Here is a 134,119-nt window from a genome sequence, read left to right on the forward strand (position 1 = left end):
ATAGCCACCTGGTTTTCTAAAAAGCTTTCTCTAAAAGTCTATAAAATAACTAATTCATCTTTTTATACCTTCCTGGAACAACTAGACACACTGACAGAAACTGACACTGGTGTTTGTCATGTTATTGATCTCCAGATATGGCCGCTAGGAGGATCCAAAATTCCTAAACAGAGTCTGTATTGTATTATAGTCTTGTCAAGTTTTGCTTTATATACTCAGGTCTAGTATGCTCTTTCCTTTTATCTCTATTCTAGTTTAGTGTAGCAAAATCTCAATTTCGGTCAGAGATACTTGTGTCAAAATATTGACCATTTATAGCAAATGATTATACAGTTCGATTTGCCTGAACCAACGCTATGCTTCATTTATGGGCTGCACTTATATTATATAGCGCTTCTTTACCTTAACGGATGAAGCGCTTTACATTCAATACTTTCATTCACAAACACACACCGATGGCAACTGAGCCACCATGCAAGGTGCTGACCTGACCATCAGGAGCAGCTTGGGGGGGGGGGGGGTTCTCGGGGTGTCTTGCTCAAGGGCATTTCAACACATGTACAGGAAGAGTCGCAGGATCAAACCGCCAACCCTACGGTTTGTGGACAACCTACTCTGCCTCCTGAGCCACAGTCGCAAACCATTTGTGGAGTCATGTTGGACCAAAAAGAACGTGGCTTAGCTTTGATGAAAGAATGAATGATGCGTGTTTGTCATTGTGAACATGTTTGCATGCTGACATTAGCATTTAGCCACAGTGAAGCTTCACAGAACTCTAGGCCACAAACATCACCTGCAGGAAGACAACAAAAGACATTGGCAAAGTGTCAAATTAACAGAATAAAACCAAGTAAGAATCTATATTGGAAGAATAAAGTGTATGATTCAGATAAAGGAGGTATTGAGCTTTCCCCTTTGCTGAGTGAGATATTGATAAGGGATTTGAAAGTATAACAAGAATAAACCCTCTGATGGTTGTTTCCTCCTCTACCTCTAATCTGGTCATCTCTATGTACAGGTTTTTTTTCTTTCCACATGCAATAAATCACACTTTTTGATATTTCTATTTTAATTTCATTGGGGTTTTTATTTCATTCTCTCACCTCCTCCGTCCTCTTCTTCCGCAATTTCTTTTACCATTGCTCCTCTTTCCCCGTCTCTCTCCCACTCAGTCCACCTTTCCCCCCCAAGAAAATCCATCTGCAGTCTTCAAGACCACTACAAGTCACGTCCACTTCTTATATGTGTGTGACCCTCCGAGAGCGTTCTGGCTTTCATCTGTTTCTCATTGTGGCATTCTTGTTTTCTTTCATCTGTTCAAATCTATTTTAATTAGCTACTACTACGAAGAAAAAATTACTTTAAAGGAAACATGAACTTTGAAGAATAAAATATCATGTTCATGAGCATTAAAAATGAAGAATATAAAATGCAGAATTTACGTAAAAAAAAGAATGAAGAGTATAATTATGGACAGATTAAAACAACCTGTAATTAAAAAAAACAAATAAATAAAAGATTTTTGCTGATGATAGTTTATTACATTAAATTGATACATTTCATAATAGTTTTTTTTTTTTACTCTATTTATGTGCAGTGGTGGTAATTATTCATCAAATCATTAAACAAAGGGTTCAGCAGCTGCTTAAAAGAGATGTGATGAGTGCATGATTGATAAATGTAAATCTACCTTTTTATTAATCAAATTGTTGCTGTATGTCATTTCACCACATAGACTACTGGTGAGTTGAGGTGTCAGCAGGTGCAAAAGGAGAAAACTGTGCAGAGCAGTGTGCATTGAGTTCCTCCACTGCAGAGTTGGCTACTAAATAACTAAAAGTGTTATTTGGCTTTAATGTCTAACTGTCATTTATATCTAGATGAATATGCCCCCTGTGGACAGCAGGGTACTTTTCTCATCTATAAAGAAGATAAATCTCCATTACAAGCACAAACACACATTGAAGTTGCTTGCTTTTGCAGTGTAGACTTACCTGTGGGCTGAAATAAATTTACTGTACATAAGGAATGAGTGTACAATTTGTCAATGTCAATATTGGCAATATTTAAAATTTATTTTATTTATTTCTGCTTTGTTGTCAAAATTATGCAGACAAGCTCAGAGGGGTAATTAGCCAAAGTATATGTAAATGACTGTCAATGAGGCAAATGTAACCAACTATCTTCAGAGAACAGTTTGGACACATTTTAATGATTAACTTGCTTGACAATGCAACACCAACAGTATCTGCTTTATTCTCTTGGAAAGAGCCCTTTAACTCCTTGAACTGATTTCCCTTTAAGTAGCTTCAAAGTCAGTGAGAGGGGGACAAAACCTTTCTACACTGTATGAAAATGCCACATATTCTGTTGTATAAAAAGGTCATATTATGTGTCTTGCAGCACTTCAATGAAGCATACACATGGAAAGGGAAAGGAAAAATCTAACTACTGATGCTCCTACAATATTTGTGATGTTCGCTGAACATGTGAATGTTTATAAAAGATTCAAACCCATGATGCAGTTGTTTTAAAGCTGCAGCATTACATCAATTAGAAAATCAGATTTCTTGTTGCATCATTTTATACACTGTAATCCATATATTCAGGACATATTTGGGAACTTCTGCATTGATGGTAGAATTGAAGAGGTTACTCAGAAAGTGCTCCTTGCTTTTATAAACTCACACCTTCAAGTACCAAGAACATCATATCCAATGTTCTTATAGTATAAATTACACATCTTTTGGCTCTCTCCAGCGAAACTTCGCAGCCTTTCTTCCTCAGCTCACTTAGGCTCTCATAGTACTCCAACGTATCGTAGCTTTTGGAGAGGATCTTCCAGCCGCAGGTGTCCAGAGCATGGCCGAGGTACACCTGCATGTGGTAGCACAGGGCATCTGTCTCCTGCTGCGACACCCCACAGGCACCGAACAGCACCGACCACAGGCCGGACTGCTCCTCTGGGAACGATGGTAAATACGGCTTCAGGTCCAAGTTGACAGCACAGAGCTTTAGGTGAGCTGCCTTCAGGTACTGGAAGGAGAACAGCCCGGTCCAACTGAAGTCCTCCTGACCACTGCACTCACTTTCCCCCCAAATCTACATCTTCATAAACACACCCACGGCATCCAGGACGTCTGTCGATATCGATCACCCCAGGTGCCACTACATCCTAGGGGCCCTTGGATATCTTTGACTTCTTCTCCCCAACGATCTGCCATTTTGCCAACAACATCTTGTTTTGACATCTGGCGTGGTTCTGTGTGATTTGGACAACTACAAGTCACGCCCATCTCTTGCAGTCCACAGACAAACACCTCTATATCCACCCCCTACTGTCTTCTTCTTTTCCCCTTTAATTACAGTTTTTACAGTTTTATCACTCTATTTTCTTACCATATTTCTACTTGAGCTCCTTATCTGTTTTCCTTCCCCACCAATTTACTTCCTCTTCCTCATATTTTGGATTTCTTCTCTTCTCCTTTTCCACATTATCCTCCTTCTCATCAGATTCATCCTCCTCTTACTTCTGTGCAGGTAAAACAATCTGACATTATGTGGGCCATTCGAGTAGGGATTTGATTATCTTCATTGTAAAACAGAGCTACGTTAGCAGGGAACGGAAACCTCCCAGACGGTCATTTCAATTTAGCAAGGCGAAGGAAGAAGAGAGAAGAAAGATTAGATGGATATCATTTAATTCCAGATATCTCTGGATTTTGTCTCATGTTACTGGAAGTTTAATTTCATAGGAGATATGACTGCTAGAGGGACGATTCTGAGAAATGCAAAAGAAATAAGCTCATGTGGATGTTTCGTCACACTTATGTCCATGTACTTCAGTGTGTACATCAGTCTTAGGCTGAGTTTTATGGTTTGTCAGTAGACTACCAATTAAAGAAAAGAATACAGTCATATTTCAGACAAGGATGTGTTTCCAACTTTGACATTTTGTGGAAAGCCTGTGTCTGTAGATGATAGCAGAAGATGAATACCCATGGTTTTTTAATGAGATGTTCAACAATCACATATGGTGTATTATGGTTTAGATGTGGACATACTAGTCAATGTAGTGTATATTACAATGATAAACAGATGTCCCTTTTCCCCCATATATTTTCTTAAATTCTCCTTTCAGATGTCACTGAATTAATACACGTTTTTTAACATTATATATTTTTGTCTTCACTCCAATTATTGTCCTCTTTCTTTTGTAATGTTCTGTCTCTTTTTTTATTTTACAACTGTAATACAATTAGGTATTTTCTTGAATGTTCTTTAAAAAATGTACCATAAACCCACAACAGTTCATGTAAGACAACTTATAAAAACTGACAGTGTGACAAATGGTATTGGTCTATATGGGTGGGTAACTGTAAATGATGCAAAGATATTCCAGTAGAGCCCCAGAATATAAATATAAACCTGGAAATGTGCATGATATGTCCCTTAAAATGTTTAATTATAATTTTTCATTAGGCAGATATTCCTTCCAAAAAACTGAATGGAAAAAAAAAATTAATTTCTCCTGAAAGCATATTCACAGAGATGTCAAGTGTGAAACTTAAAACCAAACCTCCTTTGAAGTCTTAAATCAAACCTGTGTTGTTTTCCCCCACTGAGCTTGTGACTTTGACTTACAGGACAACTTTTCAACCATAAATTCCTTCGTAGCAGCAGATTTTTCTCTCATTACAAGCAGCTCACAGCAACCCACATTACAAAGGTTTGACATTGCAGCTTCATTTCACGGTAAAAGGCTGACATGCGTGTGAATGTATCTCTATAAATATCGGTTTAAATGGGAAATTAAATTCCGGATTACGGATTAAGTCCTTTATTCTCTTTTTCTGATCCCTCGTCTTCATCCTGTAATCTTCTCCTTCTAAAAACCAGACTGCTAAAATCATCCTCTTCCTTTCCAGAAACGGTTTCCAACAGATTTAGCTCTTTATCAAAACCGTCTGTCCCTCTTGTCTATTCCTTCACATCCCTCTCTTCAGTTTTCCTCTTTAGCTTGCTGCATTTACACCCAATAGAGGAGGCCTCCCATTGTTGAGTCCCTGTGGGGACATTTGTAAGGATTTAAAGAGCACACGGAGACAGTACTAGATAATCCCTCCATTATTCCTTAAAATATCCACTCTAACATTAGTAGTTTAGCACTGATTCCACTTCTTGTACCCTAAAATTAAGGAATTACTTCCTCTGGTGAAAATTAGTTAAGTAGAGGGGGACACAGGATAAAACATCATCCAAATGGCTCCACATGAATAGCAGAGCAGCAGCAGTGGTTTTGGGGAAGTGTTTTTGTTGTTTTACAGTTGAAACAAATAAAAAAGGAAGAAAAAAGGGGAGGAATCTCAGTAATTAAATGAAAATTATTTGTTTAGAAAGGGTTACACACACCGTTGTACATATCACACAACTGCCCAACCTGTTTTTATAACGAGAAAATATGTGTATGTGAGTGGTTTATAACTGGTAACCACTGAATCACATTATAAGAATGGTTAACTAAATGTCTATTAACATGTAATAATATGATTAATTAATAACACCTACCAACAAGACTAACACTCACACATTATATTTTGTTTCTTTAGCATGAACGGAAATGTAGAAACTACAATTCATGGTTTTAGTGGGATATCGATCTTCTCTAACTCTCAAAAGTTCTCAGAAAAGTGTTTCCCAAAGTGCTGAACTATTCTTTTGTAGTGTTTGTTGTTGTTTCTTCTTTGAAAAAAGAAAAAAGAAAATTCTTTCCACCCTGATCTCCATCATTTCTGTGTCTGTCATTTCCCACACCATCAAAGCTAAAGCGGCTGTAATCAATATTTTTATATCAATAATACATCACATGACTACTTTTATGTGAAAGAAGTTGCTGGTAGTGACGAAATCACAGAAAATTCTCACATGATTCTGCTTTGCGGGGGAATTATAGCAACTTTCAGCTCCTTGTTAGCAGACAGACAACATTAGCAACTAGCTAAATGAATGAATATTTAGTGGAGTTATATTGGACTCACCTGCTGGCTTCTCACCACCTTTGTTGACTCTAGAGGACGGCTGCAGTTTATCAAGATGCTACACATCCCAGATAGCATATGGAAGTGGGCCACATCAAACAAAATGGATGTGAGCCTGAAATAGCCCACATGTAAAATAGCAAAAATATCCCAAATATCCCAAATCGAATGTGGGCCTTTTTTTTTTTAATTCTGGATGTGGGCCAGTTCTGGTTTATCTGGTTTGTTCTTGGTCGACAAACGGCTTGCTTGTGGCCCAGATTTGGGAAAAAGGAGCGGGCCGCCCAAGTGCCATTATTCCACGCCGTGTGTGGGCCGGATGAAACTGTCGGGTGTGGGCCGCAACAATTTTGCTATCTGAGATTAAGATTAACCAAGAAAGAATTTACTGTGTTGCCGTCTCAAATCTCTCCATGTTCCTCTGGTGTTTTGTGTACACGGTACATGATGCATAGCTACTGTATTTGTTACAAATCCTGTTTATTAATTTCACACTCCGCTGTGTGCTTTTTTTCGGGTGTCAGCATGACAGTGTCAGCAAAACTCCGGGGCTCTTGTCAGTTCTGCGGTTGGTTTCCTCGCAGCTCTTTACACATGTAATCACACTGAGTTTCTTGTGTTTGTCTGTGGCTCATTAGACAAAGCCGAGCAGTCAAGGATTGTTCCCATGTCTCTTTCCTCCGTGAGCATCTGTTGAGTGTGTGTTTTCTGCTAATTTACGCACATTGTTTACCATAAGCATCACTTCTTGCATCATTTGTCTCGCTGATTGTCAGTCTTTCTGACTCTTGAAGGAACACAAACACGACTGCTTCGGTTGAATGACAGCAGCTCGAAAAATAACACCAGCTGAGTGTATGTGTGTGTTTGTATTGTATGTAGCAATCATTGTTATACACCAAGAGACATTAATATATTATTAACTCTCATTAAAAATATCAAGTTTATCTTCAAATTTATTTTCTTTTCGACATTGTCATTCGTATACGGATACATATTAAAAGTAAAACCATGGATAAAAGTTTGAAACAGACAAACTATGACTTATTTATAACTGTTTGGTGTTGATACGGCTCCATAGTTTTGATATCAGCTCAGCAGGAGAACGCAGAGGGGGGATGAAATAAGACATGACCGGAGGAAAACAAACAAAAGAACTGAGAATCAAATTTTTAAAGGATTATGGCAAAAAAAAAAGGAATGAAAGGAGTTTATATAAAGGTGAAAACATTCTACCGTCATGTTGTTCTTTTAGTTTTTGTGTTACACCCACACAAAACAATCATTTGCATCACCTCTCTGCATCATTGCTTCATTACAACCCGTCACTGACTATGCAAACAAAATGAGGAACAAAATTGACGGGAAAATTGTTATCATGCTGTGTCATGTTTAGAGTAGATGACTACTTATTAAAAATGTTTTTAAATGAGATAGATCCCTGTCGTGAATCAGCTTATAAATAATATTGAGAAATGTTCAATTTTCTAGGTGCTTCTTGTTATTTGAAAGACTGAAATACACAGACTACAGTGTCTAAACCAAACGACAACTCAACAGACTTCAGTCAAGCGGTTCCCACAGAGGTCCGATGCTTTGGCGACATACAGTGTCACCAGTCTAGAGGCTTGATAACAAATTGTTTGATGCCTGAGATTTTATGTCCAAATCCAGGCCGATCTGATAGTTGGATGTGATGAAAATCTACCGAGGAAGGCAGATCGAAAAAATGAGAGTAAAAGGCAAACAGAGACAGGAAGGAAAGATTTAGGGAGAAAGCTGGGATGGTAGGAGGCAACGGAATGAAGAATAAACAGATAAGCAACTAAGTAAATAAGATAAGCAGAACGCCAATTTACTGTGATAATAAACATAAAACATAATTATAACCAATATTTACTTCCCTTTACTGATAGTGTAGTCTGTCTAAATGTGGTGTGTCCTAATGGCACCACACAGCCCCCTCTAGTGGTGGTTCTGGTGCTATTACGGCTGTCAGCCCTCTGTTTAATAAATTCCTTTAAAGGAGGTGGTGAAAGCCCAAAGTCTTACATATAAAACAAACATATTTAAAGTTTTTAAAGTTCTGAAAACTTAATAAATGATATTTTTCCAGGTTGTTACAATGATCAAGAATTTTTATAGCTTTCTTGAAGAGTAATTCTGTGTTATTACAGTGTTATTACACCTGCAAGTGACCAGTTAGTAAAACGCTATTCTATGTGACTTTTGATATGAGAGATATATATGAGGGAGTACCCACAAATTCCCGAAATTGTTAAAAAAAAAAACCCTTTCAGTAGCACCTTCCTTATCCCCTTCAAAGTACTCGCCTCGAGATGCGATATACTCGTCTGAGCGTTTCTCCCATTCCTGGAAACATTTCCTGTAGTCACCATTTTCTGACCGTGTCCAGAGCCTCCTGTGATTCTTATTCGATTTCTTCCACAGTGGCAAATCTTCTTCCCTCTAGTCCTAATTTTTGTTTTGCGAACAAAAAGAGGTCACAGGGAGCGAGATCTGCCGAGTACTAGGGGTTCAAAGCAACAACCTTCAGCAGCGGTTTTACAGAGCAAAAACAAAATTTCACACAAACTCTGCTGTTTAAAATCTGCCGTTCCCTATCAGCAGTTACGTTCCCTATCATAGAAAAACAGCCAGAACTACACACTTGATCCACTCAGCATGACGCCAATCAGCAGACCAACTCACCCTGCTGTGGGCACACGCTACCTAGCAGCAAATCGGACAACTACACCCTACTCCTGTGCTGTCAAGGGTTCCCCCTCGCTATATATGTAGTGAAAGGTCAGTTTTACTTTTCTCTACCAACAACTAATGTAATACAGGTGTGATTTAGCCAACACACTGATCCTAAAACCCCTTCTAAATACTCAGGGTGGTTGAGTAGTAGCACTTTCCCTCTGTCACACAGGGTCTGCTGCATTTTACATTTGGAGAACAGCAGCAACAACCATTGAAAGTGCAATTCAAAAAAAACACCACAGCAATCAAATACTAAAGGTATTGTTTAAGGAATAAGGACTTGTTTGAGTCGGTGTTCCAGCTCATCCCAATGGTGTTGGATGGGGTTGAGGTCAGGGCTCTGTGCAGGCCAGTCAAGTTCTTCCACACCGAACTGGGAAAACCATTTCTTTATGGACCTCACTTTGTGCACAAAGGCATTGTCATGTTGAAACAGGAGAGGGTCTTCTCAAAACTGCCATATTGATATTTAAATTATAGAAAAGAACATACAGTACAAAGTTAAACTTTGATTTCTTCCATTTCAATGAAGGTTATTCAGGTCAGAATCCTAGTGGCAGCAGGACAAGGTGTCCCCTTTCAGTCCTGTTCCATCTGGGCATCCTAACCACTCCTAGGAACGCTAGGAGTTTTAGTCCCTGCAGCATTTCTTGGATTTTTGCCCCGAGGTCCCCTTCCAGTCATCATTACCAGTCAGCCTTAACCACCTCCAGTGGCTTCTCTCGATGTGAAGCGGTTTGACTCAGAGGTCGCCTTGAATCAGTAAGCTCTTCAACCTGGCCAGAAGAACGAGTCCAGTCACCCACAGAAACCTAATTTCAGCTCATTCCAGTATGTGCAATCTAAGTCTTTCAGTCTCTGACCATCGGCAAGAGTCAGAATGAAGACTGACTGGTAAACTGAGAGATCTGCTTTCATGGCTCAGCTCTCTCTCTCTCGAAGGACATTTAAAGATATAAAAGTTATTCTGTTCATGGTTTTGCTGCCTAATATTGCATGGAAATAAAGCCTTTTACAAACTGGCTCTTTTGCCTCAAAGCCTTTCTAACAAACACACACATAAACCACTCATTTGTACAAAAAGTAGGGCAGCCACAAGTTGATTCTCTCAGATGATGATCCAGAATTTGGGATTCTTGTTTTGTGCAGCAGCATGTTCAAGGGCATCCCACTTGAAAGGAAACATCTGTCTCTGTAACTCAGTCTTTTCACTCTGAAAACTCACAAACACACAGGAATCCCACGTGCCTGTAGGTTTTTATCACCTGGAGTGTTTGTTCACGTTCACCCATATTGTCATGAGCTCATAGGAATAACACAGACTCTGCGTGAAAAACAAAACAAAATACCCAAAACTGATAAGAGTCCACTCCTGTGTGTTGTCTTTATGAGCCAATTTTGTTGTCTAATGGTGCCGTTTTCTTATCACTAACAAGCCAACTGTAGATATCAGAGGTAATAGTCGGCTTCACTATCAACCCCTGGGCTTCAGTCAGTGACAGGGTTGAAATTAATCACAGAAGAGGCAGAGATGCCAGTTTCCTCCCTCCCACACCCACAGCAGCAGAAGAAAATAGACCAGAATGCAATTTAGCCACAAGACAAGGACACAGCTGCAATCACACAAACGGCGAATGATCATGAACTGAGAGGCGACCAGCAACAGTATATTACTCTGCCATGTGAGCACTCTTGAATGAAAACAATAAGTGCATATGATTTAATTTTGGGTTGCAGAAAGGCATCCTGGGAAATGTAGGAAATGATGTATAGAGTTTAGGATTTACACATGAAAGAAATCTGAAAATGCTGTTTATTTTGACACTTAACAATAATGTGAAATTGTATTTTTAAGAATTATGATACAAAAAAATCCAAGTGAAAATCAACTTTGACAGTTACAAATGTATTTTACAATTCAATTCATAGAGCAAAGACTGTTTTTATTTTTTTTACACAATCTCGTGCATGAACAGCAGCTCATTTGCAATTTCTTTCCATTTTTCTTCTCACTCTCTATTATCAAACACATTTTCAGAGCTGTTTTCGGTGGTTGCAGACTTCAATGACTGACCTCTGGGCGTCGCATTGTTCCGCAAAGATGTGCCTGCTGAGTTTCACTGTGTGTGTGTTCGTGTGTGAATGTGTTTGGCAAGTATATCTGTGTGCTGGCTTTCTCCAGTTTCCTTCCCAGAGGCTGTTCTCTCTCTCTCTCTCTATCTTTTATTCTGACGCCCACACGCACTTCTGGCTGGTTTATAATGAAGATGTTTTTCGTCTTGAAACAAAGTAAAAATGCCCATTTTCACACATGGGAGTTCATTTTTGTCAGACATTTCTATACACTATTCACATCTTCCAAAAGCGAGCAAGTGTTTCTTACTGTTATCCCTGGATCTGTCCTGCAGTTTGGGTCATCAGACATTTAGCCGCAGTCACTCCGGTTCAGTGGTTGAACATCCAAAACACAAACACACCATTAACCTGGATGAACGCCAGAACAACCTGAGCAGGATTTAGTATAGTGACACAGAAACATCTGATTTTCACTCAACTGACCTGGAATCAGTTTGGCAGAACGTTTAACAAATACTTTAACAGTTTAAAAGATCCAAGGACATACATCATATAAAAGAGTCTGTGCCAAAACACCAAAACACTGGAAGTAGCGAGGTGTGACCTCACCCATTGGTTTGCAGTGAAGCCAGTTTGAAGCCCAGAGATGCTGTTTATGATCGGCACCATTTTTTCCATTGGTAGCCAGCACCTTCCAAATAAAGAGTGCAGGGTATTGCCTTTCACACTCTTGAAACACGCCCCGCTACCTCGGACCGAAGAGATCGCTAGCTTACTGGAAACCCCGAGTGGTGCACACTTTGGTTACTTTAGCTAAGTTGTGCTAACAGGGAAGGTATCACAATCAAGTAAGTACTCTTCAAATCTTGTTAACGGAGCAATAATTTCTAAAAATGACCACCAGCATACTCATTAGAGGACCCAAATTTTGTGATTGAGACCATAATGATTCAACGTAGCATTTCTAGAGAGAAGTTGCCACTTTTTGGGAGTCAATTGGAGCCATCATCTAGCAAGTAAGAAATGTTTATTGATATAGCACCTTTCACAGACATCAGTCACAAAGTGCTTCACAGTCAAAGAAAGTAAAATCAAATACAATCAAAATAAATAAAAACACCAGATAAAATACACAAGGAGAGCAAACAAAAGCAGTTGATGGTGGCACTTTAAGGTACTTCTTCATTGGCCTCAACCTCAAGCTTTGGTAGTTACTGCTTCACTTGTACCTAATTACTTAATTAAGCCTGTGTATAGAAACCAGTCACTTTCCCTTTTCCCTTGACCAGATCATCAGTGTTGCTGTACAGCCATTATGGTCTGGCCATGTTTTTTTTGCCTGGTTTTGGATGTTTCAATACTTTTTTCTCCTGTGACAATGTGTTTGATTTAGTTTAAAGTGGATAAAGTGAAGGAAGTGGTACTACTATTTGATTCTAATGAGGTGACAGCACATCCTCGTTACCTCTGATGATTTAAGTTGAATTTTCTCCAATATAGAGTGACGTGACATCATCTAAGTTCGGTCATTATCCATCAAGGAGTAAGAAATGGGTGCAAACATGCAAAATGCATTATTCTTTGCCATAGAAAAGTGACTTAAGGTGGATTATTTTACCAGATCTTTCTCATATGACCAGGACTTCAATACCACAGAAACATTTACTTGGCACCGTCTTCACTCAAACGTCACTTTTTTAAGTGGATACATACTATTTTGAGCCACCTCCTCTTTGTAAGATGTGATGTAGTTTAATGGAGAGTGATAGTAAAACAAGCAGATTAAATTGAGGAGGAAATAAGTGCTAATCACAGGATGATGTCCTGCTCTCTACACTATTTGTGATCCTCGCTCTGCTGGCTAAAATGAGTTTGATGTCCTTTTCTTATTTTCTGTCCTGCCCAACATCTTGTCCTATTTCAGTGGACTCTGAGTTGTAATTTGGCACGGAAAGAAAGGCGGATATGTTCAGTGGACAGCACTCATTGATCCAGAATAAGATGAGGGAGGGAGGAGGGAGGAAAAAATACACACCTGTATGTGCACATGCTCCAACACACACACACCTGCTCTTGTCAGCCAGGAAAATATCAGCCACGTGATGTATTGTTGGTCCTGAGAGATGATAAAGGCTACAGTCTCTTGTTGTAATGGAAGAGAGGAACTCTGAAATGCTGTCCTTTTGTTGAATCTGAAACTTGTAATTTAACCCTCTCTGCACCACTGTCATCAATCAAGTGATGACCAAAGCCGGGGAAAAAACTCTACATCAACACAAGCATGTGGACAGTTTTCCTACATGCTTGTAGCTCTCCTATATCCTGATCTAGAATAATATTACTGTGCAAACTACTACTACTACCATACTTAAACTGATGAATATCCTACCTCTAGAATAATAGGGGTGTCTCTTATATGCAAAAAAAAACAAAAAAGACAATGTAATGTATGAATTTATTTAGTATAAATGTATTTAATATATGTAAATGAGACTAAGATGTCCACAAACATGTAAAGCTTTGTCAAGCAGAGTTTGTGTTATCTTTCGGTGTTAAATGTTATAACTGGTAGGAAGAGATAATAACATTTATTGAAGTGAGATAGCAGCTGTTTTTTTTGCATTTTGCAATTAAAATAAGCAGCAATCATTAACTGATTGGGTCAAAGGATGAGGAAAGGTTTTGCATAACATATGGTGGTGTGTTAAATTCATGAATGAGAAGAGCTTTGACGGGGTGAGAAAGCAGAGATAGTGGAGAAGCTGGAAATGTATTAATGAAGATTAAAGAAGGATAGTTTGGTATCTTTGCCTGTCATGATTGTGTGTAGTCTGTCATCTTTCCCGTCTTTATAGTGCAGAGAAGGCTTTGTTTTCAAGGTCCTTAATAACATTAAGACATGAATTCTCTCCATATTGTAATTTTACTATTGTTATCTCTGTCTACTCTGCTTATACAACTTCTATTGCACATCTGTCCATCCCAGAAGAGGGATCCCTCCTTTGTTGCTCTTTTGAAGTTTTCCCCTTTTTTCCTCCCATTGAAGGGTTTCAGAGTTTTTCCTTATCTGAACTGAGAATCTAAGGATAGAGTGTGACATTTGTTATACATTTTGTAAGGCCCTTTGTGGAAAATACATGATTTTCAGTCTCTATAATAATAAAGTTTATTTCAATTCATGCATAAAATGCAACACAAAAGGCTTAACATAAAAGGATATCATAACATTTATAATAAAACAGTAAAAGAAGATAAAATTATATTAATAAGACACGATAAATGCCCATTAAGTAAAAACATTTCAGTAAAAAGCAAGGCTAAAAAGATGTGTCTTAAGATTTTGTGTAAGAGTAAATATAACATTGACTTGAAGAAATTACTTGAAAATACTTAATGAACCCAATGATTGTGGCAGTAAAATTTGACCCAGGCTTTAATTAACCTTATTTTTTCTTTAAACTGGCAGCAATGGATGGGACATTCATAAAGTAGCGGTAGTAGTAATGTTGTACATTTTGGGGAGTTTGACCAGATATTTGAATAGAGATGGACTGATTATTGAAGGATTAATTGATTAACGGTAAGTGGACTACTTTGTAAAAATAACAGAGTTCCTATCCTTAATCTAGAAATTACCAAATTTACAAAATAATTACGGCATCAAATGTTCATACAGGCGTATAGTAGATAAACATTACATCATTCAAAACCAAAAGCACTATCCATTTAAATCATTACGTCATACAAAAATATTTTAAAAAATGGATAAGGATGTCATAAATCCTGGCAGGATTACTGATTGAGAAGTATTCAGACAACTAACAGGCAGGAGGTTTAACAGTTGTGGATACAAGGAGAGCACCGGGCAGTGAGGTGGGTAGTATTTGAAAAGGCAGTCTGGGAAACATTTTAGGAGCTAATTGATTAAAGTATTAATTGATATAGATTGTGAGGTCAACTTGCAAATTACCCAATGGGATCAGAATCTGTTCCTAATTGTAGAGGAAATAGTAGGACGGCAGTTTCTGAGCAGATGAAAGAACATAGTGAGACAGACTGAACTGGGTGGATGACTTCCAAATTACTGAATCTCATCCTTTTCAAAAAAGCACAGATTGATGTAAGAAGAACAAAAAAGGGTAAATTCTGCACCAAGAGTTTTAAGAACAAACTTTGTGTGATCACAGCGAATGACACTATCCTGTATTGAAGACTGAACATGAGACAGCAGTATCTAACAAAGAAAACTGAGGAATGACAGCAACGGGATTTGTTGGGGTGCAGAGCTGAAATAACTTTTCAGAGACTTGATTAATGTCCAGATTACTTCTGAGGAATGAAAAGAGCTGGAGAATAGCCTCTCTCCTGGGAAGAACCTGATATGTTTTGTCATGTTCGAACATCTCAGAGACAAAGTGGGTAATGTAGTAAAAAGGCCAGAGAGATCCAGAATCTAATAAAATAAAACTAATAGAAATAAGAAAGCAAAGAAAAATTGCTTGTTGTATTGTTTTAATCGACCAATCACAAAGTTGATGATATGACTCTGTGACCTTGCATTATAATCAGTCAACGGGACTGGGTCCTTTGGTAGCTGTTAATATATTCTCCAGCATATTCAGTGTCGTTCCAGCTGGAAGGACCATTTTTCAAAATGTTTTTACCCAAAAGCGTACATGGTCTGGTAATTTCAGGGGAACAAATTGTCCTCTTGAGATCAACGGAAACCGATAAAGAGCTAAAAGCCCCCAAACACCAATCCACGCTTGCCAAAAACTCTTTGCTGCCATAGCAAGCGGCCTTCTGTCCCTTATTTATACAACCTATCGTTATGTACTTTTTGGCACTCAACACAGTCACAGTCTTTATTAATAATTACATTTTATGTAGGAAAAGTGCTGTTTTATTTTAGTAATACTGTATACACTGCCATCTTGAAACTAGAAATGTCTACAGTAAAGGTTTATGTGCTCACTTCTGCATAGCAAAAAATCCTACTGAGACATTTAAAACAGCATAAAAGTTTAAAATGATGATTGCCTCTGTGCACCGTCTGTTGCATCTACGTCCTATCTGACTCAAACTTAGCTTTATAGCATTTACTCGTGTTGTTTTCTCCTGACTAGATCCCTGCTTATGTTGTGTCAGCTCTCAGATGTCCGTCGCTTTGGATACAGGCATTCTGCTAAATTAAATTGTAAGATTTTAGGGAGCTTTTCAAACTTATTTGAAAGGCAGCAATGCTGTAGTTCAAGCTGAAATACCTCAACTGAATTGAAGTTGAAGCGCAGAATCAAGGTGAAGTGGTGGTTAAAGTGAGAGTAAAAGGAGATGAAAAGTCGCATTGAAAGCAAGCATTGACGTGCCTCGTTCATAGACTTTATAAAAATAATGGACATAGCTACCATGACGTCACCAGTTGGTTTGTGGACTCCTGTTTTGAAGCCTCAAGTTTGGCATTTTGACTGTCGCCATCTTGGTTTTTTGGAGCCAGAAGTGATGAGAAGTGACCATATTTGGACGAGAGTGTGGCCCTGAGGAGGAGCTCCTCAGGGTCCAACTCTGCCATGATAGTGACTTGTCAATCTCAAGGTAGCCACACTCTAAAGCATGCCCTGCTTTATTGTCCATTTTACTCTAAATGGGGCCATAATTTACAAAATGAACATCATGCTGACTTGCAAGACTTGAAACTAGCGATTGATACCATAAACTCCTTAGGAACGTGTTAACTGAGGTAATAAATCAAGTGAGAAGTAGGGTCATTTTCTCATAGACGTCTATACAAAACAGTACTCTTCACCCCCTGCTGGCCATTAGAGAGAATGCAGGTTTAAGGCACTTCTACATTGGCATCAGTTTTCAGACCCGGAGCTACCCACTTGGCCTCATTTGACGTGCCTCATTTGATGCTCCTATGGCGCACTGCAGGCACCAGATTTAACATGCCAACACCATAGAACCAACACAGATTTGTCCTGTTGTTCTCTGTATTTACTGCTACATTAGTAGATGGATGTAATGAATGAACGAAAAGGAGAAATGCAGAGGAGGAAAATGAAACTAAGAACGTCTGTTTCTGCAGTAAATCATCTGTTGAGTGTTTGATGGTTATTTATTTGTGCTTTAGAGCATAACCGCCATGAAACAATCAAGAAAAGAATGTATTATTTCTCTCATTCACCAGCTTTCCACTCCATCTCCCTGCTCGACCACCGCCATGCTCTCTCTCACTCATTGGTATTCTCAGCTATCTTGCTCTATCTCTCTCTTTTTCGGCTGCTGAGAAAAACAGCTTTAGTCACTGGGTCCTCGTTTGACGCTCCAAAATCAAAACAAGGTTGGAGTAAGGGCGTAAAGGCAGTTTCACGCGCCTTATAACGCTTTTGGTGCACGTTCAGCCATTTAATATAATAGGTGTACTTCAGGTGCTTTCACTATGTTTAGGCCTTATGTGCTAAAAGCAGTTTGAAAGATATAGTAAGTTGAAGTGTAAGCACTGTATAAAGTTGAGATGCCTGTTAAGTTGGATGGTAATTGCACTGAAAGCAGCAGAAGTGACAACTGGCATTAAAGCACTGACAGGAGATGAAGGCTCAGCTGAAGTGTAAACACTGAAAGGAGTTGAAGTGGCAGTTCAACTGTAAGCAGTGAGAAGAGTGGACGTAGTAGCAGCCTGTTTTACAGTTTCTCCAATTCTTCCTTTTCCAATCAGCCTCTTTTAGATTTAAATTTGTTTTTAGTTCTTTAAATATCAATGCACATATTAAAAACCAATCAAAAGGTTCTGCAATAAATCAGTAAAAGTAAGTTTAGACTGGAACAATGTGCTCAAAACAGAAAAAGTACCCGATGTTTTAGGGTTGGCATCACTCCTCATCACTCCTTAATGTATCTGATATGCCCAAAACATCACAGCAATAGTGAGTATACCTTCAGATTCAAATTAAATGATTTGTGTATTGAATGTAATGAAGATAATGAGAATTTTAGTTGCCATTTTGTCAGCAACATTACGATTAAAAGTGCAGTTTATCAAACCAGACAATTTATAATACACAGGGCCATAAAATACATCTGAGAATAAAGAAAACAAAGCAGTGGAACATCTAAGCTTTAAGGCTCACAACTTCCATAAAAACAAAAAACTTCATCACAGGCTAAAGATCTGGGTTAGAGGAAGAAAATGAGACATTTTTGTACTCTTATTATACCAGTTGTTATCCCCTGTGGGCTCTCTGCAGTCTTACCCACTAAGCAGTATTAAAATGACCTTTTAAGATATTGTTAAATTTTTAAACACACTCACAGAGCGGTCTTTCTGATGATGTATTCATCGGCTTTGTGGCTTCGTCCCCTGCATCCATATTCATGCTGCTTGTTTCGATTCTCAGATGTTTGGCACACACACATACACTCGCACACAATCACTGGGAGCAACAAACAGCTAAATCCAAGAAGCTCTATTGTTTTGGCTCATCTATTTTCTCGCCTCCCGCTCTGTCTTTCCTCTCTCTCAATCCTTCTTTTCTCAGACAGGGTGAGGTTGCCCTTTACTCTTCGTCCAGCTGGGGAATGCTAATGGCTACACGGCGGGGCCAAGACAATTAGCCAGACACACACAACGCAAGCAGACAAGTGCAAGCAGACCCAAACACACTGTGTATCAGTGGGCAACAGTAAACACACCGTGACACACACACAAACATAGTAAAACACACATGCACAAGGAGGAACAATTGCTGGTGTTGAGCTTTTTGTTTTGCAAACCTGCAGTTCGGTTCAAGAAAAAGAGTGAAAGCAAAATAGAAGGAGAGGTAGAAGCAGAGTGAGAGATGGGGGCAGAGAGAGAAAGAGAGAGGGGGGGGGGGGGGGGGGGATTTTGATGATGCTGGGGTGGACCGCGTCACTCCAACAGACCAAATCCAGATATTGAGTATTTAACAAAAATAATGGTTTAAGAAATAATGATTTACAAAACAGCGTCAGCTCAAGATGAAACATATATCATGTAGCACCATCTGCTGTATGTACACGTCAACGTAACTAACCCTATCTATAAGTTCAGCAATTTAAGCAAAACTTTTATGCAAACCCTTCCTAATTTTCTCATCAATTTCAGCTGTAAATAATTCACAACTGGTTGCAGCCAATTCTTTTGATGCCGGCAATCTGGGACAAAGCCCAACCTAGCAGCTCCATCTTGATTACCTCATACCCAAAAATTACTGTTACTGTAATACTTCTAATTAGCCGAGCTCGGCCAGTTCAGGATTTATAACAAATGTGTCTCAAGGGTCTTTAGAGATAAAGAGACGTCTTAGATCTAACTAATCAATCACTGAACAGAGTGAACCTGGCGTTTGGCGAGCCAAATCAGAGTGGCTCCTCTACTGAAATAGGTGAGCATGCACATAAAACAAAAAGAAACATGGGATGGTGCAAATGCTTAGGGTCACCTTACAACATGGACCATTCTGTACTAAGATCTACTTGCCCTGAAAGTAATGTGAGCAAAGTCGACTTTTGACTAAAGGGAAATTAAAGGATACAATAAAATGACATTATGTTGACCTGTGGAGAAAATATTAAATACAGATACACAGTTAACAGTGAAAAACTTACTACTGGTTAATAGCAGCACTGTCAATGCATCAGACTGGTTTGCTATTTCATTACACTTCATTCATTAATACTGACATTGCATTTATGTTATGCAATTTCTGTTTCGGGAAGGGGGGCGTTTTGTTTTGTCTTAACCAATCGGTGGCGAGTGATGACTCTGTCAGTGAGGCATCATTTTTAGTCGACATGAGAGCAGCAGTACTGGTTGCTGAATTTGACCTTAGTGGCCACTGTAGGTATTGCAGGTCATGTGACACACACTGGCCCCAAAAGCCTTTTCCCTATACACAATCATTACAAAAAGAGACAGTTGTAAAATGATGAGTAAATTACTCTGAGCCTCACAAACACCACAATTGGAAAAGTCTCAAAGAGCCACATCAATTAACACAGATGTCAGTTTCATGACATTAAGTCGCCTGAGTCTCTAATGTGCATGCTTTATATGCAGCCTTCACCTCATATGGGAGTTGGTCGAGTGATGTTTAAAATACTGTGCATCAAGAATATAACATTATATCCATTAAATTTGTGTTTACTCACCATGAACGACATCATAATCACGACTTAGAAGTTGGCATGGACGCTATTTACAAATCAGAATCTTATAATTACGATAACTCCGATATGACGTGAACGTGGGAATAGGTCTAAAAATCCCAAAGTCTGAAGAGGCCAGTGAGTAACTTAGATCGGAAATTTAAAAGTTTTATTACTGTAAGTCACTCACAATAACAGCTATGTCAGTCTCATCCACACTCGTGACCATTTTTGTTGCCATTTATATCTATCTGTATTTTTCATAGATGGTTATATAGGCAGATGGCATACTGCCAATTCTTAATCCCCCCTACTACATGTCTGATTGGTTGATTCTCCAACAGGCGGAAATAGCTCTCCATGAGGCACAACACCAAACTTATTTGAATCTCTGAACAAATTGGACAAATGGGGTTTGGAACCAGGCTGCGGGTTGCGCTTCAAGCTGAAGGGGAATTTATCCAAAGCCAAACCCTGACTCTGCATGCAGTTTCAAGTTTGAATGATATTGGTTGCTTATCTTAGCTCAATTCACAGATGTTTATAGGCTCAAGTAGCCGCCTTAAGCCTCAAACTGCAATGCTGAGACTTAAGAAGGACTTTCACGACTTTATGTGACTGTGGATAAGAAAAATTCCCCCCTAAAAAACAAACTATCCTTTTATTCTCCAGCTCATTCAAACACCGACAGAAGTCTTAAACAGCAGCTGCATCTCAGATGTGAGAACAAAAACTCTACAGCTGCCAGCTCTCAAACAGCTCCGTCTGATTGTGTAAAGCTAACAGCCCGTTTCCCAGCCCTCCGCTGATCAATAGCTCATATGCAGTTTGGCAGCGCCAGTTCAGATGTTTATCTGCCCGACCGAATGGGCACGATCTCCACCAGCATACTTTAATCAGACTGAGTTATTGGGATCTGTGGCTCCGAGTGAACTGGGGGATGTGTGCGCACGCAGACACACACACGGGGCCAGCCAATCAATCATTTTAATTGATCGAGGGAATAACAGAGGAAGAATGGGTTCAGACGTCCCCAGGCGCAGATGCAGCAGAAGTGAAGTGTCTGTGTGTTTGTGTGAAATGATGGCCACCGAATTGAATTGGCAGCGTTCCATGTACTGTATATACGTGTGTGTGTGTGAGCATTTAATGTGCTAACAACAGTAAGCTTATCAGTAACTTTTAAAATACAGCAGTAAGCTAATGGTTAGACATGTGGTCTTTGGTCCAGATGGTAACTGGTTTAATGAAAATCTGTGTAGGTAAATACTAAGTAGATTAAATCATCTTTCCTCTGCCACTGCCATCAAGATGTTCTTGAAGAGGTACTTCAAGAAAAAAAAACAACTTAAAATCCCTCAATAAAAACAGGCAGCTGGGCCCATATGTTGTTTTGTTCTCTATTTAAATTTCTACCTTGAATAAGTGCCATTTCCAGCAGACTTACACTTATATCATTCAGGATTTAAGAGCAAAAAGGTACTTTTCAAAACTCCAAAACTATACCTGCAATTTAACTGTTATAAAGTTAGAAATCCACCATTCAGAGGCAGATCTATCCATTTCCGAACTGGCAGGAGCCTCGAGGGACCGTGATGCAATGAAACGTCTCAACGTTGTCAAGACTCGCTGTTTGTCAACTTGAAAAGCTCGCTCCGCTGTGGCCACTTAGACGTAAAATCCATAGTTTAAGGCAACACCACATTTTGCAGGACTAGTCTCTGTGTACATGCTTAAGAGAAAGTTTTCTAAAGTATAGTCCGTCATAGTCAAAAGTGAAACTTTGTGTGCGAACCGAGTCTGTCCGAGTTTCATCTGAGGACAAAAAAATCAATTTCCAAAATGGGGAATTTCGGATTCAGAGCCGTCATCCGGTCAACGTATTGATCTGCACAAATCTCTAGAGATCAGAAAGTGAGTACGGCTCTGAATACAGTACATTCAATAGTTCAACTTATTACATAATCGACATTTCTTCGATAAATCAAATTTCATGATTTGACCCTGTTTGAGTTGCTCATCCACAAGTACTATACTATATGCTTTGGTATTACTGAAATAGTTGCTGGGTCCATTGTTTGTGGGAGTGTGTGATGCTTTTAGGGCAGAATTTACAACTTCTATAAAAAAGAAAATGTATACTTGACCAAAATGTTGAATAAAATTTTATTGGGAGGCCATCCATTCCTGTTCTGAGTTTGTCACACCACAGGAAAACGTGTATGTAACCAACCAGCCGAGACAGTTTCCCCAAATGATACAAGGCTTTGTTTTATTATGCCATTCACATTCCCGGTTGCAACTTGTAAAGTAATCAGAAGTTTGTACAGGCCCATATCTATCTTTTAAGTACATGCTTTGTTAGAGTTATAACCCCTACTCTTTCTTTGGCGTGCAAAGCAATGGTCTAGCTACATGCTCACACACACATTCAAACCTACAGGTGCACACATATATATACATACAAGCCCTCCTGTCTCTCTATGTAAATATAAACAACACCCCCTCGCTCATACAGACTTGTCAACTACACGTGTTTGCACATCTTCCATATGATATTTTGAGCCCCATTTAGCACAGAGCTAACAGCAAATTTACCATGACTAATTAAAGACACTACTGATTTTATACTGCTTGTGTTATAGGGACAATTGAGACAATAAATAAAGAGAGAGAGAGAGAAAAAAGTCCCACTAAGGGGTTACATCTTTTCATCTTAAGACAATAAAATATGTTTTTTAGTGGGGTTACATTGTCTATCTAATACTGTGTGTGTATCCAAAGCCTGGTATATCTTATTCCTCTGTACCACAGACTTCTGTTCTTGTCCAAAAACTATTAAAAACACATCAATGAGCCACAGTGTTGCACTGGGTGACCTGTTCCTTCACCATGAAGAGTTTTGGGCATATTAGATTGTTTAGAAAAGGCTTCAAAGACTAATAATTTTACTTCCTTAGTACATTGGATGGCATTAAAAAGGGATCTCTTCACAGGCAGTATGGACAGGAGGAACAATTCCAGCGACCAAACACACTTTCAATCTACATATGGGCATGTGAGTAATGTTTTACCTGTCCTTTAAAGATTTACTACAGCAATGACAATATCCAGTCTTAAGGGACCAGTGTATAAGATTTAGTGGCATCTAGTGGTGAGGTTGCAGATTGCAACAACCTGAATACCCCTCCTCCTCCTCCCCTTCCAAACATGTAGGAGAACCTACAGTGGTGTGAAAGGTCCTCTCTAGAGTCAGTGTTTGGTTTGTCCTTTCTGGGCTACTGTAGAAACATGGCGGTGCAAAATGGTGGGTTCCATGGAAGGGGACCTGCTCCCTATGTAGATATAAAGGGTTCGTTCTAAGGTAACAAAAACACAATGATTCTTATTTTCAGATGATTATACACTAATGAAAACACACTTATTAATATTATATTCCATTTCTGCCAAGTCTCTTCCACTAGATACCACTAAATTTTACACACTGCACCTTTGAAGGATTCCAGTAATGCATTCCAGTTTAACAAGAGTTAAATATAAAGCTTCAGGAGACGACTTGGACAAACCAATTAATATCTTCCAAAGTTACTCTTTTTAGTACCAATTTCCCATTTTGTGTGTTACTATTCCTCTGAATTTCGTACTAAAGAAGTCCAACCTTGAAAGTTACCCACTTGATCTTTCAAACTGAGTCTGCTGAAACCTCATATCAGCTTTTGCTAAACTTTAGGACTCTGGTAGGATTGTTTACAACGACCGATACCTCTTAATGTACCTGTAAAATGTAAAACTTTCCTTTAAACTGCAGCCCGACTGTGTGACCACCTCTACAAGCCGGATTTACATTAGGCTTCAACGGTTTAAATCTTTTGACAACACTCCTAACTCAAGGTCTGCTTACTAGATGATATTATACTATAAATCTTTTCAAGTAGCTCTTGAATTATGGATTTTATATTTCAAAAAGGTTTAATGAACCTGCAAGTTCAACTACTTCAACAGGTGTCTGTCAGATTAGAATCAAACAGGATTTGCTGGAACTCCGCTGTTGAATAAACGACACTTCAATGATTCTCTTGTCCATTAAAAAAGAAAGTGTCAAGAGATAAACTGTCATAAATATTGAAATTTGACATCTGAGAAGCACTAATCAGACATGTTTCTGAGCCTTGAGGGACATTTGAAACCTCAGAATGACTCACAAGTGAGAAACACGGCGCACGACTGACCTCTAGTGGAGATCACATGTCCTGCACACAATAGATCTCAATGATGGCATCAGGCTTGCAATTATTCCTGTGACCATAAAATAATGAACAAAGTGAGCCTTTTTTATATGAAAACCACAAAAAAAACCATCTTTATTTTAAGAGTATGCGCATGACAGCCATTTAAAAATAGCACAGCATCATCCGGTCGTCTTTTATACAAATAATTAGCATAGTGATATTAACATGATAAACACTGTACAACGTATGGAAAAATAAACACATGCATACCTGTTAACTTCTACAATACGACAACCTAGAAGAACATGTGGGCCAGTGCATAATTCAACTCCTCCGTCCTATTATTGTTTTTTTAAAAAAAAGGTACACGCCCAGTTCTGCACTACATATACATACACAGAGAGGGCTTACAAATTACTAATCAATTAAGACTTTTCTTCCATTTACCTCTTTATAAAAAAATTATAAAATGAATGCCAGAAACATTTCAAACGTTTTAACACGATGGAAAAAATCATTACCAACCTGGTAAAAAAAATACAACTGTCAGTAACAAACATCTTATTAACAAATGCCCACTTTAAAACTCTTTTCCATTACAAACTGGAATTAAAATTTTCCAATATTATATAAAAAAAAAAGGCAGACTAGACAACGTGTATAAATATTCAACATATTAACAAATTATTTACATTTGTTGGAGGGAAACTTTTAAATATTTTCACTCAATTTAGACTGACGAGGCTTTATTTTTTTGGGAGTTGGTGGCGGTGGTGGTGACCTCTCATTAAGATATAGCTTTCTCCAAAACATCCATATCGACCAATGGCAGAGATGCAACTTCGAAAAACACCCTGAAATAAAAATATTAAAGAATCGATTAATGCCGTGACTGTTTAAAATGTCAAAATGCTCGTATTGAACGTATTAAAAAAAACAGGCTGGATGGTTAAAGAATCGTCTACTTACTTGTGGGAGTATTTGTTCCTGACGGCTCTCAGTTTATCGTCGGGAGGCGCCGACAGCATCGCGTGGAGCCTTCTGACGACGGGCGCCAAATCGGACGTCTGGTATCCGGAGTGGAACTGCAGGATGGGAGCCTGAAGCGCGAGAGAAACAAAAACGTAGCCATGTTGAACCCTTAAAATTGGTAAAATATGTAACAAATTCACTGCTCGGTGTTCACTACTCAGTCTCTGCCGTTTCAATATGTCACGTAAACATTATATCGTTTATAAATGGCAAAAAAAAGTAAAGAAATAATGGAGCCAATTCTGAGTCAGCCCAGACAGGAAATAACCACTGCTGCAAATACTCACATTTACACTGAAAAACTATTTACATTTAAATTAAAAGGAGGAGGAGGAGAAGTGTTCACTACAGAGAGCTGCGGGCTGGTTCGTGACTGCCGGACTGAAAAATAAAACAGCTGAGAGTTTGGCATCGATGTCCAAACACAACATAAAGTGGGACAAAGTCCACGTCAAACTGTAGACACTAACAAGTGCCAGGATCTGAAGTGAAACCACTTTGGTTGTATTTCCAACAACCTTTTTCTGTACAAACAGTCCCAAACTACATGTAAGGAGCTAATTTGAGGATAAAAAGCTCCTTTAAACGGTATGTAGTTAAAAAAAAAAAAAAAAAAACTCCTTCCAAAAAACCTGAATTTTTTCTGTCAAGTTTTTGGCACGTTACAGCGACTCCCACTACAGCAATAATACAAACTGTACAGGAACTTGACTGGCGATCAGAACAGCTGTGGCGCATTGAGGGAGAAAAATAAAACGGACGGACTCAAGACGAGGAGCAGAAGTGAACCTACCCATCCTCCCAGGTCTTTGGTGACCAGCGCCATCAGCAGGCAGGCCGACGCCAGCAGCGAGCCCCTCTCCGGCACCAAGTCCATCTCCATGAGGCTCATCTCGCAGAAGTAACGGGCGAGAGTCAGCGTGTCCATGCCTGCGTTCACACACTGCAGAAAGACGGCGGAGAGAACACACGCACACGTTCAGGTGAGGGGGTTATGGACACAAACACGCTTCACGCTCATGCGAGGAAATCACTCAACACACACACACACAAACCTTGGCGTAGCGTCTGAGGAACCGATAGGGGATGGGGATGTTGATGTCAAAGGACAGCGCCTGCAGGATGTTGGCCTCCATGGAGATAAGCTCCTCCCTCTTGTACGCGTCGTCGCAAATGTAAAGGAAGTCGTCGACGCACGGCGGGCTGCGCTCCTGCAGGTCAAACAATCATTTGAGTACGAGTGTAATCGTCCCTCAGACGCTGGATTTAGGTTGTTTCATTTTTGTAATAAGCATGCTCAAGGTCTACTTCCTCAATCTTTTTTTTGTTTTTTTATCCCATTTTGTGTTTGTTAGATGAGCTTATGATCCTCTTAACTGCTTTTATTTTCACAAGTGCTCTTCAGAACCACCAGCTGTGCTAATGGAACTTAAACTAAACCGTTCTGGCGTAACTAAAACCCCCCAAGAACACAGCCTGCAACTCTGTGCCAAAAGAAGAACTCATCTTTTTTATTAATGTCTGTGTAAAGGAAAATATCAGAGATTTCTTTTTAAATACATGATACATGTTGGAAAATAATTGCTGAAAAAAACAAGTGAAAAGACTGAAGTGTGTAGTAGTGAAGCATTAAACAGGACCATATAATAGATGACTATATAAACACTAGAGTACTCATAGTTTTACAAACTTTCAATTGGAAACAACTGGGATCCACTTCAGATAACCAGCTGTTACTGGTGAATGGGGCCGTTTTCAGTCAACACTTTAGTGCCGAAGGAGTTATTTTAAACCCAGATGAAGCAAGCGGAGCCACCCGGGGCTTCGACTTCGGCACCAGCTGTGCGGATGAGGGGCCACAACGAAGCTTCTTTTCAGCAGAGAAGTGAGTAACATTAAATGCGCTGAACTCCATTAAGAAAAAGGACAATTTGACATAATGATGATTGGTGACGGTTCGCTTGTTAACTCGTCATTTAAGTTACATTTTTTATTGAAACGAGTCAACATTTACCTACAAAATATGTGGCGAATTAAACAGTAGCTCCTAATATTACTCTGTTTTTAAAATGTCATCCATGCTGCTTGCCTTACATCTACAAACAAGGCCGATTTTAAATTGTGTATTTTTATACAGGAGTTTGGTGTGAAGCCCCTCAGTGTTTTAGAGCAGAGAATACTGCTTCTTTTTCCACAATTTCGAAACCTAATTTTACATATTTGGCAACTTTTTTTAATCATTCAAATTTGGCTGGATGGTTAATTGCACATTTTTTCTGTGGTGTGACTGTTAGAACACTTATTATTGACTTTAATGACTAGAGCTGCAATGATTAGTCACCAACTATTTTGATAAATTGAACGTTGTGAGTCAACTTCTAGGAAAAAAGCCTCTCAAATGTGAATATTTTCTGGGTTTTTTTGTCTTCTGTGACAGTAAACTGAATGTCTTTGGGTTGTGGACACATCTTTCACCATTTTCTGACATTTTCATTTCAAACCACTAATTGATCAGTTGAGAAAAATAATAAACGGATGAACTGATAATGAAAATAATAGTTTTAAGCTAATATTTGTAATATAATATGAAGTGTAGACTGTGTGTCCTCACCTCAAACTTGGAGGCTATGAGCATGGTGGTGGAGCCGACAAGCTGCAGCATCTCCCTGTGGACTGGAGTCTTGGACAGGTAGTGGTCTGCCATCTTCACAGCCAGGTACAGGGTCTCGTGGTACAGCTCGAAGTTCTCCTATAAACGCCGAGAAACAGAAACCGGTCAACGGGCTGCACAAACCCCTCCATTTAGTTTCTCTTTACTCCGAATGAATCGCCTCGCCCGACAGCTTTGAGATCTCGTAACACGGACCGAGAAGAGCGCAGGCGGAAGGACTCACCTGTACTTCGACCAGCCAGTCGATCAGTATGGCCCTCATCTCTGAGTTGAGGCTGGGCTGCGTGGGCATGTAGTTGCAGAGGACAAACTTCTCCTGCGAGGCAGAAGAGACGAAACAGAAAGATGACTTTTTGCATTCATAATTTGTTCCTAAAACAAAACGTCCTTTTGAAATGATTTACTTTGGCTCACCTCTCTCTGTTTGAGGTAGTCAAAGATTTCCTTTGCGTACTCGGGACACATAAAACAATCCTCGGTGTTGTCAGAGTCAATGTCGAACTCCTCTGGGATCTACGGGGATGAAGGAAATACGAGGAGAGAGAATTTTAGCCAACGTTTCCAGAACACTTTGTTCGAGTCAGACGTGTCTTTCCTTTGGGGATGTAACGTTTTTCTTTTACCGGTTGTCTCTGGAGGTGTGCTGGCACCTCGCGGACAGCAGGGGGCGCGGCAGCTGTCAGCTGTTCTACTGGAGCTGCCTCCTCTTGCTTCTCGCTGGGTTTCTCCTCCTCTGCGTCGGTCTTCTCTTTTTCCGCCGTCGTTCCCTCTGAGCTCACTGAGGAAGACCTGCGGAGGGAGTGAGAGAGAGAGAGAGGTTGAAAATTAAAGACATCTGCTACTAATGGGACAGCTCCTGCAGACAGAGTGAGGAATGGATGTGAAAAAAATTTTAAGAAGACGGATGGTTACTTTTTCAGGTTGGCTTGATTCTTCGCAGGCACAGCTGTGGAGCTCGTTTTCTTCACCTGCTTCTTCGCAGGTTCCTTCTTCCTCCCTGGAAGGCTGATGTGAACATTATGGGCCTGAAAACAAAAGACAAGTCAGGTCAAAATATCCCACAAACACAACTCTGTGCAATTACAAATGCACCAAAACTCTGATGTAAGGCTGCACAAGCAAGATGATAATTAGAATCTATATCCGTAGGTCCAAAAAATAAAACTGAAAATCCATTTAAAATCCATTAAATTGCTGGTCAAACATTCAATAAAAATGTTTCAGTTGTAGTCCGTTGAATTCTCAGTTTTTCCTTCAGTACACTGTTAAGATACAATAAAAGTCTGAGATTCATTCTAAAAATATATATTAATGTCAGCTAAACTTAATGATTTGTGATAACAGTAATCATTTAGGATCTGTGGCAAGAACCTTTCAAAGATTTACTAACTGATCTCATCACGGTTCTGGTATCCCGAATCTAATCTGACACCTTTTTGTTGCTTTCACAACAGGAGCAAAAAGCACGACGCTCGTTTCACACTCAGGTGAGGTGGCACACATTCACACCACAGTGAAGTACTATTGTGAGAGCAGTTACACCTGTACACCGGAAACCCCGGGGACACCTTGTCAATCAGTCAGGAAAATAATGTTTCAACTGGCTACGATGGTTAAAAGACATCGTTTAGTTAAATCATCTTCCTGGCATCAGCGCAACTTCAGCAACAGGATGTGTTCATATGTGCTGCAACTGATGATTACTTTCATTATCAATTAACCTGTAAACATTCTGATTAATCCAAATCATTTTGACTATAACATTTGACAATCTGACAGACTAAAAGCCTGTCGCCAAGAGGGACGAGCCATTAAGATAAAACGACACATTTGGGAGATCAGACGTCATTCAGACAACTTGTTAAACGTAGCCCGAGGTTCTGACACTCAAAATCTTAATTAAAAAAAAAGGTGACTGTTGTGGGAGATGACATTCATAGAAGTGGCAGCCGTGACAGAAGATTCCACGGGATTTGAAGCGTTATTAGAGGAACGCTGATGGATCCGAGAATTACGGCGGTTCAAGTATCTTTAAGGATCATATTTCCAGGTTGCTTTGCTGTGTGAATGCAGTTCTACTTGTCATACTGTAGGTTTGCAGAAGAGGGAGAGACGTTGTTAGTGCAACACAAAAAGAAACCAGTGCAAAGCTCGTTATCCTCACTGCTACTAGAAGCATGATTAAGTGTTTTATAGGAGAAGACACTAACAGTCTGTGCAGGGTTTTTACCCAACACCAACTGCTGGAAATTTGATGTGGCGTCACATTACGATCGAAGCCAGAGACGTTTGTTTTGTTTGCATCACAGTAGGTCTCGAGGGAGCAGATCAACATCTTTGACGGTTGTACATGGCGTCCAATCAGAAGGGACTCCGAGTTTAGCTGTCGGTATGCTTCACCAGAAGTGCTTGTCGTCTGACAGCCACCTTTCTGACGCCGGCAGCAACGATTTCTGCATCTTTCCAAAACCACTTTACACAGTGACCGGTCAAGTGTGTGGAGGTGAGGGAGTTGGCAGGGTTTAAATGTCACTCTACCTCCTTTTTTCATAACTATTACTGTCACCTTTGACGTGTACAAGTGCGACACGATGAGCACTTTAAGGAGAGACATCGTTATCCTCATATCCGAGCGCTTATCGTGTGTCTCGCACGGTAAACAGAAACAGAAAAAAAACAAAGCAATCTATCTGGAACGTCGCTTGCAAGCATTTGATCGGTCACCGTGGTGCTTTGCCAGATGTTCCAAGTCCAGCAAAAGTTGAGCCAGGTTAAATGTTTTGGCCAATAAACCTGCGTTATTTGCCAGAGACCTCTGCACCGCCAAGCTGGCATCATCCAAATGAAAAGGGAGGGCAGAGTTATTTTTTAACGCTGGGTTAAAGTCGGTCTGAACGCGGCCTTGCCAATATAAACTGGTGTAAGGGGCTTCACATTCTTACCCGCATGAAAGCTGACACTATCATCTATCAAACATTCCCATTTGAGCAGAAAACTGAAAAATCATAAGGTGGAATATTACAATCACCTGATGGTGGCAAATCCTGGAACAAGTGAATGATAGAGATTTCATGTGTACTGTGGACTTTTCTAGTAGGTAGAATTAGCTTTTTGACCCTGAATTTCTCTCTCAAAACCACACACACACCCTTGTAAATCAGGACTTACATTGGTGATGTCGATAAAGGCTGTCCTCTTCTTAGGAGCTCCATGAGGAGGGGAGGTAGACCTTTTGACTTGTGGGCCTTCCTCCTGCAACACACACACACAAAAAGGAAACGCAATACATTACTCGCAAGTCACAGATTAATGTTGTGCACAAGCAGTGCATAAAAAAGAAGCATTGTTTCCTTGAGTCTCATGAACTTAATCCTTGTCGTGCAACAGCTGCTGCAATGTCTGCTTTTGTTTACAGCTTGTTGACTGCAAGCAGGCTGCCCATTTAAACGATGCACACAGAGGGGAAAAAACACATGAATGCACGTTGCTTTTACCTGGTTCTCAGTCGCTTTTGCATTCAGCTTGGGTAACCTGCTCCCAGCGGTGACTGTGGGTTTCTTTCCCCTCGGAAAAGGCATGGCTGTATCCCCCTCAAAACAATCTCTGCAGCGGCCGCTCAGATCTGCTTCGCAAAGAGGAAAAATACAAAAAAATGGCGGGTCGATTTTAAAAAACAAAACAGCGCGGTTCAAAGTTTTGCAGTTTAAGCTAGCTTAGTTAGCACATAGCAATAAGTAATACCGAGTATTTAACGTTCAACGTTCCACAAAAGCTGTTTGTTGGGTGGAGTTTCCACACGTGAGCCGGTTCTGTGTTCAAAATATTACTCTAAAATCCGTCAAATTAACCTTTTGTCTTACCTTTTCTTCTTTTCCCCTCTCGTCTGCTTTAGTCGCTTGGTTTTGTGGACGAGAAATACAACATGCAGCGTATTTAACAGTTGTAAACAGTCCTGGTTTGCCGTTTTTGCTTCCTTAACGAGAGCTCAAACAAAAGTGTTTCAGCTGCGGATCAAAATCTGCTGCGCCGTCCTCTCATTGGACAGAATTCGAGTCAGGCGGACCAATCAGCGAGTTGCTAGGGATGCCGTTGCTAAGGGGGCGTTAGTTTCATAGTAACGGCTCCTTCCGTTCCGCTGATAGTAAATCAGATTCTCACAGCAAACGCTTTAAAAACAACAGGTATGTATATAAAGTATATTGTTATATATTGATATTATGTTATTTAATAGAAGTGAAGACGTGTGTTGCTTTATTAAGCGTTGGTGAATTCAAAGTTGAGCGTACAAATCACCCGCCCACCTCATTTCGTTGGTCTCGAATCCAACGAACCCAGAGGGAGGGAGGAGCATGTGACATTTTCAAACGTCCTCGCTACCGACAACAGTTTAAACGTTGGGGATTTTATTGATGTTTTCCTCATGACCCAAGCACGCAAGTCTTACTGCAACTGATGGTGATTATTTCAGTGCAGACATGCAAACGTACATGTGACATAAATCTCACTTACTTGTGCACATGATCAAACACAAGGACCGATAAATTCATTAGTCACAAATTTTTTTTACCATTGTTATTTATATCCTGGTGCAGCTTTCTGTGCAGCTTTTTTCACAGTAATGTCACATATATGTTTATATATATTAACCTTTCTGCAGTTTTTTTGAGCTTTCATTCATGAGTTGCACCTTTATCATGTATACTTTGTACCTCTCTCTATTCTACATACATTTTCACTACTTTTATTATATTTTACCATATGTTTAATTAATGTATGTATAGTATATGATATGTATACATTTATTTAACCATGTATATTGTGCATCTTACAGAAAAATATAATTTGGGATAATTCTATCATGTATCTTATCTTAAATATACAAACACATAGAAGACGGAGAACAAGATAATGTCTCACTACTACTCAAAGGTGTGCATGCCGCCTACATGTTGGATATGTAGGCGGCATGCACACTATATCAAATTTATTTCATTAAGAAATTAAAAATAAGCCTTATAAGAGCTGCATGATATCTTAATTAATGCTTTGCAGGTGCTGTAAGGCCTTAAAATGTTGGGAAGGTAACTGAAATCCAGGCCTTTCATAGTCCTTTTTACATCATAAATTTAGTTCTACATGATGGAAAAAATGGCGTTTTGTATGCATTAACACTACTCATAAGTCAATATTTGTTTTCTTTATTTATCTTAATATTGTTTCAATGATTTCCATTTAACTGATAATAACGATTATTTAATTCTCAAATCTTAGCACCCTGACTTAACATGTGAGAGTGCAGAGAGGTGATTACATTACAACAGATAAAATTTTTGTTTTTAATTTATATTTTTGGTGCTTGGTGACATTTGTTGATTCGTTTCATTTGCAGGACTCACAAGAATAACTTTCATGAATTCATTCATGCACTATTTGTGATTCCAAGTGAGCTAGCACGTCCCATGTTTAGCACTAGCAGGGTTACATCAACAGCTTTCCCAGTTGGCAGCTCACAGCTAGGATAAATAAGATGATGTGCAATACAGTATATAACACAGAATTGCACAATACACCAAGTATTCTCACAGGCTCTGCATGTCAGAGGGTATATTTTTTTTCTTTTTATGTTTTAGTTTTACTGGTTTTCCAACATAATACAGATCTGGCATGTCATGATTTCTCTTTAGGCTGTCATACAAGACTGAAATGACCCTTAAAGTCTATTTAAATTATCGTGTTGAGCAATCAGCGCACAGATAAGAATTTCCTGAACTGGAGCTTAAAGAGCACAATGGGTCTACTTGGTCTCACAACACGGAATTTAACTGCATTAACAGTCTGGATAATAGAGGGTCATAAAATTGCAAATCACATTCATGCATCCAGAGGGCAAGTTCAGGATCCGTGGGATAAACACTGGGGGGAAGATGGCAGCTAATGTCCGTCCAGTTGCCAGAAGAGTTTGGGAGGAGTTGTCCTCTGGATTACAAGAGATGAGATCATTACTGTAATATTAATGCCATACAGAGCTATGTCATTTCTGAATACATCTTCAACACACCATAAACTCTCTCTGGACCCAATATCATTAAACTGCAAAAGTGAACAAACATCCCTTGGTATTTATTTCACTTCAATGTGTTGCACAAAACCAACAGTTTCAATACACAGACACACACACACACACACACACAAAATAAACAAGCCCCTGAGTCCAGTAACAATCACTCCATGTTCACTTTATTTGGACAGGATACTCTAACGCAGCTTCAAGGGTTACGGTTCAGGCAGTGCAATCTGGCGTCTAATGAAGTCTACAGAGAGATATCATCTCACAACGCTGCTTTTATTTCATCTCCCCTCCCAGTTCTCCTCATCCAAGACAAAAAGCCTTCACATGAGAGCAGCTTTGTCCAGATTGCTTGTGTCTCCATTAGAGCTGAGAGCAATAGTTTTTTACAGTTCTTAGGATTTGGTTAAAGCTGCTAAGAAATCTGCACCATTGAGGTTTGGACACTAAACTCAGGGTCATGGAAGTAAAAACCGTACAGTTTGAGGGGATTGTTTAAATTTTCCGGCTATTGCTGTGCACCAAACTGAAGTAAAACCATAAAAGTACTGTAAAAAATACTATCTGGCTGAGGAGCTTTCCCTTCTCTGCATCATTTCGTCCTCCCCAGCCATCCATCTCCTCTCCCTCTTGCTCTCATGCTCTCTTTTATTAGTTTGACCTCATGAACAAGAATAAATAATAAGAAATAGACGGAATAATTTCCCGTTAAACTAGCTTTATGATGTCAGGTGCAGTTGTCATTGGTGCATGTTACTTTTAACAGATCAACCCATGCAGAAATACACTTCCTCTTACTATCTCTGTCTGTCACACACACACACACACACACGCACGCACACACAGGACGCACGCAGGAAGTGAGTAAAACTTTATTTATAAAACCATTTCCGTGTAGAGTCATTCGCACTTGAGACACCACAGAGTAAACTGTTAGTAACTGGTAAGTAAAACTGCAGGCAGCACTGGCTGTCTGACTTTTTCATATTTTCTGGTACATTTATGTAACTTGTGGCTTTGATGTCATCCAGTTGGCCCTCAAGATGCTTTCTGTGTCTTGCCAGGTATCACAGTAAATCAGAAGTTGCCCTTTTGATCTGCCATACTTCATAATCCTTTAAATCTCTTTTTTAGTCAGGGAAACTTTGTATAATTTCTTGTCTTATCTGTTTTTGTAGTGTTAAATCTCTGGTCTTATCCACTTTTTATTGGGCTAACAAACCTTGACTAATTTCTTACAAACAGAAAACCAAAGATATGACTTGTGTAAATACTTTTTGGCAATTTATTAGGAAAAGTGGCTTCTAAAACTCTTTGGATTTGTCACAATACATTAAAAAATACTGACATGGGTGTGTATGAAATCTGGTTTTAATAAAAGGTCAATTGATGCATTGCATTTCCAACAATATTTTGCAACATATTGACTAACTGGCCTTTGTCCGACTTGCTGTAAGAGGCAATGTAGAAACCCTGTCTGGATCTTTAGAGAAGACTGAAAGTGAGGTGATCTGTTTTGGCTTCAACAAATGAGCATTTAGCATCAAACTGACTTTCTGTTTAGACAGGGTCGTGTAGCGCAGACACACCGAGGTAGCAAAGAAGCATCCTCATCCCATAAATGTTCCTCTGCCCATCAGGATGTCCAAGTCGGATTGCCAAGGGAAAACATTCTTTGTTTTAGCTGTAATTTGTTCCACATCTGCGATTCATTCTCTATCTCGTCCTCCTCTTTGAGCCCCGTCCATTTTGAACCCCGGCTGTGGTCCACTGAGTGAATAATGGCAGGATAACGCTGTGACACACTGTGTTTTTTTTTTTTTTGTTGTTTTTTTTCTAACACGCACACAAACATACTGGAGTCATTTGGTAAAGTCAATACCTCTAGCGTTGCAGACAAGGTCATTCGCTTTAGCAGCATAAAGAAGGAGCTGAGAGAGGAAAAAGAGTGCGTGTGAAAGAAATCATCACACGAGGAAGGTGTTACATCCTAGAAAATTTGAATTAAATTCATATCAAATCATCTTGGCAAAAGCTAAACTTGAAACCGTGATCACAAGATGGACGTGAAATGTTGATTCGGAAACCCGTGGCTGCATTAAAAGACATAGTGGTGCCACAGCAGTAGTTCTGGGTGTTAAGTTCATTTTGCGGTTACCTCCTCATTGTCTTTCTGATCCATTTTTCTCACAAAATGTGTGAATAAACATGTCATGAAGGTTTCCGAAAACAATTTCAAGCCAAAGTGGAGAATTATTTTTAAAGCTAGGAGGAAAAAACTAATATAAAAAAAAACCCAAGAGCAAAACAGTCAAACTGTTTGGTCTTTATTCATAAAACTAACCAATACAGTACTAAAAATACCTATCAACACAGCTTTGTGAATCTATGCCCTCGAGAGCAATAACAGCTATGAGTTTCCATGTTATTTCATATCAATAACTGCAGTTGGAGTCCTCGTGAAAACTGACACCCTTATTTGCTGAATCAAGCCTTGTAAAACAAAGAGGCACATGTTTCTTTTCAAAGCCTTTTTTTTTTATACCATCATGCTGATGTAGATGTCTCATTTCATGTATGAATCAGAGGTCAACAGCGTAATACTTTTCTGTGCAACATTTGCTTTGCTCCATTTCTGTTTGACCAACTTAAAGCTGCAATTACTAAACAAAGCTCTATCCCCATGAATTACAGATGCCTGCAAAAACCGAGTTTAGAAAAAGGGACAGGTTGCTGCTGCAGAGGCCAGCTGGTTTTTTTTTTTTTTCGTTTTTTGCGTAATCTAATAGCGAGCTGAACTTCCTGCTTGTCACATCCTGGCTTGCTGACAGCTCATATGGTGACAGGCTGTGGTTGGAGACCTCAATCTTACTTTCCATCTGAGGCTGTGTGAGGGGACTTTCTGTTCTTTCTGTCCGTCTGTTTTCTTCCTCTGTTTTTACATCAGTCCTGATTACACTTTCTCTTCTGTGCCGTGTCTTATACATACAACATTCTTTCAATATGTAGCTTATCTATCGCTTCTATCTATCACCCTAATCTGAAACAGGCAAGGAATGTGGAAATATTTGCAGGGTAGAGACATAGAAGGAAATGCAGCACCATTTAGGGGAAATATTTATGTGCTGCCTGGCTTTAACTGAAGATGCTGGCAAGCAATATTTAAAGAAAAAAAAATTCAAAACGATCTAATTATAAGAACTAGGCAGAGGTTCAAACCATCTTTGGATTCATTTCTATGCTTATTCCATGTATTGGCCTTCCCCATATTCTTGCAAGGAAAAATGACTCCAGGAAAAACAATATCTCTTTCATTTTTTTACCGACATTATTGCTTTTATCCTCACAGGATGCGATGCAGGCAGTAAGTCCAGATCCTATGGTGCCGGAGCTCACCCCAGAAGAAACTGGCATTTCTGCAGGCCTCAAGAGCAGCCCCGTAGACGTTGGGACTATTGAGAAATTTGCCAACAATATGGCTGACAACATAATACAGTCGCTTCTAGGCCAAACGGAAATGGTTGAACCTGAAGTGGACTGGAGGTTTTCCAGTTTAAATCAAGACCCGGAGACGTTAGCTGAAGAGTTAGCCTCAGTGGTGATTGAGGCTGCTCTGAGGGAAGCATGTAGAAGCCAAAACATAGAGGATCATGTAGAAGGTTTCCAGAGTTCAAGACCAACTGGGGTGAAGACGGATGGTGGACAGGCTTCTTCGGATGAATCTGGAAGAGAAAAGGACGTTTCGGACGTGGAACTCCAGGCGTCCAGAGACCCCCAGCCCTGTCATCCACCTCTGTCTCAGTCGGGACTCCCCATCGTTGGATCTCTCGACTACCCCGACGCCCCTCCTACCACTCCGCTTCTACCCGAGCTCGAGAGGAGCAGACACAGTTTCGCCCGTAAGCTGAAAGGAGGCCTTGCAAAGGAGTTCCTGCCGTCCCCTCCTCCGCCAACCCCGAAGGACCAAGAGGACGACTCAGGCGTTGCCAACGACGACCCCCAGGTGGAGTTAATGGAGCATCTGATGCACTCACTGTCTATAAACAATATCTCAAGAGAGTATTTTGAAGGAGGACCTCAACTTGGAGCCGTGATGGAGACTTTTGCGGAGTCTCTCTCCTATGACATCATAGACTGGGCCTTGCGTGCCAAAAGCAGAGAGCAAATAGCAGATGGTAGCGATCTTCATCTATTTGCCCACCAGCTTGCTGAAACCATCATCACATCTTCCATCGATGAAGCTAAAATGCTTGTCTAGTTCTTTAATGTTATTAATAGGATCATATTTGTGATGACTGGCATGTAGACAGTCAGATAAACACAGAAGAGAATAAAAATATTGATATCCACCCACACCTCCACGCTGTCACTGGCTGACATTTACATTGACATGTGGTTTACTGCAATAATATTGTTTCATAATCTGAAATGGAATATTTTTTGACTGAATTTATTTCTCGCTGAAATTCAGTGAAAGCCTATCTTGACAAAAAGTTTATTTTATTAGGAAAAACTGACCACAGTTCCAACAAAGAGATGCTTGACACGCAGTTAAAACAAACATTGGCACATTTTATGACATGTTTATCCTGGGAGCTGTATATTTAAGATACTGGACGATGAACCAGAGGTAATGGTTTTATTCCAAGACGAATGTAAGAGCGCATTGCCAAGCAGATTCGTGCAATTGTAAATGCAGTTTTGATTGAGATCCAACAGCAATAACCGCACATGTCCTTTAGATGGCAGCACAGGAGCAATGTTCCCCGAGTGTTTTCAGCATGAGGTCACCCATGTGATGAAATGACAACAATTGGTGCCAATTAAGTTTTCTATTTTGGGGAAAAAATGTTATTTATTCTATAAAAATAATGCTATATTGGTCCTGCTGATTATGTGTTTATTTTGCTTCAGGTCTTCTTAAGAATGTAATACAGCTAAATGTAACACTGTACCATATACATATGTATATAGTACAGTATATATGTACTAAATATAATGCTGGAAATAAAGACTTTATTTTTGAATATATTTGCTTTTTCATTTCCATCATAGACTGAAACATCCCTCACACATGTTTTGAGGATCACCATCAAGAGATAACTATAAATTAAAAATGTGATAAAAGATTAAATGTGTATTTGTTTCCCACTAAAAGTCAGTGGTGTACCATGTCTGTCTTTCATAAAATGCAATGTTGGATACTTATTCTGTTATTTCCTCTTATAATGAGCCAGAAAAAGAAAATCTTTATTTGTGATTCATTCATCTTCTGGATTGGTCTGAGTGTCAGCATTTGTGATGAATTTGTGTTCTGGCTTGAAGAAAACTTATTTTCATAATCACTTACTTACTGAGGTCAGATCCAGAGGAGGAGGGAGCAACAGCGCTTAACCAAACAGTGATGTGATCCTGCAGAAGAATAAAATACTTTGTTTTTCTTTTTTCTTTTTTTTTTATTGTTAACTACTTGAGTCAGAGAATGCCAAATTCAGCTTGAGTGACCCTTGAAGGAGCAATTTTTAATAAAGAGTTTTATTGTTCTTAGTCATCAATGCCTCGCTCGCATATTCAAAAAATAAAACAAATACACACTTAATAGGTCAAAAGGGAATAAGGGTCAGGAGGGGGGGAAAACACACACACAGATTTAGGTGTGCTGTTTTATGTTTGTATGCATGAACACACATGCAGATCTGCAAACAGTACAAAGCAGTTCTCTATCTCCAGCACAGATGGAGTGAGTGGGAGACGGGACAAAGATAGTTTGTGTACAGTAACAGTAGAGTTTGTATTGACAAATTAATCTAGGTGGGACAAAAATGGATCAACACACACCAATAACATAACTGTAATCCCTGGTTATAGTCCTTTTTACTGCAGATTGTGATATAATTTTGAGATTTAGTTGTCATATTTATGTAACATTTAGATTAAATATTGAATTATTCAGATTAAGACTGGTTTAGTTTAATCAATATACAAATTATTTAGCAAAAAAAACACAGATATGCAAAACAAAGAGCACAAATTCAATAGATTTTGATTTAATATGCAGATTTAACATTTTGAGTTAGTTCAGAGTTCACAAACTTCAATCTAAATCTTGCAAAAAGCAACCTATAAAATTCTGACAGCCTTTCTTTTGTTGTTGTTGTTGTTTCTGATGTGAATAAAATGTGACAAAAAGACGTACAACACACACACACACACACACACACACACTGACCTGGCTGCAGTGTGTCCCTTGGCTCCCATACATAATATGTCATGGAATGCTTAGTCTGAACTTTTAACTCCCACCACTGATCACTATTATGTTTTCTCACCACGGGACGCCAACTGACCGACACACTCACACACACACACACACACACACACGCACACACACACACAGTGACGCACATGCACATAGATAAGCTGCGGGGCTGGGCGGACAGCTGTGGTGTCAGAGGGGACACACACACACGCACAAACACATCTGGATAAATGCTTGTTGTGTTGTCAGGTGGAGGATCGCTGCCAGAAAAGGAGGGAGGACTGAGGGGAGGAGAAGGGGAAAAAGGGAAAAAGGGAAAAGGCATGATGACACAAGGAGGATGTATAGCAGGAGGGTTTCTACATGTAATGGGAAATAATGGCAGTGGTACTTAATCTCGGTCTGCTGCCCTATGGGAGGTTAAACGCACCTTGATTCAATTTATCCACCCTTTATATTAGTGAAAGAGGACTTATCCACCAGATGTATAAAAGTATAGCTAAATTAACTCCATACATCACCATAAGAAGTGTTTTTTTTTATGAAAGTGAGGAGGAAAATAAATTTTTTTAAGAGCTTTGACTCAACTATGATACATAAATATAATTTTGAGGTACACTTTATTTGAATTCTTTAAGGTTTTATTACTCAACTACATTCATGTAAAACTTGAAGTTATTTGTAAGAATTTATTTGTAAGACGCATAAAGGTTGAAACATTTGGGAACAATTTTGGAAACACTGCATGTGCATGTGTCCATTGATATTTGTAGAATAAGGTTTATAAAACAGGTGAAATTCCTAAAATATGAAATATTATGGAAGTTCAAGCCATCCAACAGAAACAATAATTGACTATATGCTAATATAAACTTTACTATTTAAGTGTCTTTAACAGTTTTAGGGGTACATACCTCTCATTTTGGAATTTAAAGCAGTATTAATTGAGATTTTTGTGGTGAGATTGGGGGGAACGAATCACAACAGTAAAGTTGCAGGTTGTAAAACCAAAACAATGAGCTGAAAGACCCTAAAAAGCTCCGTAGAGCTGAGGGTATCTGCAAAGTCGGATGAATCCTCTGTGTTCTTTGTCATAATGTAGACCTATCTCACATTACACATTTGATTTGATCCATTGTTAATAAAGAAATGTTGTTTAGAGCAGTTTTATGTACTTTTTTTATTGATAAATACTTACCTACACAGATTTTCAAGGCAAGACTTTGTAATATTCAGTGAGAGAACTGAAGTATTCATCACCTCACTCTAGTTTTGGCAATGTTTCTTTCCCTTCATCACTCCTGACGGCACTGTTGCTTACCACTATTTTTCACCAATACATCCATTTTATCTTTTCTGACTGCATCCAAGCGCCGTGCCAGGATCACACAGCTTGGACATGTGGATGTATTATTTCCCTATTATTATGGGACCAAGGTTAAAACATTGGAAATAACTTGTACCATTTGTTTCCACTTTCTTTTACAGATGAGTTTGGTTGACCGCATCGGACAGTTCAGATAGCATTGCGTCAGATTAGATTGATTTTCAAATATTGATGTTCTGACTCTTAAAACATTTTTGATGGAGTATTAAGTTGGTTTGATTTCGGGGCGGCGGTAGGCTAGAGGTTAAAAACATTGGCTGGTAATGATAGGACTGTTTTTCCAGTGCTTTGACCATCTGGGAAAATGTGGATGGGAAAGTATCACTCTATCATTCGCTCACATTGAAGTGTCCTTTAGCAATGCATGAAACCAGCAAATGTTCCTTTGCAGCCTCCAGCTCCATTGCCAGAGAAGAAGAATGTGGGATCCACTGAATTCTTCTTCTGGATGACAAAATCAGCAGAAAAATCTGGAAATACTATTGGACCCAGGTTTGATTCCTATCTATCTTCGGTTTCAGCGTAGGTGGTTATGAGAGCAGCATTTCAAGGCTGCTGAGCACACATCAGTCTATTTTACGAGGGTACCATTGGCTACCGGCTCCAAGTTCATAAATCTGAGTGAGTCGTGGACTGGAGAATGCAACCTCAACCTCCTTTTTAACACTGTGTGAGCAATGGGCCACCAGAGACTCTGCTGTGTTTTCCTTCCTTGGTAACAGATAGTAAAGAAGAATGATTAATTATTGATAAGCATTGTTTCCTTCTAAAGAATTTGTAGCCTTAAAAGACACGTCACTCGGATTTGGAAATGTGAAACAAAAGGTTTATTGTCTTTATTGTCGTTACCGTAAAGGTTAACTAGGTGCCCCATCCCTAGCTCTTTCCTGCAGCATTATTCACTTCCCTGCTGTTCATCCGTATGCTAATCAATTTGTCATTTCCTTTCAGAAACCGCGAAAATTGCAGCTGCGAAAATAAAAACCCATTTTCTGATGTGACTCCAGTGCGGTTAAGGTTCGGTTAGGTTTAGGCACAAAAACAACTTGGTTATTGTTGGTGGGAGATTGCGGTTGGGGTTAAAATAAAGTTTGATTAAGGTTAAAAGAATGATTATGGCCATGTTTCAAAGAAAACCAACACTGTCAGTGGGAGACAGGAAGCGAATAGTGGTCTCCTGTGTCATTCAGCCACCGTCTGCCTCCTCACTGGTGGACTCTGTGGCTCTACGAAAACCATAAAACAATTTCCTTCTTGGCTCGTGACGGGACGGAGTCATATTTCCCACAGCCAGCAGAGGTCTTTGTCACTTGAACATAGTCATTTTTAAGCATTTGCTGACTGATGCTGTCGTTTTTCTTGGACGGACAATCTCACACGACCCCGTCAAGTCGCCTGCATCAAGCTCATGGATGGATCTTAGAGGAGCGCACTTTGCGCAGTTTGAAACGTCTCTATAGATGCTTTGTTACTTTTATCCAGCATGAGATCTACAGTATCAACTGCTGTGAATCCAAACTCACCACAGCCTTTGTTTCACTCTCAAAAGATAGATTTTAGGTGGAGTATCACATTAGATCAACAAAACATCCCCTCTGGCCTTGGCATCTCTGTTGCGGAGGTCTTCCCGGAGGATGTTGTTAGTGGTGAACTTTCTCTCCCGGCAAGACAGCTTTCTGGCTGCTTTGTGATTTAATGAGAGGAGAAGGAGCTAATTTTACAGCAATTCAGCCACAGTGTTACCAAATAGGATTATTTGTTCCTCTGTAAATGTCACTGGGATAGTTGCAAGCGACATCAGTGCAGTTAAGTAACTGTTCTCTGTCGGGGGTCAAATTTATGACCTTACAGTAGCGCAATACCATCCAGACAAAGACACCCTCAACAGTTGTTTGCAGAATCAGCCCTCGAGGAGTCGACTTCTAACCCAAAACAATGTCATTTCTATTAAAACAAATGGTTTTTGTAGACATGGAAAGCATTTGATTACTTCCCTTCTCTCTATTTTAATGTTGTTGCTTTAACCATCTGTGTTTAGATATTTCCATCAGTGCAAATTTGATTCTGTCTCGTCTGCAGACCACAACATCCCCTTCCTGACCATGAAGATTTGTATTAAAAGAACGGGCATGTCAAGTCCCAGTCCATTGGAACGGATAGCTTTCACATCTGGCTCAGGCTACACAGGTGGATTTCACCGGGGTTCGCTTTAAAGAGAACTTTTGTGGACCGCACCTGCATTCGGCACCGTCTTTCACCCTCAGATTGCGATGCTGGCGAGTTTTACTCCAACAAATATCACTTATTCTTCACTAGAAAGAGAACAGAACCACGGGCGACTGGAATCAACTCTTTGGGGTCTCACTCTTGACTTGGTTTGAACCTCATTTGCTCCTGTCCCTGGAAATGATTACTTCTTCTAACCAAAGTCTGAAGAGGAGAAAAGTCCCATCCAGAGTTGCCTATCTGGCAGAGACTCAACCACATCTCCTCCGCCGGCTCGTCTGCTTCTCATCTTCGATAAGCAGCTATGACGGCACACACACACACACTGCTTCCCAGCTGTTTGCGGTGATGGAAAGGAAACAAAGGAAAGACCGTTGTTTAGAGCTGAGCTGTAAACATGCTTTTTGCCTGTCTCCTTCCTTTAAACCACTTATTGTCTTTCTTAGGGGGAAAATATGAGCTGCGTCATGACTATGTGCGTAAGCCAAGATGACAAAGCTGATACTCACTGCTCTATTTTACAGTGATTTAAGGCAGGATGGGGGCTTTGGAGACGATGCAATTACTTCTTTCTTTTTTTTTTGTCTGCAGACAGCAATAAAATCTAGATATTGTATTCATCACCCTGTGAGTTAACGTCTCATCCGCTAACAATGAAGTCAGCAGCTTTGACTGTAGCTCTGTGATGTTTTTGGAAACTGAAGTTCAAATATTTAATCGTGGCTGATAAACTGGAGGGTACTGGGCAAATATTTGCTCTCAAACAGTGTAAAGCTCTAAAATAGACCACAGATGCAAACCCTGGAGGTAGCCGCTCAGAAAACACAAAGATTAACAGAAAGAGAGAGGACAATTATTTGGACTTATTTCTATTATTAAAGATAAAGAAATCCCTTTGAACAAAAAAAAAAAAAAGCTTCAATGGTACTTCAACAAAGAATTCCATAATTAATTATCTTTTTTGGTTAATCTATGAAACATTTAGTTCATAAAATGTCAAAAAATAGTGAAAAATTGCTTGTTTTGTTGGACCATAAGTCCATAACCCAACTATACTCTGTAGGACATATTCCCATTTGAGAAGCTGGAAGCTTTGCTTAAAAATGACTAAAACAATCAGTCAGTTATCAAAATTGTTGCTGACTGTTATCTGAATAAACTCTCTGATCGGTCTAATTGTTTCTGCACTATTTCAGTCCAGTGACCTCATATCATTACTGCTGCAGAGTCTTGAATTGTTAGGAGTCAAATAGAGAGAGAGAGCGCCCTCTGCCAGCTCCTCCTGCACCTACCTACACCAATTAATCAATATGGCCAAACCAAATTCACACAGAATATATCAATTTTTGCCACTTTTTTTAAAGTGTAAATTTGCATATTTGGGTTAAGTGAGTTATGTGAAAATATGTATCTGTTTTAATTGCTTTTTTTGTTGTTATTATGCTCTGCTTGGGCAATATATGCCTAGAAAGCACCGTTGAAACTGAAAGAAAACTGTGTGAAAGAGAAAGAGAGAGAGAGAGGGAGAGAGAGGGAGAGAGAGAGAGAGCATTCTTCCACAGCTCCAGGGTGATGAAGAGGTTAAGCCAGCCCCTCTTTGCTAGTTTCTCTCGGTTGCAGCCCATCAGTGCAGCGCTGCGTCTTCCAGCAGCTCCAACCCCACTTTACGCAGCAGCTGAGTGCTGAGCAGACATGGCCAGATCCAAACTTTGACTTTTCAGCTCGTCTTTTTTCTTTGCTTTTTTTGTGCCTGCCTGTTCTGCGGCTCTCCTCTCTCCTTCTCCTCATCCTCCTCCCCTTCGTTGCTCCATGAAAAGCTCCATTGGCAGCGGACGCATGGAGATCTAATTTTGCTCCAATTTTCGGTCAGTCGGTCAAGTCTGGGAGGCTGATTGTTGGCCGTTGTTGTTTTTTGCTTGTTCCCTTGGTTTTATGGTTCTACTCATGCGTCGGGAATGCCATGGCCACTCCGAGCGCACAGCAGCAGCACCAGGATTATTTCAGATCGGTGAGCAGCGAGTCAACCGCATACATGATGGTCCCGGCCGGCGTGCCGAGCGGGACGGGGCGCCGGGAAGCACCGTCCAAGATGTGGGTGGCGATGGTGGTGATTGTGGTGGTGGTGCTGCAGATTGCCTCCACCACCGGCCTCTTTGTGTACCTGAACATGTCCATATCACAGGTAAAAGCTGGTTTCCTTTACGTTTAGAGTTCACATGCTGTACTTTGGGATGTTTTGAAGGCTTGTTTTACCTCTACAGGGAGTAAAAGTCTGCACAGATTCGCTATTGTTCACTTAACTGGCAAGAAACATCAGCACGAGTTTACTTTCCCAACTGAATGACACATAATCACTCTTATTATCATTATAGAGACACTATAAAAACACCAAAACATGTCCAAATTTGCACGACTGACTTTTTGTACGCAATGTCCAGGAGTGCACACGTTTATGTGTTGGTACATTATAGGAGACTTATAGAGAGATCATAAAACATAAGAACACGCAGAGACGATCAGCATAGAAATATTATAGGAATGTTATAGCAGACTGCAGGAGATGAAGTGAAACTTTCGATAAGGCAGTAAACCGTCTCTAGGGGAGGTTAGGAGGAAAAAAAACAGTCTTTTCGCCCCCGCTTTCTGTCTTGTCAGGCTCTTGGAAAACAGCTTCGCCTGACCGAACTTGTTAAACAATGCAATCCGGAATTTACAAGCAATCAGTGCAGAAGAGTGTAAGCAGTTTGTTTGTCCAGCAGCAGCAGAAGCAGCAGCAGCAGAAAGAGTTTATCGAGCTAAACGGGTTAAATTGCGTGCGTAAAAAAGAACATGTTGGAGCCGTTTCGGTAGACAGAAAGTAGTCAGGGGGCTGCAGCTGCTTGGTTACAGATGTGTGCAGAGGTGAAGTATGCGGGTCAGTGATGGAGGTGGGCTATCCCCCGCGGTTCCACTTAAGCCATGTTTTTTTCTTATCTCCTGATATAATCATATACATGTAATACTACTGTAAGTACTTGCAATGTGCCTGTGGTTCCCAGCTGTGAAAATAAAGCAACCTTACCCCCCTCTTACATACTTGAGTGATAGTGTAGTAATCCATCAGGTTTTTTGCAGCAATATTTGCACACAATTGAGCTTTTATTCTAGTAGAGTCACCATCGCTGCTGCAGATACTGGAAGTGAAAACTGACGAGGTTGATGTTTGTGACACTTGTTGCCATGTGTCCCGTGCAGAAACGCATCTGGTGTCAGAAACATGTTGTTTAATGTAGAGCTGCAACCGTAGAATATTAATCTAAAGCTATTATGATGATTGAATAATCATTTTAAGTCATTTTGTTAAGCGAATATGCCAAAAAATTAGCTGGTTTCAGCTTCTCAGATGTGAAGATTTGATGTTTTTCCGTCATTATATATGACAATAAACTGATGATCTGTTGGTTTTCATATAAATACATCAAATTTGACTCTTGGAATTTATAATGTGCATTTCTCACCATTTCCTGACAGCTTTATCGCTAATTAAAATAATTGTCCCAAGGTTTTTTATTGTTCACTGAGTCCCAGCAGGGGAAAGTGCATGAGGACGAGTCCAATCATAACTTTCAACACTTATCCTCATCTGTCTCATAAAAAGTGTTCATTGGGGAGGCGTAATAGACAATAGAGACAAGATTTAAACTCATATTCTTGCGAGTATCCACTACATCTCTGTCCTCCTTTCTCTGTTGTAAGATAAAGAGGCAGCAAAAAGCAGCCTACCTGCCTGATATATTGGCACACACACTGTCCGGTGTATGTTGAGGTGAGGTCTAAAGAGAGACATGATACATACGGTTCTAATACTCGACATGGGAAGTGCGTATATTGGACTTTTGGAAAAAATCTGCAGAGGAGAAGCAGGAAACTGATGTACGATCCTGACAATGTATGAATCACAGCGAGGGGCCCGTTAAGACTGTAGCGCCGCTCCATCCAAAGGAAACTGCCTTACCATGCATCACCACGGGAGAGCAAAACATCTGTGAGATGATTTGAAACGTGTCACACTTTCCCCCCCCCCTTCGGTGGTGAGAGCTCACCACTGCTCAAACCGGGGTGATAAATAACACAGGTAAAACCTCCATCAGGTGGATCTGTCCCACACCAGAATGATGAAGATAATTTAATGGTGAAACACAAAACCTTTGCTTCTCACTAGTACTACACTTTCTTGGGTTGTGTAGCAGCTGAAAAAGAAAGCAGAATTTCCTCAATATTTATTCTTGGGGATGCTTTTGCAGGAGGTTTTTACCGTAAATGAGTGAGTTATTAGGAGTTCCAAATGTCAAAAGGATCAAATTGTGACTTTTTTTTGGTGAGTCAGCGTCACCAAAAACATCAGTTGAAGTATCTTCTGGTATTTGCTGTATCATTTTTACAACCCGCATAACGTCTGGCACTTCAGCCTTAGCAGGCCTATAGTTTCTAGGAGAAATTCCAATGCAGCTTAAGTGGTTATTATTAAAGCTTTAAAAAGGTCTACACGTTGTTGCTTCGGTGTAGAATCTGTGGGTTAACAAATTACACTGTAATACCTCCAGGCAGGGGAGGAATCCTGGCTAAATATACGATATAATACGATGTTATACATAATATGATACGACGCCTTTAATAGCTAAATAGCAACGATAACACGTTCTTTTCTTTACTAATTAGCTGATTTGTATCTGTCTGTATGTGGCGCTGCCTTTTGAAGTTGAGCAATAGCGAGATAACGTCTGTCTTTGGGGCGTCAGACGCGTTTAAAGGCGTCTGTTAGAGATGTCAGAATATCATCAGGCCTTCGCCGTAATGATCGTAGGAGAGCCTGATTTGACACTTTACCAGACAACTCCCACATCAAGGGGAGAAATATTGTGTAATGGTCGATTACAAGGTTGTGATAATGATTTATGTGATGTTCTTGAGCTTTATGAGATTAATTTATGACTTGGATCGTTTGGGTCTCTTTTTTTTTTTTTTCCTGACACGTCGGAGGTGACAGGAAATCACATCAGAGATAGTTTAGAGATGATACTGGACAGAGACGAAATGGAAAACACGGAGCTATGTATCTGCATGCGGGGAATCCCCCGGTTCTCATGCGAAGGCCGGCTATTTTTAATCTGGAAACAGGCCCTTCTTTGAATTGCAGTAGAGTTACGCCCCGTGCCAGCCTGGTTAAGACAAAAGATACTTGGAACAATACCGTGCAAATAGGAATGCTCCAGTGTTGCCTCAGTGCTACGGCATTCACACACACACACAAACAAATACACACATGTAAACACAGAAGCTTCTCTAGCCCCCCGTGGGCTGCTGTCCTCTGCTGTTTTTGTGTCCGTCGCTGCTGCATGAAGCGCTTTGTGCAAACCGGTTTATTCTCTTTAGATGTGAATATACTGAATTGAATTCATGCTTTGTGTTTGTTATTTAATGTCAGACAGATTGGCGTTTGAAGTATAGAAGCATTTCCCAGAGGCGGATAGACTCTCATTTGTCGAGTCACATCCAATAAGGCTACTAAATTATGAACTTTAAAGCCAATGTAGGTTTGTTTTCTTACTTTGAGGGGATGAAAAGCTTTAAAAAAACAGCTTCTTAGGTTTGCCCAACCCGTGAAAAATGTTGTAAATCATGGCGAATTAATCTCACACACTGTCGATCAGTCGCACTCATAATATTGACCACTTTGCAAGGTCTAAAGAGTCAGGAGTGTCTGGTGGATACACACTTATTTTATGGTTTTTAAGATCCTTTAACAGAAAGCAGGACGTTTTTTTTGTAATTTGAAGCAATGTGGTGCCTCATGTTTAAAAGAATCCTTGTCTTTATCGTGGTAAAAATAGAGTTGTGTATGTTGTATTTATAGTTGGCTGGTTATCTAAAAGGTACAATTTATAAGCTTATCAGCATATCTGATGGTGGGCAGCCTTCATCTGTTTCTTATAATATCATCTTAAAGATTAAGATCTTTTTCACTGCTGTGGATGAGAAAGAAGACACTGATGGAGCTGTTTTTCTGTCTCATTTCCAGTAAGTTGGTTATGGGGAAATTTTTTTTTTTATGTCTCATTTTGTAACTGGATTAAAACCTGATTACTTTATGCGTGTTTTAATGTCGTGTCTTCCTTGATCTGGGTCACATGAGCGTCCAGTTCTGTAGCAGTTACAGTGTTTTATTTCGTATAAATCGGTAAATTGGTGTGAGCGTTTAAAGTTTGTTACACTTGTTGACTTCAGCGGTTGCTGTAGCAGCCGCACATGTGTGTTTGTGTATGTGTGTGTGTTAGTGTGTGTGTGTGTACAGGCACAGTTTTGCAGGTGCAGTTCTGGTATGCATATGTGAACTTGTGAGTGTTGGAGATCTAATTTGTTTGAATGGGCCTTTCTTTTGTTTCTTGAATTATCTGTGTTTGTGTGTGTGTGTGTGCGCGCTCATGCCTGCTTGTGTGTGTGTGTGTGTGTGTGTGTGTGTGTGTGTGTGTGTGTGATTGGCATTCCATTCCTTACACTTCACTGGTCCACTTTTATTATTGTTTGGCTTCACTGATAGGCTCTGACTCACCCCTACATGCAACAATACAGCTGTGTGTGTGTGTGTGTGGGCATGTGTGTGTGTGTGTGTGTGTCTGTGTGTGTGGTCCGTTTCACACAGAAGAAGAAGTTCCCACTTGATGTGAATGTAGATGTGTGTTTGGTACGCTTAGCCCCCCAAAAAATCTCCAATTTTTGTCTTTTTCTATCTGTGTTTGTGTGATTTAAGTGTGTGTTTGTATGTGTGTGTGTGTGTGTTTTCCTATGATTTTATCTGTGTGATAACCGGATGACCACCAAGCATACAAAGATGAGGTAAGTCCTTCAAAATATTGAAATTTTTATAGTCCACACAGAAGCTGTAGTGATAATTTTTAGGGTTCTAGTTTGGGATCAGAGTCAGATTTTGTGTTGGATGAAGTTTGAGGCTTCGCTGGTTAAAGCTGAACGTTGCAAGACTTAAAGTCTAAATTGGAGGATCTCAGTTCTTCAAACAAGCTTTTTATTATGTTTCTAAATATATGACAGAAGATGAAGTCAATAGGATGGAACTCACATGGATCGTTTCTGTGCAGAGTTTCACTGCTAAATTTGCAACCGATCTGCTTGTGTTTAGATCGTTTTGGCTCGTTCGCCATTGGTGGTTTCTGCTCAGTCGACATCTGTCGCCATAGATACAGGTGTACATGATTACCGTGAGACTAGTTGGCGTTATTTGCGTTTGAAAAGTCCACAAATTCTTTTGACCCTCCAGACTCCGCTTTGAATCCACCCAATCCATCAAGTTGAGATGACTGAGTCGACAGTTCTGTCTGATGTCAGGCGAGACTCAACTGGTGGTTCTTCATCTGGGTGGCATCACTGTGTCTTACTGGTCTAACAAACAAACCTCGTAATCACACGTCCATGGTTGGATTCTGGCTTTGTTGCACATCACTCCTCTTGCCCTCTCCCCGTTTTTCTTATCCAAACAAGGCATTTTTGCAGTTTTAAAACAATCTGTAAGTGTGTTCTGCTTATTGTTACTTTACTTTGATGTTTGAGCTTCACTGTGCAGAATGATGTATGTGCACAGTTTGACACTAGAAGGCCGTTTTCACGTTCGGCTACTGAAAGTCGAAGGTTTCTCTTTGCTCACCTTAAACATTTGAAATGAAAAACATCTGCATCTGAATTTTTAAATGAGTCTGAAGGAGTAGATGTCATTTAATAACCATTTCAAATCAGTTAATTGAATGTTTTTGTTGAAAAAACAAAATTATTATTCAAAGCAGAGTCTTTTCATATGTCTTAAAACATGTCTGGAGGAGATCTTCAACCACTGGGCCACATATTGCTTGAATTTTAGAGTTGGCATTACATAGTCTCAGCTGTTTCGGTTACTGCCTACGTGTTTCCTGCAGCTCACGCTGACAGAACTGTGAACTCTCGAGCGTCTGTGTCGCCCACTGGATCCACTTGACATAGCGTCTAATCACAGGAACGTGTGGCGCCTTAAAGCGACTGGAAGCCAGCCACTGGATCTGGCTGGTAACACGTCAGCACCTGCTAAAAGCGAACGCTTGTCTCGTAGTAAACACAGGGCCAAGAACCATGAAGGAAATATTGTTAGTGGCATGTTGATATCGGTTTCATCCATTCACACTCACGGCCATCTTTTTTTCCAGTCTCCAGCCTCTCTGTGTGGCCTCAGCTGTTGTTGCCAAGATATTTCTGATGCAACTGCAGACTCTCCTATAGCGCAGTATAGAAGTGTACAAGCCAGTTGTTCCAATAGTACATAAATCTGCTGTATATTTATCCCAGAGTTTCAGGTTTTATTGGCAGAGGTCACGGTTAAAGTTGCAATTAGAGAATCGATGGATGCCCTGACAAGAATGGCAATGTGTGTGTGTGCTTGTGCAAGAGACTTTTTAACCCTCATCCACACACACACACAGGTGCACACACACACACAGAGACACACATGTTCATCATCAGTAACCAATTTTGAGTCAAATCAAATCCCTCATTGCAAATATTTAGATTTAATTCAGAGCTACTAATATAAACCTCCCACACCAGACTCCACTGCCAAAACAACTTTCTCTCTCTGTCACACCTTCCTTTCAGTCTCTCTCTATCTCTATCTCTCTCTCTCTCTCCTTGTCTGTCTTTTCACCTCCGCCCCCTGCAGTCTCTGTGTGTTATGGTTCAAGTCCACGTCGGAGAATCAAGTTACGGTCAGTCTTAGGGCTTCGAGGGGGGGGCAGGGTGAATTTTTCAGGAATGACACAAGTAGGTTTTTTTTCTTCTTCTTGTCTAGGAGGTAGTAGTTTAAATGTTAAGTGATTCTCTGGCAAAGGATGTGTGTGTGTGTGCATCTAAACAAACCTTTGGCATGTCTCCAGAGTGGTGTTTATATGGGTGGAATACAAAAAAAGGGAAAAGTGAGAAAGCTAGAGGCTTAAATGTACATGTGCAAACACGCAAACGCACACATATGGCAGATGCAAGAAGGTAAAAGACAGATATATTTGGCTTTCCCTATCGCCTCATGTCTTCTTGCCTAAATGAAGATGACAAGCCAGAGATGGCGTAAACCAACTAATCTCTTGTGTAAATGTCTGCGAGTGTGCACACAAACACACAAAATCTGACTTTTTTTTTTTTTTTTTTGTGTGAAGAATTACTGGTTTTTGTTCTTGGTAAAACGCCATTTTTAAACCAATAAAAAGACATTTCCCAACCCGATTTACTGACAAGAAAGTCGCTCCTTAGAGAGCTCTCTTTAACTTGAAATATGCTTTGATGGCCAGTTTATGGTCACAGAAATACTCACGCACACAAATTGGATGAGGATGAAAAGGAATTACAGGAAAGAGAGAGAGGGGGGGAGTGGGCATGAGAGTTGAAAGAAGCAAAGGTAATGTGGAAAGACAGGAGGAGACAGTGATGATACACAGAGATAAAGAAAGTGAAGTCTGGAAAATACACTGGGTTTATGGGGGTTTGAACCAACTTTGCAGCGCTGGAAAGAGAGTTGATTATGTCAATCAGAGATAGAGGCAGAAAAATAGAAGAACTCTACATTTAAACTCTTGACAGACCCGTCGGCGAGTCCTCGTTCTGTACAGCCAAGCATCGCTCAAACCTACAAAACTATATTTCAAATGCTAGTTTCAGAAGACACTAAATATGTCAGTTTCAATTTTGGAGTCAGGCAGTGTGTTAAATCTAGAATATTTTCATATAAAAGTAACGGTATGACATATCGGGTTGGAATATTTCAAGTCAGCGTGAGCGTTAGAGAGTTTCAATGAGGTGTTGGAACAATATAGAGAATATATGTGGTGCTGATTTATTTATGTTATAAGTTAAAAAACATAAAAGGGAGTTTAAGGGAACATTTGATTGAAGAGGTTAGAGTTTAGCATAGCAGACAGTTTACAACAAGAGTCATGTGCAGTCCAAAAAGAAGAAAAAAACAGATATAGAGAAATATATAATACTATACTACATATTACTATTGATATTTAAGTTAGTGAACATTATCTTACTTCTTCTTGCTGATTCACCAATTCTTACATACAACATACTCAAATATTGTTGTGTTGTCACACCCTCAATTATACATTTAAAGTCCTCTTTTATCCTTAACCTTTTAACATCCACCGGGTCGCCAGTGACCCGCTTAAACCAGCTGTTAGTGGTAGCATCACGCAGTAATGAGTCAAAGCAATCGGCACAATTTGGCCAATTGGAGATGATTGGAGACGTTCAGGGACACCAGTGACACCACAAACTAAAAACTCCCATAAGGGTTAGGCCTAGAGGTCTGGGATTTTATACAGGTTGACAAGATATAGAAGGTATATGGTGATATGTCTGCATAGTTCTGGCATAAAGCACGTCCTAATTATTGTTATTCAAATATGACTCATGATAGACGAGGACCAAAAACAGTTTTTTGAGCATTATTTGAACTGATGTAGTTTTGTTTGTGTTTTAGCCACATGCTAAACAAACACATTTCCAGAAACTAGAAGATGTCAAATGAAGCTTAATACATGCATCATGGCCTTACAGTTCTTCTGTTATAAGATTTTCCATTTATGTATGCCAAATAGGTGGAAATTTAGAAAAAAAAGGGTGGATGTTAAGAGGTTAATATAACTGGACAAACAGTGAAAATTGCTGAATTCACAAAAAAGTTATGGTTTTCTCAGACATCTCCAAACCAGGACCCTTTGAAAATGCTGCAGTCTCTTTTCATTGTCTGAAAAAAATATATGTATCTGGAAGTGTGTTGAAATATATTCCAAAAACCAAAAATCTTGTTGTTATTGTGGCTTTGAGGTCCACGTGGGACCTTTAGTTCATCATCTTTTTTTTTCTTTCTGACTGCTGAAAGTAATATTTAAGCACTGAACTTAGCTGAAACTGCCCACACTACAAAAATTTAAAGGCCCCCCGAGACCTTGATTTCGTAGCTAGCAACAACAAATTGCAAATTGCTACAAGTTGTTCAGTTGTCAGACATGTTTATTCACCACCAAATGTGAAAAAATGTCTCTGAAGCCTCATAAATCTTTAAAAAAGACGGAAGGAAGAAGGTAGAAAGAGTTAAGAGATGCGGGGGGTGAAAGGATGCTGCAACACATGGATTATTACGATCAAACACAACAGGAGACGGGATTCCGCTGCTATACATTATGTCGGATACAGATGTACAGATTTACAGACCAACCACACACAGACACACACGACCTTGCTTTAACAGCTTGACACATGAAAACAGGATATTTGCGTTCCCACGTCGGAATGCTCATTAGGATGTGGCTACAGCTGTGAGTGTGTGTGTGTGTGTGTGTGTGTGTGTGTGTGTGTGTGTGTGTGCCAGCAGCTGGTGCTGTGGGTTATCAGTTTGTTTGTTCAGTCAACAAGGCTATAAAGTGCTGATAAATGCTGTTCATAGGATTTGAAGGCGATGAAGCTCCTAATAGTTTTCTGCTACATCTGGTAACTGATGTAAATGCAGGTAACGTTTCTGTACACCTGGTGGCGATGGTATGTTTTCAGTTTTTACTCTCCTCACAGCTCGTTGACTTAATCTACATATTTAGATCAGTTTTATTCATCACTATCGCTGGCTGATTCAACTCACTGTAAATTCAGTTCATGAGGGCGTTTCTGGTCTGAATCTCTGGTGTCTGCTAACTTTTTCTTTAGAGAGATTTTCTTATATTGTTGGGAGTTGTTCATTTTTAGATTTTTATCTTAAGAAATTGGCCTGCCAAAAGCAAATTTTTCCTCAAATAATTGTTTAGTTGATTAAAATGTGAGGGAATGTTCCCACAGCCTAAGATGTCTTCAAATATCTTGATTTGTCCAGAACTGAAATATATTAAATTTTCCATTATAGGAGACTAAACAAACACAGAGAAACTCAGAAACCAGTGAATTTTCGCTCAATTTTTGCTGAAAATAATACTAACATGATGAAATGATGATTGAAATTCTGGTGTTTTTGGAAAGAAAACAAAAGAACAAGCGATTAGTTAGCATGAGGAGTAATAGAAATTTCTTTGTGAGGCAGCTGGATTTGTTAGATCACGTGAGAATCCATCTTGTCAGGCTTCAAGTTATGCGCTTGTGTCCGAACCACCGGACCGATCAGCGTCACGAGTCCAACTGCCTCGCAAGGTAAGACAATGATAAACAGATGGTTCATCCAATCACCTGCCACATAGTTTCCATGGACGACTGTGTAACAAACCATCTGGCGCATCAGGTTATACTAGAAAGCTACCCAGAATTGATCAACCAAGGGAAAAGTTGCCAATTTTACCTCAAAAGCAACTTGGTAATTGCATTGCACACAAACAATTAAAAAAAATCTGAAGCATCAAAATTGAAAAATGTAAGAAATTACTCAACATTTGCACAAAATAACCAGCAGGAGCTGCATCCAAGTGAAAATTCAGCCTCAACTTCAGCCGAGTTTGGGGTTGGGATGAAACAAAAAAAAAAGAAAGTGACTCTCGGACCAATGCTCCGGTCTTTTATGTACCTGGACCTAAGTTCGCTTGCACCGGATTAGAGTCCAATTTCTTTTTAGTATGTGTTTGTTACATGATACAGACTTTCTGGGGTAGTGGAGCCCATGCTTGAGCTTTTATTCTCATGTCCAGTAATCAAAAAACGATGGCTATGCCTGTGTGAAATTGCATAGTTGAGAGCCCCAGAAACTATTTTATAATATACAGTGTTACGAGGAAACAGATGGATATAGTTGTAATGTACGGTATTTAAATTGGGGGTTGGGTGCAAGTTCACCTCAGCGTTGACCTCCTACAACGAAAGGCCTTTCCTCTCGCCTATCCATCTTCCCTCATTTCCGAGCTCGACTGTACGGTCTCCATATGGCTCCCATCATATGGTGACTGAATCGTTCCCACACTTCATACATGTATCATATCAAAGCAAAGGTGGAAAAGAAGCTGCTTTGCCCTGCTGGAAGATGTCCAATCACAGCACGACTGGACCTTGATCTTGGTGAGGGCGACAAAAGAAGCGGAAAAAGGGGCAAAGTGAAGGAATTTGGAGATGGAAAGTGAGAAAATGTGTTTCCAGCGATGATTTATTTCTTTAAACGTGACAATTTGAAAATACAGTTCTTTTTCCTTTTTATATGGATGGAAAGTGATGGATAGTTTTAGAGCCACCGTGGGACTTTAAAACTCTCAACCCAAATCTGTTGAAATTCCTCCAGTTTTAGCAGCTCTAAGGCAAGTTATAAACGTTCCCGTGCATCCTGTAAAACCCTTTTTTAATACAGCATTCCAGCAAAATGTTGGGAAATTCAAAAAATAAAGACTATGAAAGCAATCAGATGCCCTGAAAAAATGCCACAAAAATGTCATCAGGTTGAGCTTGAGAAGTTTTGACTCTGGAAACATCAGTTGACAAAACAGTTTCAACTCCACTTATTCTCGTTCTGGCGCTTTTGATCATATTCCACAGTCTTCAGCGGCAGATGAAGTTTGCTCAGTCGTCATGGGACTGAATTTGTTCAAATATTGTGATGATAGATGTAATGAGGTTCTTAGTAGCCTTAGATTTTATTTTCGTCCAATGCCACCGTGACAGCTGGCGGCTGAATTTAGGGCTCTTTTCAGCAACAAGGTGACGTTGAAATTGTGAGCAGTGGTTGTTTTGTGACACTTTTAACACCCCCAGAATAGTGAGAGCACTTGAATCCAATGTATGGCGAGTGAACAAAATGATTTCTAAAACAAGGCTGGGAATCGTACTGAAAATCTAAATGAAAACATTCAAACTAGCTCCGTCTGTATTAGCAAGACTCTCCTTCCAAGAACACCAGCAGCATCAGTAGTTTCAGCAAAAGGCCAAAAACATGTTAACGCTCAAGTGACAAAGACATCTAGCGGTCGTAGAAATGATAGATTGTCCACAAGGAGCAAAGTTATAGAGACATTAAGGGCATTTCTATTCACTTGTCTCTATTTGCATTTTCAATTTTGCGCATAAAAAAGACTCAGTAGTGACTGAGTTTTTGCTCGGCTGAGGTGGAAAAGTCGGCGTATCAATAAAAGCAAAACGTGACAAAGTGTAATGGAAACATATTTAGCGAATAAATCTTGACGTACGTAAAGCAGGTGACTTAAATGTCCACAGGGATGAAAAATAGCGGCAGATGAAAACATTAGATCAGCAGTGTGGAGCGATGAAGAGACTGACACTCCTCGAATTACTACTTGAAATAAACAGAAATATCATATGTGTGTCTAACCCTAACCCCCTAACCCCTCAGCCACTTATCTTGATGAACCATTTCCAAATATTCTCAAGACAGCGATGGATAAAAACATGTTTTAATTTAAATTTTCTTTTGCCGACATTCTGGAAATATGGTTCGAATTTGGGCCATGTTGGTTTCTTTTAACCGTGACCGCTGTCAGTCTCTGATCTTTACTAAATAACAGTTTAACCTTGTTGCTAACCAAACCTTAACCATCGCAGTATCAGCTCAGAAAACATTATTACTGTGAATGGGGGCATCTTACAAACACTTACCAACAACATTTTTTGTCAGGTGATTTGGAGGACTTGTGTATTTGCAGTGAGGAACATTAACTGATATCCCAAATTAGAAATATCACTAATGGCCTATAATATTGGCAGACCAGTTTCCAACCCTTGTCTGTACAATACTGTATTTTGCATGTGTAGATATGTGTGCAGGCGTCATGTATCCCTGTCAGAAAATGTAATAGACACAAAGATAATGAAGTGAGTCAAAGTATCAGGCTGTGTCCAAATAGAAGTGAGTGTTACCTGATTAGCCTACGGTTGATTGGATGGAAGTTCTTAGCCGGTCTGACGTGCTCTAACCCTGGGAATGGGCTGACATCTCCCTGCTGGCACAAGGAGGAGGGCTTGTTAGTGTCAGTCCAAAGTCTGTCTGCTCCATTGTTTTCTCTCTTTCCTTCACAGACACCCCCCCCACACATACTCTTTTTCTCTCCGATATCAGTGTTTTGACTCTGAATTTGGTAATAAGACCCTCCTGTCCCACTGTCAGCTCTCATTTCTGTACCAATTAAACAACCAGTGAACTCCCCTTTCTTTCTAATCTGGCCTCTAATTCCACCCAAATGATCTTTGCCATCTTTCCACTTCTTCAGATGTTCTCTCCTCTGTAAAAACCTTAATGTTGGCCGTCCCTTTGTCTCTCTCTCTCTTGCTCATGCCTCATTGACTGTGAAGTACACAAGGGGGTTTTGGCTTGTCATGAAAGCCCATCGTAACCTCTTTCGTGGACCTACTTTCACAGATCAAGAAACAACAAAAACATTATCACTGATGTTCCATTTCTTTTGCTCTCCAGACTGAAGCTCATTTTTTTGGCTTAAGCATATCATCTTTGGCCAGTGTTTCATATACTACCTCATTAGAAGCGTGTAGGGTTCTTGGACATGTGTGAGCACAGGTCATCCATGAATCAATGAATCAACCTCTGAGCACGGATTTTGGCTTTGTATGCAGCTGCTGAATGGAAAACCTTAATAAGAAAAGCTCTGGGAAAAGAAATTAAATCATGAACCTGTCAGGCAAGGCGGGCAGGCCTCCCTTTAGGCTGTGACTTTTAAATAATGTTGTCGTTTTTTGGTCGAAGTTTTGTCTGTTGAAAGTTGGGATGCGAGCGAAGTTGAGAAAGCAGATGTTGGCTCGATCGCTACGTTTTTAGCTCTCGAGGAAATTGGACTTTGGATGGACGAATCACCAAACTGATCGTGTTTAGATCTAAATCTGGATGAGTCACTGTTTGGAGAGAAGAAGAAAATTGAAAATCACTTTTAATATCTTTGATGAGTGGAAGTGTCTACATTTAAGGCTCAATAAGTCGTCAAAATGAAAAACGAGAGACAAAAAGACAGACTGTTTCCAGTAAAAGCTATTTGGATGTTGCTTGTGAAGGAGATAAAAATTTTGCACAAATGTTATGAAAACAAGTGTCCGATCTAGGATTTTCTGGTGGTCTCTGATCTCAATGCTTCTAAAATATCATGAACAGGGACAGACAGCTGGGAAACCTTTAGATTATGACCGATAGAGGTTTAAAAAGGTTGATAATGAAATACAGGTCATTGAGTTTTTGAGGTGTTGGATGTAAAGGTGTATTTTTTCTCTACTAAACACATTTTTTCACTCTACCTTTTGCCATTTGCTATTAAACAAATGGCAAATGGTACCTTTATGTAGGATATTTTACTTTGAAAAGTCCGAAAAGTCAGAGAATCCAGACCTGACATTGGTTTTCAGTCAGAAAATATCTTCCTTTAGTGTTCCTCCCGAGATATAAGAACGGAAAATGACGTTTCAGTTGGGCGAATGACTTCAACCACCAGCTCCAGCTCTTGACCCTTTCATATAGAGGAAGGATGTCTGTAAGTACTGGAAAAACTTCACTGTCCTGCATTCCCGGAAAGGCGAAGGTATTTCGAAAACAATGTAATAGTAGTTAAGAATCCCATCAGTTCAGATCGCAAACAGGTTCTCTGGCCTTTAAGAGTTGGCAAACATACAAGTTGGCAGCGAAGCCAGCATTTAAATTCTCATGAGATGTTCAAGATGTTTCTCAACACGCCACATAGACGATGACAGCTTTAACTGGGAGGTGAAATTAAAGCGTGTCAACAAACGGCAGCCGCCAGAAAAGGCGCTTTGTGATGTCGCGCTGGTGTGTCACTGAAATTTCGAGTCAGGCAGTCAGTTCTGTTCTACCAAATAGAGTTGGATTCATCCAAGTCACGACCGAAATTAGTAACATATTGTAGATAAAAAATCTAATTCTGTCTAAAACATCTGGGATCCATCTTCTCGAGAATCAGGAAATGCTAATGAATGTTAACCCAGTCGAATGCTTAATCTCCCATTACAGTAACTGACATCACAGTATTATCTATTGTTTTCTATCCTCCGTAATGCAAGTAAATACGTCAAAGCAAGTCATCTTTTTTGCATTCCTGCCATATTGGATTTATTAAGCCTGTTATGATGATTTGAAAGCTTGTTTCTCAGTAAGCAATCTGAACCTTTTTATCTGATTTGGAGCCTCATGATCAGTCACTGCTGTAGTGACAACTCTGATAACCTTTGACCCCTGTTGTCAAGCAAAGAAAATAAATAAAACTTAATACTTGTCATTACTCAACATCCAACACTGAGAGAAATCTTCTGTAGATGTCTCCATTATTTTGAATAACGCCTCTGTGTTGGTTTAAGTATTTATTTCAATCTATTAAATGAGAAATTAATAGCGTATAGCTGAAGGAATAGTGGGTTTTTAAGCTGAGGCACCACATGTCTTAGTAGAGAGTTCTGTGCAAAGGAAATGAGTCATTTTGAGAAACTACTAAGAATTTAGGGGATTTTTTTTGCAAATATTGTGGTTTGTTTTGGCATAGTGGTTGTAAAGTGTCAGCATCACAAATCTTAAACAAATCTTATCATTTTCCCCATGAGTTGAGCAAAAAAAAAAAAACACACTTTGAAGCAAACTACATAAAGTTTTAGAGCTAAAAGACTATAAGAAGGGGTCTTCCTAACACTTGTTCCTTTAAATGCATCACACACACAAATGTGTCGACTCACACAGGAGGATATGTTCTGTATAGAGAGCATTACAACAAGTCAACAGTGTGCTAGTTGTGGTCGCTGGTGACACCACCAACTAATTGGTCATTTGCCAAAACAGTAGCTAGTATGAGACCTGTGTTGAGCGATATATGGAAAAACCACATTACCCCTGCCTCCCTTCTCCCACCCTCCGCTACAGGTTGGTATTTAAAGCCCTTCTTATTCAGGCTTTTTTAAATTAGTAATTCTAACCTTTCTAAAGAATAAAATAACCTTTTGACCATTTCCCTCCCTTGTTTTTTTTTGTTTTTCATTCTTGTGGACACATCTGGTCCCCACCAGACAGAGAAAACACAGATTGTCTACAATTTGTGCAACTATAATAACATTCATACAGGCCCCACTTGAGTCATACTTGCTCACCAACTCCACACGCAAAAACATTTACAGACACACTTGCCCACCCATGCTGGACTTGCCCACCCACAGGCACCTACAGGACCCCACAACAACACAATGACCTGAACTGATTCATCCTGCATTGCTTCATTTTTTATCAACTTTAGGCTATTTAAAAACCGATGTTTGGGCAAAAGGATACACAATGCTTTTAATTAGACTAGCTATGTTTATAGTTTTATCATTCTCCTCACTTAACTTTTCCCAAATGTGATCCAATCATCCAGTTGTGGAGAATATAATCGTATATTAAAGGTTAATTGTATGAAGTAGAGTTGCTAAATGGCTCTTTGGATGAAGCTAAAAGTAGTTGTTTAGTCTATGAGAGTCACAATTAGCAGCTTGAACGCTTGAGGTTACCTAAGGTAAGAGTATACACGAGGCCTGTAAATGGTCTCCAGTTGTTCTCCCAGTTTAGATTAGGTTGTTATGTAGCTGTGTCCCATTTTCTGGTTGGTCCAGTCCACATTTTTAAACAAAGACTGGCGCAAATGGACTGTGAAATGCAGCCTTCTTTTTGTGTGACCATGTGATTGTCTTTGTGTATTTTTCTCAGTTGGTCATCTGTTAATGGTAAAAAAAAAAAAAAAATTTGCATGAACTAGACAGAAGAAAAACCTGCAAGGCTTTAAAATGTAAGCCACTTGTAAACTCCACAGTTTGTTCTTGATAACACCCTGGAAATGTTGTCATCCCCGGGAGGCAGGCATATTGATAAGTTTACCATTAACCTGCTGCTCTGTTTGCCTGTTGTCCATTATCTGAAGTTAAACATCACATTTCATATCTTGCCCCAGTTTTTCACTGGTATTTACACTTCGACAGCCACTTCTGGGCAACTTTGTGGTGATAAACTGGAAAATGTTCGATGAGGAGTGTGTAGTTTGAGGACCCAGCCTCCAAATCTGGCCGTAGATCATCCTTCTTTCTTTTAAATCTCTTTCTCTGTCTCTATCACACCGACTCTCAACCTCCTCTTGCTCTTTTCTTTACCTCCCTCAACCTCCCTCTTTTATTTTTCTCTTCCCTGTTCTCATCCAGATGACAAAAACCAGAAACTTAATCCTTGGAGCGAGAGCGAAAGTTTATAGCAACTCTTAATTTCTCAATGCCACTAACTTGGATAACACAGCTCATGCTCCCATAAACACAGTTAAACAAAAAGAGTCTTGTCTTTATCACACCTAATCTTTTACAGTTCGTTTTTTTTTAACTAAACATTAACATTTTCAATTGTTTTAAAGAACAAGGAAGTTAAAGAGAATGACAGAAACAAGCAAGAGTATCAGCAGGCAGGTCCGCCCTTCTTTGGTGTGTCTTTAAACTTTATTTAAACTGGATGAAATCCAAAACAACAAAATTGACAAAGAAAGGTCATAGTTCCACACGCAAAGACTGGGAGTGGTATTCAGCTGTCTTGCTGTGGGGTTGTGTCCACTATCACAAACACATCGGACATGTGCACGAATCCAAAAAACGCACACACAAACACACACACACACACACAGAGATGCACACATGTTCGCATGTTTGCTGGCAGGTGAAGCGACGTCACTTGCAGCATTCCTCCAAAACAAAAGGAGAGCAAACACACACTGCACAGGACACAAAGGAAGTAACCGCCTGCCAGTAATGTCATTATTGTCTTTAAGCAGAAGCAGACCATCTTCTGAATTGATTATGAAATGGGTCAGGTGGGAAATAAAGCATGTGTGGACAATATGAAGAGTTTTTCATGTCAGTTTTGGAGAAGCAGAATCGTTACTTTAAGCTCTTTACAGAATAATTTTAAATGTGTGCACAATCCGGTTTGTTTGATATGTTTTAAAGCTACAATAAGCTAATTGAAGAGGGAATTTTGAAGACTTCAGATGATAGCATGTCTTATTGTTGGGTGATGGGCTTGTTTTTACAACTTTACAATCCATCACGTGCATGCTTCAGCAAAAATCTGTCTCCATATACAAACAGCTTCCCTATTACTTCCAATTTGTTTTACTTAATTAATTAGTCACATTGCCTTTCTCTGCCTCTCTTTCCAACACTAGGAAGTTAAAACAAAACAAGGGCTTCTTCAGCTCCAGCAGCTTGAACACACATGGCTATAAAAAATGCTGAATATTTGAAAGCAGAGAGATATGCAGAACCCTTGTATATGTTTATCCGTCTGTCTGCGCCGCACGTGAGGCTCTGTGATCATATGATATGTGTCAGCACGTTGCTTTTGAAGCTCCAGAGTTTTCTGCGCTAACGCCACCAAGATGAATGCTTGTTCTTGATGAATGCGCGCGTGTGTAGCGATTAAAATCGAGGTTTCTCGAGACGGACCTCCCTCCTGCTTTTTAAATTACCTTTTAAAGCTGCAATCAGAGCAGCTTTAATCAGGGTTACGGCTAAGCTATCAGATAAATACATGCATTAGAGTCAAAAGAGCAGAAATGAAAGTTTGAAGTGAGGTCACAGTCAGAGGAAGGCAATCAGGGAGTTTCTAGCAACACATTGCCAATCATGATTTCTTATTGATCCCTTTAGGAAAGTCTTGTTTGCTTCATAGCCAGAGACCAGATTCTTCAGAGCAGTGACTTTGGAGTTTAGCCACAGAGAAGTGAAAGCAGGAAGATGAAAGAGGAACATCCTCTAAAACTACACTTTTTATTTGTAGCTCTTAATGAAGGCTCCTTTCACTGTGTTAACAGGGTCGACGAAATGCCTAAAATATGGCGTGAAATAACGATATTCCCCTCTAATAGCGCACGAGTCAGGATCTGGTCATTAAAACTGTTAAAAAAGAGCTCACAGCTTAGAAGAAATTGCGTTTTATATATTAAGTATCGTCTCGACCTTGACAAAAACGACTCATTTCTGAATTTTAAGGCACCTGCTGCGGTTCTGGGGAAATTTTACAAAGACTAAACATTCATTCCTAGCTGACTGGTGTTTCAAGGAAACACAAATGAGCCATTGAGAAGGGAGAAAGAGAGTAGAGAGTTCGGAAGTTGAGGATTCGTTGTGGCGGTTTTTAATCACCTGTAGGCCAAGGTTGGGAGTTTCTCATGTTTCGTCATGAACAGCGATTTGAAGATAAATCTCCAAACCCTTTTTATTCAGCATCAATGAACTAGCAATTCAATATACATCTATATGTACGATCCAGAGCAGCAAGCAATAGCGAGAGTTGCTAAAGAGTTAAACCCAGAGCGTACACTGCTATTAGCTTAACACACATATTTCATTTGATATCTTCATTAAAAATGCCACAATCTTTATCCTTGACTCTCTAGTTCGGTTCCTTTACTGAAGCAAACTGATGCTGGCATGTGAGGCAAGGCCAGGATGCATGTGGTTGCATGAACCCATGTTAAAAACAGTGGTTTCTGTTCCCCAATCCTCTAATGATTGTGTCTTTGGCTCCGATTTGCAAAATACTCCCTGAAAGCTGTTCTGAGTGTGTGTGCTGGGATCTGGCAGGCCCCTTTTTTTTTTTTTTTTTTTTTGTGGGGGAGTGTCTGTCTTTTCACTGCAGACAAAAACTTGGCACTTGCGCTACAGAATGAGGTAGAAACTCACAGTTTATCCCCTGTTCATAATCGAAATGGCCCCTTATTTTCTGCCTTGTAAATACCTTTGTGTATGGTTGGCAATCAAGAACTCCTGAACAGAAAGTGCCCGGCCTGATTGCTCTTTAACGTGATGGATTGCTGAGAAAGCAGTTGGTCATTAAACATATAACGCGGATGAATCAGACAACTTTAACAATAAATCAATGTCGGCGCTATCCTGGCCGTCTGCCAGATACGCTGAAGCCCTGAAGGAATGATAAACTGGAAAACACACAGACCTGCAGGCACACACATGCATTCACATTGAATACAAGTCATGCATATAAACCTTGTACATGCACAATGAAAACATTAATAGACTCGTTCGCACCCTCACACACATACTGCACACAATAACAGAAGCTTGCATGCAAACACGTGAGTCTTATGGTTTAGTTGGAGAAAAAAAAAACATGCTTTGCAGTTTTTAACGATCGCTTCGGGCCAGATGTCACAAAAGAGAGTCAGAGAGGGCTGACTCAAAGGCTGACTCATCATAAAGTCAAATAGCCGTGTTCATAAACAGCATGCCCACTTTATAATAAATATAATGTACTGGTGTTTATGACTATATGATTCAATAAAAGTATGAGTTTCTCACCTGGTCTCATCACCGCCCTGCAGCCCTGAAATGATGCAGCAACAGCATTTGTACCGATATATTTAATGTGCATGGTCTTGAGCTGCAATTTTTTTCAGGGTGAGGACGTAAGGACCTGCCTTATAATCATACCAAGTGGCAACTATCACGGCTTGAGGCTGAGGCCAATGCAGAAGTACCTTAAAGTGCAAAGAGGCGCTACTTGCTTGCTCCATTTGATTCCCATTAAATAAAGCAACAACGGCTCTCTAGAAACACTGAGTCAATGTTGTTTTTCCAATGAGTAATTATGGTCTTAATCACTAAATGCAGGTCATCTAATAAGTGCGCTGGTGGTGATTTTGTAAATTATTACTCCGTGAAGACGTAGGTGCTTTGACGTCTGCCGTGTGGGTGTTTACTGAGAGCTGTGATTCACAGTTTGCTCATCTGCTGCTCTTCCCAGCTCAGGGATTCCCACTGAGTCAAACTATTATCACAATATTTTGGTAGGTTTAATGTTACTTCATTATGATACCTGCCCTGTTAGCACATTTCGAGCTAAACCAACTAACATTAGCCCAAGTGTGCACCCCTCAGTGTTCCCAGTAAGCTAGTGTTCGCTTCAGTCCGAGGTAGCGGGTTTCAAGAGCGTCAAGGTCTTGGCTCCAAATGGAAAATATGGTGTTGATCATAAGCAGCAACTCTGGGCTCCACACCAGCTCCCTCCGATGCAAAGCAACGGGTGGCATGACACCTCGCCATACATCCATCTTTACAGAATCAGACTGAATTGCTGTTTCATATTTACATGATTCATGAAGCCTGACAGTCACGCTCAGGTTAAGTTATTTCCGTTTGAGAAGGAGGCTTATTTTGTTCTGATTTTTGTCCGTCAGTCGCCACACAAGCTGTAGTAAAGAGTAGTAAAAAAGTAGGACTGATTGAATTAATTGATTGATGAATCCTTATAATCCCACGCTACCACTAGTAAATTTCTATTATGTTAGTTTTTGTCAAGACACGAACACTTAGGTGATAAAATCTGTCTTCCTCTTGATGTAATTCCTGCTAGAAAGCTTTACTCCTTCAGACACTGTAGGCATGGTCTCTGAGCTACACACCAGGGTGTAACTCAACATGATGGAGCTGGTTCCACCGTGTTGTACGCGCTGTATGTTTCATTTCACTCCTGCACTTGTGTATCTCCCCATCTCTGTGTTTGGGTAAAGTGATTAATGTGCACAGTGCCACCGCTAGTGAGGTCTCAGCTGTTATTTCACTCTGCTCTCTGTCTTGTCTGCTTCATCACAAAGTAGAGAAAGTTTACTGAAATACGGCCAACTCTCTCCCTCTTTCTCCCTCTGTGCTCGCTGTTCATCCCCCCCCCCGCACGCCCCCACCCCCGCCGCCCCCCAACACACACACTCTCTTCTTGGTCCAGACCTCTGGCCTGCTGGATTTGAGTTACGTGGCTGCCTTCTCCTCTTCCTAATCCCTTCAAATGAGAGTTTTGGACTGCCAAGGAACTCCCAGATCCACACACACACACACAAATGAACACACACTTAAACACACACACACACACACACACACACACACATAAACACACAAAATTGCAGCAGGGTTTCCAAGTGGCCCTCTGAGATATTCTTTTCAGGGTTTGGTGTCCAGTGAGGGCCAGCCAAATACACACACACACATGCACACACACACAGTCTCTCTATTGCATATGCACAGAGGGCAGGCCACACACACACACGTAATACATATGTACATGCACACACACATACAGTCACACACACAGGGAGGGAACAGTGAAGCATTGTTCGCCGCTTCCTGAGAGAGCCGGCATCAGGATCACAGGAGCTCTGTCAGCCTGGACCCTTCCTCTTACCCCCCCCACCCCCCATCTCCCCTCCCCTATGTCTCTCTCTCTGAAGCCCGGTCATCCAATTGAGTATAGACAGCCATGAGAGACCACATGTCTTCTGGCTAAGAAGGGATAAAAAGAACATAGATCACTCAAAAATATGTGTGTGTATGTGTGTATTTCCTCTTGTTGCAGAGATGATGGTTTCCAAAAGCAGACCAACAGGGATTATCCCAGTTTAGCTCGTGTATTTGGAGAACAGTAGTGAGCAATAAATTACTGAAGTTCAGGTTCAAAGACTTAAAATAACATCCTCACAGTATGAGAACGGTTCTCTACATCTACAATCTCATGTCTATAGTAGCTCTGCAGTTGCCAAGCAACCTGTGTGAGAAAAAAACATATTTGTATGATGTTGAGGTGTAGTACAAGTTGATCAGGAGGGCTGGGTGTTGTTTTAAAAATGTCAATACTGTTGCCAATATGATTGATGACAGAATTGTATTAAAATATCAAAATCACACTTGGCTTTTCGTACCGTACTTTTAGGAAAATAAACATTCTTCCTTCTTTTATATTCTTCTCTTGAATAAAATAAGCCAAACTTCTCAAACAAATCAGTGATAAATGATGTCAACACAAGCAACCTTACAGGGACTTTGCCTGAATAAAATACAGTATGACGTTGAAATTGGTGTTTAAATCAGGAAATATGTGAATCTAAAATATTGGTCCAAATTTCTGCTACTTGTTTTCAGTGCTACACATTTTAACATTTAGCATAACAAACGTTTGAGGTTTGATGCCCATCCCTACTGAAGGTAGATTTGTTTCACATTTAGGTAACTGACCCACATAAATTTCTCTCATGTTTAGTCCTTCTCTGCTGGTTTACATGGAAAAGAGTCACAACATGAGCTAACTGTTGTTGCTTGCTTTTACTAGCAAGCTAGCTTGCGGTGCTAGTTAACCACTCAATGAAAGTCTATGGTTAGGCAACAAAGAAGCTGACATGCAACATCTTGACAGTTCTCACCAGAAAAACACAAGCAGAGGTTGTTTGTTCCAACACTTGTAACAACGTTTTAATGCTTCTCTTGAAGCTTGACGCAACACATGCTTTTTCTAGCAAAAGTAAATGTACCATGACCTTTTTAAATCGCCACAAAAAGTGTTTGAGAAGAAGTTAGAAATGTGTGCAAAGTGTGTGACTTCTGCTACAGTCAAAACTGGTTTATTTTAACTTTGATAGTGGACTTTTACTAACTTTAACAATAAGGACTGCAGATCAGAAAATAAATATGTTTTTGGACCAGTTATATGGTCAATCAACCCATTTTGTCTAAGTGTATCAGCTGTCAATTCTTTAAATCCACAAATTCATACATTTAGCCAAGATCTTCAACATGGTATTACATCATTGAAAGCCCTCTGTGCTGACAATGAATAAATAGAAATGACTGTAATCTTTTAAACATTTGGAAAATTCAGTCTTGGGGGGTGCCGTGACCAAACATCTGTGACGGGTAATGTCAACTGAAAATCATATTTACAGACACTCTCACCCGCTCATCTTTTACATCTGACATCTGAGTCCAGGTCACACATAGGAATTCAACCCAGTTTAAGAGCTCAACAGAGACTTACATCAGATCTTGTGTGCTGCTGAATGTTTTTAGCATGTGTAAGCCTGCGTTTGGCTGCTGATCGGACCCTACGGACTCATTCCTTAGGAACCAAGGGAAGGACAAGTCATCAATGTCAACATACTGAGAAAATACATCACTCAGGGGACAAGTGTATAGGGACCAGAACTTAAATGTTACTTGGCAAAAAAAGGATATATGCCCTTTGAGTAGAGTGAAGTATGTTGTTTTAAAAGAGAAATAGCACAACTGGTGATTATGAACTACTAGTATGGTCACAATAAGTCTTCTTTAGGCCTTTGTTTGGGGTTAAAATGCTATTAATCAATTCTTTGTCAGAGCGATTTCTATTTAGACGCAAAGGAGACATGAGAATTAACAATTGTGTAAACGTCAATGTCGGTCTGCTGTCAGCTTATTGATTTGTTAAGGTTGAATCATCGGGGTGTAACTTGTTCATGAATTGATAGCTTATGGGCCCAGTTTTGCAATTTCCGGGTTTGAGTCAGGATTTGGCAAAAATAAACTGTTGTCAATAGAGCATTCAGGAGAGAGGGGTGGAGTGGGAGGAGGGTACTCCTCCAAACTGTTGATGCTTAAAACCTGTGGAGTAGTTCCAGTTGCATGCTCCCAGGGCATGGTAATGATGTGGAGGCTGAGTCCCCCCCATCTCTGGAGGCATACATGTCCATACTCGCCTACAGAATCTCTCACATTTTCCTTTCTGCTCTCCAGCGGTTTTTTCTAGACCAAAAACAGAATGAGTGCAAGACATAACTGATAAAAATCACTTAAATGAAGATCTAATTTCAGTTTCCTGGCCTGGAAACAAGTAGAGGATATTGTCATGATGCAAATCAATGACAGGGCAGTGTAACAGTATAGTCGTGTAAGGAGAATGAAAGACTAACTGCACGGCTACAGCAAGCCAACAGAGCTGCAGATTTTGGCTTGCTGGGGTTTGGTAGAATCAGAAAAGTAAATGAACAATGAAGGAAAAGATTCTTCAGGGAAACTTGGAGGGAGGAAGAACCAACTTGGCTCTGTAAGCAGTGATGCCGCTGACTTCCAGTTAGGACCAGTCACCAGGCAGAGAGCCATTAAATTACAGTTGAATAAAGAAATATCTGCTGTGAGAGGAAACTTTGCACTCTTTTTAAACGAGTGTCAATGAATTCGGACATAAAACTTGTTTCTCTGAGGACTAACTCTCTCTGTGATCTGTTTGTTGTGATGAAACTCGAAAGGGTCTGAATCTTATTGAGTTGTTAGACCAGGAAGATTTTTTAAACCATGGTACCAGCGTGGCTTTAGGTATGCCAATGTCGGTCTGATGGTCGGTCCACCACTTTGGTCCATACTGAAATATCTCAACAACTAAAGGATGGATTGCCATGAAGTGTTGTACAGTGCCACAATCAGTTGATTCTTACTTTTTCATGAAATGTCTCAAACTAATAGATTGATTGCCTTGAAATTTGGCACAGACATCCATGGCCCCCAGATGATGAATCTTAATGACGTTGGTGATCCTCTTATTTTTAATCTAGTGCCACCAGCAAATCAAATTTTTCACTTATCCATTGAAATATCTCAACTTCTACTAAATGAACTGGCACCAGATTTCAGACAGACTTTAGTTATCTTCTGACTTTTCCTCTAGTGTCACCATGACGACCGTTGGACTGCCGTGAAATTTGATACAAACAAACGTTCATGTCCTCCTCAGGATGAATTGTGATCACTTTGGTGTCATTGTTGGCTCATAATTTCAATTTGTCCAATACTTTGCTGCAAACTCAAGACATTCCCATCAGTCTCAGCTGTACACAATAAATGAAGACATTGTAAACATTACTTACATGATGATGTAGCTTTGCCTTACATGTGCAACATCCATGTAAGGCTTTTATGGATGTTGCATATCACCATTGGCTGTAACATGAACGCCAAATTCAATTTAAAAGAGAAATACAAACATCCAAAGAAAGCTGGACTCTCCAACAGCTGAAATAAGAAGTTGAAATATGGTTTACTGACAAGATGTTGCATGCAAGTCAAAGTTCAGAGAAGCTGTTTAATGCAGCTTAAGCCGATAGAAAAGAAAATATATCTCTGTGGTGATAATGTTTGTCTGCATAGCTTGGTTTAGCCTCTGGCCTCAGCCCCATATACTAATGGAGCAGAAAGTTTTCTTCTAATCTTGTTAGCTCAGTGCAGTGATGTGTACTGGCTTTATCTTCTCACTAACATGGATGAGACTGTTTCCCATAATGGATCAAACACTCCCTACCGGCCTTGTCAAAACCTAATGGACACACACACACACACATAAATGCCTAACCCTATAAAGTGAAACCATTTATTCTCGTAAACAAAGATACTCCTCAATAACAATTAATCCTCCAACCAGAACCACCAAAGCAGGGAGTGTGTTTTGGCAGAGGCGCCAGAAAGAAACCAAGTTTACGTTCACTCCATTTGTTGCGCCAAGCAAGCTCAAATCCACTCATGCATGCTCGAACCTCCCCAACACTTCTGCCAATAGTAGCTGTCATCACACACCCCCTCACAATAGACAAACTGTCTCTGCCCAGACTCCACTGTCAGCAGTTTTTGTTGGGATGTGTTGTGATTGTATGCAGATGATCTATGATGACCTACTATGTTTCCTTCTCTGTCATCGGAGCGCTGACGGACAATGAGAAATACATAAAGTTCAGACAAAATAATCACAACAACAAATTATAGCTTTTAAGACCCTGGCAGAGGTGCAAAGTCACGAAATACATTTTTTTCAAGCTCCGAATTTCCATTTTTTGCAACTTTATACTCCTCCTCCACCACATTTTAGTGCTAAATATTCTACTTTTTACTCCATTACTACTTTTACTGTACATGTTTATTTATGATAACTTACATTTGACGTTATTTTTTTCATATAAAACATGATTTATGCATTATTATAAAAGTATATAAAGTACTTCACCTTGACCAGGAATTACATTTAAATGTTGTTTACACATTAACGAGTCAGTAATAGTAGTCCAATATTATATATTAAACAATAATGTAAAAATCTGAAAGGGGCTAGTATGCACAGTTTACTTTTTGCTGATAATACTTCTGTACTTTTACTTACATAAACATTTGCAGGACTTTTACTTACAATGGAGTTTTTTTTTTAACATAATGTTGTCTTGGTACTTTTACTTAAAGATCTAAATACTTCTTATACCATCCGTCCTTGCCAAACAAAAAGCAGTGCTCAGAATAATTCAGCAATGCTAAACTTTACAATATTTTGGCATAAAAAATGCAGCTATACATTAGAGCTGTAATACAAAAAAAATGTTCCATCTGCACCAAATAAAAAAGATGAAGACATGTAATGGTTGCCCAAACTAAATTATGATCCCAGGTGTGAAAGCCCTCAGGAAGAAATAAATCAAACCCAAATCCAAGATAAAACTGGACTTTCCAAAGTTCTTTCTTTCCCTTGTCTTGGAAATAAACGCACACAGTGTAGGTTGTGTTACATCATTTCTATGTTTTTGGAACATGCTCATTTCAAACAGCTGTGGAAACTGAGAATATTTCCTCTTGTAGCTTAATGTATTCATAAAAAAATGTATATTATCCGAGTCTCCAAAAGTTGACCTCAACCAAGCTTGTAACCAGAATGTGCACCGACTGGAATGACAACATGTGTATCTCATTAGTCTTATCTTGATTAGTCCTTAAATAGAAATGTGAAGCCATTAAAACAAAAAAAAAAGTCTTCCTTCTCAGGACAGGACAACATGTTGGGACTGTTGAGAGGTGGCCCAAAGTCTCCCAAAGATCCCTAGCCTTTCCCGTAAATGCCTTGTCCTTCCCGCTTGGTTTGAACCAGTTTACACACTAACACACACACACACACACACACACACACAGACAGACACACCACTATCCTCAGTAGGATCAGCGAGATCCGCTCATGCATCAACATGAACTGAAGCGCTGAGGAAGAACAGAAAGCGGCGTGACAAAGAGGGCAGTAAAAAGAAAGAAAGAAAGAAAGGAAGAAGGCTGAAACCACAGAGGAAGACAAAAGGAGGGAGTGTCATTAGAAACAGGGGTCAAGCAGAAAGAAATTAATAAAAATAAAGAGAAGGGGGTGACAGAGTGCACGTCTGTAATCTCTCTCTCCTCATCAGCGCTTGTTACAGAGTCATTAGCAGGGCTTTCAGACCGTGACAACCTCCCTGAAGGGCACACACACACATAACTCCACAGCTGGAAAGTCACAAAGTTTCTCTCCACATTTCAGTTCCCAAAGATGTCTTATTCGACCCATGCCGCCCCAAAATTACAAGAAAACATTTATTGTTTCAGATGGAAGTCTCAAACAGGAGGCATAACAAAAGGGGAAAGAAACAATTTCCCCTGTGCCCCAGAGGAATTGTTGTTTTAATTGTCTCTTATTAGATGTCTCGATGTGGACGCAGTGTGTGTGTGTGTGTGTGTGTGTGTGTGTGTGTGTGTGTGTGTGTGTGTGTGTGTGTGTGTGTGTGTTCGGTAAGGTTCACTTCAGGAGAGACCCTTTCTCTAAGGCCATGCATGCATGCACCGTGTTGTTACATAAGGAGTTGTGTTTCAGCTCCGAGACCCAGCGGTGCATGTGTGCCAAAACGTTTTTTGGTAACATTTGGTCTCAGCTTTTCTTTTTTTTTGTTTGTTTTGGTTTTTTTAAGTGTTCATGTAACAATTAGACACTATGAGACAGACATACAGCTGTCCATTAGCGTAGTTATGCTTCAAGACTGAGAGAACATTCAAGGGGAAAATGTACCAAAGCCAGAGATCCTGCACAAAACAGGTGCAAGTCCCAAATAAGGACACAAAAAAATATAAAAAATGAAAAACACATGCAAGAGGAAATAAACTGCAAATTGAGCTGCATATGAGAGAAGTGCAGAGAGAGTGATGGCACACCAGAGGACGACTAGTTTGACTTAGCAGCAGGAACAAATGAGACATGAACGATCCCAAGAGGATAATAAAAGTAAATGAAAGTAATGATGTTTATACTATAAGAATTTACAGATGATGTTAGATATTATCAAAGACCAAAAACTAAATACTAGTATTAATAATAATCATTGCACATGTAAAGATTCTGATTCATGATGAATATTACCACTTTTGCTCTTATTTTTACTTTTTGACCTTTTGACCTTTATCAAATCACCTGCATAGTAGTTTCATTCAACAATTAATCTGATTGTTGTGGTCCTCTGATTGAATACGTGATGTGATGCATGTTCATACACCTCATGAAGCTCATAAATTGATATTCCAGCAGTTGTGTGTGGGAGTTTTTTTCACCTTTATCCATATGTTGTGCTCTTCAAGTATGATTGTCCTCAGAGGTCACCGTAGCAACACTTGATTGAACACAAAATTGAGACTCGGGCACTCTTTTAAACCTTAGGTTGTGTTTGTACATCTATCATAATACTTCATTACCACCTTTGTTAGATACTTTTATTAACTTCTCTCTGGAACTTGTAGTTTAGGCCTCACTGAGCTGAATCTATACAACTTGTTTTTTGATTATTTTTAGTATAGTAAATACCAGAGGACACATATTGTGCTATGCTGTGGAAAAAACCCCTAACTTTTTAAGCAGTGGTACAAAATAACATCTGTTGTGTTCCAGGCCAAAACTGACCGTTTTATTATCTCCGCGGGGCGTAAGTCTGGAGGGGGATCATGCGTTTGGTCGTGTGTGTGTCAGCGTGTGTGTATCTGTCCGCAACTAATCTACTACTGGACCCATCAGCCTAGGCTAAAAACAAAGCTTAGCTAGTCTGTTGCAGCCCACATTTTGTTGCCTTTGTTGTGGCTTAAAAACTCATCTTGAAGGCGCAATACGAGATGAATCAACCCCTGTGTGTCCTCGCAGCCATCTTGACTGTACACACACCTGGCGGAGATCTGTGCATTCTTCTAGTTAATTTCTGTGAATGTGTTATAAATAATTACGATCATATGAGAGATACAATTTATGATGGGACTGTTTCACTTCACTTTTAAACATACAGCAGGGGAAACACAGGCTGCATTGTAGTTGATTAGGCAGGGTATAGAGTATTTTTATTCATTCATTTAATTCATTCACTTTGTAGATATTTAAAGCAACATTTATGGGTTTCAAGCCTCCGGTCCACAATAGTCAGTTTGAAAGCCAGAAAACATCTGCTGAAGGGATAAATATCCCCAGAAACATGGTCGTATTTTTTTTTTGCTACAAGACAGTAATTCCAGACACTTATTTCTCTTTTCAGCAGTCTTGCCAACGTCGACTCACGAGGAATCTTTTCTCCGTGTGTGTTTGTACTGTAGGTGCGTAGTCAGGGGGTGACTGAGGAGCTGAAGTGCCTGAGTTTACTGAATGCTCTGGATAAGGACCAGGACATCCCAGACCAGCTGGCCCAGCTCTTCGGGGAACCTTGCATCAAACTGGCCGAAGGCATCAAAGCGTACATCTCCAAGGTAAGATATTTCTTTTAAAAAACACTCATTCTGATGCTCCATATATTTGTTATGGAGAAATAAATCACCGATGACCCACTGATTTATGACTGAACGTCATTGTTTTGTTAAATAAATGGCTTTCAAAAGTTAATAAACTCTGTGATGAGTCCAGTCTCCAGGAAAGTAGGTTCAATATTTATCCAGCGGTGGACGTTAAGTTGGACTGAACGTCGAAGAAATACACACATGAAGGAATCTGTTTTGTGAAGGAGCTTTTAGTGGCTTATTGACAGCAATTTCTTGGACTGTAATGTGGATTAAATCCATTTAGAAGATGGAAAAGTGGGGTTTGTCGTAAGTGTTTTGCAAATAGGAAGCAGCAAACAATTCACAACCAATCAGAACGGACACTTGATCAGCCCATACAAGGATATATTGTAGAAATAAAAGCAGCAAAAGAAAAAAAAGGTCAGTTAAAAGTGTTTCCAAGCTAATACCACTCTTACATTGTAGAATTATCCACTTTAAATCTCAACAATCTGAACCACCAGATGAGCTATTTTAGGTATTTCTGTAACCCTTAATGAAGTGTGTTCAGTTCGCTCTGCTGACCCCGAGGTTACAGAACAGATGGAGGCTGGTTTCAGCGTGAAGGAATCTGCTCCGTTACAGTAAGCTGAGAAACATCTGTGGGGGATTGATGCAGCGCTGAACCTCTGGGTGGGACTAATTGGGCATTATTTGTCATCGTAATGGAGATACCTTCAGCTGCGGGGGAGTAACAGTCATTAAATACTGCACATACTGTAGATATAAAGGGGCGTGTATGTTGAATTAAATACAATCAGATGGACAGTGTTTGTCCTAAAGAGACACCGTCTTTTGCAGAATGCTTGGAAGTTTACCTAAAATATATATTGAACAAAATTATAGAGTTATAGAGAGATGAATTTCATATACTCGAGTAGCGTAGGTGCACAAAAATGAACTCCTCATGTGCGTGGCTGTTATTATGAGACATTTTTGGACCAAACTCCAAATATTTTGGATTTGGTTTATAGGAATTAATGAGTTCGCAAAGGTTCCAAAAGTTTTTAATAACAACAATAACAATGTTTCTCACTTTTCCAGTATTAGCTTCAAGGTCAATTTCATCTGCTCAATCAGCTAATTTCCCACCATGAACTCAAGTTTATCCTTAAAACAATAATAGAACACCTCATAAGACAGTGAGTATTAATAATATTAATGAACACCTGTCCTGGAAACAAAGTGTGATGTATAATGGATTGAGTGCAGGAGAGCAGTTATTAGTATTGGATATATAACGGAATTGAAATGAGACAGGATACAAGAAACAGACACCTCATCTGTCACGGTGTGTACACGACACACTCGGCTTAACGCTGGCCAGCTGCTCCGTTTGCTTTCTGCAGACAAAACCTTTGCGGTTAACCCTGACTGAGAGAGAGGCCGTTGCTTAAAAGTAATGAAAACATGTAAAAAAAAAAATAAAGAGCATTGGGGTCTTTGTGTTTATCTTGTGATGACAGGACTGGAGAGGTAGTCGTTGGCGGTAGTGACCCATTAGAAACTTTATTGGCTCTTTATGGCAGCTTCACCCTTTACCTGTCTGTCTGCGAGGGTGTGAGCGATCATAAACTTTACGATTCAGGCAGCCAACAATATATCATAATACCAATTAATAACTGATAATAGCTATTGTCCATTTGGAGACATTCACTGTTGATACTTTCTGACTTCAGAGCATAAACACTACAGAGTCTGTTTTGCTGCAGGTTTACATTTATAAGCCTGAACTTGTGCGTCTGTGCTTGAGAGAGTTTTGTGGAAACATGTCTACACACTCACACACACTCACACACACACACACATACACAAATCTGTGTTTGTATTGAACCTGCTGTGTTTTTTTATCAGCTTCATCTTTAATATCGATGCCTTCATGTACCTGTGCCAAACCTCGGTCAAACACAGTTCAAATAAACGAAGGCGGGTACCGATCGCACTGACTCACCTCAGGGTTGTTTTCACCGAACTCAAGTCAAGTGTTACCTTGTCTTGAGCAAGTCCTGCAAGTATCAAACATGCTTAAAACTTGCCATACACCCGCCCAATTGTGTAATTGGTGTCAGTTAAATGTCAATAGTGTCACCAGTACGTCCCTGAAAGAGTCGCTGAGTTTCATTTTTTATTTAACGAGTAAACCCAACGACATAAGGACGACATAAAGAAGAGTTTCGCTTTCCGTGAAACTGTTGAGTCTTCTTCAGCTGATTGTTTTCCATAGTAAACAAAATTTTCCATGTCTATCTAGTCTCAGTGAGGAAAACAAGACAAGACAGAGGAATATAGAGCAAGAGAGTTCAAGCCTGAACCAAAACAACCAGCGTGCCAACGGTTCTGGCATGGAGGTGTAAATGATGATGAGGCAAATGAGGACATGAACCTCTACTTGTTCGTATTTGGCAAACGTAACACTTTCTATCTTTGTTTTGCTCGGAGACTCAGATAAATGGAGTTTAATGCATCGAAGTTTCAAATTACAGAAAAGTCAAAATCTTAGGTGTCTTTCTTGCTATTTTTCTAAATGTGTAGTCCAGTCTAAGAGGATGATTTTATTGGCAAATTTAGCAAAACTACAAAAAAAAAGCTGAGATGATTAGTTGATTAATCGATTAGTTGATTGTCACGAATTTCATCATCAACTATTGTGATAACCAATTAATCGTTTCAGTCATTTTTTAAGCAAAAATGGTAAAAATCCCAGTATTTTCAGCTTTTCTTTCTCAGATATCTTTGAGTTTCGGACTTGGTCGATTAAAATAAGACATTTAAAAGACTATGTTTTGACATTTCATAGCCTAACTGATAAAAATAATTGATTAATCAGTAATGAAAATGATCATTAGTTGCAGCCCTGCTGTCTTGTAAACTTTACTTATAGCTCAGATGGTTGAGTCGGTCGGCCGTTAATCGTAGAGTCGGTGGATTTGTCCTTGACTCCCCCCCTTGCATTGTTTCCCTTAAATACATGTAACTCATCTTGGACAAAAGTGTCTCTGTTATAAATCGCTACCGCCTCAGGGCACCATTCAGTCTGCTTCAGCTGAGCTCAGGTGTTACAAACACCTGGTATTACTTGGCATCAACAGGTGGGATCTGATCAGACAAGTGATGAGACATGAGAATTTACAGCCTACATTCAACACACACACACACACACACAAACCATAAAGTATCCATAATTGTTTTATCTTAAATCTTTTCCTCTGGACTCAAACGGTCTAAACTTGTCACACGGCTAAAGAATTGCTCACACACAGAAACATACAATTACAAAAAAACCCAACATAAATTCACAGTAAGTTGTTTTATATTACCTATACGACCCCGCGCCATGACACAAATCAACGTCAGACTCCTCCTGAATCAGCATGACTCTGGCGAGCTGTGGTTTGAGAATACCCCCGTTGCTCTCTCACACACCCACACACAGCCATTCATAAGCCCAGTGAGTCGCTCCATTGATATAAGTCATCTTCTTGCAGACATAGCCAAGAGGACTTTTCCCAATTAGTCTGAATGTCTGAATGCTTGCAGCAGTATATCAGCCCCCTCAGTTCCTACCTCCTCCACACAAACACACAACCACAGCCTTTTTTCTTAAAGCCTCTCTCTCTCCCAATCTATTTCTTATTTTTTCCTCCTTCCTACCTCTCACCTCTCCTAACCCCCTTTCTCTCTGCTCTACTTGTATGATACAATCGGAGAGCCCTGCTCCATGCCCCTGTGGTCCTCAGTGGACGGGAACAGGAATGTCTAGTTTTTCTCTCTCTCTCTCTCTCTCTACAGTGTAACACACAGGAAATACAGAACATGCACTCACTGGTGACACTCATCCAAACCAATTTACATCCCATTACTCTCTTCCAAACACTCACACATGCTGACACATATTGTTAAGATTACCCAAATCCCACACTTTCTGGATTTTATTCCAGCTGATACCGCTCAAAAATAGCAAATAGAAAGAGGCATTTAACCCCTATAGTGTTGTGTTGTCAACTTGCGTCAGTCGATAAAGGTTTTTAAAGAGTCTAGTAGCCACTGTGGTGGTTAGAGTGAGCTGGCGGACCAAATAGGCGCCGTCTTATTGCTTATAAAATGCTTCGGTGAAAATACTGGAAGCTGAGATTTGAAACTGTGGCAACGTTTTTTTTTTTTTTTATGCAGATAAATACTGCGGCTGGAAAGCAATTATACAGTTAGAATTACACCAGTTTTAATGTTTAATCGTGTGTGGAAATCCCGTGTAGCGATCCGAGCCTTGACTACCTTTTTCTTTTCCAACGCCAAAGGTCATATCCTTGGTGGTTATTTTCTTTTAAATCGGTTTTATCTGATAAAGATGGAGGTGAGTGTGTTGACTTAAATGCTTTCTGGAGTTTAAACCTAATCTGGAAGCACGTGCACAGTATTTACAATCAGAAATGCTCAATTAATCTTCCAAAATGAGGTAAAAAATCATACCCTAGCCAGAATCTCCCGCCTCATCACCCCTGTCGGTATTTTAAAATCACAACAGGAGTAGTTGAGAGGTCTGAAAGCAGCCTCCTGAAGGTCTAAGACTGGAAGACTGGGGGGGTCTGTACTATATGTCTTCATTGAAGATTGATTCAGCCACTGATAAGACGTCTGCTGGTTCTACATTTCTCCAGCTAAACACTTGATTTGCTTGTTATTCATATGGTCTGACACCTTGATTGGCAGCTGTGTTGGCTTTTACCTCGCATTTCTTGGCCGGTTCCTCCTTCGGTTGGCTTCGACCATCATAGGGGAGCGACTAGCCTCGACCCCCCTCTTGCTAATCCACCACAGACCCAACAGTGGCTAGATCAGTTTTTCTCATCATCTTTTCTGGCACCGATTCTCTACTGTAGGGCACAGGTCACTTGGAAAATGTTTTTTTTAAAGGCACAGTTTCACATTTTCAGTAATACTGGTTGACAGTTATACGAGAACATCAATACCACTGTTATATATGTGTCTGTTAAATACAAAGCTGGAGTCAGGTTAGCTAAGGTTAGCATACACCTTTGGAGAGAGGCAAGCTAGCTGTTTCCACCTAAGCTAAACTATCTTTGTCTTGGCTCTGGCTTCATATTTAACAGACAGATACGAAATTGGGACTCGTTTTCTATATTATTCAGACAGCACATTGAATAAATCCACTTTACTGTCCAGCTTCAACAGTCCGTAGTAAAATACAAGATCTCAGCTGGACACATAGAGGTCTTTCCTCTTAAGACAAATTATACACAACAGATTCATTTTTTCATCATCCTAAATATAAGCAGTTTGGGGTTAGTCCGTATATTATCAGCCAACTGCCCTTAACTCCTGAGTAAACACAGATTTTCTGACCAAACAAATATTGACCTTTTTCGTTATTAAAAAGAGCCTCAACAGATCCGGAGTCGTAAAGCGAAGTGCACACATCTGTAGACCGAGAGCCAATAACTTGTTGACCCCAAATAAATATCTCTCTTGTCAGCTTGCTTTCTTCCGTATCAAGTATCCGATTCCATAACTGAGCTAACACATATCTTCCGTCGAGCCTCACATGGTTCCAACTCTGTTGCATATTTGTGCACACCCAGGAAATAGCACTATAGCGTACCTTTAACCCTCAGTAGTGATGCCTAGTTACCAGGAGTTAGACTGGCTATAGTTATACAGATAAACAGAGTAGTATAAATGTGAAGTTGAGGGTCACTGGAAACTACAAGCATCATTTCTGGGGTCAAATATAGGTCAATTCTGACCGCAGCGACTCTCAGAGGCCTGCTGCTGCTGCAGCCTGTTGGTGTCTGTAAAGCGTCCCAGCTGTTGCAGCTGACAGGTGCCGAGAGGAAGCGCTGATCACGGCTTCTTACTTCAAATCAGCTACTTAAAGCCATTTGATCCCATGCTCTTTTGCAACAAGTTAAAATATTTTTGACTTATAGGACTTGAGTGGAAACGCTAAGCCCTCAGTGCTGTCGGGATCATAGAACAGTGGACCGTATCCGTTCAAGTTAAAGGGGGGTAAAAGAAGCCAAAGCTAAAGTCTGTTCTTAATGGATGTATGACTGATTTCTGGATTAAGATATTAGACATCTGACAAATCTAAGGTTAAAATGAAAGTTTAACTATCTACAATATAAATTTTTTTCGAATTTACTCACACAAAAACACACACGCTGTTGCTGTGCCTTTTAGTTTTGGCTCCAAACCGACAGTGCAACAAGTCCAAAACAGATGCTTGGATTCGGTTCACTGATAAACTATGCGGTTTGGATGCGCGCTCAGCCTCACCCACTCACTCAGTATACGAAGAATCAGCGAATGACGAGCGGTGAGTGTGAGAAAAGGCAGCGTACTAAGAATGAGGTGGAGGGAAAAGAAAATGGAAAAGAAATAGGAGACGAGCTTTAGCACCGTTTTGGCCGCGGTTTATCCCCTGGACCTTATTATAAAACGTGTTGGCTGCATTTTATAGATTCCTCCGTGGGGCACATATACTGTATTTAATGGCACCAGTGAGTGAGTGAGCGAGTGAGTGGGTGAGTGATGACGATGATGATGTGACTAATATTTATGCGTGTGAGAGGATGATGGAGGAAGACGGTGATGATAGTGGCGTTGGCATGACACGATAAAGACGGTGATGAATGTGTAGACCAGATGGATTGATGAGAGTACTGAAAGAGCACAGGGAGGTCAAGCATAATGACGTCAAACGGTGAACTACTTAAAGAGAGAAATAATGGAAACAGTGTTAGAACAAAAAAAAAAAAAAACAAGGGAGGAAGAGAGAGAAAGAAAGAAGCTATTAAAAAAAAAACCCCAGCTGGACAGGAACAAATGAAAAAGAATGAGAGATGTGAAGGAGAAAAAAGAAGGGAAGCGGAAAATAGAGGTGCTGCAAAAGAAGGAGAAGAAGAAGGAGGAGGAGGAGGTGAGAGATGGGAAAAGAAGAAAAAGATGTGGTGAGCTAATAAGCAAGAAAGAAATGTGAACATTGTGTGTGTGTGTGTGGAGGCGAAAGGAGGGAGGGGAGGGAAAAAAAAAAAGTTAATAAAATTCAGCAGAAATGATTAATATAAAGGACCACACTGGTGTTTCTGTGTGGTTTAGCTTATTACTAACAAACCACAGCAACACACCAGATATATTTACATTACTGCGGAGTATCGTCCAAACCACATGAGCATTTAGATTGATTTTGTTCCCCTTTAGGAAGCTGTTAGTTCAACTTTAAACAGTTTGTCCTCTTTATTTTGTGTTAATGAAGCATATAATTTGAAGGATTCTTCCTTTCGTCACTTTCTGGTTCGACTGTATGGTAGCAAAAATCAAATCCAGTGCACAATAGGCTCATATTTTGTTTAGCAGGGCTGTCTTAAGACAACACTCACATGCCAATATGTGCATTCACAGAGTTACTGGTTGCTGTAATTGTTCTTCCTGTCCATACTCAAGAGATTCCTCCTTCGTGCGAGCGAGATAGGGGACAAAATGTACAGCTAGTATGATATTTCAGCGGTCAAAGTTAGCTAAAACAAGTGGTTATGAGTCCTCCACCACTGCTTTGCAAAGGAAACACTGTCCAGGGAAATGGAAAGAGAGATTTAGTTCATGGCTAACTCAGACTGCTGAAGCCTCATATTAGCTTTGGCTAGAAAAATAAGGAGAAGAGAGACCTGAGGAAAAGAGGCGAAGCATGAAATAGAGCTGCTGCAGGAGAAGAAGAAGGAGAGAGGAGAGAGAGGAGAGAGAGGAGAGAGGAGGGGGGGGGATGAGAAAAGAATAAAATGTACCACAATGAGGTTTTAATTATACAAACATTTTGTTGAGGCAAAACAAGGGGGGAAAACTGCTGTATTGGTTGAGTTAAACTTCAGCGGGTCCAAAATTTGTTCAACTAAACTCACAAACAAAAATCCAGAAGTTTAAATAAAGAAAAGGTTGTATTTTATGTAACATTCGTATGCGTCTGTTCATGAAACACAGAGGTGGTTTCTGCATGTTTTGGCTCATTAACTACTCATCAGATATCCTTTACATTACTGCTGACTTGTTTTTTCAAAGCATACAAGCATTTAGATTGATTTCCATCCTGTCTAGGAAGCCATTGGTTTCAGGTCATTTCATTATGGTATGAAAAATCAACTTGCAGACACTTGAAACCTGCTTGTGGTACATTTAATCAGTCATGGTGAGCAATTAGTCTGCTTGTTTTTTTTACATTATGGGAGCAGAAGACTTTCCTACATCATATTTAGGATGCAAACTGTACGACCTAGCAGACAAGCGTGGAAGTTGCGATGAAGGTGATGTGACTTTGATACTTTTCCTGCATTAAAACGACAGCTGCTTGTGTCATTTTGAGTCTCTGCTGTTTGATTTTCATGCAGCACCGGTATGAAACAAAACCAACGTGTTCCTATAAAAGGTGAAAAATCGATTTAGAGACGTATTACACGCTTTGTTAAAGAGTCAGCAGTAATTTTAAAAAGGTAACCAGTATGAGGCTTTAAGGAGACAAAAGAAGGGCAGGAAGGGGAAGACGATAAAGCTGTACTCTCCCGGAGTTTCCTTCTGTCTGGAGAATTCGACTCCTCGGGTCTTTTATCCTCTACTAGCATGGTGTGTGACGTATGACATGTACAAGAGGGTGTTTTCATCTAATTCTTCCTGCACACGTGCACACCGTGACCGTGATGTGAATGAATTCAAGGGGAGAGGCGAGCAAAGCGACGAGGAAGTGCAGAACAGAACAGCAGGGGAGGGAGAGAAACAGAGCAGGGGGGGGGGGGATTTGGGGGATGGCATGCGTGTGACCTAAGCTCAGGTATTCGAGGTTTAAGCTAGCGGCCCCAGTGGAGGTCGGAGTAACTTTCCTTTCTCTCCTCTACCGGGCCGCTGTAACTTCTGCACCTGCTGAGATAAATTACCAATACATCACCTACTCAGCTTCCAGTTGGAGTGATGGATGACGCTGGGAGACGGACGGAGGGGGGGGGGGGTCGGGGGTTAACACATCCACTGCAAGGAATTCACATTAGCTCCTGCTCTTCTTCTGGGTCTCTCATCTTTACCGTCACTCTTACTTAAAAATCAGTGTTGCACACATCTCACTCACTTTTTTTTTACTTGTTTCAGTTTCTACTTTTTGCAGAGCCGGTGGTCAGTCAGATCTGATTGTTCTCCTCCCAAAAAAAATGTTCTGCAGATGACGGATAGAGCACAAACGGATGAAATACAGCACTAAAATTTTGGGATAGATGCTACACTGAGTGAGCAGCGGTTATTCTGTTTGAAGAGGAATGTTTATCTTCCTCCTCCCCTCCTCCACCAGTTTAGGTCAAAGGGTTAAAGCCGACTCCCCCCCTCCTCCGTCGTTCACCTTCAGCAGAGCAAAGGAAAGGGATTTACCTTTCGTATTAAGGAGGCCGGGGTTAGACGAGGCTTAGAAATAGCAGCTGAGAGTCAAACCACGCCCGCTCTTAGATCTGTGGATTTATTGAGTAAGACTTTTCTTCTCTGGAGCAGAAAAATATGACTTGTCTGAAAAGATTTCTGTCTTTCTGTAATAATGATGGATAAGAAGCTGAATGTCATAACATTTTTTTGAGTTTCAGAGTTGATTCTTGGTCATGAAAACATTTGTTGATTAAATAATTTCATCACAAGGTCAGTTTAGGGGACTCTTCTGGAGCTTTGAGTCATATATCACATGATCTTCATCACCAGATCGAGACGCCTGGTTGTCATGGTGGACTTTGGGCCAAACATTGAGTTTCAAAGTTTATTCATGATCCTGGAAACAGCAGTTGACAAAACAGTCGCATCTCAAGGTCTATTTAGTGGTTGTTCTTGAGCTTTCAACCATATCCCATGATCTTCATCAGCAGATAGAGATGCCTGTAGTCGTCATGGACTTCTCATCCATCTTGACCCAAAGGTTGAGTTTCAAAGTTCATTCTCGACCTTAGAAACAGAACAAAACAGTCGGATCTCAAGGTCCATTGAGTGGCTGTTCTGGAGCTTTCAACCGTATCACATGATCTTCATCAGCAGATAGAGATGCCTATAGTTGTCATGGACTTATCATCCATCTTGGCCCAAGCGTTGAGTTTCAAAGTTTATTCATGAACCTGGAAACAGCAGTTGACAAAACAGTCGCATCTCAAGGTCTATTTAGTATTTGTTCTTGAGCTTTCAACCATATCACATGATCTTCATCAGCAGATAGAGATGCCTATAGTCGTCATGGACTTCTCATCCATGTTGACCCAAAGGTTGAGTTTCAAAGTTCATTCTTGACCTTAGAAACAGAACAAAACAATCGGATCTCAAGGTCTACTGAGTGGCTGTTCTGGAGCTTTCAACCATATCGCATTATCTTCATCACTTTCATGATAATGATCTCCATGGCAACCTGGACGAGAAGCCCTTAAAGTGCTGTGGATGAAATCGTAACAACTGCTGAGCTTGCATGCCGACAGATCCATCTCCGGGACAACTGAGCAACTCCATCCACTGATGAAGACCATGTGATATGGCTGAAAGCTCTGGGAAATAAAGCAAGTGTAGTTTACTTTATTTGGGATAGTTTTGTCAAACTTTTATCTCACCATTTGCAAGGTTGAAAATGAACACTGCCTAGTTAAATAAAAGATTTAATTACTTGTATGATGTTTAAATTACATGATAATTACAATAATAATCATTAAAGAAGAAGAACAAGAAGAAACTGTTATCTGGTGACCCGTCAAGCTGCTTCTGTGAGTTGCTTGTAATCAGAGGTCAGTTTCTGTAAAGAAACAAAGCTCCACTGGCCTCCTTTTGACTCAAACAGATGTATTGTTAGAGCTGAATCTCTCAAATCTGTGCCGTGTCAAAGCAGTGATGTCATACCAAATATTTTGCTTTTGACCACTGATGCAAAGCAGCTGCTTCGCATCAGCGGTCAGGGTGTGGACGGACATGCAGCAGGCTTCGAAGATTTAATCTGTAGAAAGTAGTGTGCCATGTAATTCATTGTTAAAGCAACAATGAGTTTTTAACTGGTTTTGAAACAGTCTCGATTTAATAGGAGGGGAAGTAAATGTACTGAAATGACCCCAGAAACACAAATAAACACTGAGCTATATCTCATTAATGCACGTAGCTCTGATAGAAGTCGAAGAGTCAGAGGCACATGACTCGGCAATTTATCATCTAGCGTGAATGTTCAGAAGACTTTGATACTAAAATGAATAACTTTGCCAACATGAAATCAATGACTCAGCATCAGACAGTGTCGTATTGTAAAATATATGCTAAATTGCTATTGCTAATATTAGCTTTCATCGCTGAAATGCCAGCAGTTGCTTTACATTATTTCTCTTCCTAAAACCACTGAGACCAGTTTACTGTGTGATGGTCATTCTCTTTCTATCTGTCTGTTAACTACAAAGACAAAAACACAAATGTCCACACATTATGAAAAGTGATAACACATGTCGGCAGCATATGATGTGCGTCAAAACACTGGTAAGCATTGTATAAACCCACAAACCAGTTGTGTCTTGACGCAGGTTAATGTGCATCAGTGAGCCAAGAGTCCAAGAGTCAAACGCTTCAGTCAACCGAGTAATACCGACCCTAAAATATAAGTTTAATTACTTTTTTATCTAATCGTTATCAGTCGTTAAAAGGGGAATCTCAAAAGAAGGTCATTTCGTTCCCGGATAATGATGTAGAGATAGAGGGAAGGATGATGTAACCGTAGCAACGTGGTTGTTTAGAGTGACGAACTCTCGGTTTTGTCTGAGGTTTGTTTCATGCCAAGGAAACAAGTCAGCTTCTGAGCAGCACTTCCTTATCTTATTCTGCCCAACAGTTGGCTATTCAAAAGCAAATGTCAGTCACTAACGTACTGTATACACACACACACACACACACACACACACACAGACAGGGAGGGAGGGGTGGAGGGGCTACAGTGTTGTTAGTGATTTCCAGCTGATACACAAACACAAAAGATCTCTGTGTCTGGCGTCGACCACCCTCCCTCACTCCATTCATTCCTCAGGCCGAGTTCTTGTCCAGCGACCCCCCGAATATCCTCCCATTACCACCACTGTCTACGTCCCAGCTCCTTCACTGGGATTCTTAAGTTTCTTGTAGCAGCAGGTTTCAAAGGATACAACCGGCGGTTTTTACAATGAACTCATCCTACTTACATGTATTGTGTGTGTGTGTGTGTGTATCCAAAGCCTGATATATCTTATCCCTCTGTGCCGTAGACCTCCGCTCTGGTCCAAAATCCTTTTAAAACACGTCATCGAGCCGTACAGCTGCACTGGGTGACCTGTTCCTTTGCCATGAAGAGTTTCGGGCATGTTAGCTTGTTTAGAAAAGGGCTCCAGGAATGGCTCTAGACCAATAACAGTGATCACAATTTTAGTCTCCGAGGAGAAGTTCCTTATAGGGCAGACGCTTCAGTTTACAGGACAATGTAGAAGAAAGTCAAGTGGTTGTGATATGTAGCGCAACAAGCTAGCGAAGCTCTGTAAACACAACCACACAGCGGCGTCTGCCCTACAAGGAACCACTCTATCAGTCTTTGGAGCCGTTTCTAAACAAACTACAGTAGTTATTGCCTTCAGGGTGAAGGAACATGTCACCCAGTGCAACGGTGCGGCTCATTGACGTGTTTTTAATAGTTTTATGACAACAACAATAAGATATTTGAGGCTTTGGATGCACACATGATACTTACAAGTAGGATGAGTTTATTGTTGGTTTGGCTCAGCTCATGAGATTTGTTGACAGTAAGAAAAATATAGAAAAATCCTTTAATACGAGAATCAAGAAGCTTCAGTAATGTCACGTTATACGCATTAAACGCTAAATTCCAGACTCATATCATCTTTGGGGAATTTCCCCCAAAGCAAAACAAAGCAAAGTGAGAAAAAAAACAACACAATCACCTGTATAACGTCATGTATAGACAGCACTTTCCCAGGGTTTTTCAAAGCTCATATAATGAAGCTCACAATAAGCATTCCTGTAGCACTTGTGCAGCTTTAACTTGTGCTACTGTAGCTCCTGAATAAAGCCAAGGGTGAGTTTCCTCCTCCTCCTCCTCCTCCTCCTCCTACAACAGCAATTTTCTGATCTCCTGTTATTTTGTGCCTATTGTAATTTATATATATATATAAAAAAAGGAGGGATGGAGATGTACCAACAGAAGCCAGGCACTGCCAGTTATCCTATTATTAGATTTATTACTTTCTCTCGAATTCTCATATTGGTTTTGACCCTTTGATGTTTATCTCGCTGACCATTACTGCCAAACATCTGAAAGCCTTTCATTATTACGGACTTGTCTGTGGATTATGGCACATAACCTTTTATCTGGGAGATAACACTCAGCCTTGAATGAACTGAGGAGTTTCTGGTGTTAGCCTCTCTTGAAGTCGTTATTGCGTTTGACAAGCGCGACTTAAAAGAGAGTTTGAGTTTCTTGACCTTTAATTCGCACACTTGCTGTTCATTTCAGGTGTTTTGTGTGGGTGTAAAGGTATTCTTTCCTATCATTAATGTAATTATTTAGTATATTATTCATGTTTTCTTGAGCTATTATGCTCATGTCATGACATTTTGTGAATCTCTCGTAAAGTTTAAGTCGTAACGTCCGACCTGATGCAACTTGCTGCTTTCTGTTCAGCTATTTGTATTTGTAAAAGACACAAAAAAGAAATGCATAGAGTCTATATTTACATAAAAAGGAGGGAAAAAAAGAGATCAGATGGGAATAGCAAGGGGGAAAAAATACAGAAAAGAAAGCTGAAGGAGCCAAAAAGAGAAGCAAATGAAAGGGTGCAGGGTTAGAGTGTGGGTGAGATCACGACCGAAGCGAGAGTGGGCAGACGAGAGGAGAAGGGGCGAGGAGATTTTTACTGTTTTTGATGAAATACATGATGATACATGTGCGAGCAATAGCAAACATCGGGAGATTGCAACACACTTGGCTCGCACCTGCTAAAAAGGGAAACAACACTGTATTTTAGACTTCTTGATGTTTTATTGTTTTACGCTTTGGGATTAGAGATGAGTGTGAAAAGTTTTATAATGATTTGATAGCGCGCAATAAAAAAAAACGTCCCCCAGTTGTATCTTTAATATGTATCCAGTATGTTTTCTAGACTCAAACAGGCACTGCTTTAATAAATCCTTATAAGGATGTAAAAATGTGGGTTAAACACTGCAAGTCTCCAGCATCTACATATTTGTACATGAGGCATTTACAGACCAAACATTGTTATTAACATCACAACTGGTAGACTCTTTGGCTTCTAGCTGCAGTTGAAAAACTCAAGTTGTAACGTCTGTTGGAATAAACAGAGCCAACATTGTCCTTGTTAAAACATACTGCAGGCTTTGTTGCGACCTTGGAAATGTGACATTTCGGTCGCTTCAGAAGGAGTCGTGGTTTCATTTTCCCAAAATCAAGGATGTTTTTGTTGATTAGATTTTATTGAGTTTCCCTCTGGGAAAAATAAAATCCCTATAAGAGCTTCTGCGAATCCTCAAAACTGCTGCGTTCGTGTCTTAACATCATCTCTTGACCACACAGCCTCCTCGGCTCGGTCCTTTATCTCTCTTTTTTTATTTATAGCTATTCCCTACATATGCACCGACTTCCTGGACCACAGTCTGCCTCCGCTGTCAGCAATGAAAAATAAAATGGAAAAGTTGGCAAAAACACAGCTGCGAGATAAAAAGAATAAACCCACGTGACTCCCGTGAAGTCATCACACTGTGCGAGCGCAGAGAGAGAGAGAGAGAGAGAGAGAGAGAGAGGCTGAAACTGTACATTTGATAAATGGGTCCGTTTCGAGAGTTTAAACAAGAGGCGTTTGAGGCTCACCACCTTGCAGGCTTTGGAAACACTCAACTTGTTTTTCTATGACATATATTGCAGTTTTTTTTGTTGTTGTTTTTTTTTAACAGTATATTCAAAGAAAACTGCGGTCGTTAGAGATGATTGACTGTCAACCACACACAGGCGAGTCAGGGCCAAACTTGAATCTTAGTTTGTTTTGTGCTGCCAGACGCAGCAGATGGGTGGGGTCAGTGGACCGTACAGAAAGCTGAGAGAGAGAGAGGTTTATGAAATATGTTTTGCACATTATTCTTTTTTGTGTGTGTGTGTTGGAGTACTTTAATCTCAAACACTTGCCAGAAACAAACTGTAACAATAAAATCTAAATAAAACTGTGCAAAAAAACCCCAAAAAAAGGAGTAGAAAATGAATAATAACCCAGATTTTTTTAAATATTTATATCATGTACAGTAAGATTAGTTGTCTTTGGTTTGACAGTTGCTCAACCTACTAATATTTTTTAACATGGACACATTCAGAAAGGTTTTAACTGCTCTACTTCTTTTTTAAACTTTGACTTAAATCCCACTTTCTGTCAGCGTAGATTACCACATCCAGAAAAGCTCTCTCTCTCTCTCTCTCTCTCTCTCTCTCTCTCTCTCTTCGCTCCCAAGGAGAGTCTGGACACGGGAGATTTCTTATAGCAGCCAAGTAAGTCAGATCCACAGCATCTGCTCGTGAAACACTGTGAATCAATAATAATATCAGCTCTTTTTTTCTTTGTTTTATCTTCTAAGAAAGCTACTCAACATCACGACCGCCTGTATCTCCATCACCGGTTTGCTCACTACATCATATTCAGACAAGTTGTAACCAGGATGTACTGATCTGGGAAACGAGCCAATTATGTTGGGAAAAAAAATGTGGGTCAACCTTGGAAAAATAAGATAGCGGCGTACCTGACGTGACCCCCGTTAAAGCTACAACTTCCTGTACATTGAAGTGGAAAGTCCACTCAGAAATGTGGTTTTGCTTTTGTTACTCCAGCAGCTACCGAGCAGAATGACGTACGCGCACAGTTTGACACCGGGAAGGCTGTTTTCACACTCGTCTGATGGAAGTGGAAAGTTTCTCTGAGCTCACTGAAAAAGTTTAAGCCTCGTACCTGCACGAACATGATGTGTGACATCACAGCTAGTTCGGAGCCAATTGTGGTATTAAAGGCACACGAGTGTGATGAAGCCTCCAGCGCAAAAATAAGTATTTACATATTCATAGAGTCTGTATTTTCAGTGAGGGAGAAGCAGTTGATGTCATTTTAAGGATTTTAACAAGATAATTGAACTTTTTTTTGTGGAAAACACATATTAGACACAAATTATTACTCAATGTAAAGTGTTTTATACACATGAAAATCAAAATTAATTGACTTTACTGTGTTTTTATTAGGAGCAAAACAACGCGTTTCGCCTGTTGCTTCTTCCTGTTCACTCAGCACAATTGCGTGAGCACTCACAGGTGTGATAAATACATCTGAGTCACATGACTAATTATCACTGTATCCATTTTTTTTCAAAATAAAAATACATATTACAGAAAAACATGATAAATGTTACACAAAGTTACAAGAATTACACCATTTTATATAATTAAACTTCATTAGAAAGACTGACTGAATGTAGAGGGACAGCTGGAGGATCAATAGTCTATTCAGTCAGTTTTATACATTTTACATGTTATATTACATCTTAAAACATGTCTGTAAGTTTCAAAATAAAGTGTCCTCATCAGACAAGTATAAGCTACTTAGCGTTAATGTATTAGCTGTAGATTGTATTAACTTCATGATAAAGAAAACATGACTTCTCATTTAAAAGTACACAAACACACACCCACAGTACACAGGTAATACTGCTAATATAACAACAGGGTTGATGTTAGGAATCTAAAAATAGGACAGTCAGTGATTTGATTTCCCAGACGGTGATATTAGGAGAGGCCAGAGCTCACGGAGAAAAGATGTGTTTTCATCCTAGATTTGAACGTCTCAACGGAGCTTAACTCCCGAATGTGCGGCGGTGGTTTATTCCAAAGAAGAAGAGCTCGATGGGCAAAAAGATTGTTTGTTAAATCGAGGAACAGTTAAGCATCAAGAGAACATAAAGGACGTGACGGAGTATACGGAGCAACAAGGCCGGAGATATATGAAGGAGCCGATCCATTTGAAAGCCTTATAATTAAGACGGATTTTGACATCAGCTCTAGCTTGAACTGGTAGCCAACGCAAAGAGGACGGATGTTATATGATCCGACTCCTTAGATTTTCTTCTTATCATAGTCCAAGTTCCACAAAGCCACATTGTCTGCTCGAGATCTCGGTTTTGATTCATGTTCTATTTAATTAAATTCCACTTTCGTCCAGAATCAAACCAGTGAACTCGCGAGTCCACGATGCAAAAAAAACATGGAATGAGGGGTTTTAGTCGAACATCTAGACCACAACATCAAGGCGGGATAATCTTATCCTAAAGTTTCATCTGAGACTGGTCCATTACTGACTTCACTCTTATATATTATAATCAGATTTGCGGACTTCTCGACATCTTATCTTGCACCACATTCCTATATAACATCATATATACAGTCATGTGTGCTAGACTGACCTACAGCGCTATCAGCTGTAATAATAATAATAAAGATATTTTGACACTTGAGGAAATAATACGAGCTTAACTTTAACATAATCCGCCTATGATTCACTACTCACAATATACATTACCCTTCTGTATAGCTTTTCATATTAGAACATATATAAGTGTGTGGTAACATAATCTTAGAGCAGGCCTGTTTACCATTACCAGCTCTCTACCGCAGTGGTTCTCAAAGTGGGGTCCGAGGAACCCCCCGGGGATTCTTGAGGGGGGTTCAAGTGGCAGAGTGTGTATGATTATTTTGGTCATGAGTTTCCATGACTTTCTGTAAAGCAAAAATCTTATCAGATGGGGGTCCCCTGGTTTAATTTGTGTCATTTTTAAGGGTTCTTGATGTGAAAAAAAGGGTTTGAGAACTACGAACGTGAACCGACTGAAACATGTTTTACTTCTCGCACGTCATTCCTGGAAAGAGTGAGTTGTCTTCTGGTGTGTCAGCAGCGACTGACAAGGTCAAAATGTCTTGTTGAAACAATAAAAGTGATTGTGAGCGAGAGCGAGATACGAGGATATTATCACGGAGGCCAGCGGATCGTGTGTTTACATGCACAGGGTATTTCTGAGGAAAGCATTTTAGACTGCTTTCTTGCTGCTTTTTCTTTTAACTTCATATCATATCACATCCTGATCGGAAATGTTCCCATAAATAATTGTATCTGGGAACTTGACACATACCGAAATCAGAACGGATGTCTCAGTATTTTGATGAGTCATGAGCTTTTAAAAGGAGTTTAATAAACTGAGCAGATAAAAACATGTCATGTATAAATCTTAAGTTACAACATCCACTACATTGGAAACAAGCATCCTGACACGTAATACAGAAACCATTTTAGCAGGTTGATCAATTTATCCAAACTTGTGTAGCCCTAATATTTATATAACTTTATTATTGTTTTATTACAGTTTTTGGATTGATGTCTTGATGATGATTATTGTATCAAGAATATGAATAATATGAATGGAAAAGTAGAAAATGGAGCAAAAGAAAGAGAAAATCATCATCAACCCCAACAAACCTTAATTATTTACTCACCACAGCGTCACTTTATATGACATACTGCATTACTGCACAAGTATATATCTATATTTTTGTATATCTTAGTAATTTATATTCTATACATCAGCATTTAAATGCCTGAATCTGCACTTTAAGCCTAAATTAATTGAATAATGGTGATGCATTTGCTCCACTTGCTCCATTGCTCAGGCGCCTGTTTCCTTGGAGACAGTATTTACGCTACACAAGAGAACAAAGTCACGTGTCTCGGGTCACTTTTGTCTTCAATATGACGTACTCATACCGGTATTTGTATTGATATTAGTATTAGTACTCCTCTGAAACGAAACTTAAAACACAGAGAGTCTTAGAAAACAGAAGACTGAAGCTGTAAGACAACCCCGCCCCTGGCCTAGTTTCATGCTGTTTGTGTCCTTAGGAGTAAAAACTACGTTGTGAAAGAGATTAAGGGTGACAGACGGATAGATAGAGAGACATAAAGAGACACAGGGCAGGGAGGAGAGAGAGAGAGGAGAATTGATGCAATAATCTGCTGTGTGGAAACTGCTTCCTCGACTGCAGCGTTGGTGTTGTTTATGTCTTTTTGCAGAGAAACCAGAGAGAACAATGCAGAAAGAAACAAAAAAACACATATAGGGAGGTAAATAACACCTACAAAGTGAGAAACGGCTCTTTAAAGTGCCGTTTATTACGCATAATCAGATTTATCCTGTTTTTGTTCTTGGAAAATCGATAAAAGAGCGAGAGGAAGGCAAAACAGCTGATACCCTCGTCTATTAAAAGGTTGACTGTACAGTAGTTTCACAGCAAAACTACACTCGAAAGGCAATAAAGGGTGATATCAATCTCCTGTTTCTAATGTGTGTAGAGTCAACCGCTTCCTTGAGTGTACACAACATTTGTCTGGCAGGAAACTCCCACACCAAACAGGTCAGTTATCAGCGGCTGGCATCGAGTCGGCCACTGGTGCGTTACCTGTCATGAAACCCTTCCTCGCTGCTGCTTCTCGGCGATAAACAGCTAATGAACGAGTCCTGTTCGGTCGCGGTGTGGCTAAATCATAGTCAGATGTCTGACTGCATACAGCGACCGGCGGTATCACTGCTGAATATACTGTAAGATCCATATGAGCGATCTGAGGAATGATTTGAGTAGGTTTGTCACGCTGACACATCGGCGCAACAATCTATCTAATCACATGTTTTTTTAGCACATTATTAACCTTTGAAATAGTAGTTTGACACAAAAAAACCAACTGTAATATGTTCACTTACTGAGGCTTTCAGCCACATCCCGAGTCCTTCATCAGCAGATAGAATTTACACAGTTGTCATGGAAACGGTTCACTTGTTATTATGTGGTCTGAGCATGAGATCTTCAGGAAATTCCCAGTAAGTGGATCTTAAACTGGTTTTTTTGTGTGTGTGTGTGTGTGTGTGTCAAACTGTTATTTCCAAGATCAATAATGAACCTTCAAGCTCAATTAATATTTGCTTATATTGGTTTGATACAAATATTGGCGTCAACTCGGAGAACAGATCTTACTGTACAGTACAATATATCAGCCTTTACTTATAGCATACTATATATAAACATAGAAGATTATACTTTATCATAAAGTACCAGAATTTAGTCTATGTTATCTTCATGGAAACTTTGATAACCATGAAGGTGCTGCAAAAAAAAGTAATTAAAACCTCTGCAATCATACAGCATCTACAACCGACCATTTGTATAATTGCATTTAAAGAAAAGAGTCGTACAAAATGACGTTCACTGTGTTATGCAGGAGCAAAGTGTCTCTTCCTGTTGCCATGGCTGAATGTTGCTGCACTGCACCAAGAAATATCTGACAAACAATGGAACGAAGGAAACGAGACATAATCTGATATGAGACGAGCTGTAAGTTAATAAAGAAAGAAAAAAAAGCCACATAACGAGCCAGACAACAATAGTTTGTGTTTCCATCTGATTTGTTGGCATGTCTCTTTTCCTTTCCCCCCCCTTCTACTCATATCTGATCATGTGAAGGAACCAGTGGAGTATTATATTAGTACATTCTGGGCACCGTGGCTCTGCAAAACCAGGCTACTCTGGCGTCAGAATGCAGAAGAGGGATAATATTTTCCTCCTGCAACCAGATTTACTCAGCTGGTGTGAGGATTCAAACCACCGTCATATCGGGAACCTTTAAGTGAGCGTTTTCCATGAGATGCTGGAAGATCCTGTCCTGACAAGGCTCCAAACCACAATAAAGAGCCTATAAATGCAGCACAGATGGATCAGAATCACGGTTAGCCAAAGCATTACTGATTGATTTTAAACTATGGGCTATCTTGGCATTAGTGTGGCAGTTTAGACAGTAATGATCTGATTAGAGCGTTTAATGTGTGTGTGCATGAACGCTCCCAATGCTTTAAAAGGTACAGAATTCCCCTTCACTTCTAACCAAGAGGCATTTAACATAAACAGTAGGAAGAAATATGCTATTAAACTCTGACTAAAGGCTAAATTACTCCAGAAAGGTTTGTTGACATAGTGGTTACTCATTGGAATAGTTAGTGAGCTGCTGTAAGTGGCGTGCTAACTGCTAACACGCTAGCAAGCTGTTTCCTGTGTTAAATACATAAATCAGCACTATGAAGAGAGTTTTCTTATTAATCAACAGCACAAATTTGTGTGCCAAAGTTTGTACTCCACACTACAGCTGCAATGATTAGTCGATTAATCGATCAGAAGACAATGAATCAAATAACTATTTTGACAATCGATTCAGTGATTTTTCAAGCAACGTTTTTTGGTTCCAGCTTCTCAAATGAGACGATTTGTTGTTTTTCTTTGTCATATATGACAGTAAATTGAATATCTTAAGATTTTGGACTGTTAGTCGGACAAAGCAAGCAAATTGAAGACATCACAGTAGCTTCTGAGAAAGTACGAATGCCATTTTATACAATTTTTTACCATTTCAGCGACTGAACAATTAATTGAGAATAAAATCTGTCGAATAATTGATAATGAAAATAATCATTGCAGCCCTCGTGTGGATTTATTTTCCACTGATAGCAGTGATTCCATTGAAATGAACTGAATTTGCTGCAAAATGTCACCATTTTAAATGCTGGTATGATTCAGTCTTACTGCATTTATTTATTAAGTAACAGATGCATCTGATTATTACGTCATGGGGATTATAGTGTAACAATATGCAGCTCAATTGCTTCTTTTATGTGTAATTGTCACTTTTTGAGCTAAAACACCAAATATTTGTTGGTTCCAGCTGCTCAGATGTGAAGATTTGTTACTTTTCTTCTTCTTTTTGATTGTAAATTGAATATCTTTGTGTTTTACAGTGTTTTTTAGACAAAGTAAGCAATCTAAAGGAATCGCATTGAGCTTTGAGAAACTGCGATTGGACTTTTTCAGTATTTTCGGAGTATTTTTATGAGTTGCAGCCCTATTTTTAACGTGTTTGTTGAGCCTTGTTGGACTCTTGGTTAGTACAGGATTGGTCCGAAGCCAAAGAAGAAGAATTTTTCTTCAGACGATGCTAAACAAACTTATCAGCGCTGACGTGTGCATGGAGAATTAACTGAAGTCTGATTTTCCACGGGGCCTTTCCTGTCAAACATCAGTTACTGGTCTGGCTTTGGGGGAGATTTTAGAAAGAGAGAAAAATGTTGTGGAAAAAGAAAAACCAAAGCCTCGTAGATAGATCATAGACACTGAAGTCTTTGGTTTTAATTAAGATAAATATTCCAGGAACCCTTCGAAAACACCCGACCGTGAAATATAAAATTTATGCTGTTATCACTCTGGAGCTGCTTTCCTAGAGCGAGAGATGTTTTATTCTTTAACAGGACTGTCCACTTTAACTTTCGCTGACAACATGAGGGGTTTTTTTTCTGCATCCTCAGCAGTTTTCCTTTGACTTATGTTTTTACCATCTGCAGCACAATGATGACTTGTCTTACCGGGAAAAAACAGGAAAGCTAATATTAAAAAACTCTGTGTACATTCCCTCCTCTCCAAATCGACTGTACATACCAGCCTGGCTCTAACAAAGTTACTTATTAATCATCAACCCAGACTAAAGGAGCATTAGCCATTAACTACACACACATCTTCACATGCACTCAACCAGTTACTATTTTTTTTTTGCACACCAAAACCGGACTGAGTAGCCTTTTAGACCAGATTAGAATTGATAAGAGTTTGGTGCTGTAGCTCAAAGATTTACACACACATACACACATACACACTGCCAGTCCAGGCCTGTCGGGGTCGAGCAGCATATTAAAGTATTGGGTTGCAGCTACCGCTAATCTGCAGAAGAAACGTTCCTTCATGTGCATACTTGTCCCTCTTTCACTCTCCTTCTTCTCCTCTCTCAATCTTCTCTTTCAGTCCTCCTCATGTTCTTTTTTTTTTCCATACTTGTCCACTCTGACTCTCTCTCTCTCTGTGTTTTCTTTCTTTTTTTTTTTTATCCTCAGTCCTCTTCTTCTCTTGTTTCCATAATTGTCCATCATCTTTCGCCTCGCCTCTCCACTTTTCTCTTTTTTTTTCTCCCCCCACCAACTTCTGATTTTTTGGCAGTCCTGCTTACTCTGCTTTGCTCTTGACAAATGACTTCATCGCGTTAGCTTCATACCTACAGTGTAGCTGGTCTGAAACAGACAAAAGTTGCACGCTGCAGGCTGGCGCAGTGTTTTCTGAAAGCAGATTTTCCAATAAAACCGGAGATATATAGAGCAAAAACGAGGGAAAATAATTTATATTGATCCATCAAATAGAAGGAAAAAATGAAAAATGTGATTCTCTTGATTTCAGTTGTCCAGGGGGGTAAATCAAGAACGTGGACTCACAGACAGACCTCTACAATCAGCTACGTCATAGTTGTTTTTGGCAGTCGTTAAAGCGGCACTCCGCCATTCACTTAGCCTGTGAAAACAGTTGTATATCGTCTTCCGCGGTGATATATGGAGGAGCTTTGTTCCAGTTTGAAGCTGGAATTATGTTTCTGCAAAGATTCACGTGACACACACACACACACACACACACACACACACACACACACACACACACACACATGCACCTCCTGAATCTCTGCATTGCCTTGTGCAAATAAAGCATGCTGATTGGATGATCCAAACCCTGTCAGAAGGCTTATGTAAGACACAAATTACACTTAAAATCTAGTAATAGTAGTGAACCTGCATTACAATCTAAGAGTGTGAGAATTTAGCAGGCGTAAGGCTTCTAAGGAAAGACATTGTTGAGCAATATTTTGGGAAATGTAGGGTCCTGCATGTATGATTCATGATCCACAATATTGGCAGGAAGTCAGGATATTTTGGCCTCCGCTGCTTCATTTTTAATCTTTCTTTTTTTGAAAAACTGTCTCCTGCTTTATGGCAGTGCAGTACAAAGTTGTTGGAGTGCCATCTTAAACGTAGAAATGGATGAGACTTGTCAAAAAGGAATTTTTTTTTTTTTTTTTTTTTACTCACATGTCTGTTACTTATTTCTGCTTTGTATCTCTTTTTTTAGCTTTTGGCCAGACGAAGAATGACGTGAAGAAATCTTGACTTTTTTTTTTTTTTTTCTCGCTTCTCTCTTTTGTCTCTGTTGTTCTAAACAGGGTGAAAGAGCAGAGTTCAGGGTTTTGTTTGTTGTTGTTATTGCAGCTGGAGATGTTTTAAGGACTTGTGGTGTTAAAGACAACTCTAAAACCCGGAGACACACACACACACACAACGCTGACAGTGCTCTATATGGACACACATAAGGTCACGCTGGCAGTGAATTCGAACTTTGAAGCTTGTCACATCAGAGGCTACAGACTGATTTACTGGAAACAAAAGCGGTGCATTAAACGAGGGCAGGGGTGTAGTCTTTCACAGTAAACCACCGCATGACAACCACTAAAACCCTCATTAAGGGTGAAACCCGCAAATGCATAAACAGGACTTACTTCCTGGTGGCAGAAAACAAGCCTAGAAGCCTTTGATCCACATGGGGCAATGGGGTGGAGGGGGGGGGGGGGGGGGTCATTAACCGCCTGTCAAGGTCAGATCTACGGTATTTATTGCTTAGAAAAAAAGTTGATCAGAAGGTATTTTACTTCATGGTAAAGGTCACATCAGGGTTTCATTTATGCAAACAAAAGGGCTTTCATTGTCATTTTATTGACCAAACAGTTCATAATGGAGACAGATTGGAACTTTTTATTTGCTCGCTCACAATGCTGCTGTAACAACAAAAGGTGTTTGAGAGCAAGTAAAGCTCCAGCAGCTCCCGTATAACGTCATCAAAAGGTCATCTCGGTGCCCCCAAAGGTATGCATGCCACACGGTCCTGGGTTTTTGACCTTTCAGCCTCAGAAATAATTTAAAAATAAGAGGAATCCTTGACAGCATGAATGAAGCGTGAAAGACACAGGCAAAAAAAAACACACAACATTTCTAACTGGCTGAGGAGACATCCCAACATCTGACACGGGATGACATCATTGAGAAGACATCCAACAACAGAGTCATCAGTTTACACGGCTCCCAGACTAAGCCATAAAAATACCTGCACATAAAACACAACACGGTTCTGAGAGAGAAGAAATGAAAATAGAGAGGAACTCCACTATATGAAGCTTCTGACATGTTATATGAGCATCATTCATTCATTCCAGCTCATTTGCTGGCAGCTATTTAAGTGGTGAATGACTCAAATAAGTTTCTCAACCTCCTCCGACAAACACAGTAACTCTTTCCAGGTTTCACATTAAAGCTGTGCTGGAAGTCATCAGGTATCAGCGTCAATTTCCAGAAGTCTTTTAGGTTTTAGTTCCTGGTTAAATATTCTTAAGCAACATCCTGCTGGTAATCTTCCACATTCCAAAAATACTCCATTAATGGAAAACATCCGTAAAAAGCAATTATTGGTGATTTTTTTTTCTTTTTTTGCAGTAAGTTGATATTTTTTCATTATCTTGGATTTTTTCATAGATCAGATAGATCAGATTTTATTATATTTTCTTTTTTTATTACAGTATTAGATGCTGCAAAACTACGTGTTGCACATTTAAGAGAAAAATAGGGAAAGAATACAGCCTCAATATCGACCTTGTGAGGCTGTACTGAGGCACAGCGATGCTAAATGCTAACATCAGCCTGCTAACATGCTCACAGTAGCCATGCTAACACGCTGACATTTCCATATTGGTTTAGTATGTTAGAATAATAACATTTGCTAATAATAAAGTAGAGCTGAAGCTGATAGAAATGTCCATTTTGCAGTTATTTGGTTGCACATTTAAGAGAAAAATAGGGAAAGAATACAGCCTCAATATCAACCTTGTGAGGCTGTGCTGAGGCACAGCGATGCTAAATGCTAACGTCAGCCTGCTAACATGCTTACACGCTGACGTTTCCATATTGGTTTAGTACGTTAGCGTAACAACATTTGCTAATAATAAAGTAGAGCTGAAGCTGATAGAAATGTCCATTTTGCAGTTATTTGGTTGTAAACGAAGGTATTGGACAAGTTGAAGTTTCGAGTGATTATTACGACCCAAAACCACAACTATCAATCTCATGGTGTCAAGGTGGCGTTAGACCAAATGTCTCATGGTGTCAGGGCGTCACTGAAGTCCGTAGAATTCATCTTCTTCTAACCATATGTGTTTTTACACAATTTCGTGCCAATCTTTATCGTAGATGTTGAGATATTTCACTGGATGAGGGAAACTTTGACCTGCTGGTGGCGCCAGAGGGAAAGTGATGGGAATTACCGAAGTCATTAGGGTTCATCTTCTGTGGACTTTGAACATCTGGACCAAATTTCATGGCAATCCATCCAGTAGTTGTTGACATATTTCAGTCTGGACTCAAGTGGAAGACCAAACCGGCGTCGCCATTCATTCGTGCAACTCGCCAAATAAAAACATTTTCTTATTATGTTGAGAGAAAACGTAATTCAGCCGGCATTACATTTCTAGCAAAACATACCTGCTGTTTAAGTTTAATAGTATATAAATGTAATTTCTAGGAGACAGGGTTGAAAATACACAATTATAATGTTTCAGCCCATGTAAGACTCCATTAAAGGACAGAAAACCAAACAGCTATGAACGTCCTGAATGTAACAAAACTAAGAGCAGCATTATCTCAAGATGTTTTACCATTTGAATAAACACTAATCCAAAGTAATTCAGTAATTCAGGCCATTCATGTTGGCATTTTATTGGGCTAAATTCTACAAATAACCCATTTCTGATGGATGTAATTAGATAATTGAAAGGTTTCAGCGTTACAAATGCATGCTGTTGTCTTTAGCGGACAGGTATGCCACAATAAAAACCCTTATTACCAGATATTATCCTTATTATGTTAACTGACTTTTCATTTAAAGAGCAGAATAATCGCTTCAAGCTGCTCAATCAAACAAGAGTTTTAAAAAAAAAAAAAAAAGTGCCCTGAAGGTTTTCTTACATTACAAACCACCAGTAGAGATAGCGGCGCACTGATTGGACGTACAGTTTAATTGTTGCGAAACCAGATGACACCTGATGGAAATGCTCTGTTTATTTGCGCTCTGGTGATATGTTTAAAAGATACTGCAAGTGTTCTGGGAAGTCGTTATTGTTCAACTCTTTTGTTGTGGTGTTTGAGACATCGTGGGCTTATTTTTCCTCCACTTTAGAAGAGACCGTTATTTGCAGCCATCTGTGCTTGTTGTGTGTGCGCAGAAAAAAAACCCAATTAACATTTCATTGTGCAAAATTGATTCATGTCTTCACGAGTGCAGGAAATAATTCCTTAAAAATATTCCTCCATCGCTACCTTAAATTGTCGTATTAATGTCATCTTAGTCAATTAATTTCATGCAGGTTTGACCAGATGTATTCACATTTAACCGCATACGGTAGGTTATAAATACAAACCAGATGCAAACAGTGAGTATGAAAATATTGACAGTGGCGTTCACCTTTAAACATTCAACTGATCAGAAGTCTCTCAGGATGCCATAGTAAGCTTCCACCGCTGCGTGGAACATAAATTATGCATGAAGCCCGTACAGCTGATTTCACTCTTTAGCCATCCAATAGTTTCCCATGTGAGCTTTTAAGCGTTAAAGACAGCCGAGACATGTTGAACTTGTATATTAAAAACATGCTGTTCTGGAGTCACCTTGACAGAGGGCCCTGAAAAAAAAAAAAAAAAACCCCACAGTGGGTCCAAGTGTCTGAAAAAAATCCCCCTGCGTTTCATACTTTTTTCTTCTTGTTCAACTGCAGCCACCTGCGGGGCATAAAATCTGTTGGCAATTTTCTCCCTTTCGTTAAGCGTGTGTGTGACTGTGCGCATGTAATTTTCTGCTTTCAGGAACTGAGGAACGTGAGGCCGAGACAGGCACGCTAGGCGTAGCGAGACGAGCTAGCACAGCCAAATCCACACTCTGTACTCCACTGTATTGTGTTCCCCTTAGAGTATATAGGATATACAGAGATATACACAAGAGGAGGACGGAGGGAGGCGGAGGTGGAGGGGGGGGAGGACTGCTGGCATTCACACCAACACACACACACTCAGACACACACGCCAAACCCCAGAGCGATCATGTCCAATTTGCAGGTTGGGTTGAACGTGTGCAGGAGAAACAGGCCCGCTGCCAAGAATAATACCACGGTTATAGCTGGATGACCATTAAAAACAGTGGTGAAATTAATCATATTCATGATTTTTGTGGCATTTCAGTAAATTAATTGGGTAGATTTATACCAGAAGGGGCTTCAGGGCACCTTAGACAGGCCACATGACTAGTAACAGGTGATTAAACTTGTGACCTTTTAGCTTACGCGGGGTGAAAAGATGTATAACATGGTAGGAAAATAAAGCAGGAGAGAGATGGAACAAAAAAAAAAGAATAACGGCGAAAGGTTTAGGGAATAGGATTAAAGAATCGGACTTTGAGCGATGAGAGAATGACAAAAAAGAGACAGACAGCATGTTAGAATAGAGTAAAAAGATATATATGGAGATGTATACGAAGAAAAAAGGCGAATGAAGGGTGATTTACAAAGTGGGGAAGACAAAAATAAGCGTCAGTATGTGAGTGTGTGAGAAGAGGAGACTTACAGAGTGTGTGAGAGGGGAGATAATGCATCTGTGTGTGTGTATGGACATACAGCATATATTTCCATGAACTAGCCGTGTCTACATCTGGGGAAGATGAAACGGAGGCCCGGCTCGGTGGGAGCGAGGGATGACACAGAGGAGCAAGGGGAAATAAAACAGAGACAGGACGGAGAGAGGGAAGATGGGGAAGAAAGAAGGGGAACTTTAAAGGTTTATTACTGCGATGATAGAGGGAGGCAGCAGAGGAGAAACAGATACCAGAGGGAAGCAGCAGGAAAGATGACATCGCTGGTCCTCCAACCGTTTTATTGAGGAAAATGTTTAAAACAGAAAACAAAATAGCCTTTAAAAGGGAGATATTATGCTTTTTTGTGTGGTTTTCTGTTATTTTCATGCTGTTATGATGTCAGATGTCTTTGTTAAACATGGTCAAAGTTCAGAAAATATCACGCCTGTTGCAGCCTATACAAACACACACACACGTATCTATAGTCATAACCACAAAACTAGCATTAGTCACCCGGTATCAGATGCTTTACCATCACTTCTGAGGAACAATAGAAAGATTGTGAGTTTATAATCAACCTCACTCATAAAAGTTAAGCAAACAACTTAGGATGGGTTTGAACAGCCGCTTTGCTCTTCAAAAGCACAAACAGTCCTTATGTCAAGATTTATAAACTCCAAACTCTTTATTACTGGAAGGTAAACACACTCAACCTGCTGTCCTGTGAGTCACAAATACTCTTTAGCACTTTTAATGTGTTGCAACAGAAGAAAGGAGCTTTGATAATGATGCTGTAGTTTTTTTTTTATTTTTTGCTTCATATTTGTGACCCGTATGTTTGCACGTTTTCTTTCAGGTGACAGAGAACATCATCTCAAAACAAACCTTCATGGGTGAGCATCTCACACACACACACACACACACACACACACACACACACACAGAGAGTCTTAAATCAAATCCATCCACAGGTTCATTTCTGACATTCTTTCATTTCCTCTCTCTCCCCTCAGAGGCGAGAACCATGCCTCGCCCTTTCAACAACTCGGGGTCAAAGTTTATGACCTCTGTGGTCCAGAGGCCGTCTGCCCACTTGACCCTCAGAGACACCAGCTCTCAAGGTGAGGCGTTTGTGTGTGTGTGTGTGTGTCAGCGGTTTGATCTGACGTCGCTTCTTTTGAGTCAAAGGGTTTCTGGAAGAATGAAAATTGAGTGAAGTGAGTTGAATGAACTGGCTGTAGGCTGAACCAGCAAGTTTATAGATGAGAGTAATGGAGCATATGTGCGTTATAAAATGTGGAATTTGAAGATGGTATGTGTGTATATGTGTGTGGGTGTGTATATATGTGTGTGTGTGTGTGTGTGTGTGTGTTATCCAGACCTTTGCATCGTTTCATCAGAAATTGGCGTGCAAGCTTAAGGGTGTTGACAATCTGGCAAAGGCTGCCTGATGTTATTTCCATTGACTTGACAAAGGGCAAGGAACGTGTGTGTGTGTGTGTGTGTGTGTGTCTGTGTGTGTGTGTGTGTGTGTGTCCGTGTGAGGGAAGAAGGAAGAGAGGGTGAGGTTCACACGTTCAGCTTGGATTTCTTATAAGGAAGTGCAACAGTGAGAGAGAATTTGAGAGTTGACCTTGATTTTTTTCTCTTTTTTTTTTTTTTTGTTAATAAAACGTTATCTTACGAATGTGACGGAAACAATGACGCGCTAGCTAACCTAGACCTACCACACACACACACACACAAACACGAACACACACACACACACACACACACACACACACACACACACACACACACACACAAACAGGACACAAACCATTACAGAACAGCAATTTGGAAAAATCTTAATGCTAATCATTACAAAAATAATGCATGTTGATTTAGTTGGCAGTATTTAAACTCCGTAAGTGTTTCTGCTTCCATTGTTGATGGTCGGCTCCACATTCCTGCACAATATGCAAAGTTGCACATGAACACATACAGAGGAAATGATGAATGTCGTAGGTCACCGGCTAATGTCTAACAAGTTGGCCAGCAGACAAACTGGCAGTGTTTTATTTCCCAGAGAGAGGATAAGGCAGTGGCCGGTCTTTCAAAGACACAGAAAAATACTTATTTCTGATTGGCTGGCAGCTGAATGGTAAATTGATAATAGCAGGACACCTTTACCTTTCCAAATCAATACACATTGTGTATTAACTGCAGGTAACCATAGCAACAAGGCTTCTACGTCATGCTACGGCATGTTATCAGTTACCTTTCACTGGTGAAATGCACTTAATCACCCCCACGTCATCCTTTATTTTCGTTTATCAGGCCAACTACAAATGTATTGTTAGTTACTTATCTATTGACAATGGAAGATTTCAAAGACTTTTTTTCCGTCTCTCTATTTGGTTTTGTGATTTTCTTAATTTCGTTGGCAATTTTTGGGCTTCATGTTTAGAGATTTGTCTTATAAAAACCACCGCTCACTGCAGGTGTCACCAAATTAACGCCATTCATGCCTCACGAATGCAGACGAGCTGTTTGCATTCACCAAAAACAACAAAAAAACACGCAGAGGTGTTTATTTCCTGCACTTGTGTTGACCAAAGCTAAACACCTGTTTGCATCCAGAGTGCCAAACATTATTTAATGTCATTTAAAACCCTTCACACTCCCACAGGGGAGGGCAAAAAGGGGAGAGAACTGGAAATGACTTGAGAGGCGAGGGGGGGAAAGTATACACTGATGCACCTGAAGTGAATATTTCTGAGGTCAGGTGGAGTTTTACGTGACAGCGGCTGTCAAACTAGAAGAGAAAGATGCTTCAAAATATGGATTCTTTGCATGTAAGAAGATACAGAATAATCTTATGGATTTTACTGTGATAGTAGCAGCAAGAAACAGACACATATGAACAGAAATATAAGAAATATGTCCACTTTGGTTATGTATTGCATGTGTTGGGAGAGCAGAGAGACTTGATGTACCAGTTAAAGTTTAAATTTACATGTTGTCCTCATCCTCCTGTCTTTAAGCAGAGATATAACGTGTTTCCATTTCATATACTGCAATTTATACATCACTTGAGACAAAAAAAAACAGCTTTTCATGCTTTGAATACTAAGTAATAATTAAGATTATGACCGCTATGTGCATGAAAACACTCAAGGGGAGCTTCATGTCCCTCATGAGGATGAAGACTTTCAGACGTTACCTATTGGATCTTCACTTTCACAGCATTTTCAAAACTACACTGACAGATTAACAACAGTCACAGTAATGATAACGTAGTTTTTTATATTTCTCTCAGTACGTCAGCTGTTGCCGGACCTTTTTACGAAACTTTAGGGAATGATGCTCCCCGTTGCTCAATTCTGGCAGTTTTAAAGCTGACCTATGAGGAGTGCTGCTCTCGGGTCGCATATTTCATCACTGGTTCTGTTTTCTGTAGCATTGTTTTGTTAGTCGCTGCTGCTGTTGGGTTTTTGGCAAACACTCCTTGATATGATGCACCTTCTCTTTGCTCAATCTATAGAGCTTTGGCTCTGTTTTCCTTTTTTATCAGAACCATACTTTATGGAGTGAGCTTCAGTATTTGGACTTGGTATGTTGACTTTGTAAGAGGATTTGAATTTCCTTCTGTTTTATGTTCTGCAAGTTTTTCTGACTATTTATCTGTGACCCAATCCTTCCTACTTCTGTTTTAAATTAGTTTATCTGGACGTCTCTCACCGCCCTTCTGTCTCTCGCCTCTTCATCAACAGGGTTCCCTCCATACCCAATCCCCACGCCAGGTCTCCACCAGTCCTGTCGTCATGTGGTCCGCACATGGGCCAATCAGAGCTTTGGAGCTCACCTGCACAACATGACCCTGTCCAATGGGAAGCTGCGAGTGCCTCAGGATGGGCGGTACTACCTGTACTCACAGGTGATAATTCTCTACTTTTGGTACCATTTTGTTGAGAGGAAAACTTAAAGTATGTGTGTTTCTTTGATGCAAACATGTTTCTGAACACATTTTGGAAATAAATACTATAGTTGCCTATAGATTTTGTTTTGCTGTTTTACATGACTGTTGAAATGATTGCAGTTATGATGATGAATTAGCACCATGACTTGACAGCATCAAAAGACAAAGCGGACCTACTCGTGATTTTGCTTAACACTAACTACTAGGGCTGTCAAAGGTAACGTGATAATGATGCGTTAATGCAAATTTGTTTTAACACTACTAATTCTTTGACAGCATTAACACAGGTACTGTTATGTTGACCCTTTGCCTCACCTGTAGTTTAGCCCTCTAGCATTAAGTTGGACGGCAACTAGCAAGTAACAATGGATAAAGAAAAAGGCATTTTGAATGGCAAGTTCAGTTTTAAAGTCCTGTCAGAGGGGTCTGTCAACAAGACCAAAGTTATTTGTAGTAACTGAACTGAATTACTACTGTAGTACATCTTAAATACCATTTGCTAGCAAAGCACACAGCTAACGCTAATACAGGCAGCCTCAGTAAAACAATAATAATAAGGCAAATTCGTTTTAACGCCACTAATTCTTTGACGCATTAACACAGGTACTGTTATGTTGACCCTTTGCCTCACCTGTAGTTTAGCCCTTTAGCATTAAGTTGGATGGCAACTAGCAAGTAACAATGGATAAAGAAAAAGGTATTTTGAATGGCAAGTTCAGTTTTAAAGCCCTGTCAGACTGATCTGTTGACAAGGCCAAAGTTATGTGTAGTTACTGTCGATGTGAACTGAGTTACTACCGGATTTGCTAGCAAAGCACACAGCTAACGCTAATACAGGCAGCCTCAGTAGCCTCCAACCATCCTGCTTGAAGCAAACCAGGCTTGATGTGTAGGAGGGAAACCCACGGACAAACCTACAAGCAGAAAGCTTTCAGCAGCAATAGCTCAATGTGTGGCTACAGCTTGCAGGCCAGTTAACACAGTGGAGGACGAAGGTCTGCATGAAATAATTCAGATTGCATCCAACGACTGCACTTGAATTGCCGTTGAGAGCGTCGAAGATACACAACCTGTATGATGACCAAAGAGTTAAAGTCATTTTCTTTCTTACAGTATACTTGCTTCCCACTGTTTCCAGCTCACTTTATTTATTTATTGCTTGGTTTTGCACTATCCTGTTTTTTATCCCATAGCAAAGAGGGATGTTTTTGTGAGCCTTTATTTTTCCCATGTGAGGTTGGACACAATTACATTGTGTGATTTGCTTTTGACTTGAGGAATCCAGGGAGCGATCTTTAATCAGTACTGGCGTAATGGAACATTTAGCCGGCCAATGTGCCCATCTGTTGCCTGTTGAACTTGAGTTTACCCTAAGTTAAGTTAAATGCTAAAACTGTGAGGGTTTCTGACAATCTCTGTCACTGTTTGGTGCTGTCAATTGATTTCCAACAATAAATACATACTGTATATTTGTATAAAGCAAGCATATCTTGTCCACTCCCATGTTGATAAGAGTATTAACACTTCAAAAATGTCCTTTTATGGCAATGAATTTTCCATTAACATATGGACAGTCATGCAATTAATCGCATTTGAATATTTTAATCGATTGGCAGCCATACTAACTACTTGTTGGACATTTGCAATTCATCCAAAATGTCAAACAAGGATTGGAAGAGAAACATATGCTCTAAAGACAAGACAGAATAAGAACGTAGGCCTACATCATCCATGTATCCCAAAAAAAATCCTCTAAACTGTGTCCATATGGGTGGATGGTCTAATCTAAAACATGGCGACAAATAATCTCTTTTTAATTATCTTTCAATTATATTTGACAGTGAATTGATAAATTGTTTAGTCTATAAATTGCCAGAAAATAAGGCTGAATCCCCAAAAGGGTTCTCAGAGCCCAAGGGGTCGTCTTCCTATTGCTTATTTAATCTAAATAACAGTTACAATCTCGGAGGGATTTAGTTTATAATGATATAAGGAAGAGAAAAGCCACATACAAATCCAAACATTATGGAGTCTAGGATGAAACTCCAAATTTCCTCTCAGTGTGTTACCGACATGCCTTAATAGCAAGGATGGAACAATCCTAATGCTTTATTTTAATCTTTCCTTCCATACCCTTCTCTCTCCTGCCCTCAGGTGTATTTTCGTTACCCGTCCCCAGCAGCCAGTGACGGAGACCAGCGCAGCGTCAGCCACCAGCTGGTGCAATGTGTCTACAAGAAAACCTCCTACCCGAGCCCCATACAGGTACAACACCACTTTTCACTTTACTCATGTGGAGTGATGCAAACCGCTGAATATCCTCCTCATCTTCATTTTCGCTTCTCTTCTATCCATGCAGCTCCTGAAGGGGGTGGGCACCAAGTGCTGGGCTCCAGATGCCGAGTACGCCCTCCACTCCGTCTACCAGGGAGGACTGTTTGAGCTGAGGGCCGGCGACGAACTCTTCGTCTCCGTCTCTTCGCCAACAATGGTCAACGCAGACGATTCCTCCAGCTACTTTGGTGCCTTCCGTCTGGACCTCTGAGAGGAAAGGAAGGAAGAAAAAGGAACTTAAGGGACAATGGATGGATAAATGGGTGGGCTGGAGAAAATGAGTTGGGGCCTTTTGAATATCCGTTAATTGGAAAAAAAAAGTTGTGGGATGCCGACCTGAATGTTGAATCTTCAATGTTTGGTTGGATAGATACACTGAAGGATGGAAGTATTGGGGTTTGAAGGCTTCGCTTGAGTGAGGAACACTACAAGAGGATGGGGTGAAAGGGAAAAAAAGAAAGAGTGGGTCCGTCTTCCTTACTCTCCATGAAGCAAAACCAAACCGTCGTGATCAAGATATGCAGAGATACATGTGCAATCGTGCAAAAAAAACATATGTGAGAATATACTTTTTTTTTTTTTTGTTGATTCTTGAGGAAGGAAATTTGTCTTTTGGATGTCAAAAAAAAGCCACAGAAAAACATTCGAGACTTTGGGGTCTTCCTGTTAGACGTGAATCGCCCAAAAAAAAAAAAAAAAAATTCGCCCACCCTGCTGCCTTTATCGTCACTAACAAACACATGAATCTCAACGTATCTTGGAAAAAGTCAGCTGCCTGCCTGTTTTTTTTTTGGGGAAGCAATCAGACCCTCGGATTTGGATTCCAGACCGAAGAATGTACAGACAATAAAAAACTCAATCCTCTGCATCGAAGATGTGAGGAGGGACTGTGGAGCGGTAGCAGAAGCAAATCAAATGATCGAACCAAAGCAACAACAACAACAAAAAAAAAAAAAATTGTGGAATATCTTGTTTTGTTTTGTTTTTTAAAAAGCGTGCCATGAGAGTACTGTACATAAGAATGGCTGAGAATGAGATTTAGACAATGAGTTGTGGTGATTTTTAAAAGTAATTAATATGTATTTTACCAGGACTGGACTTAAAACCACTTGGATTTTGCTGAGGACTATCTACACACACAACACTAGAGCTGTGGATTTTATGCAAAGACTTTTTTTAAGCGGATGGATAAGGGTTGCCTCTTTGTACTGATACTGACTGCTGAGAGGCAACACAGAGAGAGCTTTTTTTTGAACAAAGGAGTCTGCAATGAAAAGTGGAATGAAAACAAGGAGGAGGAAGAGGGAGAAATCTTGTAAATGCCAATAAGACTGAGCCCAGCAGCAAAAGATAAAAGGGAGAGAGAGAGAGAGAGAGAGAAAGAGGCTGAGGGTGGTATGCGGTCCAACCAGCCTGTGTTGTTGATCTCTCTCTTCTCTCTCTTTTGCTTTCCCCTCACGTCTTCTTTGTCTTTTCTTTTGACGTAAAGAATTTTATCTATCTTGTCTTTCCTGTCTAACCTGTGAAGCTGCGTTCGGTTTTATTTTAAGGATCGGTTAAGCAACCAACCAGAAAACGAATGGCATATGTCAACAAGATGACAGAAACAAATCCACATGGGCAACATCACTCACAGTGAGCATGGTTTTGAGATCAAAAGACAAAAAGGTCTAGGAATTTAGATTAAAAAGCTGGGCTAAAGTCGGCTGAAAAGTTCAAGGATCTTTAGACATTTAGGTCACACAAAACAGTTGTTTTGACAGTTTTTTAAGGACTTTACTTCAACTTGTAGGTAGAACCTGCTTCATATTAAAATACAGCCCTTGAAATGTTGGTGAAACACTGCCCAGTTTTTATCTAGATGTCTAGATATCCTCTCACCTGTAAATCACCTAAACTAGTTGCACAAACCAAAAAGCTTCATCTTCCTTTTAATTAAAATGTGAATTTAGGCACCGACACTAAATTTGACATTAATACACACCAGCCAATTAAAGTGCCAATGATATGTGTTTGTTTTAATGGTTAGTTGATCAGAAAAGTTGCTAAAAAGTTGATTCAAGTGCACCCGCATTGAAATATTCAGACACAAGAGATATACTTTAGTCACCTGGAAACACTGATACGTGCAGAAAAACACATGCAAACATTTTTAAGTAATTCTGATTCTATATGGCAGCTGGAAACAGACCCATATGCTGCAAATTTGGAACACAGAGTCCCTCGGCAAAAGTTTGTCAAGTGAACACAGAAAAGGTGAATTTCTAGCAAAACACAGAGGACGTTTAGTAACGGGACACAGACGCACAGAAAGAAAGATTTGGAAGACACGAGAGAGGATATTCGTAGACATAAACCATGCTCCGACTAGCACAAACCCCCCCCCCCCACATGCTTTGTCTCTGGCACGCACATAAAGCAGATAAACACACACACATACACTCCGAATCCAAGCTAGTCTGTGCTCGACAGACACACACATCATCCAATGTCACATTCAGTGTAAAGACAAACACACACTCTGACACACACCCTCATTTATCCACACTGTCTAGCCTCCTCCCCCGTGCCATCTGGTAGTTGTCAATGATCGGTCAGCGGCATGCAGCGAGGGAGTGTGTGTGTGTGTATTCATATATATATTCATATGTGTGTGTGCAGTTGAAAAGGGCTCGGTTCACATGGACAAATTCAGAAAACAACGTACACGCAACCTCGCTTTGTTTCTGTATGCAACGTTCACTTTGTTTTCTTTAGAGAAATGGATTTATACACTTAACCGCCTCACAGACACTTTAATAAATCCAGGCTAAACCCGTCCCTCTGGCACTACGGTTCATATATACCTGTGTATGTACTCTGGAAGGTTTTTACTGTAAGTATGTTTGAGAAGCTATGAAAACACGACGACGCATCCCGTTTATTTTCCTGCGCGAAGCACAAAATTGAAGGCAAATTTCATTGTGTTTGATTGCTGTTTTAACCGGAGGAGTTTTTTCGCACCTAATCACGGCTTTCTCTCAGCTCTCAGATGCTCCGTCTCATCAACATATACCGAGCTCGCTCTCCTTCTGTGAACTTGAGCCTAAATCTGTTTATTATCCGGGGTAAACTTCAATAATCGTACACGTCTTTTCTTTCTTACGCTCCAACCTAAACAAACAGCTCATTGAAACAGGTCCAGCGATGCGACATATACACACACACACACACACACACACACACACACACACACTGATAGTAAAACAGTAAGAATTCCTGGACCAGCTGGGAAAACTTGTGCATTGAATGTGTATGAGCTGTGTTTGTACTGGAGAGTTCTGTAGCTGTGAACATGTGTCGCACGCAGTGTTGCTGAGAAAATAAACAAATATTTGAACTTTCCCCCCTGTGTATGTGGAGATCTAGTGTGGCGGACAAACAAAGAGAGCGACCTTCAAGCGCTGATATCAGTCCCTGTGCAGGCATGCTTTTTAATCCAAAAAGGTCAAAATGATGTCTAAATTAAGCATCGGTTGAAAAATTAATGTGTTTTAGATTATAAATGACTATAATTTCTGTAGCATTTAGACAACATTATGACCTTAGAGAGTCATGTAGTCATTTAAATGCTTTCTAGATCAGTTGTTCCCAACTTGGGGTTACAAGATGATAAATGGGAAAGGAAAGAAGTTCTGCTACACAAATTTGTATTTATTTTGGATGATTTTTCTCTAATATTTGATTTTTTTCTGGAATATTTTTCCAAAAATAAAGGTAAATTTCATTACTTGGTGGATTTATGTGGATGCAAAAAGCCAAAAAAGTTTGGAACAACTGCTCTAGACGTCTTAAAAACTTTAACCTGGCATCTTTTAACTTCCATATAACCCAAATCAGCACCCACCTTGCTGCATTCACTCTGCTGAACACAGTGAATTTACTTTACAGTTTCTGCTCTGCAAATGACTCCTGACCTTAGACCTGTAGCAGTGGGTGTGTGAGAGAAGATAATAACTCTTGGGATCCGTAAATTACCTCACTGTTGCAAATAATTAGCGGTAGTACTGTTGGGATGTTGTCCAAACAACATTTTGTTAAGTGTCTTTGCAGGATGCACAACCCGTGACTCCAGCTGGTTGGTTAATTAAGTTGCAGGGGTTTAAATGGTTTTCATTTGCAGCATCCTGCAGAGTGAGCTCTTGCTCATATCTTAGCACTGTCATAATCCTCAACTTTTTACGAGATGACGAATAAACAAGCACCGGGTTGAAAGACCATAAGTCAGCTCGCACAGTGTGGGACCGTGTCATATCAAATCATCTCAATAATTGGGGACATCTAAATCAAATGCAGCATTTTTTTTTTAAAAAAAAGAAATAAACTCATCTGCTGATCATCATGAGCAGATTAATAGATGTAGCAAGTTCTAGACGACACAGATCTAATCAGCGCCGGGTTCCTGGTGACTCACCAATTTTCAGTTATCAGATCCAACAACAGTTTCACACCCAAAGGCAATTAACATACAACACAGTCATACATTTTAGAGTAGTCATATGATTTTGTTGGCTTGGCTCTGTACCGTTGTATATCCGTTTGAGACATTTTTATGAGGTTGAAGTGCAGATTTTTAGCTTTAAGGGTGTTGGATGGTGTTCATATCAATACTGGGTGAAATGTTTAGGACTTTTTTTTTATGGTCAAGCTGTAAACTGGCCTCAATCCAAATGATCATGTGTTCTATCTTCTGAATCAGAGGCAAAAATCCCCTGAAACAAGGAAGCTGGCTGGCTGTAGTAGAAGCCTTTTAAAGCGTCACCAGGGTGAGTACCAAGTGTCTGCTGACGTCTGATGGCAGACTTGACAGTTAAAAAGGATTCACAACCCAATAACAACTATGATGACTTTCTTTTTTGGGGGTTTTGTATAAAAATAGTGGCATTTCCAACAGTGTTCAACTGATGTGGATGTAAACACTGTCAACTCAGCACTTCAACCTCGTTTTAATGAGTCCGTCCTCCCAAGAAAAACAACACAATAGGTCGTAACATCAGTCGCCCAAAAGCAGCGTTTCAGTGACAGATGCCACAGCAGTTCAGATGACGATGATATATAGTATATTTCAACTATTTTGGAAGATTTGGAAGAGGAGTGGTGGACGGAGGCGTGAACCCAACGGTGGGCTTTAGCACAGATAAGGGCGCCAGATTAGAAAACACTCCAATGTGTCGTTCTGGAGGACTTTTAATACAGATCCAGTGTGCTGGTGTACAGAGCTAATGTCTCAGAAAAATGTGTACCTGTCATTTCTGACTACACTGCACTGTTTCCAAATTACATGGAAACTCGTACAAACCACAGAGAGAACAAAGATAAACTCCACACAGAAATTTCCCAGAAGGGTCGTGTTCAAATCCAGGACCTTTTTGTGAAGAAAAACAAAAGAATACACCAAGGTGATCAAATTAAGAAGAAAAACTACAGTAAAAAATGCATTTAAAATAAAACCAACTGTAGTTTTGTGCCTGTGTGTTACAGAGATTGCATGTACTGACATTTGAAACTATGAGTTAGCGGTCTGCTGTGAATCCAACATGAGGCTAATATCATCCATTACATTCTTGAAGAAGAAAACAACACAGCCAACAACACTGTGTAACTTGGCAGTGTGTATAATTGAATAACGCCGGTGTTTCATCTGTATGTTTGTCTTGTAAGTGGCTCTGTACAAAAATACACACACACACACGAGTGGTTTTGGACAAAAAGTGCCTTTTGAACTCCAGATCAGTTTCTTTTACAGTTTGTAGCAATACAGTAGAAATTGCCAGACCACAAGTTGGGACACATTGTCCATCATTTGCTCTTTGTTAAACCTGGAGAAAGATACTGGGCAGTTACCGTTAAGAGCTCTGAGATCTCGTACAAATCTGCTCTCGCAGTCGTTTCCACCTGTGCTCTGTTTTTATTCTCCTATCCAAGATTCATGCTGTGTTTATATTTTGAAAATACTGCGGCTTTCTGAACATAATTATATATTTCCCAAGGAATATCAATAGCCTTGTTTCAGTTTGAAAGACCGATGTATCTTAAAACAAAAGTCTCTCTTGCCCAGGCTTTTTGTAGAGGATGGAAAATTACAACCAACCAGCAAATGTTAAGATGCTGTAAAAATGTAGCTGTAACAGAGAATTAGTGGTTTATCTACCATGGCTAAGAAGTTAATTTGTTGGAAGGCAGATTATAGTTTTAGTTTTAGGAGTCACATCTACATTGGGAGTTAAATCTTAATTATCCTATTTAGGTTAGTTAGTAAGCTGTCTCCTGAGCTTCTAACATCACAAATATCATCTTTATGAATGGATGAAAACACTATAATTTCTGTTTATATTTTAAATCACAGTTCCTGCTGTTTCATTCCACTTTATCATAAAATTTTCTTTCAGTGTCTCCTGCAGGTGTAACCGAACCAATGAAATGATTTCTCCGTAGCATATCCAGCAAACATCTGTAGCTTATAAAACAATTGCTTTTTGGAAGTTGCTTTCACCCCTAAAAAAGTGAAATTTATGGTTTTTAAAAATGCAGGAAAATGGCTTAGTCGCCCCCCGCATCTGTTCTCAGTGTAAATATGGCATGACATCATGTTGCTGGCATCGAAAACGGATCAACATATCGACTCATCGGGACCAGATTGCTGACATCCGCCGACTACAATGTGTTCCCGCTTGTATCTGAGCATGACACAATGAAAAAACATGTTTGTAGCGGTGTAATCATGCTTGGCAAACTCATCAAATGACTCGACTGAAAGAGGATAAATGCAGTCCAGACCTCCAGTCTCTCTAAAACGTTCAGAATAAACTATTACTAAACTTGCGGGGACCCTAACTATCCCTTTGAATTCAGGCTTCAACTATAAATATACCCCTAAAAGAAGTGAGGACAGGCTAATTGTCCACAATTTGCGGGAGCTTTGCATCTCGTTTAAACTGAAACACAATAAGTCATAAGTCAAAAACACAATGAGTGGGGACATTTATCGCAGATGCACAGACACGCATACCGAGGCCTTTTTTTTGTTGCTGCTGTTTTTCTTTTACGTTGACGTCATTACCGCAGTTTTCTACTTTTAGACACTTGTGTAAATAGAGCACCAGCGTCTTGCTCAAAGGCACATCATGTACTATTTAGTTCACCTTCGCCTGCCAACGTTTTCCCAGCCGTCCCAGGGATTTGAACTAGCAACCTTCTGCTCACAATAAAAAAATTATAACTTAATTTATTTCCTCACCAACATTTGACATGTTTTGACCTCGATGACACCGACTCTCAGTGTGTGTTTGTGAGAATAGAGAAGAAAAGGAAAGGAAAGAGAGAGAAAAGCGGCAGATATGTAAACACACCCCAACACTAAAAGCAATACAGCCGTTATATTATAGCCTGGATAACATTTTTTCCAGATCTTTGTACATTTTTCCATGTCTCTGTCTAAAACACACACACACACACCACTCCCTCAAAGCACTGCCTATGAATTTAGATATTGTTCAACACATATAGCATCTTTTCCTTCTCTTAAAACCTAATTTGATACCACTTGAGGAATGTATGTACATGTAAAAGTCTTCTGTTGATTGTCCGGTGCTTTTTAAAGTGAAATAATGCTCCTTTGTGTTATTTTGTGCTCCAATAAAATGTCTATTCTCAGACTGGGATGTCCGTGTCGAAGCATTTATTTCTTTCCAAATGAAATCTAAAAGGAGATACGTAGCTTGTATTGAATGGTTCACTTGTTTCAGATTAGGAAGACAGATAAACACATTAAGTTATCACTGAACCACATTTAAAGGGGGACATGCTTTTTGTGATTTCCGGTCATTTTTATACTGTTATGACGTCGGACGTCTATGTTAAAGATGGTCAAAGATCCAAAACAAGAAGTGAACGCTTTGTTTACAAAGCTATCTCTACTTGTAGTGTCCTTGTGATGACGGTGGATTGTTGGTGCACGCCCGCAAACGGCCGTCTGTTCTGTAGCCTTTGTTGCTAATGTTGTTCCACGGGTTGTTCATGTCATTCATTCGCAATTTTTAGATTGGATTTCGACTCAAATGTCGACAATTTAAGAGGAAAAAGAAGCAAAATCTTACTATTACTGATTGTTATACATGGTGGGCTCATCGGGAGGCGGGCCTTAAAGAGACAGGAGCTAAAACAGCCTGTTTCAGACAGAAGCTGAACTGAGGGGCTGCATAAAGGGCAACTATAAGATAAATAAAGAGATTTTTAAACTGGAAATCATGCAAAGATATTCCAGTAGAGCCCCAGAATATAAATATAGACCTGGAAATGTGCATGATACGTCTCCTTTAAACATAAAAAGTTTCATTAGCTTGGGGAGATGTTAGCTAAATGCTCTTTTTACACTACTTATACTATAAGAGGCTGTAAAATGATACATTTCAAAGTACATTTTTTATTGTTGACATGCAGGGAGATATATGTTTTCATGAATTAAGATGGAACCATTCACTTTATGGCATCTTTCCAAAAATACCATGATTAATTGACTAATGCTGCTCCATAACAGCACTAAAACATTCATTCCTCTGGGACCCAATTTCCCAAAACCATCCAGGTAGCAGCTGTGATTGACTACAGATACTGTCTCAACTTAAATTTTTGGCACCATAATCAAACACTAACACATGTACGTTATGTGTATAATTTTCCTGTAGCTACAACTACTCCCTCAAGCTTTTATAATAACAAATGTGCTTTTAATCAATTTCCCTGTTTAAAAAAGGTTAATCTAGAACTGAGGCTCACCTTTGCACTGCGCCACATCCACACTGGAATCACATCATCTGGGGACATTCAGTGATTTGTGATAATTGCAGAGACCGTCGGTAATTTTGACTCTGTGTGAATCTACCATGTCTGTAATTTGTCGAGTAAAAATTCCAGCGCAAATTGCCTGCTATAATTTCGTTAAGATGGAGGTCTCCTGATAATACCGATCCCATGCAAACTGAGCTCTCAGTAACTGCGGCCGTAATTTGGCTTTTGGCAGAGCATCTCTATCTACATCCAGTGTGATATGGATATACTGTAGTAGTGAAATCAACAAAGGGATGTTTTGTTTTACGTTAAAGCGCTCTGCAACTGTGTAACCTCAACATGGAGACCGATGTAAGTAGCAAGAACAAACTAATAAACTGAGTAAAAAGGTGGATTAGAAGCATGCAAGTAAAAGAAAGAAAGCATTTTATTCTTTGTTATTTACTTGTCCCCATTAGCATAAGTGGATTCTAGTCTTCCTGGGGTTCACACAGCATGAACAACAATAAAACAAACAGCAATTTAAGCTCAAATTGATCAATAAAAACAACAAAAAGCTAAACAAGCCACATATAAAGATCAGAGAAAGTACTAACCATTTGTTTTTATTGTTTTGTACCTTTGGAAGTAGCTTTATCCCGTTTGAACAAGCTGCCAAACGGTCAGTGGGTAATTCATCTTTCACGTCGTAAATATCTCATGCAAATAGGTCTTAATCCTTTCAACCCTTGGTTTAGATAAAAAGAAAATATAAAAAGTTTTGTGCAAACTGAAATTGTTGGGTTTCTACTCATTACTTTTCTACAGAAAACAGGCTGTAAATGGATAAATGAGTGTCGACCTTAGCATTGTTTTGACAACACTACCTACCGCTATGCTAGCAGCTCTGTGAGGCTAAATGCTAATGTCAGCCTGCCAACATGCTGATGTTTAGCAGGTTTACCATCTTTTCCATCAGAGTTTAGCATGTTAGCATGTTAGCAAGTTAGCGCTAAACACAAAGTGCAGCTGAGGTTGATGGGAATGTCATTAGTTTTGCAGATATTTGCTCAATACACACAAAGTTTTGGACACATTGAATCTCTGACCTGGTGGTGGTGCCAAATGAAAAGTTGGGGGATCATCTCAGTTGTCTCAATTCATCCAGAGGGAGACATGAACATCTGCACCAGATTTCTTGGCAAAACATCCAATAGCTGTCAAAACAATTCACCCCAAAATGATAAACTTTTCATTGAGAGTATGTGGTATTTTTCTCATTCGAAACTTAACTAAAATCACCCCTTCTCTGAAGATTTGTATCTATATTTAAAGTTTAAAAGAAAATTGTTTGAAAGAAGAACAGCATGAAGCAGCAGAGGCAGAAATTATTGGTTTGGAGGCAATAACAGTTTAGATATCTTTCTGTCAAACTCAATACTCAAATATCCAGAAGATCTGATTCTTTATTGTCAGACAAAGTTCAAACCAGCAGCTGTGTTTTTTTGGTTCAACGCCACGAACACATGTCCAGTGATCTTAGTAACATCAGTGTGTTCTTAGATGTGTCAGTCCGGCTGTGTGTGTGTGTGTGTGTGTGCTTGCTTGGACGGAGCGACTTGGCAACACATCAAAAGCGGAAGCATCTGCAAGTGCTTTGCCACTAATCTCTCACCCTCAGTAAAGGTGCAAGCTCCTCACAATCTATGACTTATAAAAGCTGAAAATCACCTCTTTTGGATTCAAGTTCAGAGCAGATGTTGTTATCAATTAACCCAAAGTTCAACCCCTGTGACACCCGTTCTGCTAAATCCTCTCATTGGCTTTGAGTCGGAACAAACTGCCGAGTTAGTCGAGTCTTAAAAACAGGCATATTTTGACCACTAGATGATTTTTATTCGAAACCATGGATACGCCACAAAATCAAAACAAAACAGCTGAAAGCTGCATAAAGCCGCATAAGGGACTGTTGATTCTCAGTGGGAGCAGCAGGACTACTGTTATGACTTCTGCTGCTTCTGCTGCACGTTCATTGTTGTGCTTTTGAGTCATTTTCTCTTCTCTGCATGTTTTAAATATTGTTATATTACCTTTACATTTTAGAAATGTTTCCATTCAAATATAGAGTTACATTTATAACAATCAGCATAGTTTTTTAACTCCAAGAATCAACTTGATAAAAGAAAGAAAACACAAGGAGGAGAAATAGAAGCTGTGAGGGTAAGACACACACAAAAATATGGAAGGTAACTTGAATACTTTGCAGCTAAAGAGGCAAAGAAAAAGAAGGACTTAAACTGAAAAACAGCAGGGGCTTTTTTCCCCTGTGTGAGATATGTTTTTCATTGGATGCAGACACTGTACGTTAAAGTGACAGTTGGAGATATAAATTAACAGGGGGGCCCTTTACCCGCCGTTACACCTGTTACCAATACATCATCAGCTTATATGACCCACCCAGGCACTGGTATTCAGACCTTTGATGGGTTCTCAAAAAAAGTCAAATGAGCCCATTAAAATGACAGATGGGAGGTCTGAGAGAAAACGCTGGCAGGCTGATGATGAAATTGTCCGTCAACTTCGATTACCTTTCCTGTCTATGCCTCTTATCTTCCTCGCTCGCTCCATAAATAAAGAAACCCGGTGCCGAATCCAAAATACACAGTCGGGGTCAAGCGAGGACTTTTATGCTGATATGGTTTATTTGAGGCAGTAACTGCAGCAACAGACGATGAGATTAACACTCAGTTTACACCAGCTTTGACTTAATTTAATGTCTCGCTGATGTTTGAACGGGTATTAAACACAAACCAGAAGCGTGACTTTAGCAGACCAAGAAACACTAAAAGGGAAAGCCACATGAAAAATAAAACAATTACAGTGACTTCTAACACTAAGAGAAACTTTTTTTTGTGTGTGTGTGTGTGTGTGTCTTACTCAGCGGATACACCGCAATCAATACCAGGATGAAAATAAAATAAAGAAGCGTGGTTCGTAAAGATGCTGTGTAAGTCATGCTAATTCCCTCGTGACTCGGTCGACAAAGGGACAGTGTGTGTGTCTTGATAAGTATGGAGGAATGTTCGGTTTCCTTACCCTGTGCGCAGAGGAATGTGTGTAATTCAAGCACATGTGTGTCCCTCTCCGCTGCATGGACAGCGTGCAGATTGAACCACGATAACATCAGGCTTCCAGACTAATTAAACATGTGTGTGTGGTATTACCAGGATTAGGGAGTGTGAGACATGGATTACTCAGAATGTGTTTTACATAGCCATAAACACTTTTAACTATTACTATCATTCATAAATAAGATTTGCACTAGTTGAATAAGTGACTGCGGACATAAATTATGAATGTAGGGTGAATTACACTTTTCTCTTGTGGCGAGGGATTTGACTCGTCGACTGCCGTTACGCCACATCAACACTGCAGTAGCCAGTCTTTGTTATATACCTAATATCTATTATTAAATACCTACTCATGTAATCATGTGTATGTTATCTAAAAGTGATGGTCAAGTCAGTTTCATTGGTTTAGCCCAATATCACAACTTTACCTGAGGGGGGTTTTAGCAGTACAACATCCTCCATCATTGGACCAGTGATCCCCCCTAAAAAAAACTCCTTTACAGGGATAAAAATGGAGGAAGGCATCCCTCTCCAAGCAGATGTTGTGTGTGCAGAGTGGAGCAAAAAGCAAAATAACTGAGGTTTGCTCACAAAATCACGAAATGCAAATTTTGGGGTGGCCGGTCGCCAAGTGATTAAAGATGAATACCATGCAAAGGCAACATCTGTGGTTGGATTCCAGTAAACCTTTGTTACTAGTCTCTATTATCACTACCAACTAAAGGCAACAAAAAAATCTTCAAAAAAAAAGGAAAAAAGAACGCTAGAAACTGACATGGAGAAACTATCGGACGTACAGTGGCTGCTGTTGCAGTAGTTTAATTTGTGGGAAGTTAAATCCAAAGATTTAATTATATTTCTACAGAACTCAGTGGTGCAACAGCTAAAATTATAGCCATTTCAGATTCCCCAGTTTTTTTTCCATTCCCTCAAAGATTAGTCGGCTGTCAATCAACATAAAAAAGCTCCATTCAAAGCAAATCGACAGATGAAAGCGATTCTGCTGAAAAAGAGAGATAACAGTCAGAGTTTCACTGAGCTCAAAAAGAAGCCTTTCTTTAACCGACTGGCACTGAGAGAACGAAGGAGAAAGCACAAAGCGGCTCAATCAAAGCTCTTGCGATGGTATTTTTCACCAACAACAAAAAAAAAAAACAGCATTGTAAACGCATGCGACCGTCACCAAGATTAATACAAGCAACCGCAAGTCTTAAAAATAGTCTTAATATTAAAACACATCTGGTTCGATTTTGCAGGGAATCTCTTCTGCCATCAGTTGTCAATGACAGTAAGAAAGTAAACTGAGTTTGAAATGTTTTCCTTCGATCGCTCCGACTTTCATGCACAGATTTTGTCGCTTTATGTGTAAAACTGCACCTACAAAGACAATTAAAGGCTTAAAGAAAACCGTGTAAAGCATCTGGAAGTACACCTCGGTCGTCTGGACGTATGCGTGCGTGCGTGCGAGTGGAAACCATCATGATTCTGCGGTAATTCTGATGAATGTTGAGTTGAAGTTTTCTCTGGTTTCCCAGATAAACAAATCAAATCATTGAGGGTGACGTGCAAAGTGTGGATTCATTTGTCTTCTGTGTGAGACTAAATTAGCGTGGGCACGGCAAAAATGCACATATGCAAACACACACACACACACATGCACATTATATAAAACTGTTTTACTGGCTTCAGCTGTCAAACACATTTGTTCAAACTTATAAACCAATGTCACATTGCACATGTATAAAAAAAAACAAACAAAAAAAAAACCCAACAGAAAATGTGCTGATTTGTTTTTCAAACGCTAGAAATCTTTGACTGTGAGAACCCTCTGCTGAGGCCCGTCATCACTCTGGGACACGTCGCGCTGGCTTTTTAGTGTTATCTGTCAAAATGAGTATAAAGTGATGGGAACAATAAAAATCTGTTTTTGGCATGACACTCAATACGTCAGCGGTTACCAAACGGGGAGGATAGGGGACCACCCAAAGGATTAATCTGATGGGAAAGAATTGCAAAGTTTATTTTTCAGACTTCTCTCTGTAATCAGTCTTATAAACACAGTGTGTGAAATACTGGATAGTTTTACCCATTTAGACATTTAAAAACTTATTCAAATTAATACAATGAGACAAATCGTAATAAACCATTATGACAAGAGGGTCACAAGAAGACGTTGTTTTGTTTGTAAAAGAGCAAAAGTTGTGTTTTAACAACCGTTTTAGTTATTTTTGCCATCGTTCCAGTCAGTTTTTTTTTTTTTTTGAGTGAAATCTGGTGATGAGCAACATAAACGAGCCGCCGATTTAGCAAGATTATCTACACCGCTGTATCTGAGGGGGCGAAACCAAAGTGTTGGTTATAATCCGCTTCACAGAGAAACACAGCTAAGGTAAGTAAGGAGGGTCAAACTTGGACCAGGATGTCAGTGTGCAAAATCTGATTTACAGATACATCCTATGAACTTTATATCCAGACTGAGTAAATGTGTGTTTACAAGCTATGTGATGGTCTGTCTGCTCTTGTTTGTTGTTGTGTTTGAATCTGGCATGGAAAAACACAAAACAAAAAAAAACCCATGGTGCCGCACAGCCAAGACGGCTTTCTAATGATATTGGCTTTAACATGAGACAATATTTTTTTCTGAAAGGACTCGTCACAACATCAGATATTCTTTCTGAATAGAAACAGTGTCACATTGTGGGTTCTTTGTAGCCTGTTACTTTTATTCTCTTGTTTTAACTCTTATTCCCATTTTAGCTTCTTTTTTATTTCCAAATGTAACACTTTTTAATTGTTTTTATATGTCTTTTTACTTGTGTTGCTTTTATATTCTGTTTAAATGCCTTTTATGCTCTATTTAAAGCACTTTGAATTGCCTTGTTGTTGAAATGTGCTATAAAAATAAACTCGCGTCGCCGTATGGTTGCTAAGCTAGTGATTGAAAAGTGTTTTGGAAGTTCGGTTTAACCCACATGAATGTCCGACGGCTCGTGTATCACATTTTTTTCTGCCACAGAGGAAATAAACTCCACTGGTGAGTGATGAAGAGATGTCGACTGCGGAGACACATCGGGGACCGAAAGCCATCTGTCAGAGAAAATGATTTCGACTGCCTCCAACAGCCTGACAGGAGTCTGAGTGTTTGACTGATGGACAAACTTCACAAATGTGCAACTATTTTATGGGACAATACAGTAGATTTCTTCTCTGGGATATGATAACAATATTTATTTTAAAGGCTGGGGAAAGGGAATGCAGGCCTGGGGAAGCCTGGGCAGGTAGCTGGGAAACTGGGGCTGGAAACTGGGGCTGATGTTTGGACTGGAAGCTGGAAAGAACAGGAGAGGGGGGGGGGATCCAGGGCAGAGAAGCAGGGCTGATGAGATGAGACGAGGGGCTGGAGACAGAGCAGAGGAGACTGCGGGGAAACAGGAATTAGGGTTTGGCAAGGGGGGAAACAGGCAAGAAGAAGGAAACTGGTGATGCGTAACAACGTCTTGAAGCGTCGACTGATTGGTGCAGATGCTACGATCTAATAGATTGGAAGAGGCAGGGCTGAGTATTTGTAAAGGTCTTGATTATTCAGATGAGGTGCAGCTGGTGTGGCTTTGCTCTGCTCTGGATCCAGCACACCTGTCTCCACTCACACAATCAGAAACACACACACACACACACACACACACACACGGGAAGAGACAGGAAGAGAGTGGCAGCAGGTCAGGGAGACACAGGATCAAGACAGGATGCAGCAGATATTTGGCATGACACAGAAATTAAAATAAAACTGAAACTAAACGAGTTTATTAGACATGACTACTGGATTTGTGTCGACATCCCTATTATGAGCATCTTTAAACAAGTAAAGCATGAAAAAACTAAATAAAAAAGCTACAATAGACCAACATAAATAGCAAATATAAGTGTATAAAAGTAGTCACAAAGGAATATAATGCAAAAATGTGACGTGAAACACCATCATTGTGCAGCTTTAACTCCAGCACCCAGAGGGACTTTTTGATTAATGACATCAGTGGTTAATATTTAACACTTTATCTACGTTTTCCTGACCCGCCGTGTTTTTATAAGAGTGTTAACAAAAGACCTTTTTTTTTTTTTTAACCTGCTCCCTTAAAGCAGCACCACCCATCCTGACACACACGCCACCCAGTCACCTACACGGAGCAGTTATCTCCATATCAGCATTCTCCTCATACTGCACCCGCTTTTCCCTCCCGTCTCCCTTTCACACACACACACACACACACACACACACACACACACACACACTAACGCAACACATCCATCACAGCGCTGCCACCCACCCTTCACATCAACAGTGCTGCCGTTCTCTCCGCGTCTCCTGTATTATTACCCAACATACTCTGTGTTTTCCTAACGGCCAGCCAGGAAATTAGTTTTATAAAAGCTGGAAAGTATACACACTAACACACACACACACACTTATGCATACACACACACACACACACACACACACATACAGAAAACCCAAAACATCCTGAAGAGACTAAGTGGGGCCAGGCAAGCGCTCAACCTGACACACACACATACTTTTTTTTGGAGAACAATACTACTGTTTCAACCCTGCTGCCCCGACTACCGGCCATTGGGAATGGGAAATTCAGAATCAGTGGGAGCGGTGCGATCAGAATACCTTGCAGGGCACCTAAACAATGCAGTTATTCCTGCAATAAAGCAACAAACATTATTAAGCCTTTGATAAGGTCTTTAAAGCAGCTCTCCTTGGCACACAAAGGGTTTTTTCGCAGGAAGCTGAAGGAAACAGCCCGTGGAGAATGAGAAAATGGAGAGCCGTGTGGCTCAATGCCATTGCTTTTTCACACACACAGATGAGGAGGCATGTCGCCGAAATGAAATGTCACATGACCGACGTGAAAGCGGAGACACCCAACCTTATCGTATGAAAGATGAGAACCAATTACGGAGAGCAAAAACAGATCCTCTAATCGCAATTACTGGAAACAGAAACATTCGAAAAAACAAATATGCCTCAGAAAAATGTTCGTCTCTATTAACAGGATGCTTTCTAGTCCAAGGACACCACTAAGAGTTGAAAATCTATTAATCAGGATGACTGGTTGTTTGGATAAAAGGAGGTAGAGAAAAAGCCAAGAACAACTATAAGACTATCAAGACGAGTGTGAACAAGAAGCAGAGGAGGATAAAATAAGAGATATGAGATTAAGAACTTGACCAGTTAATCCGGACAGTATCAGCTTACTGCAGCTGGATGTGTCAGCAGATAAAGAAATACTGAGTATTGACATGCCAAAGATATATTTGAGGTAATTTAGAAAACAGTGTTGCAATTACACAGTTTGTCCATCAGAGAGCGACAATAAAGTTTACTTTTCTATTGTAAAATGTACTTCCCAGTATCATGGTTAATTCTTAAATGATAAAATGATTAATAAATGAGTAAATTAATCATTAATGAGATGTTTTTATGATATGTAACTATCCTTTGATGACTGTATGTTATGTGAAAGTGGTAGTTCCCATCAGCTCTACAGAGCGTTTCAGCCTCAACTTCATTTCCACCAGAAGCATTTAGTAGTTCGGTTAAATCAAGAAGTAAATATTGATACAACTTACAAAATCTATTACTGAGAACCCTGTTTACAGCTTTGCCTTTGCCTTTAATTTACATATTTGTCCGCAGGGAGGTTGTAGCGACGGGACGTTTAATGTTTTAAGGAGGATATTGCAGTGGCTGACTGAAACCTTCTGCTGAAGGTGAAGATCCACTGAAAGCAGCACAAAGCGAAGTTGACCTCTATTCATTTTCTATGCGACACAAGCGAATTGTTTCGCAAAGCATTGTGGGATTCTGGGCGATACATGACTGACCAGCTGCGTGAAATTCCCATAACTATGGGGCGATGTCCGTGGAGGAGAAAACAATTGGAATTGGAGTTTCAGGATTTCCACTTTTATCCAACCCTTCCTGACCAGATTACAAGGAAAAGGATAAAGAAATGTGTCACAAAGTAGAGCAAACTGTGCAAGACAGCAGTGAGTTGTTTATTTACACAATGCTTGCTAAGAAGCGTCCTTGTCAGCCGGTGTCGGCATAGCGATGACGAATGATGGAAGTGATGTTGCGCCATTTGTTCGCATCAAGTGAGTCTTCACCATAATGTGGCTCCACGTCTGTGAGATGTGTAAATAAGCAAAAGTTTGCTGACTGACATCTGCCGTAACAACGTCATAAGTTAATAATAATACAAGTTAAATGTTTCCAATGTTAATATTGGTGTCAGCCTCAAAAATCCAGTATCAGGTGGCCTTTAATGACCAGCAACGTCAATTGATAAAACTGTTGAAAAACAGACGTGCTTTGTGTTGGTACGATGTAAAGATGGGAACCTCACTGCTGCCAACATGTAGCACAAGAATAAAAACAACTTTCTAATGTTAACAAAAGCCTAAAATACTCTACAATTCATCAGAGGTGCCATACGAGGACAGAAACAGCAACACGTGTCTGTAGAGATTTTAAATCACTTTATCTGTCTGGTAAACGGACGAAACAGTGACGCGTTTTGCTGAAAATCAAACATCAAATGAGTGAAACAAAATAATGGAAACGGCTTGGAATGAAGATATGAGTCCATTGAACTCCGGTTAACCAGCCGTACTGTTCGACCTCAATAAATCCATGACGAGTATAATAATCATCAAATATCAAACTCAAGTTACTAAAACACACATCTGCGGAGAGTTTTTGGAAAGGCAAAATATTGTCCAGGTGTGGAATGGAATCAATATGTGGGGTGCATGTAGTATGGCGTCGGGTATGAAAATAAACTTGACTGGAGGTTGCGGTGATAGAAATCTGGGAGACGTTATGGAAAGTTTAAGAAAATTGAGTCAAAAAATACGTTAAATATGCAACAAGCAGAAAACGTCTACAGGGCAGACTTTCAGCTGCGTTGGAACAAATCAAGAATTATTACAGCTTTTGTCAATACTTTGATGGACAGTTATTATAACATGAATGGGTTCAAAACTGCTGTGGATGTGGAAAAACATGCTGAGAGCAGCGCCGTGCCACAGAGTATTCAAATGGATCGGTCACGGTGGCACAATTCATCCACTGAGTGACAGGCGTGACCGATTCTGCTACAAATAAAGTCCGCTTGTTGCTTTTGTAACCGAAATCCAGAGTAAATTCAAAACAGTTTAACAGTGTTTGAACTAAGATGCAAACAGGCGATACAGAAGGGAGTATTAAATTGAGTTGGAGTAGCGAGCCGGTCAGTATTAGTGGTGGAATACAATTATTTCTCGCCATAAATAAACTCTACTGATGGTTATTGTGACAAAGCTTTGAGATCTTGTTCAAGACGCTTACAAAGATGTTTTGATAGAAATATTGTATGTGTGATATTAGGAGGATTTTGTAGTGAATAAGGAGGAAGAAAAAAAAAACTTTCTTGCATTAGATAAAATTAAGTGCTGAAGATAATAACGTCTAATTGGTACATAATGGAAAACTACCACACAATAACTACGATTACATGTACAGCTGAGCAGTGGTGGAAACAGTATTCACTTAAGTAAAAGTACATAAGTATTATGAGCTTGATGTAGTTAAAGTATTGCAGTAAAAGTAGTGGTTTGGTCCCTCTGACTGATATATTATTATATATGACATCATTAGATTATTAATAGTGAAGCATCAGTGTTAGAGCAGCATGTTACTGTTGTAGCTGCTGGAGGTGGGGCTAGTTTCAACTACTTTATATACAGTTAGCTAGTTTAGTCCGGTGGTTCCCAAGCTAGGGGTCGGGCCCCTCCAAAGGGTCACCAGATAAATCTGAGAGGTCATGAGATGATTAACGGGAGAGGAAAGAAGAAAAAACAAAGTTCTGATACACAAATCTGTTGATTTTTGGTGAAATATTGGATGTTTTGAACATTTATTGAAATGAAACCATGTGAGAAGTTTAGAGGGGAAAAGTCACTATTTGGTGGAGCTGTTAACAACTCATAGACATGTGAAATGTGACCCCGACTACACACTGCTTTTTGTAAGACGTCAAAAGCTTCAAAAAGGTTGGAAACCACTGGTTTCATCTTTAACAATGTGTTGTATTTTAAAAGCTTGTTATATCATCCATTGTGTCAAATCTTCATCTGGAAAGTAACTAAAGCTGTTAAATAAATGTAGTGGAGTAGAAAGTATAAAGTAGTATCACATGGAAATATTCAAGTAAAGTACAAGTACCTCATAACTGTACTTAGTTACTTGAGTAAATGAACTTAGTTACTTTCCACCACTGCAGCTACCTAATGTAAGTAGGAAAATTATGCAAAGAGCATAAACCTTCAACTTTAAATGTACGTGTGATTTATTGTGATTTTTTTAAGGGTCTTACAGTTAAACCCAAACAACCGGCTCCAATTACTTTTTATAGATCACCCCATAAAAACCGCAACCGTCCATAAAACAGTTCAGTTCAGTTTTCTGGGCTGAAAAAAGCAAATGAGAGATTTGTTTTAATTAGTAATATACAGTTCTCACATATGAACACAATTACCAAATACCAGACAGGCTCCCCAGTAAATACAGAGACCATTATTACTTTTGAGGACTTGTACACAGACACATTTTTAATACATTAACTTCTTAGTGCGTTGTGTCGTTTCACCTCATGCAGTGAAAATATCACCGACCAGTCAGCTAACATTAATGTGAGGTAAATTAACTGCATTCATGATGCATCATTATAAGCTAATACAAAAGTTACAATAAAAGCTGAATCAGCACTTTTATGGCAGTCAGTAAAAATTTGATGGTTTAAGTTTTGCAAAAAGTATGTGGAGCTCATTGCAGCATTGTTTTACTGGATCGCATTACACCGAGCATGTTTCTGTTTTTCAGTGTGTATAATATCTGCGGTTTATATTCGGCCAACATATGATCAAATCATGTTTGCATCATATCATCCTGGCCAAACTTACAGTGAAACCTTTTTATTTTTATCATATAACAGGAATAAGATGTTCCCTTTATGTTTCAGTTGTGTTGCTGCTGTTTTTGTTTTGCAATAACAAAATGTAAAACACATCAGTGTAGGATGATCCGTGAGAATATCGTAGAGTCACGCAATACTCAGCAGCCATCAGTGTCATTTTTACCAGTGAAAAAAATGCCATCCAAAGTTTAATTCTCAAACTAGTGATCCTTCACAAAATATATCCCTGTAACAGTACGACTAGAAGAGTTACTGACAGATAACAGTCAACTTTTTGCAAGGAAGAAGAGTCATTAATACATTTATTCTATAATTGTGGATTTTTCCCTGAAGTTTTGGAAAGATTTGGAGAAATATTTCTGTGGTTACAGTATACGGCTAAAACATATAGATATTGTTGCTTACCATCCATCCATTTTCTTTACCGCTTATCCTCTAGAGGGTTGCTGGGGGAGCTGGAGCCAATCTCAGCTGACGTTAGAGTTGGGGTACACTCTGGACAGATCACCAGTCAATTACAGGACAACATATATAGAGATGGGCAATTTAGAGTCACCAGTTAACCTAACCTGCAGGGTTTTTGGTCTGTGGTGGGAAGCTGGAGTTCCCACAGAAAACCAATGCAGGCGCGGGGAGAACACGCAAACCCCACACAGAAAGACGACTGGTAGGTTTGAACCCTCTTGCTGTCAGGCAACAGTGCTAGCCACTTCACCACCACTTTGATTGTAATTCTTTCTTCCAAAAGATATTATTATATTAGTTATATTATTGGCAAATTTCACATACATAAATCCAAATTTTCTAAATCTACCCAAACATTTACCCCCCATAGCCAATGTCTCCTTATTGTATTTATTTATTTTGATAAATTAAATACATTTGTCTGATGTTAAAAGTAACTGCCTAAAAATACAGTTTTACTTAACACATAACACGTTTAATTAACCCAAGACGATACAAATATCTCCAAGATATATACCCTTTAAGCTAGTAGTTAGCTAGCAGCTAACACTTTTGGATCTGCAGTAGCTTGTAGCTAACATTAAAATTGGCAAACAGAAGTTTGTAGCTATTTATGCTATTTTCTATGTAAATAGTTGTTTTCTAAAGCTGACACAAGCTAGCGTTTTTAAGCTAGTTAAAGTCACATACATTTTTTTAAGTCTGTCTTAAAACAATAGTCAGGTGCCCAAATGAACATTAAATGAACACACACAGTCCTCCGTCTGTGCAAAAAATGTATTTAAAAGTTTATCTGAAGCTAATATGCAGCTTCAGCCGTCCAAATGAGTCAAACAAGTAGATATCTTTCAATGTTACAGCCTTTTTAGAGCCAAAGTCCCTCTTTTTGTTACTATACTCCCACCGCAACTCAACAGGGAAACACTAAGAGGGAATGTGATGGCAGATGTCCACTTGATATGACTAACAGACTGCTGAATCCTTCAGATAAACTCTTACACACATTTTTGCACTAAATGACTGTGTGGACACACTGTGGATTTTGGCCTCGATCACTTACATTGAAAGCACATTAGAGGCAGATCTTTTAATAGCCAGCATGAACATGAGGAATGATTACAGCGAGGAAAACCTTCATTTGGGCACGAGACTGTTGTTTTAAGACTTAAATACTGTGAATCTATCCTTTAAGTTAACATTTAATGACCAAGTCACAATTTGCTCACCAGATGTTGACATGTTGTGCGTTTGGTGTACACATGTTTTTCATGCAAGACATT

General features: G+C 39.8%; 3 protein-coding genes across 5 annotated transcripts; 2 read left to right on the forward strand and 1 right to left on the reverse strand.

The window, feature by feature from the left end:
* Window positions 1-24,615: 24,615 nt before the first annotated feature.
* On the reverse strand, window positions 24,616-32,003 carry ccnb3 (cyclin B3). Of its 2 annotated transcripts, none has more exons than XM_067579962.1 (12): window positions 31,838-32,003; window positions 31,472-31,599; window positions 31,146-31,229; window positions 28,890-29,002; window positions 28,601-28,766; window positions 28,392-28,490; window positions 28,201-28,293; window positions 27,918-28,055; window positions 26,362-26,517; window positions 26,100-26,249; window positions 25,244-25,374; window positions 24,616-25,128 (listed from the first exon to the last, which is right to left on the reverse strand). In XM_067579962.1, exons 2-12 carry the CDS (start codon window positions 31,553-31,555, stop codon window positions 25,062-25,064), a joined length of 1,281 nt encoding a protein of 426 aa, XP_067436063.1. In that variant the 5' UTR covers window positions 31,556-31,599; window positions 31,838-32,003; the 3' UTR covers window positions 24,616-25,061. The 2 variants fall into 2 exon arrangements, with proteins under 2 accessions (XP_067436063.1, XP_067436064.1); XM_067579963.1 differs by having other exon boundaries at window positions 31,472-31,602.
* Window positions 32,004-34,956: 2,953 nt separating this feature from the next.
* si:dkey-171c9.3 (A-kinase anchor protein 11) lies at window positions 34,957-39,073 on the forward strand. The gene is made up of 2 exons (XM_067580144.1): window positions 34,957-34,987; window positions 37,394-39,073. The coding sequence occupies exon 2, from the start codon at window positions 37,400-37,402 to the stop codon at window positions 38,300-38,302; it is 903 nt and encodes a 300-aa protein (XP_067436245.1). The 5' UTR covers window positions 34,957-34,987; window positions 37,394-37,399; the 3' UTR covers window positions 38,303-39,073.
* Window positions 39,074-45,485: 6,412 nt separating this feature from the next.
* tnfsf10l (TNF superfamily member 10, like) lies at window positions 45,486-119,115 on the forward strand. 2 transcript variants are annotated; one of them, XR_010925257.1, is made up of 8 exons: window positions 45,486-46,098; window positions 76,167-76,316; window positions 105,977-106,013; window positions 106,134-106,241; window positions 108,876-109,039; window positions 111,236-111,346; window positions 111,441-116,799; window positions 116,843-119,115. XR_010925257.1 is itself a non-coding variant. In XM_067579008.1 (7 exons), the coding sequence occupies exons 1-7, from the start codon at window positions 45,877-45,879 to the stop codon at window positions 111,624-111,626; spliced, it is 978 nt and encodes a 325-aa protein (XP_067435109.1). In that variant the 5' UTR covers window positions 45,486-45,876; the 3' UTR covers window positions 111,627-119,115. The 2 variants fall into 2 exon arrangements, 1 of the variants encoding a protein (XP_067435109.1); XM_067579008.1 differs by having other exon boundaries at window positions 111,441-119,115.
* The last annotated feature ends 15,004 nt before the right edge of the window (window positions 119,116-134,119 follow it).

Source organism: Thunnus thynnus, chromosome 22 (assembly GCF_963924715.1).
Source record: "Thunnus thynnus chromosome 22, fThuThy2.1, whole genome shotgun sequence".
Taxonomy (NCBI): domain Eukaryota; kingdom Metazoa; phylum Chordata; class Actinopteri; order Scombriformes; family Scombridae; genus Thunnus; species Thunnus thynnus.

What these genes read in the sequence shown, in the direction of transcription:
- ccnb3 (XM_067579962.1), bottom strand. Translation starts at nt 31,555, where the DNA reads ATGCCTTTTCCGAGGGGAAAGAAACCCACAGTCACCGCTGGGAGCAGG. An exon ending in TCCTCAGACGCTACGCCAAG is followed by an intron (nt 26,250 to 26,361) that starts GTTTGTGTGTGT and finishes GTCTTTCTGCAG; the next exon opens with TGTGTGAACGCAGGCATGGA. An exon ending in CCAAAGACCTGGGAGGATGG is followed by an intron (nt 25,375 to 26,099) that starts GTAGGTTCACTT and finishes CTCGCGCTTCAG; the next exon opens with GCTCCCATCCTGCAGTTCCA.
- si:dkey-171c9.3 (XM_067580144.1), top strand. Translation starts at nt 37,400, where the DNA reads ATGCAGGCAGTAAGTCCAGATCCTATGGTGCCGGAGCTCACCCCAGAA.
- tnfsf10l (XM_067579008.1), top strand. Translation starts at nt 45,877, where the DNA reads ATGGCCACTCCGAGCGCACAGCAGCAGCACCAGGATTATTTCAGATCG. An exon ending in TCAAAGCGTACATCTCCAAG is followed by an intron (nt 76,317 to 105,976) that starts GTAAGATATTTC and finishes GTTTTCTTTCAG; the next exon opens with GTGACAGAGAACATCATCTC. An exon ending in CAGAGACACCAGCTCTCAAG is followed by an intron (nt 106,242 to 108,875) that starts GTGAGGCGTTTG and finishes CTTCATCAACAG; the next exon opens with GGTTCCCTCCATACCCAATC.